The sequence below is a fragment of the Carica papaya genome, chromosome 7, assembly GCF_054855325.1.
Source record: "Carica papaya isolate Zhongbai chromosome 7, ASM5485532v1, whole genome shotgun sequence".
In the NCBI taxonomy this organism is placed as follows: domain Eukaryota; kingdom Viridiplantae; phylum Streptophyta; class Magnoliopsida; order Brassicales; family Caricaceae; genus Carica; species Carica papaya.
The window spans coordinates 18,812,781-18,936,299 of record NC_142315.1 but is presented as its reverse complement, the minus strand read 5'-3'; the positions used below and the strand labels follow the sequence as shown (position 1 = coordinate 18,936,299).

Here is a 123,519-nt window from a genome sequence, read left to right as displayed (position 1 = left end):
ATGCAATTATATACTTTTCGATTAAAAAATAATAACACAAAACTTATTGTAAAATGATGATTTTATAAATTTTAAAATGAAGTATGAGGTAAAAATTTTGTATATCTAATTCAATTTTTTTAAGCACATTGATTTAAGAAATCACTTTATCTTAAATAAAATAACTTTTTACTCATGGGATGAATCTTGAATGAAATTAGTTTTTAGTTGCGTTGGTAAATTTCAATTAATTTCAAATCAGATAAAATTTATTGAGGTACTTTTTATTTGACAACATTCGTTTAGTCTTAAATATGCTTTAATTCTTGGTCAATAATAATTGGTTGAATAACTTATAGAGATTTCACAAAATTAGATCTGAATGTAAATCACCATACTCATATTAAATCTAAGAAATTAAATCTGAAATAAAAACGTACCTGAATCCATAGTGGAATAAATCTGCACATCCTGCAGTAGATCTTTTAAATCAATACGTGATTTTTTGGCATTTTCACATTCTCTCTATTCCTAGTGACGAAAGAACAAAATAAAAAAAAAAAATCTTTCATGTGATTTGGGGACTATAACTGGCTATTTATATTCTTAAGTTTTCATTATTTCTAATTTGACATATCATAAAATTAGAAATAATACTTTAGTCTCTACACATATTAAAAGACCCACACTTTATTTGATACATCAAGGTTCAATATTTGTTTAATCTTAACAAATTAAATTTAAACAGATTCAATTAAATTGATAGTTATTTATGCACAATAAACGCACATATAAGACCACACTGGTGATTAAAATCTAACAATATCTCATTTAGGCTATATGGTCCCCTTATAATTGTGCATTAACAACTTTATGAGGACTTAACATTTTGCTATTAATACCTGAATGCATTCTTAAACAATTCGTCCATCAATCATATTAACATATGATCAAAGCAGTTTTCGCTACAACTATCGTAGTTAAACCCATCAATAGTCACATATATCAATACAACCGAATAACATGGATCAAACATGAATGTGCAGCATGAAAATTACATACTATGTGATCCTAGCATGCCTATTTCTAACTAGTCATTCATTAAACTTTAGTGAGATCAACTTTAAGCAAAATCACAGCTAAAATATAAACCAAAACAGTATAACTAAAATTAATTATCAAATATATAAACCATATCCAAAATACAAAACTTAAGACATGTATGTATCATAAAAGTAACTATAGTACAACATTTCCATTGAAACTATACATCTTCAAAGGATACAACACCTATATGAGCAATGTGCTCATGAAAGACCTTAGGTGGTAATCCCTTAGTGAGTGGATTCATAATCATAGAGTTCGTTCTGATGTACTTTATTAATATCTATTTACTCTGAACTATTTCTTTAATAACCAAGAACTTGATGTTTATTTGCTTTGACTTTGTTGAGCTCTTGTTCTTTTTGAAATACATGATTGCAGATTTATTATAAAAAAAAATAACTTAAGTGGTCCTTATAACATGATATAAACTCTACTACCATGGTGGAAGAAGCTATGAGTGTTTGCTTAGCATTATTTCAGGAAATAGCTCAATCAGCAAACAAGTAGATGCAGCTTGATGTGGATTTTTTGTTGTCTTGGCATCCAGCGAAATCAGAATCAGAATAACCTATGATCTCCAACTGATCTGACCTTATGTATATGAACATGTAGTCTTTCGTTTTCGGTAGATACCACATGAAATGTTTCATTGCTTTCCACTAATCTATACCTGGATTGCTGAAATATTTTTCTAACATCTCAACAATGTACGCAATATCTTGATGCGTATAAACTTGAGCATACATAAGACTCCATATAGCCGAAGTATAAAGAATCTTTTGCATTTCTTCAGTTTTAAAGTCATTCTCGAAGCATTGACTTAGAGTAAACTTATCTCCTTTAGACATAAGAGTGTCATCTGATTTAAAATCCTACATGTAAACTCTCTTAAGAACCTTTTCGATATAATTTTTTTGTGATAATTAAAAAATACTCCAAGAGCAATCTTAGTATATCTGCATCCCAAAGACAAAAAAGGCAATCCTAAGATCTTTTATTTTAAATTTCTTTATCTAAAATCTATTAGTTTTGTGCAATAAACCTATATCGTTATTAGTTAGCTGTATGTCATCGATATATAAAACCAGAAAAATGTATTTATTCTCCCTAAACTTATGGTATATATAATCATTCACTATATTTATCTCAAAATCAAACAAGATGATAACTTGATGGAATTTATGATACTATTGACGGGAAGCCTACTTAAGTCTATAAATGGATTAGTTTATAAACCATTTGCTTCGCATCACCTGATATAAAATTTTCTAGTTATACCATAAAAATTATCTCATCAATATCACCATTAAGAAACATTATCTTAACATCCATATGATACAAATCAAGATCAAAATGACCGAAACTATTAAAGTCTTGAAAGAGTCTTTCGATGAAACTAGAGAAAAAATCTCTTTATAATCGATGCCTTCTTTTTGAGTAAAGTCTTTAGCAACAAGACCAATCTTCTACCTCTTTACATTGCATTTCAAATCCCTCTTAGTCTTAAATATTCATTTGTAATCAATGAGTTTTGCACCTTCAAGCAATGAGACAAGATCTCATACATCATTATTCTTCATGAACTTGATCTTTTCATTCATGGCATTAATCCACTTTTGAGAGTTAGAGCTTTCTATAACTTGACAAAAATTGTTTAGATCATCTTCCACCATTCTGAAGTCAACCTCATGCTCTTGGAGAAATACAGTGTAATAATCCATAATTGCATTTCTCATTTCTCTAGTGGATCTTCTTAATGACATTAGTTCTTGAGTTTGTAGAGTTCACTCTTCTGGAATAACTTTTTAAGTATGCACAGGAGGTATTATAATATTGTCTAAGTATAAAATTGCTTCTTGAATAATTTTCGGTATAAGAATATGATCCTGATCATTGTCAATAGCAATCGAGGGAATATCAATGTATTCTTCTTTAAAGATAAGGTCCCGAATTCTTTCCCTCCCCCCCACTATCCCCGCAAACTTAACATCCTTAAAGAATCGACCATTTTTCGTCTCAAAAATTGACTTAGTCGTGAGATCATAAAACTTATAACCCCTGAATCTTTTAAAATAGGCAACAAAATAGCAATTGACATTTCTTGAATGCAGTTTCTTTTCATTTGGTTTATAAGGCCTGGTCTCAGTTGGACATCCCAAAATGTACAAATACTTTAAACTAAGTTTCTTGCCCGTCCAAACCTCGTAAGAGGTCTCTGTAGTCACTCTAGTTGGAACTCTATTAAGTGTATATGTAGTAGTTTTATACTTCTCCCTAGAGAGATTTAGGCAAGGTAGAATAACTAATCATGTTTTTCACCATATATATATAAGCATTCTATTTTGCTTTCCAGCAACACCATTCATGTTAGGCGAACCCGGTATGTTGTACGGTGGGAAGATACTACATTCCTCTAGAAATCTGGCAAATGGTCTTAGATGCTATTCACATGATTTGTCATATTTACCATAGTATTCATCATTACGGTCAGATATGATAGTTTTAATTCTTTTGTTGAGTTTGTTCTCAACTTCAACCTTAAAATTTTTTAACACATCCAATGACTGTGATTTCTAATAAATCAGATAAAGGTAGCCATATCTACAATAATTATCTATGAATGTTATGAAGTATTGTTGACCATTCTATGAAATCGTAGGAAATTATCTACAAATATTCGTATGTATAAGTTTTAATACGTCTGTAGCTTTGTTGGTATCCAATCTTCTGATGTTTGTCTATTTCTCTTTGATACAATTAACACACATCAAAATATGCAAAGTCAAGGGTATCAAAAATTCATCTGACACAAGTCTCTCAATTATCCTTTTAGAGATATGACCTAATCGACTGTGCCATAATGAGGCAGAATTTTCACCGGTCAATTTTCGCTTTACACCTCGTGTACTCACATGCAAAAATTTATTAAAAGAAACAATTGTATCAAGTAAATAAAGATTATCGTGACCTGATAAAGAACTAGTACCAACCAACTTTAAATCATGAAAAAATCTAAACTTTCCATTTCTAAAAGAATAAAAATAATTAAATTTGTCCAAAACAGAAACCAAAATCAAATTTTGTCTAAATGACAATACAATATAAGTCTCATTCAAATCGAAATAATAACCCGTTCTTAACAATAATCTAAATACTTCAATGGCCTCAACTTCTATTGATTTATGATCACCAACATGAATAAATTTGGCATCTTTACTTGGCTTCTGGTAACTCAAGTAACCTTGTATAGACACACTGATGTGAGTTATTCTACCAGAATCTATCCACCACGTGTGTTTAGGTATCAAAGTTAAATTAACCTCAGAACAAATAAAGTTAAAAAAAACATACATTTCTTTACACGCTATGCATAATAGTTAGTGCATTGCTTCTTCTAATGACATGAAGCTTTACAGATGAAACATATATCTTCATTTTAGATATTTTGTTATTTCTTTCGTGGTGCTAGAACCACAACATTGTTACCCTTTTTTCTCTTTTTATTTTATTGTCCTTTGAGACCATGGCTAAGTGAGCACTCTCTGTCTTCTCATGCTTCAGGCTTTCTTCCTCCTGAACACAATGAGAAATGAGTTCATTAAGAGATTGGGAGTCCTTCTAATAGTTGTACCTCACCTTAAATTGACTAAAATGTGGCATAAGAGATATCAAAACCAACTGCACTAGTAACTCTTCTGATAAGTTCATTCTGAGTGCCTTGAGTTTAGAAGTAGTATGAGACATTTTCATAATGTACTCACTTATGTTTCATTTTCCTTTGTATCTCAAGAAAACAATGTTTGCTAAGAGTGTGCTAGTTTCAAACTTCTTATTCTTGGCAAAATGTTTCTCGAGGTTCTCAAGGAAACCATTAACTATAGTTATTTGATCGGACATAGTCCTCAAGGTCCTCAATTATAGCACGTTTCATAATCATCAAACTTATATGGTTCGATCGTTCCTACCTATTAAACTCCCTTTAATCATCAAAGGTACTCTCAGTAGTAAGCAAATCAGGTTGATCGACCCGTAAAGTAAGGTCCAAATCCATTACTCCAAAAATAATGAAAAATGCTTTTTTCATGCCTTGAAGTTTGTGCCATTTAACACTGGGATGAAATTAACACTCGCAGATATATTTGCAATGAAATCGGGAACTGAACAAAGAACAAACAAAAACTCACATAAATATTTAAAGCATAGACAATACTAATGAATTTAAATAAAAGTAAATCTCATCTTAATATATCAGACACTTCATTAACACTCTATTTTTAGGTAGAATATTAACTTGTAAGTGATATCTTGGCATAATAATTAAATATTAACAGTAAGAACACATCAAACAATAAATCTTCCTTTGGATTGATTTATAGTTTACATGTAAAACTGAATAACTGTCACACATTTATTACCACAAATAGGAATGCAATCATATTAAATATTAACCTTCATTTGAGCCGATTAATATATACATAAATCACACCCATACAACTATTTACGTTATGAAATAAATCAACTTAACACAAGAGAGGTCACTTTGCTGACATATTATGTAAATAAGTTCATTTCAAAATGTATACACAGACACCAATATTTAAATTCAAAATTATACCAAATTTATTTTGTATAAGGAAGAAAAATATCCAAAATATCCTTAAAAGTTAAAATTTGGCCCTATTATTTAATTAATTTTTTTTGAAAGGTTTGACCATTGATCGATCAACCATCAACGTTGATCATTGCCCTATCAACACTGACTGAACTGGGTCAGTTGACTGGGTTGTGGTTGAGTTGACTGGGTCGTTGATTGGTTTGGCTTTTGGACCGAGTTAGGCTTAGCTTGAACCTGTATGGGCTTTTGTGTGGGCCTCTTCTCCCTCTTTTCTTTTCTTTTTCTTTTTTCTTTCCTTCCTTTCAGCCTCGGGCTTAAGCTCGAAGCTCGAACCTAGCACAGGCCCGTTGGGCCGTGCTAGCCGCTCAGATCCAACTCGGATCCGAGCCCAATTCCTGAAGGGAATAAGAAGAAAACGCCAGCGCCTCTACGTAATCTTCCAGCCAAGCTGCAGTTTCCAGTGCCGATTCTATTAATGTTGCAACCATGTGGCTATGGGTTTTTTTGTGATGTAAAATCAAGCAATTTAGTCTGACAACTTAAGAAGAAGGCGTCAGGTTTCTTCTTCTTCTTCCTTCATGCTGCCGTTTTAGTCGTTGTTTTCCTTCCCTTCACCGCGGCTAGAAGGTCGTAGCTGTCGAACCGTTATGAGCTGTGCGGCCTTGCGACCGTGAGGCTCTGCAGCCTCTTTCAAAATCTAGAGCAAAATTTATTTTTCAATTTTTTTTGTTTTTATTTAAAAAAGTTCTAAAAATGATATGGATCTTAAAAAAAATAATATCGAATCTTGAAAAATTTAACAAAAAATTAAACACTAAATTTGAATCTTAAAAAAATAATAATCTTAAAGATCTAATATAAAGTGGTTTTGATATCACTTATGAGATTTCATAAAATTAGATTTGAATCTAAATCACCATGCTCATTAAATCAAAGAGATTATATCTGAAACAGAAGTGTACCTAAATTTATAGCAGAAGAAATTTGCACGTTATGTAGTAGATCTTCTAAATTAATATATGGTTCTTTGGAGTCTCACACTCTCTCTATTTCTAGTAATGGGATAACAGAATAAAAAAATCTTACGTGTGATTTGGGGGGCCATAACTGCCTATTTATATCTTTACATTTTCATTATTTTTAATTTGATCCATCATAAAATCAGAAATAATATTTTGATCCCTGTACATATAAAAGACCCACACTTTATTTGATGTATTAAAGGCCAATATCCGTTAACCTTAACAAATTACTTTTAAATGGGTCCAATTAAATTGATAGCTATTTATGCACAATAAACTCATATATAAGCCTACATGGTTGATTAAAATCCAAGATAATGACCAATGACTAAATTTTTTAATCATTACATGTTCTTTGACATTTTTGAATATAGAATTTGATTTACGGAGAATGTTTCAATTTTTTTGAAAATTCTACGGTAACTATGGAGATTTCTAGATTTTTTTAATGAATTTATTATAATATAGAAGAATATCAAAGAACATATTTTTCTCTCAAGAAAAATGCATAAACATGAGGCTTGCTCTAAAGAGGATTATGTTTTTGAAGGCTTCTTATTATATTTTTCACTATATTAATATTGATGAAAGACCTCTAAAAATATAGTAGAATGGCTAGTGTTCATTTTGAAAACTCTAAATTGAATTTAATGATATCTTTTTTCTAACTTTTTTGAGGCCACATATTAATAAAATTATATTTAATTAAAATTTTGGCTTTTATTTTATTAATTAGGAAAAAATATTATTCCTATAGTCTACAAACTAAAATTCAATTAAGAAACAAAAAGGGAATTGTTGAAATATAATTTAAATCTTACTTCAGTAGTAAAATAACATATAAATTTTACAATTATACTTAATTAAAATAATTTTTTATATTATCTACCTAAACCTTCATAATTGGTTAATTTATATCTATCTTATTTGTAATGGATAAATTAATACCGTTGACTTTGACTACCCATAAGTATTTCTTTGTTGAAGTTAGTTTGTACTCTGTTTCTTTGTTTCCTTGGAAAACATACAATATCTTGAGTTTCTTTGTAATTGGTTGCTGAAAGGAAAAGAGTAGGTGTGTATGATTCATATGATATGGTGTAAGAACTTTATTTGAGTTTTTAAAACACGTTATTGGTTCAGGGAATCACTTGATTTTGAATAAATAAGTTTAGTCCGGAGAAGAACTTTATTTGATCTCAAATTAAACGAGTTTTAGTTCATTGGTGAATTTCGATTAATCGTAAATAGTATCATATTTATTGTTGTATTTTTTATTCGAGAACATATTTGTTTGATATCAAATATGAATTAATTCTATGATCAATTAAAAACAACCATTGACTCCTTTTTTTTTCAACTATTAAATATTCTTTGACGAATTTGACTAAAGAATTTTGATCCACGGAGAATAATTGGATTTTTTGAATACTATATGATAATTATGGAGATGATTCAATTTCTTTGTGAATCTGTTCTAATTTTAGAGGAATATCAAATAAGAGACCTATTATTACACTAAAAAAAAAATACATAAATAACAATTTTACTCTGTTTATTAAAAAGAAATTTTCATAAGATAGAGGCTCTAAAGAGGTGGATGCATGTTATTGTTACAACAACCCATATTTTTATGAGTAAATATGGTTGTTATTATTCATTCATCTATATCAAAGTAGGTAGTAACATTTATATATATATCTGTAATGATTGTCATTCTCTTAGTTAATTCCAACTTGCTTCAACTATAACATACTGTAAAGTTTTCCTAAAACATTTGAAATCTAAGAAGTCAAATAACGCTTTAAGGATTGAAAGATTAATCATAAAACAAGTGTCTTTTTATCTTATGTTCCCTTTATACTTTATATAAAATCTCACTGCCCCAGTGGCCTTTTGGCTTTGTCCTACTTTCCATATTCTATAATTAATAAAAAGGAGTGAACAATTACATGCTCAGTAAGAATAATTTAAAACTCTAATCTAAAGATCGGAGGTAAAATACTAATTCAACCCATTATCTTTACTCGAAACTTACCATGCCCTTCGTAGCCATATGATTTCCTCACTTAAACTACAACTACGTCGATATACTAATCACATGTTTTCACTTCTCATTTAACTTATTGCATCCGAAGATATTCACAATTGCATAACTCACAATTCTTTAGTTACTTTTGATTTATTCTTGAATCGCATAAACACAATATCATAATCACATTAATTACAAATTTTTGCATATAGAATACTCTTCCTTAGACACAAATTTTCACATAGAATATCCCTTCTTAACACATATTCACATGACAATAAATTCTCCAAACATAACCAACACACATATATAAATCTGTATTGTTTCATATGATAACATTCAGTCACAATCATGAGAATCACTATGAACATGGACATAGTCATAGTTACACAATTACATGTCATAGTTAGTGTCATAGTTATAATCAAAGTCATATTTATAGTCGTAGTTATTGTGATAGTGGCAATCATAATATTGTCATAGTTATAAAACAATTTGATGGTCCATGAGAGCCTATACTATTATCCCTATGTATTCTCTCTTATAATTTACTTCATATTATATCTTGACATTTCTACTTTATTATCTTTTATTTTTCTTTTGTGCGAGTCCTATTTCCACATTTTTCCATGTCTAAATTTTATTAACCTCTCGAACTCATCAACTTCTAAGATATTTTAATTTATCTAGGATATTAAAAGAAGGATCACAATATTTAAACTCCAAAATATTCACCTCATGAAATTATTTAAATTCTCCACTATTTCATAATCGCCCAACAATTTCGATATTTTTCTTATAATACAATTTGCTATCAAGATTCAATTAATCATGACCAATCTATAATTTCGTAAATATTTTATTCACACTATTAATCATTGAACCTAAACAGATATCCAAATATTTGTTTAAGGTATAATTTTTATTAATAATGTTACCTTTTATTTTTTATCTTTTCAAAGTTGTAATACATTAATTTATGCTGTATTATAGACCTTTAGCCATCATAATTATTCATTACTTGGAGGGTAAATGGTTCTATTTGTTGGGCTATGGACTAGGAGCCCAAATAACCTTTAATTCTAATATAATTTATTTGCTTCTAGGTTAAAAACCTAATAGAATAACCCATTTTGTTGATTTCTCAACATCTCTAATTCCTTCCTATTTCTGTTAGTTTTGAATTTGTGTAGCCCCTCAAATTAAATTTTATCCTTTTCTTCTAAGCCATTTATAAAGACTTAGCCCACTGGAATTTAAATTACTCTTATACTCTTCCTATGGGCTAGGCTCACCAGGTTTGATTTCCATTTTTTTTATCTATTCCCTTAAATCTAGGTCACTAGATTTCCCTTTTATTTTTTTTTCTCTATGGGCTTAGTCCATCTGAACCAGGATACTCTTTTTTTTTGCTTAAATATTAATTCAAATCTTTAGTCTAGCCTATTGATAAATTTGGTCACTTCACTAAGCCCATTTCCCTTGTGGGCTCGTCCATCTAAAACTTATTTAATTATATCTTTTTTTTTGTTTATTTATCTATATATATATATATAGTTTTTGTTTTACCAAGTTCATCATAAACCCATTGGACTCGCACTCGGGCCACAAAAAGATTAGATCTCGGCCCACCTAAAGTTTTAAACCCCCATTTTTTTACTCCTTTATTTTTGAAACCAATTTCTCATTAGGTAATCTTAGTCCATTCCTTTATTTTATTTTATTTTATTGACTAACTAAATCCATCAAGGGGTTTATTGGGCTCAACTCAGGCTACTAAAGGCCTGAATCTCGACCCACCATAAATCTTAGGCCCCCATTTTTTGTTTCTTTTCTGTTGCGCTTAGGCTACCCATGATTCAAATTTGGGCCTCACATGTTTGTCAACCTGGCCCACTATCCACAACCCTTTCAGTCAGTCTATTATCTTTAACTTCCCAGAACCCTAATGGGGTTATTAAACCTAAATCGCATTTATTACGACTACAACATTTAAATCATCATCGGATTCACGCATTTCAGACATCAATCTCAAATGAAACTTCATCATGTCCAAATATTAAGTTATAAATCACATTATAAAATCAAATTATTACATTATTTCACATATAGAGAGTTAAAGTATACATTACTCTTACCCCTCTTTGAATCTCAGAGGAACTAAGTAGAATTGTAGTGTGGACCTCTTTTCTTCACATGTATCTACACACACACACACACGAGTAAACAGATCTAGGTTACCTTGACATCCGACCTAAAATACTGAGTTTCCTTTTGATTCGAGGTTTAAAATGTAAAAATTTGCATCTAATGTAAGGTTACCTCTCTTCAACTCTTAAAGAAGAGCTAGGACGCCATGAAAATTGCTCAAAAGCCTATATTCTCTTCTTTCCCCACACGCCCTAATTAGGGTTTTGTGATTCCTCTCCTCTCAATATTTAATGTTGACCTAAAGGGTCTTTAAATAATGGCCACAATTAAATTGTGGTTATTGATTTAAGCGAAGTGATCTAGACCATTAGTTTTTATAAATCCTTTTTCCACTGTTCTATTTACCATGTCATGCTTACGTGGCAAAATACTGACCTTTCCCTAGTAACCGCAAGCTTGTGATGTGAGTTTACTGCATGCCGTCGTGTGGTTGGTTCTATAAGACACCTCAGATGCTGAGGTGTCATATTTTTCCAAAATTTCAATTTTACCCCAGTGCAGAAGGAATCTTTTCACTTGATCATTTTTAAAATTACATATTACCCCTTTTCGCTCAAATTGTTTTTGATTTAATCCCTATCTATGTATTTCATTTACTTTTATAATTTTAACAATATTAAATAATTTTTCATAAATGTATTCACTTATTTTATTTATTGTAGACAAAATTTCTTAAATCCATTTTCAAATTAACTAAATTTTCAATCCCTTTGTAAGATCCCATAAAATTAGAAATGTATAAATATGTATATATATATGGCTGGAAGCATGGGTGCATGACTCTCTTTGAATTGTTTCTTCACAAAACTGACTATTCATCTTCTTCCTTCATGCGATACGACTGACAGGATGAAAAGACTCGTTTGAATGATAGCTTCTAGTGGATGGCAACGATTGACAGTTCGAAAAAATGATTCATGTACAATTTCATATTTGTAAATAAGAGATTGTAAATCAAAATCATCATATAATTTTTGTATAATGAATCTCAAATAAAATTATCTTTTCTCTATCACAACCTCTATCTCTATTCTCTATTTTCTTTCTCTTTTTCCATCTTTTTCTCTCTTTAATATTTCTTTTGCTCTCTATAATCTATTTCTCTCTTTAAAGACTAGTCTCTCTCTTTCTTTCTTTAAAACATTCTCTCTTTCGCATATCTATATTCTTTCTCTATTTCTCTCTCTAAAGACTTCTCTCTCTCTCAAACTCTTTTCTTCTCTCTCCCTGTCACTCTCGCTTCTCTCTTTTCAAAAGTCCTATTTTTTTTTCTAAATTCTAATTCTATCCCACACTACTTTCTTAATTTCGAATTCTACCTCAATTTTTAATTAGCACAAATTAGCACAAAATTATTGAAAAATTTAATTTGTTTTCTAAAATTTTGGTTTTGAAATCACACATCAAAGCTAGATCTTAATAAGCTAGTATCAGAGCAGCTCGATTTTAACAAAACTCTTGCAAGTTTCATTATCATGGTGAAAAATAAATATAAAATCACGGTGTTCAAACCACAAAAGAGACAAATATAGGAGGAAAATATACGTAAGATGGATAAAAATTTCTCAAAATTTAGATCCAAAATATATGACTCAAAACAGCAAACCTGAGCCATAGTGGACCAATGACTGATTATGTTTGGCCAACAACTAAAAAGGCTCACAAAATCGTACAAAATAGTACGTGGATTGGTGAAACAACGTCTCTAGTAATTCCCTTTGCCTCTATTTTAAATACAGATAGATGAATATTACCAAACCCGAGAACCAAGAAAATTGGGGTTGGTAGTTCGGATCAGAGGGGTAACCAAACCAGTAACCCTTTCCTAAAAATTAAAATTTCTATTTTTAATGGGCAAAGTTCTAGAGCAAGGATAAGACAATGCAACAAATATTTTCGTGTTTTTAACATTTTAGAAGACAGTAACATAGAAACAACCTCAATGTATCTTGGAGACAAGGCAAAAATTTGGTTCCATGGGTTAGCAAATGACCCAAATATGTTTGAATGAGAAGTATTCGAGGTGGAACTGTGTAGAAGGTTAGGAGGATTAGCGAGAGTTAATATTGTGGAAGAATTCAAAAAATTAATCCAAGAAGATACCGTCCTCCTCTATCAATAAAAATTTTAAAAAATGAGGTCCTTATTATTAACAAAGAACCTAGAACTTTTTTAAAAATATTTTATCTTCAGTTTTCAAGTGGTATAAAGGATAAACTTTGACTGACGGTAAGGATGCAGAGGGCGCGCACCTTAACTTAAGCATTTGAGGTAGCTCTATGGCAAGAACAAGACATAGATGCCAACAACCCCCATAATAAGTTGAAACACTCTACAACTTCTTCTAAAGAGAGTGTTCCATTCCTGAAAAATTCCTTTAAAATTTAGAATTTTTAAGAAACATCACCCTTGAAAAGTCCAAATCATACGAAATTGAGGAGGAACAATTTTTGTTATAAATGTGGGAAAAAATAATCTCTAAGACATTGATGTAAAGAAAAAGTAGTCATGATAATGGAAACATGTGAGGAAGGAGAAAGTAAAAATGATCAACCTCTGGAGGGCGAGCAGAAGAATTATGCAAAATATCCATAAAGAGTTCTTTGGTAGTACAATAAATAAATATATATATACTATATTTATAACTATAATAAAATAGTAGTAATTTTTTGGAGACTAAAAATTGAGGCTGGATCTCAATTTTGAGGACAAGGTTGATGTCCAAGTGGAGGGAATTGTTAGATCCCAGAAAAATTTCAAAAGTCTTCTTTTCTTTCATGAAATTCTAATTTCGTTCCACATTATTATTATTTTTTAATTTCAAACTTTGCCTAGCCTTTTATTTATACTAAATTACCCTAAAATCATTACAATCCTCCCTTTTTTACAAAAAATTGATCCTCTAAATTGCTATATCACACTAAATAATTAGGTATACATAAACTTCAAATATGATTCTAATTCTCAAGTAGCTTATTCTTATGAGTGGTTCTATCATAACACCTTGACAAGGGGGATGGTTCTAATGGGACACATCCTCTCTTGACGATCTAGGATATAAATGGATACCTTTTCATAAGATAAGTCTTTATAGAGTGAAAGAAGCTTGTGGGATAACACATGCGAAACATCAAGATTATATTTGCGTATCATTAACACATGGAAGATGTTGTGAATTTTGGATAACTGTAATAGTAATGCTAATTTCTAGGCAGACACTCCGATCTTTCCAAAATCTCAAAAGGTCTGATAAAGTAGGGGCTTAGTTTCCCTCTATTTCCAATCTAGTAACACCTTTGAGAAGAGGGATCTTAATCCGTTCATCTGTTTTCAGTTGTCTTGATCTATAGGCTATAACCCACCCATACTGTATCAACACACAATCCAATCCCTAGTAGGATGCATCACTGTAAAGTTTTTATCCCCTATTCCATTTGATAGAGTCAATATAAGTGTAGTGGTCAATCATCTCTTAAGCTCTAGAAAGCTTCTTTCACAAGCTTTACTCAATTTAAACTTAATGTCAATATAGGGGAGTTGCAATTTTTGAGAATCTCTCCACAAATCTGTGGTAATATCCAGCTAATCCCAAGAAATCCCTAACTTCATTAACTATAATAGGCTATTCCCAATTTAGTATTGTCTCAATCTTAAGGAGGTCTACTGATACCCCATCAATGGATATTACGTGTCCTACAAATATGATTCTGTTTGTCCAAAATTCATATTTGCTTAGCTTAGCATATAGTTTCTTCTCTCTAAGAACTTGTAAGGCTTGTGTCAGATGTTGGACATGCTCTTCCTTGCTATTTGAGTAAATCAGGATATTATTAATGAATATTATAACAAATTAATCCAATAACGGTATGAAGATTCTATTCATCATATCCATGAAGATCGCAGACACATTGATTAGTCCAAATGCATGACTATTATTGAATTTAATCAGGTGGGTCACACATGATGCGGCCCAATCTAGTTTTTGAGTTACCACTTAAATTCAAATAAGTGGTTAAAAGAAGTTACCACTTTAAAATTTGAAGATTGGTGGTTAATTACCACATCTAAAATGAAGGGAAATAACCACTTACCAAAATCTGGAGAAGAAAACAAAAACAAGTTACAGAACAAAAAAAGACTCACTCTCTCTCCCAAAACGTTCTCCATTTTTTATTCTTGTGAAGGAGGATTTTTTTCGTTGATTCATTTCATAAAAAAACTTGAGTTTTTAGTATTTATATTGTGAATATTTGTGTGTAGTTCATTACTTGTTATTGTAATTGTATGTATTGCTATGCACATTGATATTAAAAATTACGTATGTTTGTGAATTATATGTTAATTTTATACATTCCTAACTTTGGTCTTATAGCATTTTGGTTAATTGCATGTTTAATTTTTTTTCTAATTTGCACTTAGTTGAATTTTTGTGTAAAATTCAATTTTTTCTTTTGTGGTAGAATAATTGTGTTTTACTATTTAAACACGTGCAATATTGGTCTTAAATAAAAGTAGAGCTTTAATTTAGTATATTATTTATAATTTTTAGACAAAAAATAAAAGATTTATATATTTAAACAATCATGTTTGGAGAATAAGGTTTTGTCATGATTCTGTGTATTTTTTCTTTCACCTGGTACAGAGGTTGAAGATGGGAAAATTTTAGTGTTTTCTTTCGCTTTTTTTTTTTAAATGCTTTAGAAAGAGCCTAGCGCTTTAAAATGCTTTTAGACCTGCAATCACAAAGTGCTCTACCGACTGGGCTAAATGGGTTTTTGATATTAAATCTCAATTAAAAGTAGAATAGAACAAATAGCCAGAATTAAAATTACTAGGAATGGCAGGATGATGACCACTCCGACAAACCCACTTTCTATGAGACAATAGACGAAAGTAGTATTTTATAATCGTAAAAATATAATAAAGCAGGTCTTGTTACATAAATTAATTATTAGTTAATTAATTTGTCATACATGAATAAATTAATTCTTAATTAATTAATTTATTATAATAACTACTTTATATGAATTAATTATTAATTAATTAACTTTTAAAGATAGCTTATTAATATGTTTCTTATTTTCTATATATGTTATAGAAAATCTATGATGATAATGATAAGAACTCTTGTGGCAATTAGAATTCCTCAATAGAGAGAGAAAGTTGATCATATGACACAAGACTTAAAAAAATACTCATATGGAGTAGATCGACAGAAAAACTAAAGTTGAACTTTTAGTGAACCATATTATTAAAATTAATGTAAAGATTAAAAAAATTGTATAGAAATGAGGTCTTTTAAAAGATAAAGAAATGTATGATGCTCTCAAGGAAAGTTTATATATTCCTAGTCATTGAGGTATGTTTGAGCTTTGTTGTGACAAAGAACAAACATACCCACAGTTAATAAATTTATCGAGGAATATGTTGATTGGCTGGTAGAAAGACAACTAGTGCTTTAATAGTGGTGTTCACATGAAGAGGACATCATAAAATTGTTAGTGTTTTTTTATGTAAAACAAACACAACTTTTTTTAAGGATGACCTTTAAAATAAGCTTAGTGAATCTTTTCCTAAACATAAGATTAGAATAAGATAACTATTTTATGTTTTTATTTTTTTGTGAATTGCTTATACATTGTGTACTTTATTCCTCTTAATGAAATGTTGTTCATATTTTTCATATTTATTTATGTACATATATGATAGCTTGTTTTTTCTTTTATTTGGTATGTATGAATTTCTATAAAACTAAGAGGATTTAGTAACCAAAAGTAGCCCTTCACATGATTAATTACACTAATAACAATCAAATATTAGAATTTTAGATGATAATTGGAAACATAATGTTCTTTTGATTATATGTTTAATATGAGATTATTGTTAGCATAATTAACACATGTTAAGGATGTATATGTATGTTGTTAGGCATTGAGTAATGTACATAATATCTATATGTATAGAGAAATGACATCTGCATCAAAAAATATTATCGGTAAACTTAATAAAGGAGAAAAATTGAATGACGAAAATTATGAGATATGGAGTATGAGAATCCAATATGTGCTTGAGGAGCAAGAGGCTCTGGAAACTTTAAATGAATCCATGAATGAACCTGAAGAAGGGAACATGACCCAACATCAGAAGGACCATACAACTTTTGAGACTTGGAAGAAAAAGAACTCTTTCACTCGCATTATGTTGCTGAGTAGTATGAAAAATGACATCATGAGAGAATTTAAGATGTATGACCTAGTTAAGGACACGTTGTCTGCATTAACTCAAAGATTTGGTATTACATCATTGACAAAATTTTGGTCACTTACTATCAAGTTTGAAACTCATAAGAAACACCCTGATCATACAATGAAAAAGCATATAAGGGAAATGTTAAACATGATAAGTGAACTAAAAAATGCTGGTCATGTTCTTTCTGATGAACAACAGGTCCCAGCTGTGATTCTTTCCTTACCCTAACGTTGGGAACATTTGAAGATCCATCTAACCCATAATGAAGGCATTAGATCTTTTGAAGATGCAATGAGGCACTTGCAGCTAGAAGAGGATCGAATTGAGGCTAATAAGTCAAGTACTGATGTGTACATAACCGGTTCTAGCTCATAAGGTGCTGGAGGATATAAGCACAAGTTCCATGGTGGATGCCAACAAGAGGGAAAAGGGGATTCTAAAGCCAACAAAAAAAGAAAGTTTCACCAACAAGGGAAAAGAAAATTTCCTTTCAAGAAGAAAATATAGTAAAGTTGAAATGCTATAATTATGCCAACAAGGGACATTTTTATCACGATTGCAGTGAGCCAAAAAAGGTAAAAGACTTGTTTGCACGTGTGAGTGTAATTTTTGCTTCTATTTCTATCTTTCTAATTGAATCTCATCCTTTGTGAACTGTAGACTCAGTAGCCACAGACCATACAACAAAGGACAAGAGTGCTTTCGTAGAATTTTGACATATTTTGCATGGAGTATGATGGATATATATAGGAAACAATTCAAAAATAGAGGTAAATTATATTGGTACATACAAGTTGGTAATGTGTGAAGGCCAAACCCTATTCCTATATGATGTGCTATTTGTTCTAGAAATTTGCCAGAATTTAATTTCTGTGTTGGTTTTACTTAAACTTGGTTTCAGTTTGAACTTTAAACCTAGTGATGCAAGTTTATATTTAGGAACAAACTATTATGGACATATTCTAGATGGTTTATTATTTCGGATGTTAACTATAATACTTCTAATGTTAGTTTTTCCTTATTTACATCTTTTATAAGCATTGGAATTGATGTGAATGTTTGGCATGCTAGACTTGCCCATATTTGTCAACACAAATGAATTGATAAGTCAAAGAGGGCTTATTAGAAAATTCAGAAAAAATAGAATTTTCTATTTATGAGCATTACCTACTTAGAAAAACAATAAAAAAAGATATTTGGAAAAGTCGTAAGAGAAACTACTCCATTGTAATTAATTTATTATAACATATGTGGTCTAATAAATGTGAGTGCAAGACATGGTGCTACTTATTTTATCACATTTATAGATGATTATACTCAATTCGGTTATATCTATTTAATATCTCACAATATGAAGCTTTTAGTTGCTTTAAAAAATATAAGAATTTAGTTGAAAATCAATTAGACAATAAAATAAAAGCTTTAAGAACTAATAGAGGACGAGAATATTTATCTAATCAATTCAGATAATTTTGTGATGAAAGGAGAATAAAACATTAGTTAACTATTCTAGCAACACCACAATTGAATGGTGTTGGAGAAAGAAGAAATAGAACCTTGTTTGAAATGGTTAGATCTATGATGCCACAAGCTAATTTTCCAATTACCTTTGGGTTGATGCATTATTATCTACCACATATATCCTTGATCGTATACCCTTAAAATCAGTAACCACCACATCATATGAGTTATGGACTAATAAAAAACCAGAAAACCAAATCTAAGTTTTCTAAGACCTTGGGGTTGTGCTGTTTATGTTCATGAATCTTCCAACAAATATGGAAAATCAGGTCCAAGAGGAAAGAAGAGTATCTTTATAAGATATTCCAAACAATCAAAATGATATATGTTCATAGACACACAAGAAAATGGTCATGTAACTGAATTTGAATAACGAGATGTCGTATTCTTAGAGAATGATTTTCCTAACAAGGGTGAGATAGGTCAAGACTTATCTCTATATGAAACTAGAGACCAAACTATTTCTACCTCATAGATACAAATGGACCCACTATATTCAAGTAGAAGTGATATGAGATTCAATGAATCTGTTTCAATTAAAATCCAATCACAACCAATTGTAGGCCTAAGTATAGAAGTTGGTCCCAATTGGAGTAACTTATAAGAATCTCAAGTACATCAAACAAATAGAAAAAGTGTTCCTCATTGCCATTTTGAAATTGAAGGGGGAATATTCTTAGTTACTCTAGAAGATAAGAAGAGCCAAGGAATATAAACGAGGCTTTCAAATGCCCTGCAAAGAAAAAATAGATGAAAGCAATGGAAGATGAAATGGAGTCCATGACATCTGACCAAGTCTGATAGTTGGTCGATTTACCTAAAAGACATAAAGCCGTTGAGAACAAATGGGTTCTCAAAATTAAGCAAAAAATTGATGACAATATTGAAAAATACAAAGTTTACCTAGTCACGAAGGGGTATACACAATAGAAAGGAATAAATTATGAAGAAACATTTTCATCGGTTGTTAGATTTACCTCACTTCAATTAATTCTAGCTATAGTAGCATGCATGGATCTTGAATTATATCAAATGGACGTAACAACTGCTTTTCTTAATGGAAAATTAGAAGAAGAGATTTATATGAAACAACCAGTAAGTTTCATTAGAAAAGGTAAAAAACATAAAGTGTATCGACTTTTAAAGTCAATATATGGTCTTAAACAGTCTTCAAGACAATGATATATTCACTTTCATAATGCAATAATTCATATAACTTTAATATGATTGAAGAAGCCCATTGTGTATATATTAAAAGATCTAAAGATAAATTTATTATCTTATTATTGTTTGTGGATGACATATTTATAGCTAGAAATGATAAGGGGTATATAAAAGAAATTAAAAATTTGTTATCATCTCATTTTGAGATGAAAGATATAGGAGAGGCTATATATATCCTTTGCATTTAGATTTTAAGAGATAATTTAAAAAATTTATTATATCTTTCACAAGAGACGTATATTAAAAAGATTCTTAAATGATTTCATATGCAAGATTGTAAACCCATTGATACCCTTATCATAAAAGGTGAAGCTTTAAATAAAAGGTTGTGTCCTAAAATACCACAAGAAAAGGAATAAAAGAGTAAAGTTCCTTATTCAAGTGCAGTTAGAAGCCTTATGTATGCTATGATGTGTACAATGCTTGACATATGTCATATAGTTGGAATGGTAAATAGATATCAATCCAACCTTGGTCAAGCACATTGGAAAACGGTGAAAATAATCCTACATTATTTCAAAAGCACAACTGATTACTCATTGTGTTATCAAGGGGTTGATTTACACTTAAAGGGTTATGCAGATGTTGATTGGGAAGGATATTTAGATCAGAGAAAATCTACCTATGGGCATGCTTTCTTATTAAATAGTGTTGTCATATCATGGAGTAGTAAGAAACAATCATGTATAGCCATTTCCACAATGGAAGCTGAGTTTGTAGTTTTTTCAGTTGTAGTGTAAAAAGCTGTTTGGTTAAAAATTTTATAGACTATTTAAGAGTCAATGTCATTGCTAGTGAACCAGTAATTATGAATAATGACAATTTATTAGGAATAACATATACGAAAGATCCCAAATTTCATAAAATAGGAGCTTCAGTTATAATGTCCTCTGTTTGCGATCTTTCTTCCAATTGTTCCTCTGGAATCATACTTTGATTCAGGGGAGACTCTGGTTCATGTTGCAACAAGTTCTCGCTAGTTGGAGAGTCTCTCAGCAGGTGTTGAGGTGAAGTCTCGACCGTAGGAGAGGATGCTGATGTTGTAGCTTCTGAGATGTCTTGGCTACTTGTGCTCCAGGAAGGAGGTAAAGTAGGTGGGAGGTTAAAGGATGTATTGAACCACAACGACAGTATAATTCTAGAGGGTACTTCAGGTTGATGTGTGTTGACAAAGCCATGGTAGAAAAGGAAATCTAATTCATTGAAAACAACATTCCTTTACACATAGATTTTACCAGTTGAGCTGAGACATTTTTATCCTTTGTAAGGTGAGCTGTAGCCAAGGAAGGCACACTTTGATGAGTGAAAAGAGAGCTTGTGATTTTGGTATGGTCTCGGGCAAGGGAAGCAGGCACACCTGAAGGTTTTCAGTTGGGTTTCTTGTGGTATAATTTTTCAAACGGCGAAGATTGATTCAGAATTAGTGTAGGCATTCTGTTAATTAGGAATACAGTTGTTTCAAATGCATCAAGACATTATTTTAGTGGTACTCCCGACTCAGCAAGAAGCGTAAAACCTGTTTCGATTATATGCCGATGTTTTCTTTAAGCTTGTCTGCTTTGAGCCAAGCAGTAAGGGCAAGAGTATCTAATTTTTATTCCACTGTTTTGGAGAGTTTGAGCCAAAACAGTGAACTCTCCTCCCATATCCGATTGAAGACATTTTATTTTCTTTCTAAATTGGGTTTTTGTTTGTTATTTGAACAAGATAAAGGTCTGATGAATGTCTGATTTTTATTTAAGTAGGTAGAGCCAGGTAAATTGACTATAGTCGTCAATGAAGGTTATATAATACCTATGGCCCGAAGGTGCAGAGAGAGATAAAGGTCCCCACACATTGGTATGGAGGATTTCGAGGGGGATTTTTACATGCGGCAAAGACAGAGAGTAAGGAAGAAGATGAGATTTGCCCAGTTGAAATGCATCACAAAAGAGGTTTTCATCGAATTTAAAGGATTCATTACATGATTTCAGAATAACAGATAGAGTTTTTGACGATGGATGTCTAAGTCTCCTATGCCATATCTATAGTTTTTTTAATTCAAGGGTTCGGCTACTGTCTGGGCTATTTTTGCTAGTGATCAGGGCTTGACAGGGAGGATGAGGAAAGGAGGATGGTTTCAAGGAGCCCAAGCAGTACAGGTCGTCATTAAGCTTTCCCAACAGCAGCACCTTCCCGGTGGCTTTGTCCTTCACAAAACAATGAGATGAGTAAAAAACTACTTAAACATTATTTGAAGAGGTCAGTTGAGAAATACTCAGTAGATTCTTGTTAATCTTAGACATATGTAGCACTCTGTGTAGTGCTAATTTTTGGCTACTGGGTGCATCGATGTTTGCCTTATCAATATGTTTGATAGACATTGTCTCACCGTTTCCAATCATCAGGTTGTCCTTTCCTGCATACACTTGTTTCGATTGTAGGATGTTGGGGTCACCTGTAACATGGTTATTGGCATCACTGTCGACATACCACATTGGGTCTTCAAGGTTGTTTTCGATGGAGGCCGAAAAGGCAGATCTTTGTTAGACCTTTATTGAGCTCTCTGGAATAGCTCCCATGTAGTTATTATCATTTTGATAGTAGTAATGAGCAGCAGTGTGCCCAATTTTGCTACACACTTGACAAATTGGTCTGGAGTTACCGCTGCTTCTTCCTCCTCTTCTGGTGTTGTAGCGACCACCCCTGTTTAGATTGTTGTTCTTTCCTCCTCCTCTGTTTGTCGTTTGAGAAGGAGGATCTTGATAGTTCTTATTGCTTCTGATACTGGAAAAGTTTGCTAAGGGTTGTTGGAGGCTAAGATTAGCCGCGGTAGTGTTGAATTGTTCTAGTCGCCTTTCATAGTTCAGCAGTCGTGATTGAAGCTCCACCCAGCTTATGCTTTCTTTCTCTGTGATTTAGAATACCAGTGGTTATATTCAGGGGAGTCTAAACCGGCGAGAATTTGAGAGACGAGGTCTTCGAGTGTTACAGGATGACCTGTCAGTGCAAGGTTATCTACGATGCCTTTGATTGTTTTTAGGTATTCTTCAATTTTTAAGCTTTTTTTCTGCATTTTGAAGAATTTTCTCTTGTAATAAATTACGTTTGCTCTTATTTTTACTGCGAATAGGTCTCGGATGGCATCCCAAAAGAGTTTTGATGTTGAGTATCCCATCAATTCGGAGGCCACGCTTGTTTCAATGAAGCTGTAAAGCCAACATCTAATTTTGTGCAAACCAGTTTTCGAATTTTGGGTTCACAGTTGTTTCTACTTCGGTGCTTCCTTCCACGATTTTTTCTGTATATTCAGGTGTGCTAGGTTTGGCTCCAGTGATGACCACTAGTTTATTTCCTCTGATGATTGGGAGGACCATATTTTTCCAAAGAATGAAGTTTTCGCGGTTAAGTTTTAGTTTACAAACTGAACTAATTGAGCTGCTGGGCAGGGTTTGAATTCTTTGAGGTGGTGGATTGAAGGTGAAAGAGTTGTTATTTTCTCCTGCACTGGCTTTGATACCAAGTTAAGAAATGAAGCTTTTAGTTTCTTAGTGAAGGAAAGCTGGACAATTCATAGCTTGTGTTTTTCATATTTAATCATCAAGAGAGTTACATAATTTATAGAGCTTAGCAGCTCTTCTACAGGAGTCCAAAACATACATACACACCACAAGAAAACAAGGAACAAATTGCAGAGGATCAAAATGGAAAACACAGAGAATTAAGGAAGGACATCAGGGAATGACAGAAAGGAACGATTGCGTTCCAGTTGTCGGCCATGCGCGCTTTGTCTGGAAGCTGATGGTTGAGTTGGATTGCTGACTTGGACAAGTTTCCACACTTGTCATCTTCAGCTTGCTGATGAAGAGTAGTCTTGATCAGTTTGAGTCTTCTTGACAGACATATGGTCTCTGGGTTGTGTTATAATTGAAATGGTAAGTGAGGAGCCATGCTGGCCGCATAAGACAGTGAAGGAGATTTGGGAGCAGCTTGTTTTGCGGAATGAAACGCCAAGAATTACGAGAGAAGTTAAGAAGGGAGGGAAAGGAGTTCTTGAGGAAGTGTTTTGCACTGAAGCCGCAAGCTAGGTGGAGTGCTGATATGCTCCCGAAGAACATTATTAGGATGTCAGAACTGAAAGTTGGAGAAAAGCAAATGGGTAATTTGTTATTGTTTTAACAAGTCTTGTTTGAAGCAGACTAAGAAAAGAAATACTCTGAAAAAAAGTAATTTGCAATATGAGCTGAACTGGGTCAAGCATCTGAATCTCATAATTTTGTTGCTCAAAAGGTATGAAATGAAAGAACATATGTCCGTTTTGATTATCATACAATTTTATGGTGCTTTATCTTCCTTTTAAACTCTACCAGTTTCAATATTTTAGTTTAATTGTTAAACTGAGATTCAAACTTTTTGATTCATATTGTTTTTTTACTTTAATATTAAATTTTTTATTTATACTTGTAATATTGTATTAGATTTAAATTTATTATGTAAATGTTGTTTTTTTTGTTTAATAAAAAATGTTTATATTCATTAATACATAATATCCGAATGATATTGCATACGAGAATACAAAATATTACAACACAAAGGGACGTATCAAATATTAAACTAAATAGTGGTTGGTTTATACAATCATGTTTATTTACTTTTTAATAAATATTATCTTATTAAGTTATTTATTAAAATAAATAAAATTTTAAATACATAATCATTATATAATAGTTATATTATTAAAAATTAATAACACGATATCCATAATAATTCATGTATAAAGAATATAAATAAAATTTATCCATACAATCTAAATTAAGAGGTAAAAAATCAAAAATATTGTTGGAAAATGAATTTTTTTAAAAAAAAAAAATCAGATAGAATTAGAATTTGAATGTAGAGAAAAACTTAAACTGCAATAATTATAAAATTAAAAGATTAAGAATATATATTTTTTTTACATTAGTCAATTACTCTATTTATAATATACCAAACTCAAACATATTCTAATTCTTGGTCGACAACAAATTGAGCATTTGTTTGTTTTTCTTGTGTGGTAAACTAATAAAAGTATAAGGGTCAAAGATGGATGTTAATAAAATATGTAGTTAAATTGTTTATCTGTATTTAGTGTTACTTTGGGAATTGTTATATGTAAGTTTCTTTATGAAGTTTTTTTATTTTAAACATTGAATGATATTTTTATTTTTAGTATTGTATTAATGTTAATTACAAATAAATAATAAAATTTTAGATATTATTTACTCAAAATTTAAAATACAAATAAATAAAAATATAATCTTATGAATTATACAGATATTTGCTCAAAATTTTAAGATATAAAAAAGTGAAACTAATGCGACAATTATAATTTTACTGACAAAATTTTTAATATGATATATTAAAATTAGTACGATTAGTAATTCAAAATTTTGAAATATATATAAAATAGTGTATAATTTTGATTTAACTATAAATCATAAACTATAATTTTCAAATATAAAATAATTTAATTAACATTTATTTATTTAAAAATTCTGATGATAACAGTAAAAAATTTGATTCTTAATTAACTATTATAAATATTTAACAATATCCTAAAAACCATCCATTTTTACAATAAATATCCGTTTGAATTATTAAGTTATAAGATTATGAATTATTAAGTTATAAGATTAAATTTAATTTAAGTACAAGGACTTAAATTAAATTTGTGCCAAGCCCAGTCAAAAGCAAGAACAAGTTTTGCAGATAAATATTAATCACGTGTGGCTATTTTATTTTACTTTTAATTACTACTACTATTTATGATAATTAATTCATAAAAAGTAAAATTTAGGATTACATACGGAGTTGAAATTTGGTTGATAAGATAAGAAGATTGTTGTATGGAGTTGGAAATGAAATGGAGGATAAAATATCCAGGAGGGAGAGAGAGGTTGTCCCTCTGCCAAAAATCCTAATTTTCCTCTCAGCCATTCTTTCCAGCTCTGCTGAAACATTCAAGCACGAAGACCAGTTGATTCATTACATTTAATCCAAATCCATTCATAATATTTTTAACGATTTCGATTCAATCAATTTTATCTACTTACCCTAATTAGAAGTTCTCTACACACCCTCTAAATTTAACTTTCTCTACCTCACTCTATAAATAATTTAACTCTTTCTATTCCAATTCCCATTCTAACATCCATGCAATTCACTCATCTCTTTTCTCTCACACCAGGTGATTTCCTCTCCCTTTCTCTCTTTTAAATTAAAAGATTGAAAGCTACACCATTTTGTAACTTTTTTTGATGTTGCAGTCACCCATTTTTAATTATTTGCTACTCCCTCTTTTAAATTAGAGATTCCCAAAAAGGTATTGAGAAATTTTGGACCAAAAAATGAGCTTGTCCTGTTATAATTATTTCATGCAATATTCCAATAGTTATATGATTAGTAAAAAGTCCAAATGATGAATTTTGTGTTTTAGCAATTTTTGGAAGAATTTCTCTAAAAAAAAAATCAAAGTGGGTATTTGTAGTCATTGAAGAATCTTTAAAATTAATACGGGTTGTGTGATTGCTTTATATAAAGAAAAAAAGGAAAGTATGCACGAGAAAATTGAGATAGACTTTTTAACTTGAAAAGGATAAGCCAGTAAGAAAACTAGGTTCACCAATGTAGATAAGATTGATTTGTTTTGGTACTATGAAAAGTTCTTCGCTTTCCATCATCAAATAAATAAAGTTCGTATCTTTCTTCTTATCCGAATTCAATAAGTTTCTTTAGCTACAGATTAGGTTTGAGAATTTCACGTAATGAGGATTCCTTCCTCTAAACCAGATCATCTAAATTATATGTATTTGTTAGGTACGCTTCATCTACATGACCAAACAACTCTACACAATTACTTCTCTCTTCTTTCTTTTATTTTTTATTTTTTATTGAAAAGAAAACTAGGTTGAATTTCATGGCAATTATGGGTTTGCATATTGCTGTCGACAGAGTGTACATACATATATAACAGATAATTATTTACGGTAGGATCTGATTTGTTTTCCTTGCGTGAAAGACGAAATCAATACGAGTTTATCTTCAACTACAAAACATAATTGATAAGATATCATTTATATTATAATGGATTAAAAAAGAAATTCATAAAAATAATATATGATAATAGTTGTATATATACAATCCAATTAGTCAAAACTTTCTAGTCTAACAGGTCTCTGTCGCTAACAGTCCTCTCTGTGATACAATTGGATTTCTAATCCGTCTCGGATTGACTAAACAAAGAGTTTTATTTTTTTTTAGCTGAATGACATCGTTTTAAGTTGACTTCTCCAGTTGATATACGATAACATCAGCCTGGGGTTTGATTTTCTCTGCAGATTTTTGAGCTGTGTTAGTTTTTGAAAGGGTATACGAGTTTGTGGAGTTGAGGATTGAGAAACAAGATTAGGAACAATGGCGGGTGGCTTTGCTGAAGACGGAAGGAATTTGAAGAGAGCTCATCTTTATGAGTCAAGAATCACTGGTTATTTCATCTTCGCTTGCATTGTGGGTTCAATGGGAGGATCCCTCTTTGGCTATGATCTTGGTGTTTCTGGTTAGTTTGTCTTTCGTTCAATCTACCGTAAATCTCATTCCCTTGTATTCTCCATCCCAAGTGGTCTGTTCTAGTGTTTTGAAAACCGATTATATCTGAATCGAATTTTCTACAATTTGGGTTTTCATGTTTATGTAATATTGAATTCAGGTGGTGTGACTTCCATGGATGACTTCTTGAAGGAATTTTTCCCAAAGGTGTTCAGAAGAAAGCAAGCGCATCTTCATGAGACAGATTACTGTAAATACGACAATCAGATTCTGACCCTATTTACTTCGTCGCTCTACTTTGCTGGTCTTATTTCGACGTTCGCAGCGTCCTATGTGACCAGAAGCAAAGGTAGGAGGGGAAGTATACTTGTAGGATCTATCAGTTTCTTTCTTGGGGCAATTCTAAACGCCGCCGCTGTGAACGTCTTTATGCTCATTGTTGGACGTATCTTTCTGGGTATCGGTATTGGATTTGGTAACCAGGTAAAGCCATGATCTTTTTGTTTTTTTATCAAAAAGCCCAAAAATAAAAAATAAGGAATTTATAAAAAGAGGGAATCTTTTTCAATTATTTGCAGGCAGTTCCTTTGTATCTGTCAGAGATGGCACCTGCAAAAGTCAGAGGAGCAGTGAACCAACTGTTTCAATTGACAACTTGTTTGGGAATTCTGGTTGCAAACATTATAAACTATTTTACAGAGCAGATTCATCCATGGGGATGGAGACTCTCTCTTGGTTTGGCTACTGTTCCTGCAACTCTCATGTTCATTGGTGGCTTAATCCTTCCTGAGACTCCTAACAGTCTTGTAGAAAGAGATAGATTAGAGGAAGCAAAGAGGATATTGATCAAGGTTAGAGGAACCACTAACATTGATGCTGAGTTTACTGATCTCATTGAAGCAAGCAATGCAGCGAAAGCTGTTAAGCATCCTTTTAGGAATCTTTTGGCCAGGAGAAATCGACCCCAGTTGGTTCTTGGAGCCCTCGGAATCCCAGCATTCCAGCAACTCACTGGAAATAATTCAATCCTTTTCTATGCTCCAGTGATGTTTCAAACCTTGGGTTTCGGTTCAAATGCATCTCTTTTCTCTACACTCATAACTGGTGTGGCCCTTGTTGTTGCTGCCTTGATTTCAATGGCTTTGGTAGACAAGTTTGGTCGAAGATTTTTCTTTTTGGAAGCTGGTGCTGAGATGTTTATTTACATGGTAAATATTTAAACTAAATCAAACTCCAAATAATATCTGTATTCAAATATTACAAGCATCTCTTATCGATTTCTTCTTTGATGTTGTTATATATGTTTGACAGATCACAGTAGCAATCTCTCTGGCTATCAGCTTTGGAGATGGAAAGGAGCTTCCTAAAGGGCTTGGGACTTTCCTCGTGATCATCATCTGCTTGTTTGTGTTGGCTTATGGTAGGTCATGGGGTCCTCTAGGATGGCTTGTCCCTAGTGAGCTTTTCCCCTTGGAGACAAGGTCAGCTGGACAGAGTATGGTGGTCTGCGTCAACCTCATTTTCACAGCCCTAATTGCTCAGTTGTTCCTAGTCTCGCTCTGTCACCTCAAGTTCGGAATCTTCTTGCTCTTTGCCACCTTGATTCTCATCATGAGCAGCTTCATCTACTTCCTCTTGCCAGAAACAAAGCAAGTCCCTATCGAGGAAGTGTATCTTCTCTTCCAAAGTCACTGGTTCTGGAAGCGCATTGTGGGAGAAGAAACACATGATGCAGCAACCCAAATGGCTCAAAAGGGGGAATCGACGGTTTAGACGCACAAGAACAAGAAACAAGGTTTTAACCATTAGAATAAAGAATGTGAAGCAAGGACCATAATTTTTTAGGCAAACCCAGCTGAATTTATTTCCTCTTTTTATTTTTACTACATCAAATGTATTTATTTCTGCTACTCTTGAGCTTTTAATGCATTGAATTACTCAACCATCTCAGTTTGGGGAATACAGCAGCCATAATTCTTAAGAAAAAAAGAAAGTAAAAACATGAAAAATAAAGTGAAAGGAATTCTCCATGTGTATGAATGAATGAGCTTCGGTACAATCTAAAAAAGTAATTCATGTTATAATAATCTGACAGATAATATATAAAAGAGGGACTTCCTTGTGGTGCATCTATTCTTACGCTAGTAGTTTAGCCAGTTCATCTATTCTTAGGCTTCCTTGTGGTGCTACATCTAGAAAATTCTCATCTAAAGAATTTGTCCTTTTTGCTTTTGAAGCCCGTTTCTCCTTTCCTCTCTTCTTGGCAATAGATTCATCATCTTTAACTTGAGAATTCTTGTATTCCTGCTTTTTCTCACTGTTTTGAATCTGTGACTTCCTCTGATAATGCCGAAAAACCAGCCCACAAGGAGCCGACTTGGCAAAGGTGACAGCCTTTTCAAATACCCGGTCTGCATCCAATATAGCATCATCTAAAACAACTGCATGCCCAGTCTCAACAGCTTGCTTCATGAGAAGTTTCACTCTTTCCATGCAAGGTGCATCTGCTCTTGCTGGCTCAGACTGAATTTCCATGGAATTTGAAAGATGTTGTGGCTGACACTGATCTATAGGGCTCTTAGTGAAAAACTCCAACTTATTTTCAGTGCCCTCAAGGCTTATGATGGTCCCAGACCGAGTTGAGCCTGCTTTTGGCCCTGCACCAGCATAGTGCTGATTGTCTAACATTGCTTCACCCACATTAGAAATGTCCAAAGATTCAGACTGATCAGAAAGTTTAGCAACATTAGACGTGACTTCATTTTCACTGATAATCCCCACTGCTTGTGAAACATCACTGCTGCTGCTTCCATTTTCTGCTGTAGTGTCATCAGCTTGTGACTCAACCGAAACCGCATCACTCCCTCCACACAGCCCGTCTATGGATGAGGGACAATCACCTTGTTCTACATGCTCATCCATGAGACTCATAAGGGACATGCTGGTACTGAGTGCGTCTCGAGTCCTATTCTCAGCTGACGGCATATCGTTGTCAGATATTAATACTCTGTTATCTCCCAAAGGTGGAGCAGTGGTTATTGTGCTATTAATTTTGTATTCCTTGATGTCCTTATCCCCTTTTTCTGGCATTGGGATAGGGGACTTCCAATTCGGTGGCCCTCTCCACATTAGTATGTGCTCATTTTCAAATGATATCAGCATGCATGGGACGAGATCCTGAAGTTAAAGAGTTAGCTTTTCTACTTGCCGGGATGAAAAAAAAAAAAACTGACTCAAGAACAAACACATAAGAAACAGAAAAAATTTTACAAACCTTGAGTTTACCACCAATTTTCTTATAGTCACTCCCTTTGATCCCTTGACAGTTAATACGAACTAATTCACATACTTCAAATGCCTCTCTGACATTTTTCACCAGGTCACTGTAAACACCATTCTTTGCTGCAATCCAATAGAAGTATTACTTAAGAATGGCTTCTGGAAACCTGGAATGAGTCTTTCTGGTTTTCACTCAAAACAAGAATTTGAGAGAATAGCTACAAAAGCTACCTAATTTGCATATTGGTACCAATTGCCGTCCCTTCCTGCGCATTTCAATTGCTTCTTCCAGTGTTAGACCATCCGGAACCTGCTGAATCAGTCTTGGATATACAGGGGTAACAGGTTTCCACAACATAAGGGGAAACCGAGGGTGAGTTTTATAGTTGTAATTTCTGCCTCGGAAAAGGAAAAGTACCCCTCCTCTTCTGTAGATGACCTTTCCTCCTGTTTTATCCTGTCAATTCATGAATTTTGAGACTGCCAAAATATACATACAAGGATAAATAAAAATCAGCATCACCTATTACTATCAATCTACATCATCTTAAATCAGTTGTGCACTCTCTCACTTTGTTGTCACAATAATGCATTCCAGCAAATATGTGAAAACATGAAAATGAGATGTCAAAGCTAGTAAGTCACTCTTAAGTAATCTCCGAACTTGCTAAAGGTGCGTGGAGCAAAAAATTGGTGATTATTCAAAAACACTCCAGAAACATCCACCCTATCAGGGAAAAAAATAAAGCAATGGAGCAGTACTAAAAGCTTAGAATGTGTATCGGATGGAGTAACCAACCTCTAATTGCTGGCACACAGTGTCCATGTCAACTGTACACACTCCTTTACATTTTATCTTGCACACTCTCCGTCGCTTCCAGTGAGCATGTATATTATCCAACATGTTGTGCGTTAAACCATCTCTACCTGATAAAAGCAAAGAAGATAATAAGTTTCATCTTTCATCCTCTCCTCTCCTCAACCCTAATAAAAGGAGTACTATTTCCACTTTCTACTATCTTTAATTCTATTATTTTCACTTGCCAAAGGTTCATCATGCAGTCCCATGTTACACACTAGCTTTGGATGGACTTGCAGCAAGATATGCTTAAAAAAGCGGCAATAGAACTTTTGTTGACACTGAATCCTTGAACTTAGGCAAACAAATGCTTAAAAAATAGAACATAAAGACATTTGATTAAACCAACAGTGAAGAGATATTGATAGCACTATAATAGAACTGAGGCAAACCCATATCAGACCGTCATTTCAATACCATAAGAAAATCAAGAAAGAACTGCTCATCAACTTATCAGAAGAAGCACATACCCACATTCAGTTACTCTTCAATTCCCAACAAAATCAACAAGCACAATCAATTAGCAAAGTGTGAATCGATGGTATGAAAATCTAGTCAAAACCAAATAAATAAAGCAAAGATAGAATCCAAAAATGTAATACCCATATTCAACTGCCGCCTGGACCTGATGCAACTATTGACCAAGTCCCTAACCTCTTCGTCAGTGAGGGGCTCCCCCAAAATCTCCTCCCTGATGGAGACATACCTCGGACCAGTCCCAGGGAGGAAAGGACCCGGCTTCTGCACGGGCTTCACCCCTTTCTTGTTGGGCGGAGGAAGTTCGAAGGAGTCGAACTCCTTGAGCTTTTTCTTGGACGGGGGCAGCGGAGCTCGACCGGTCCAGGGCCTACCCATAGTGGTAGGACCGAACGGTGCGAATGGAGGCTCCCTGAGCTTAAGCGGCTTCACCTTCGGCGTCTCCGTATAGCTGTACTTGAACTCGAACGGCGCCCCATCGATGACATAAGAGACCCCATCTTCACTAATCTTCAAATTGGCTTTTGAGTGAATTGGCGCTTTCTTGGGGACTTGTGGTGCGTTCTTCACTTTGGATAATCGGCGAAACGCAGGGTGGTCGGGGGGTTTGGAGTACTTTGACTTCTTGCCAGGGATTGAAGGGGCGGAGGGGATGGACGGCGTGCCTCTGGATTTGAATGTTTCAGGCTCTTTGCCGGCGGTTATGGTTGAATCGCAAATTTGGGAAATTCTGGTGGTGGATTCAAAGCGTCGCAGCCGACGGATGTCGTCCTCAATTTCCTGCTGTGCGCGCTGCCGCTGGTTGAAGATTTCCGCATTGGCGTTATTCCACCGCGAGAACCGGATCTGGGTGGGAGGCCGCGGGTTGGGTGGGACCGTATACGGGCATGGATAGGGGTTTTGAACTTGCGCTTGGGGGGCGAAAATTGGGAACGGGATGTATAATTTTAGCGCCATGAATTGGAAATTGAATTTTTTAAGCTTTTCAAAGGAAAATTTGCAGAAGCGAGGAGATGAAAAAGAGAAACATGAGCGTATCAAACGATGCCGTAAAGAGAGTTATCTACTTATCTTGCAAGGTTTCTCAACTGCTCAAAGTAAGTGGAAGAAGCCCTTTCTCGGATTACAGAGAACAACCGAGTTTATGGAGCTGCGGGAACAGGAAGACGAAGAAGACGACGTCGTTTCAATTACGAATTACAGTGGTCTAACGTAATATTATGAAAGCTAAAGGGTATTTCGTAAATAATGTCTTTGTCTTGTATGTATAGCCATTAATGGATGGAGTAGGTAACAAAATTCCATGAGTCACAATGCATAGGAACCCAGAAACTGAGTGTGACCAAAAAGCTTGAAATGCATCTCCGAGGAGCTTCCACAGGTACCCTTCTTGAATCTTGATCAGAAGTGGAACTTGGACAACAGAAAGCCATCAACTTTTTACTTTTGTTTGTCTTATCATCTTATCAGATGCCATTTTTTTTCTCTGAAACCCTTTCTAGTTGACCATCTATTGGATCTCGAGTCTCTTATGTTTCTTGCTGCCGCTTACCAGGTCCAGCATCTACAACTTGCTCTTTCCACTTCACTTCTTCAAGCCTTCCTTTGGAAAGCTAAAAATGGATTGCACTTGTAAATTACTTTCAGAGCTGTCCGAAGAGAGATGGTAATTTGGCATTTTACTATGTTTTTCGCCAGACATGAATGAAGCCCCTGAGTTTTTCAATTTTTGCATAATGAAGCTGTTGAACTTTCAGTTCGTAGCTCAAGTTAAAATGGTGACTTCTGTAAATGAAGCTGCAGTGTATGCATTGCGCCCTTCCATCTGGATGTTAACAGGTGAATTTCTGTTGGCTTGGTTAGCTGCCATATTTGTGAATTAATTACTTCATTATAATCATATATTATAGTTTATGATATTTCAGTCTGGTAAGCGCTTGATTGAGCAAATAGTAGAATGGTTTTGCAGCAAGTAGATTTTCACATGGTGGCGTTCTACGTGGTGCCTAAAGGACTAATCTCACTGCCATTACAATCTTTTGGAATGGATGTATTAGTGCAGTCCCAGAACCTACGCCATGTTGAAATCCGGAGGCTGGTGTTGATTATGGGCACAGTAGTTGCTGCTGTTGTTGTTCTTCAGTGCTCTGTGCTTGCCAATTGGAAGAGTATATTTGTATCATCTCCTGATAAAGGTTCAATAGCTTTTGTCATCAGCAACGAAACTATCTTGGATGATTCAAGATTCACCCTGGTTAATACCTCTGATTCTTATGAAGAAGGTGAGTATGAGAAAGAGTATGATGGAGAAAAGGAAGATTACGATCTCACATTAGATTTTAACAAACATCTTGGGGATTCTTTTAAATCCAAAGATCAAAACTCCAGGAAAGAATCCATATTAGGGAAGAGCATAAGCAATGGTAAAAGTTTGCTAATCGGGAATGTTGCAAGAATGAAAAATAGCTCAAGTCAAACAAGGACTATAGAAATGGGGCACAATCTTCTAGAGCCGGGTGAAAAGAAAGTGAAGAGTTATACAATAAACGATGAAGCAAAAGCATCCAACTTCTCTGGTACTGCACGAGTTGCATCATCACAAGATCCAGTTCAGGAAATAGAAGATTTGAATACAAATTCAGGATCTTCTGATGTGGTAACTGCTATGTCTTTGACAGGCAATGTCAAGCAAACCATGGAAACACAACAAGAGAGCAATGAACTACTACAAACTCTGTCAGTCATTCTGACCAATAATTCTCTGAAGGCCAGGATTTCCTTGTTAAAACGACGGAAGAAGCAGTCGATATCAATAAACCAGATGGATACTATATTCGCTCGAGGTCTTATTTCGTCTCATTCTGTGGTAAGAATTCAATTAGGTCTCAAATTGAGTAATGGTGAACGAGATAAACTAACTTGTTCTGTTATTGGCTGTAGAGGCCACGGTGGTCTTCTCCACGTGATCGTGAACTTCTGTCAGCAAAACGTGAAATTGAAAATGCACCTACTTTAAGGGACATTCCAGGACTTTACACTTCAGTTTTTCGAAATATTTCCAGGTTTAGAAGGTAAGCATCTGCTTATGAAATGCAAATAATTTCTATTATGTAGTTTTCCTGCTTTCCTTATAACCACTTTTCTCTATCTGCTTTGATTGGTAAACTTGCTGCTGCGATAATTCTGTATGATACTTGAAATTGTTGATGTCTATCATTCTTCCATTCAGTGCCAGCTTCTAAAAAGCCTTTTTATACCCCATTTACAGAAGTTATGACTTGATGGAACGGGTGCTCAAGGTTTATGTTTACAAGGAAGGGCAGAAGCCCATATTTCATCAGCCGAAGATGAGGGGAATTTATGCCTCAGAAGGATGGTTTATGAAACTTATAGAGGGAAACAAGAACTTCATCGTGAGAGACCCAAGGAAAGCTCACTTATTTTACTTACCCGTCAGTATAAAAAATCTAAGATCAGCACTAGGACAAGATTTCCAGTCTCCAAATGATCTAAAAGGATCTCTGAGGAAATATGCAGAGTTAATTGCTGGAAAGCACAAATTTTGGAACAGAACTGGAGGAGCAGATCATTTTCTTGCTGCTTGTCACGACTGGGTATGCTGTTCATGTTTTTATTAATATGATCACCTCAGACTTGTTTCTTGAATTCTCTTTTCTTATTTGGCAAGTAGCTGAGTGCTTCTACGTATTAAGTATTGCTATATTTGGTTGCTTTGACAGTAAGAACCAAGAATTAATCTAAATCAATTAGCAATCATGAGATAAATACCTAGTTTATGAACTCACACATATTTTTGTTACTGAAATAGTGTTAAATTCCTTGTCCTGATATTAGCTTGTAGGCTTGTCAGTTACTGAATGAAATTCAGATATAAATTTTTCAGGCCCCCAAACTGACAAAACCACATATGAAGAATTGTATCAGAGCACTTTGCAATGCAAATGCTGCTGAAGGATTCAACATTGGCAAGGATACTACTCTACCGGTAACATATATACGCTCTGCCGAGGCCCCTCTGGAACATCTTGGAGGGAAACCCTCTTCTGAGCGACATATTCTGGCCTTCTTTGCTGGAAGTATGCACGGATATCTCCGGCCTATCCTGCTGGAGTACTGGGAGAAGAAAGAAGCTGATATGAAAATCTTTGGTCCACTGCCTCGTGACAATGAAGGGCGCAGAAGCTACAGAGAGCACATGAAAAGCAGCAAGTATTGCATATGTGCAAGGGGTTATGAAGTTCACACACCTAGAGTTGTTGAGGCCATTTTCTATGAGTGCGTGCCAGTTATCATATCAGATAATTACGTGCCTCCCTTCTTTGAAGTGTTGAATTGGGAAGCATTTGCAGTGTTTGTTCAAGAGAAAGATATCCCGAATTTGAGAAACATTCTGCTATCAATCTCGGAAGAGAAGTACATAGCAATGCAGTCAAGAGTTAAAATGGTTCAGCAGCATTTCCTATGGCATAAAAAACCTGTAAAATATGACTTATTTCATATGACACTGCACTCAATTTGGTACAACAGAGTTTTCCAAATGAAAATCAGATGAAGATGGGAGACTGTAAAGTTCATGGCAGACATAAAGTGAGCCAGAAATGAGAGCAGAAAGGTTTCATGGTCTATCAGATTGTAACAAAAATCAGATCAGAATGCTGCCTCAATTTATGAATCAGATTGTATTTGAAATGAAGGAAAGGTCGTTTGCCTTTTCCTGCATTAATGGGGGTTAATGAGCATGAAATGTACAGTGATGTAAGCTGTAATCTGGGTTGATTATAGTTTAAATATGTCATAGATTCAGTTTTTAATAAATTTTAAGTCATATATAACGTAAAACTCCCCTGTTAGTCATTAAATGCTACTGATATTGAAATAACAAATGGGTATTTTTCATATGAACATTTTTATTTTTTTATAAATTCATTTTAATGATGTGGTCCTGCATTTTATCAATTCTCATCTTGTAGATTCTCTTGTAAATTAGAAAGCACATGGTATGATGAAATAAAATTCAGAAGGCATCTTTTCTTACTTGTATTCTTCAACTTACATGATGTCTTCGTTTGTTTTCATCCTCCGCCTACCACCCACCAACTCTATAAATGAAAAAACTTTATGCGACAAAAAAATTCGAATTAAAAATGAATCAATTGGGCATTATTTAAAGGAACGAACAGAGAACACGAAATAAATTAATTGATTATTAAAAAAAACTAGTGTATTTTAAAGAAACGTTAAGATGGTTCTTCCGACTATGAACAGTGAGAGTGACTGTTGACTTTTGACTTTTGACTTTTCTTCACTGTGTTGAATTAAATAAAATTGTCTCTGTTCCTACCCTCGGTTTCACAGCACTTCCAAGCTCACGTAGTTTCTTCCCTCCCCCCATCCCCCCAACAACTCATTCGAAGGTTAGGGTTTCTTTTTTTTTTTTCCTTTCCCATTTCTTCAACTTCTCATTTTAGTACTGAATGCATTGAATTTGTTTTTGACTATTCAATTTCTACTCTGGTTCCTCAGGAAATTTAGTCAACTTTTGCATTCTGCTTAACCAGCTTCTTTTCTTCTAGTTTCTGGGGATCCGAATAAGGAAACGTAGCCAAGATTTTGTTTCGTTCTTTTAAGATTATTGGCGTTCAATGATTTAATATGCTACTTGATGAATGATTTATCTGCCGTTCAGTCTGCTTGCAAATCTTTATATTTTTGACACTGTAGTTTTAAATGTTCGAACTGAAATTTTTATATTATTTCTGGTGCTCTCTCACTGAATTCAAGCAAACGTATTAATACTGCTCCCAGTCGTTGCTTGTTCTCAAATCTTCTGAAAGTAATTTTCTGGTTCCTTCCCATTTTCAAGTATAATTATGTAGGTGTTAATGCTTTGGAATACCTGGAATGTCTACACTGTGTTAGGATTCTTAAGGGGCTTTCTTTTATTTTCTTATCTTGTTTCTTCTTCACTGAACCGCTTGTTCTCTGGGTAGGACATTGATGTTCGTGCTTCAAGATCAGTGTCTAGTTTCTCTTTCATCTGGGTAGTGACAGAATTTCCTTTAATGGAATTACTTTGTCAATTTCGAAAGCTTTACCAAAATGAAAAGCGGAGGTGGCTGTTTCTGGTTGGGATTGTTGCTGTTACTCATCTAATGTTCCAGTCGCTGTTGCTTCCTTATGGAAATGCTCTTCGGTCTCTATTGCCTGATGGCTGTGCTCCTGTGTTTGATGAGAGCAGTCGCTTACCCTCTTCAACAAAGTCCGTCATGGTTCGGAATCCTCTTGCAGTTAATGTTTCAAGAAAGATTGATGATTCTATCTCTGCTGGAATGGAGATAGATAATAACATTACTGAGCTTGGAATTGGAGAAGGCATTGGACGTGAGAGTGGACTAAGGGACAGAGAAAAAGAAAATGGTGTTGCATCCCAAGAGCTACACTTGGATAACATTATCAGATTTTCATCAGAAAGGAATGTAATCAATGATTCACTATCTGAGAATGATGATCTAAATGAGATGATTGCATTGAACAGTGATGAAGACCAAGATGATAGTTCTATCCTGGAAATTACTGGGGAAACTACACTTGAGCTTCCCATGGAGCAAATTGGGAACCCTAACCAACATATTACTATGGAAAATCATACAAGTCAGTTGCCAAGAGAATTAAATGTAAATACTCGTCTCCAATTCCCTTTCAAGCCATCACTTGAAGTGCCTTCATTGCAGGATAGCCCTTATTCAAACAATTCAGCATCAAATGGAGCTTCCCTTCAAGACAATCTCCCCAAGACATCACTTAACGTGCCTTCCTTGCAAAAGAGCACTTATTTCAACAATTTAGTGTCAAACGTGGCTTCTCTTCAAGGCAATCTCCCAAGTGTAAAAAGGAATTCTACAATTATTTCTAATATTGGTAAAAGAAAGATGAGGTGTGAAATGCCACCAAAATCAGTGACAACGATAGATGAGATGAACCAGATATTACTGCGGAACCGTAGGTCTTCACGTTCAATGGTAAGCATCTTTCCTGAAAGATAACATTTCACTAGTTATTTAGTCAATGCAAAGAATTTAAACTTTGTTATACTTGGCAGCAGAGACCACGATGGTCTTCCAAAAGAGATGAGGAGATTTTGGCTGCAAGGTCGCAGATTGAGAATGCTCTTAGTATAGTGGATGATCCAGAACTTTATGCTCCTGCTTTCCGTAATGTTTCTATCTTTAAAAGGTAAACTTGGATCCCAATATGTTATCAACAAACATATAATTAGACTTCCAGATTAAACCTTCTCTTGAGAAAAAGTGGATATCAACTTCGATGTGCTTTGAGCGAGCATGTCGAACTGGATTAGAAGCCTTATAGGTAATTTGAACATCATTACAGTGAACAATAGGAGGATCCGTTGAATGACAACATAGCTCTTGTAACATATTCCGGAGCTAAGAAATGTTGATATGTTGATTCATGCTTCTTTACCAAAAATTTCTTTTAGGTTGAAGCTCTACATTTGGCTGTTTATACCATTTAACAGACTGCTTTCCTCTTCAATCAATAATTTCATCCCTTCAAAATGATGTATGACACACCACTCTCATAGTTGTATTACGTGTTTTCAGATGTGCAATTATTGAATATCTTGAAATATTTATCTCTTTACCTTCCTCACTTGCTCCGGCTAGAAAAGGATAAAAATTATTCAAATGGATTTTTTTGCTAGTTCTTACCAATGTATATTTTCTTCTTCCTGTACTTCTCCTTTAGGCATTAGAGCCTGCCTGGTTCTACTTGAAGTCATTAAACATTTTTTGCCTCAAACAATTAGAGTAAAGAATAAATCGACCATCTAGGGGATTTTAGAAAGGAAAAAAAACATGGAAAGAAAATTAGTATTCGCATGCCAGTACGCTTCTGAAATATACTATAATAATCCTCGTGAGCTACATCCAATTACTTTAAACATATGATGGGGCCTATACTCATGGGGCAGTTTGATATACTGTCTACATTTTATACCAAAAATTAAGTAATTAAAAGTTTTTGCCTGCATTTTTATATTCCAACTTTCAGCTTAATTTTACTTTTCAGGAGCTATGAACTCATGATACAAACACTCAAAGTCTATGTATACAAGGACGGAAAAAAACCAATATTTCATCAACCAATACTCAAGGGATTATACGCCTCAGAAGGTTGGTTTATGAAACTGATGGAAGGAAATAAGCATTTTTTAGTGAAGGATCCTAGAAGGGCTCACCTGTTCTACATGCCATTTAGTTCGCGGATGCTGGAGTACACCCTTTATGTGCGTAACTCTCACAATCGCACAAATCTTCGCCAATATCTGAAGGACTATGCTGAGAACATTGCAGCAAGATATCCTTACTGGAACAGAACTGGTGGAGCAGATCATTTTCTTGTTGCTTGCCATGACTGGGTATGTTCTGGATACCTCATAACTTCTTGTTTGTGCCTGTTTTCATATTTTGAATTAAAAAAATTCCATAAAACTTTGGAGATAGTTATAGGTTATGAAGAACTAAGATCTGGACCAGAAGTTCACTTTTCTTAGCTCCTGTATATTGATTAACATTATTACCCTGGAGCCTGGAGGTCGAGTCTAGCTGCTAGAATGAATTTTCATGCCTCACTATGTTATGGGGTAGGCCCCAAGTTGACTGACTCTTAGAGGCTTTATAGTTTATACCTTTCATTCGGTTATATCTCCTATTTCTTGTTCCAAAAATGTAAATTGTAAATTGCAAATTTAGTACATGAAAATGGCTATGTTACAACTGAGTTATGAATTCCTTTTGTTATAATTTCCATTCCCAAAGTTATAAAATTATTTCAAAAGAAAGCTTTTTGTGAAATTATGGACAGAACAACAACTACTCTTTTTATCTTGTTGGTTGATACAAAAAATGATTTTAGAAGTATAAAGATTTTATTAAACTTGTAAATTTTTTGTAAATGGGTGGTGCTCCCTTAACACCTCACATTAATACATTTTCTCTTCTTTTATTTTAAAAAAAGGATTTTATTAAACTTGAACTGGGAAAGAATTCTAAAAAATGGTTCTTCCAAGCTTTTTTTTTCTTCTCTAATTTTTTTAATTATAGTTTACATAATATCAATGAAAAATATTATTTTTTGTTTTATTAAGATCAATTATAAACTGCTATAACTTTCAAACTTCATAAAAAAAAAAAAGAGCAAGAACAAAGGAGTTTCTATTATTTTCTGTCAAAATTTTTTACTGTTTTATAAAAAATCATGTTTGAAACAATTTTATGAATCGAAAGATCAAATTGCAACAGAAAAGACATTGAGATCTAATTATAATGTGACCAATAATTCAGTGATTAAAACAATGATAATTAAGAAATATTTCAATGAGGATATGGACAAAGGATGGATCCTTTCCTTTGTCCATTCCAGTGATTCGAATGCACTTTCTGAAGTTGAACAGTAATGGAACTTTGTATCTATCAGTTTTGTGGTATTTTTTGATGCTCTGATTTCTGTTTCTCTCACATTCCGTATTCTTGAACTATGATGAATTGTATTCTTAATAGGCTCCCTATGAAACAAGACACCACATGGAATATTGCATCAAAGCCCTTTGCAACGCAGATGTCACTGCAGGGTTCAAAATAGGGAGGGATGTCTCTCTTCCAGAAACATATGTCCGAGCTGCAAGAAATCCTCTTCGAGATCTTGGAGGAAAACCACATTCTCAGAGACGTATACTTGCTTTCTATGCTGGAAATATGCATGGGTACCTACGTCCAATCTTGCTAAAGCACTGGAAAGACAAAGATGCTAGTATGAAAATTTTTGGGCCGATGCCTTCTGGTGTGGCAAGCAAAATGAACTACATACAGCACATGAAGAGCAGCAAGTATTGTATCTGCCCAAAGGGATACGAGGTCAATAGTCCACGTGTGGTTGAATCAATCTTCTATGAGTGCGTGCCAGTGATTATATCTGACAATTTTGTGCCTCCATTTTTTGAGGTCCTGAACTGGTCAAGATTCTCCATAATTCTGGCAGAGAAAGACATTCCCAACTTGAAAGAGATTTTAGTTTCGATACCAGAGGAGAAGTATCATGAGATGCAACTTGCGGTGAGGAAGATTCAGCGGCATTTTCTCTGGCATGCCAAGCCTGAAAAGTATGATCTGTTTCACATGACCCTTCATTCAATATGGTATAATAGAGTGTTCCAGATAAAACGGAGGTAAGAAGCAACAAAAAAGAATAAGAAGAAGAAGAATGAGAAGAAGAAAGGAGATTTTATCATCTTGTGAAGGTGGAAGAAATTGGGCTTTGAGGGAAAGAGATGAATGTGTGTAGTTTTGTAAAGGCAATTGTAGTTGGATAGTCCAAGTGAGAGAAGTGATTCTGTAAATATCTTTCATGGTATTTTTAAGCTGGAATAAGATGTGAGGCTGATCATGAAGTTGTTCATGGTTTAAATTCTTCCAAAGGAAAAAAAAAAAAAAAAAAAAAAAAAAAAGAGAAATGAAAGTAATAAGTATGAATAATTTTATGTAATAATTACACAAAATTTAAAATTATTTTAAGAAAACTTTGCTTGAAGCAACAAAATGTACATGGTTCTAATACCAAAAAAGCCTGGATTACTCCTAAAGTGGGAGGTGTGTTTATTGTGGATTTTGTTTTTAGAAAGTAAGCAGCCTTATCCATTTGACTACTAATTGCCTGGGATGTTTTACCCACTCCAGTTTTCACCTTAACCACTCACTCCTCTTTTACTCCAACGTTATTTTATATCTCTCTACAATATTCCTACTCCCTTAATTTAATTTTCCTTACGAGTAGTAAAAAATAACATTTTTTGTAAATAAAAAATTAAATTAGATATTTATCTTCATTTTATTATTCTAATTAAAAAAAAATTTACTTACTATAAAATATTAATAATTATTATTTGTATTTTTATATTCTTATACATGGATATATACATATATATATATATATTATATACGAGTAACTTATATTTTTAAAGTTAATGTGATTTATTATTGCAATATTGGCATTGTGCAATTGATTTGGTATTTTGAAATTTTTTTATATTATTTAGAATTACATAATTCATTATGAAGTTTGTTTTAAGTAAATTCTTTGAACATTTTACATATTTGAAGTTCTAAAATAAAAAAAAAACAAAATTCTACATATTTAATCCAACTAACCATCAAATACTCCATAAAAATTATGGTTTCAAGTATATATCTCCTCTAAAAATATGAAATTTAGGGAAAAAAAGAAGAAATCAGTAAAAAAAAAAAATTAGAGAAATAAGGTGAAGTAAGGAATGTTTTTATCCAATCATTACAGAGAAAGTAGTGAAAGGTGTGGTCACAGACAAAAGTGGACTGGAAATAGCCCCACGATCCACACGTACACGGCGCTTTGCTCCATTCCTTTTGCATGACTTTCTTCATTCGGTCGCTACACTTCCCAACATATATATAATCATATATTCTATAAATTATCCTTCTTTTCTATCCTGTCTTTTCAGGGTTCTTTTCTTTGCCTTCAAATTCAATCAAAAATCAATCCTTTTTCGGAATGCGCGCACCCAGATTTTCGTTCCCTTCTTCTCTCTTTAAACTTGAACCAGTTCCCCCATTTTCTGGAGCTATCGATATCTGGGTCTTCCGGATTCCTGTCTCTTTCTCGTCATAAGCGTCTATTTGGACAGTTCATCAGTGTAAGTTATCTCCTTTAATAGATTTGGGTTTTATTCGATAAGCCATTCGTGCGAGGATGTGATTTTGGTGTCCAGATAAGTTCACATTCTTTACTATGTTGTATTCGTTGCTTTTCTTATATGGGCTTTTGATGTTTCAGATTGGAAATTTGGAATGTGATACTTTTTCTTTGGTTTAATCAGTTCTTTTGCTCTTTCTTTTTCTTCTTCTATTTTTCCAAATGCTGTTTTCTTGGAGGTGAATATAGAACTGGAATGGCTGTGCCTGTGATTAAATTGGGAATTGTTTGCTGTTATGCTAAATTCATGCTTCTTATAATTGTCCTCGAGCTATATAGATTATGACTAAATCTATATACAAAAATATTAAAGATAGAAGAAAAGAATGAGAATATAATAGACTTGAACTAAGTGCAGCATTAGAGTTGCAAGATTGGGTCTCAGATTGTGTCCGATTTCCCTCTTTGAATGTTTGACGCATATCATAGCTTGTAAAAATTCCTTGTACTGCATTATTATACAAATGTCTCACTGATGGACTTGAAGAGTGAGCTTTTCTATATAATTGTCTCTTATACTTGCGCGATTACTAAAAGATCCTTTTAGTATGCATTGCAAAGGGCTGAAATTGCATTTTTTTCTATCTTTTTTCTAATTTTTTTTAAAAAATTTTTATTAGGAAATGCACTGCTTTCGTCTTAACTGAGTTGACAAAAGGTGTGTGTTATCTCAAGTGTTGGAGAATCAATGGGTGATTTATATATTGAAAACAAAGTCTCTGAAATCTCATCCCCCGTAAGTGCTACTATTTATGTCTTTTTAATTCACATGTAAATATATCATTTTGGATTGATCTATCGCATGGCGACAAACTGGGCTTTGCTCCACCCATTTATTTTGATGGTTATTCCATTATTTCTTATTTTTATGTATTTCCGTTTGGTGATGAATGGACATAGGTTTGAATAGTGAGACAATTACTACCAGCTGTTTATTTGAAGGCAAGGTGGCAATGTTTGGGCTTCTACATGATTGGGCTTAGTTTTCTTTTATGCCAATGGCGGTTCTTGTTGCCAAATCCACATTCTGTTGATGTTGTGAAGTAGGCCAAATGTGATGACCAGTTTGGAGTTGATTTGCATTTTGGTTTCCTAATGGGAAATTAGAAAGAATGAAAAGAATTTACCCAGAAGAAAAAGGAAGGGGAAGAAACTAAGAATGAAAAGAAATTACCTGAAAAAAAGGAATGGGAAGAAACTTTCTGATGTAATCCTTATTTCCATCTTGTTCATTGGCTAAAACAAAATTAATTATCAACCTTAGGAAATTTATGTCATTTACTTCAATCCTAACCATTTAAACATGATCTAAAGCTTCACTTTCATGGTCTAACATAGGTCTTCTTATCAGGCATGCTATCTGTTGTGAGTAACACGTGTTCCCTCGAGTATTTTGCATTCTTTTCTTCAACGGGCTTAATTTTCTTTTATGCCGATGGCAGTTCTTTTTAACAAATACATGTCCTGTTTGTTATGAAGTAGGTATGGCCAAATGTGTAGACCAGTTTGGAGTTATCTCCTTTTCTGTTTCCAAATTGGAAACTAAAAAGAATGAAAACAATTTATTCCCGAAAGGAAAAAAAAGAATGAAAATAAACTTTCGGATATAATCCTTAGTTTATAATGTGTCTTGGCTAAACAAAGATTAGCTATTAACCTTACGAAACTTATGTTGTTGACTTCAATCCTGACCTTTTAAACATGATTTGGAAGCTTCACCTTTCATGGTCTAATGTAGGTCTTCTTATCAGGCATGTTATGCTGTTGTGAGTAACGTATATGTTCCTTTTGACTTTTTTGGATTCTTCTCTTCAATGGACGAGATTTTCTCTCATCTCTTGACACTGACTACTTACGTAAGTCGCCGGTTCATTTGTTTTATCGGTGAGTTCTTTCTAGAGATATGCATATCATTTCTCTATGAATCATTCTCCTTTTGGAATCAATGCCTTCAAATTTTGGGCGTGCACACTCCATATATTTGAAGCATTTGCACTACATTTAGGCCTTGTGCTGTTAATGCAGATAATCTTGTTCGCCAGGAGATCAATAAGTGCACAGAAGATATGCTAGTTGTATCTTCAGGACAACATCCTAGATCTTCAGGCCATAGCATCAGTGAACCTAATCTGGAGCAACATGCATGTTCCTATGTGACTTGTGGTGCTGAGACAAGGGTTAGAATTGGTGGAAGAGAGGTGTTTGATGTCTTAGTGGAAGTACCTGTAAATACAGGGTCTGAAATTATAGAGAGCAATTACAGCTATTTGGGGGGCCCCTTCGTTTTTCAGGGGTAATTTTTCCAATATAATTCTCGGCCATATAGCTATTTGGCAATGCATAATACCAAGCTGATTTACTCGTATTCTCAATATTTCATTTCTAATGCAAGGTCTTACTTTGTCTTCACTTGTATCTCTAATATTATTGTCCTTTAATATCATTGCAGTTATCGTCATGTGTTACTTGAGTTGACTTGACTTTGCGTTCTCTGGTTGTAGGATGATGCTCCCAGCGTTTGGTTTAAAAGTTGCCTTGAGGTTGGCTCTGGCATCTTGGAGAGTTTCCTTCTATTACCTTAGAAGTGCTCAACATTACGTTCGTAGGTAAAGAATTTGGTTTTTTACATGTCCCTCTAATAGAAGTTCTCAACTTTACATTCATCGGTAAAGAATTTGGTTTTAAATTTCCCTCTGGTGGACCTTTCCGAGAAGAGAGTATATCTCTGTTGGAAGTTGGACTTATTTAGACTCCATCTGCAGTGCAAGTTCTTGTTTTTCTTTTTTCTTTTCATCTCTATATTGCTTGCTTTGTTTCTTAGATAACATTAAGAATTTGATATCTTCAGCGTTACGTCTCGGGTGAAGACAACTTTTCGTGGTTCTTCTGATGATATTGGATGGTTGCAAAACACTCCAGGAATGGCTTCTGTAGAGGATGGTACTGCAAGATTCTTGGAACTGCTTGAAGACTTAAGGTATCAAGTCTTGATAGCAAATTCAATTTCTGTAAATTCATGAAAAATGAAAACTTGGAAAGATGGGGGAACTAACTATAGGAATTGTTTTAAGTATAATGAAAATACTAAATAAAATGAGAGGTAGCAATGCATCTTCATAAATGTTGTTGATGTAAGTGTTATTGCGGAGGATGCAACTGTTGCTGTTCAGCTAACTACTTCCTTCACCGAACTCCTTCTTGACAGTTCTGACGGATAACTCTTCCAATTTGCCCGCTCAATTCGAACTTCAATCTTTTTTCTTCCGAGTCTTCATAGTATTATCTTCAAAAATTTCTCAAACATAGCTTGTAATTCCCCCATAACGACTAGCTCTGATGCCAATTTGCTATGGTCCAAATCTTGTTATGGAGTTTTTGTTAATAGTAGTATAGGCTCGTTAAGAAACAATCTAACGATCTCCTACAGTTAAAGTACTTAAGAAACTCTTTCGACAAATTTTTCTGCATATCTATACCAGAGACAGCAAGTGGTTTTTATACAAGAGGGATGATGATCAGTTGTTCTGGTGGTTATTTCCAAAGCAGTTCCTGATGCACATTCTCCCAATTTTCTCCTACTATCCTACCGCATGTACTTAAATACCACTTAAATATCCCACATAGTACACAAAAAGTCCAGCAAATGAGAAGCAATTATTATGGAATTTTATACTAATTTCTAGATTTAACTAACAACTCCATATCCTCGTCTATCTTATCCTTCAACTAAATCATACACATACTTAAATACATTAAGTGCAGAATTGTTATACACAACACATCTTAATATATCATCAGATACAACATAATATCTGAATAATAATTAAATTTCTCTTCCTCTTTTGAGCATCTTCTTGTTGTGTAGACCTTATCAACAATCTACTTCTGCATTGGACATGGGTGCCTTGAGATATTTATAACCAAAATCAAAAGCTTGGCAAGCAACTTGTGTTAAAATTAGTGTGTTACCTCAGCCATGGACCCACAGTACATTTGCTTATTGAGGTTATTTGAGCACTGTGATCACGAAATTGACACATAAAGGACCTCATCCATCAGTGAATAATAAAGGCTTTGTTTCAGAATTTATGCTATTATTTTCTGATGATGATTTCAAGAGTTGCAAATCTTATGCGAGAATTCCATAGTTAAGGGACTTCAACCTGTTTCATTTAGCCATGCTCATGCACAACAACAAACAACAAAGAAACAGTTCTCTTGCCTTAGTTTTGCCTTCTTCCAATAACTGCATCTGAAGTTACTTGAGAGCTTTCATAATCTAATCTGAAACTGGACATGGAGCCTCAAGATATCTTGTAACCACATTTAAAAGCTTGCCAAGCAATCCTGACAATTAATGGTGTTAATGCAGCATGGAGCGGATGTATATTTGCTTACCGAGGTTATCTGAGTCCCTTTTTCGAAAATTAACTCATAAATTACCTGATCTGTCTGTGAATAAAAGGGGCTATGGCTCAAATTTTATGTCCTTATTTTCTGATTGTGGATTCGCGGATTGTAAATCTTATGTCGGAAGTTCATCGTTAAGTTATATTGACCTCTTTCCTTTAAGCATACTCACGCTCAGTAACAAATAGCAAAGAGACAGTTTTCTTGCCTTAAATGTACCTTGTTCCAATAAGTGCATCTGAAGTTGCCTTAGAGGTTCACTGCATCAAATGATTTGGTCTAATAATGAACTTGCTTTCAGTGCATTATTTTGTACTTTCAAAATTATTGTTCTGTTTTCTGATTTCATTCTTATGTCAGCATTGTTAATTACTGTGGTCAGCAGAGATTTGATGCTTCTTTTTTTTTTGTCTTGCATAGGAATGGCGAGCATAAACTTCCTAATTCATTTGTTTATCTATTAATTCCTGGTATGAAAACTCCCTTTCCAATTTAAGATCTTGTTCGGTCGAAGTATGAACTAGGCCTTCATTTATTGGTATTGTGAATTCTTGACTCTTGCCAGGCCTTTTTAGCAATCATGGCCCATTATACTTTGTCACCATTAAGAGATTCTTCTCGAAGATGGGTCTAGCTTGCCACATAGCAAAAATTCACAGCGAGGTACTAAATGATGGTAAATTATCTCGAATCATAGGTCAACCAGGTTAAATCAAAAGTTTTCTTCATCAATCACAGTTCAGCATTACTTGAATGCTACTTCTTCCTATAAAAGTGTATTATTTCCTTTTTAAGTTAGTTCTCCTTTCTCTTGTGTTTAAACATTATGGTTACTCAAGCAATTATAATTTCTTCTTGTACAAAGGCATCGGTTGAGCACAATGCATGGGAATTGAAGCAGTATATTGAGGAAATTTATTGGGGGTCTGGTAAGCAAGTGATGCTTCTTGGACATAGTAAAGGTGGAATTGATGCTGCAGCTGCATTGTCAATTTACTGGTGTCACCTTGAAAACAAGGTAGCCGGGCTGGCATTGGTACAAAGCCCATATGGTGGCTCCCCTATAGCATCTGATATCCTACGTGAAGGGCAGATTGCTGACAGAGAAACCCGTAGGATAATGGAGCTTTTGATATGCAAGCTAATTAAGGTAGTTCTTTCTTCTGCTTTACCATGAATGCTGAAAGACCGTAATCGGTTTCATTATATATGTCAAGAAAAGACAATACTAATCCATTATGTACTCTAGTCTTGAGGGGGAAAAAGGAATTTTAGATTGAAGCCAGTTTACAATGGGGTTTGGTCAGTCATTTATTTATTTTCTCCATGTAAATTGAATTGGAGGGGAGTAATCGATGAAGTTGATGAGAAGTAGTTCCAAGCTCACCAGAGCTGAGATTTATTGTAATGGATACTCCTGAATTCCTTAGGCATGGTTGATTATCTTTGCATTACTACCTTTGAGTTAGAGTCTAAGTACAGTGAAAATGTTGGGGTGACATTTGGGATTTCAGTTTTCCCTTTGAAAGATTAAAAATGAGAACACAAAGAAAAGTCGGGCTTATTTTCATTCAGTTTGCCAGTAATCACTTTATTGTTTGAATTTCCCATTAATGGTACATCCTTTTCCTCCATCTCTTCCTTCCTCTGTATGTCTGGAAGCGTGTACTTTTGGTCTTTTAATGAAGGATCTGGGAAGAGTTAATTTTGGTCTATTTGTCTTATAAGTTTCAATGTTCTTAAACATTCCAAGCATATTGTTTGTTCAAACCATGTTTAATATCTCGAACAGGGAGATATACGAGCACTAGAGGATCTGACATATGAAAAGAGGAAGGAGTTCATCATGAAGAACAAGCTTCCTGATCAGATTCCCCTCATATCCTTTCACTCAGAAGCAAGGATTGCTCCTGGTGTCCTTGCTACAATGACTCACATAGCTCATGCAGAACTTCCATGGCTTCCTCTGCCAAGCTTTGGCAGCGATGAGCCTGATTATGTAGCTCAGGCTGGACGTCAGGTGCCAGTAGCAGTTCCAATATCTGCTGCCATGGCTGTTTGCGCTCTCCATCTGCAGCTCCGATATGGGGAGAAGAGTGATGGACTGGTGACTTGCCGGGATGCTGAAGTTCCAGGATCGGTAGTAGTGAGACCGGAGCAGAAGCTTGATCATGGTTGGATGGTTTACTCTTCGACAAACAAAAATCCTAACGAAGCAGACGCATGTGAAATGTGTGAGGCACTTTTAACCATGATGGTGGAGCTTGGGAAGGCAAAGCAAGAGGGAAGACAGAAGCAGTGCAGGAGCCAGTTCAAACTCTAAAACATCAACATAGATTATCTGTTGCTGCTGCTTTGGTTTTCTTGTCAGTCATTACGTTACAGAAAATGAATAGCAAATCTCAGTCCCATTCTCAATTTTTTTAAAAAGGTAAACAACATATTTTTCAAGAACATGCAATGTGGGTGAATTGAATTCAATGATTTTCAGGTCAGAAATTTGCCTCCAGACAGTTTTACCCAAACAAGGCTCATGGGCCCAGATTAGAATTGCAGTATTGGGCCCTTGTGAATATTGCTGTTATAATTGCGAGTCAAAATTTTTGTTTAGATATTAAGAGCATGAGGCCCAAAGTGTCCGTAGCCCCATTAAATAGAACCCACCAACCTACTCTGGATATTAACATTTAATTCCCTACAAGACAAAATAACAAATGCATAACACCACAAGCAAAACCAGCTTTAAGCTTTACAACTTCTAAATTCCACCCAATACTGGGCTCCTTTTTTTCTTTCTTAGATTCAATTTATGCATAATATAATAAACCATGTAAAATATCCCATCAAAGTTATTTTTTTCTATGTCAAAAAAACAAGACTTGGATTTTTATTATTTTAATTTTTTAGCAATTATTGTTTTTAAAGAATGAGTTTTGACTGATTAATTTATTTTGTTAATTTATTAATTCAATTAATTAGTCAAGGTTATTTTTTTGAAATAAATGAAAAATATTAAATATCAAAATGTTAAAAATAAATTTTAAAAATTAAATCGTAGTAAATGATAAAATTTGAATAATAATCTAATAATTTATAATAAAATATATATATGAGTTAGAAAGATTTATGTTTGTTTAAGGATGAACAATATAATCAACCATTAAAAGGTGATGATTTCAGCCCGGCGACACAATCAATTCTTACTTTGCAACTAAAACCATTTAAAGCTTGACGATGACCAAACAAGCATCCTCCTAACATTTATCTGCATATATATATATATATATTATATTTCAGAACTGAATATTCCCAAAAATCTAATAATAAAAAATTTAAATTTTATTAAATTAATTCCAATATTTAAAATTATTTTCTAGTAATTTTTGAAGGATCCCATGAATCTGTCCTCTTAAAAAACCAAAGGACCCATGAATCCTAGGGACCAAATACGCGTAGGCTATTTGTGGTGCCTATGAGAAGGTGTCCCAATTTTAGATTTTCATTTTCCAAATTGATTAAAAAATTCTTAATTAAAATTTGTCACCTCCTCTTCTTGCTAGACAGCTCATGTTATTTATTTATTTATTATTATTTTGGGGTACAATTAATTACATTCTTCACGTTAATATTTATATATATATATATATTTGGGAAAACATATATGTATTGAAAAGATTTGGTTGGGTTCATTTATTTGTTAAATCAATTAACCAATTTCATTTCTTAATTAAATATTTATTATGTGCAACTATAAAATAATTAATTAATGGAAAATGTTGGGACCCATTATGACGAAAACACTGTAATCATTTTCTCACATTAAATTCTGTAGCTCCAATGCGTACGTGGCATAAGCAACCGAATTTTTATAATTAAAAAATAATACACTCCGGGTTGAAATGAAATGTTATTAGTTTTGATAATTAGCTTTTAAAATAATCTTTGTCTCTATTATAATATTTTAATTTAAGGCACTAAACAAATATATAAAAATAAAAAATTACTACTAGTGATTTGATAAATGAAATTAATTACTTACATACTGATATTACCTCTTACAAACATAGATTATTTTTGTTTATTTATTTTTTTAAAAGTAAAATGGAGTTTGGTTTCACCTAAAAACAAAGTCTCAATTACAATGTGCTAAGGGACATCATATTTTTTGTGTGTACATTTTATAAGTAACTAATAAAGAAAAATGTCTTTTTAATCTTACAAACATAAATATTGCAAACCTTCTTTCTTTTTTATTATTTTTGTTTGATAAAATGAATGATACGGGATTTCACCGATCTAATGTTGTGCATTTTGGACTAAGGATGGATTAGGCCTTACCTTGATACTAATGGAAATTAGTCAAAACCAAGCTTGATTTGCTTTAATCATTCTAGCCTATCTTATAAATCAAGCTCACTTATGAAAAAAATTAAGAGTTATCAAGCCCAATAACCATAGGTTGCTCAAAGTCTAAAGACTTTTTATTTGGGAGTTGTTGTCTGCGGATCATCGTCCCTCTTCATCAACACATCGCCAAACTTCTATTTCTCTTGTTATCTTTAAGCCCATATTCCATTGCTCCCTACTAACATATTTATTGTAGATTGCTAACTATGTCTTAATGAGCAACTTGTATCATTTTAAGAAATCCATTACCATAAAGTTCCTACATCTTCAATTTTGCTTACCATGTCATCAAATTAAGGCCTTAAAAGTAGCTGATTTAGGATTAGTTATAGTCTAATTATATTTGATTTGAGATGCTTTTAGAGAAAATAGTTTTGAGAAAAGAGAGGAGAGGAAGAAAAATGATGTACATATAGGTGGAACATCTAAATGCTCTATGAGAAAGTGGGTGAATAAATAGAGAATGAAAAGAAGAAATAAAAAATATAAAGAAAAGAAAGGAGAGAGGTCTACGAAAGAGTTAGAGAATAAAATTAAAAAGAATTTTGAGGTTTTGGCATAGAGATTGTAAAGATCCAGAACATAAAAGGAAATAAAGTCATAAATTAAATGCGGAAGCAAAATAATAGAGTTTAATGTTTACATTCCTTACACAATAATTTAAAATGTCCAATAGAATTACAAGAATGTCCCTTCTAAAATAACAAATGAAAATTAAAAAAATAAATAAAAAGCAAATAACTGAGCATTCTAGGACGACCTTCACTAGCTTTTGAAGGGAGTCCGAGTTGTGAACTATTCACAACTCTCTTGTTGATCGAAATTTGGATATTGGTTCTCTTGATTTAAAATAGTTAATGAAAGGGTGAGCTATATTAGCTCAGTAAAAATATCACACTATTCACCGATACAGAAACTGAAGGTTGGTAAAAATCATAAAAACAACCAATGAAACTCTTGATTTAAGTAAATTCATTTATCATAAGGAAAACTATTTATTGCATATATTTATCTTTATGAGATTTTCAAAATCGACCTATAAAAACAATTACTTAAATAACATTCTAATCTCATATTTAAGTGAGTAAAAACAATAACTTTTCCTTTTTATTTGCTTACTGGTATTTCTAGAGGCCCATAGGGATATCCTATTACGCGTAAACCAATATCCAACATTGTCAACTAACTGGTCGTACTCATACCCTGTTTGGTATGAGCGCCAAAAATACCATCCCTCACTACCCCATCCGGTATGAGGGTGAATCAGGCTGTCCCTATACTCGGTTCGGTATGAGTATCAAAAATACCATTCCTCAATACCCCGTCCAATATGAGACAATATTTATGGTAGGGTTCTCTATGTACCCGGTTTATCCACCATCTCCCATGATATCCAGTAAGACAATCATTCAGTAATTCACATAACCAAGCAATTTTTCGTTTGCAAATTAATTTTTAATTTCATAAATTAACCATAAATCACACAAGACAATTAATAAATATACATCAAGGAAGCACAACTGAATTATTTAACCATTCTAATACATTCTCATATATTTAAAGCTGTAAAAGTAAAAAATTGGTTACACAGGACACATAAATAAATAACTAATCGGTTCCGACTCCATTAGTAACTTGTAATTATTCTCAAAGTTTTCTAAATTATACAAAATACTATATTATCGATTATTAAGCTTCAATTCCATAATAGAGAATAAGGTGAGGGATTCTTACTCAAATCTGTGTCATAAATATCAAACTTTCTACTGCGTCTACTAGCAGTCTCCGAGTTTTTTAAATTTTTCTGTGTAGATTAAAACACACTTCACGTCCCTAAAAATACCCTACGAATCTAAAATCAATGAAAAAAACCATTTCCGGTCAATTTTGAGGTTCTGGCACAATGGCACCGCCGTGCTCCGATAACGGCACCACTGCTCGCTGTGGTGGTTTACCTCGGTCTGGCTGATTTTGGCTGGTTTAATACATATCCCTGCGAAAAAACACGTTAGAGGGCCTCAGTTGGCCAAAAAAAATTAAAAAACAAAAACCTACAGGTGGTGGGATTTTTTAGTATAGCAGCTCTGCTGGCTCACCTTTGCGGCTGGGCATTTTTCTTCAGTCAACTTATAAAAATAGAACGATGAACACAACGGTGGAAAAATCGTATGAAATTAGAAACAGGAAGGGGCTCATCGGAGGCAGTTGCGAGCTTTGCCCGCAGCAGTGCCGCCATGCTTTGTCCGAGGTTTTTGACTCACCTGCTGTTATTTTTACTCTAATTTAGCCATGGGGGTGCTCGAAATCAAATTTTAAGTGGATAGGAGAATTTTTACCTTTTTTGGTGGTCGGAGTGGTTCTAGTGCGACGGTGGTTGGCGATCCGCTCCCTTCTCCAATGACTGGTTCTTCTTCTCTGACGGGAGGCTAGCGGCTAGGGTTTGGGTTCAGTGTGATATGAAATATTTATATCCATCTTGCGTTAATCTGAACCGTTCATCGCGTTTGATCTCGACCGTCCGATCACATTTAAAGAGAAAATGAATCTGTACTATTCATCGCGATTTGATCTTGACTGTTCGATCGCATTTAAAGGGAGAACAAATCCGGACTGTCCACGAGCATGGGATTGATCCTAGGTTGTTCGATTGCGGGGCACGCGGATCACCCACGTGGCATGCCGCGTGGCATCGACATCAGCATGCCTTACCACGCAGCGTGCTCCGATTCGTCGAGGTTGCTAATTGGGTGGTCCTACGTGGCAAATTGTCTTTCAAAAACACCCAGTGAACCCAAATTGTCACCCATTTTTTCCAAAATTATTTTTAATTTCATCTATAACATATTTTTTTTTCATAAATCTAATAAAAATTAAGATAAATTAATTTTAAAAATAATTTTTTTACAAATTTAAGATGTTAAAATTAATTCCAGACCAATTTCGGGACCGAGTATTACAGAGATAATATCAATAAATGCAATTACTTATATAATATTTAATAAAAGTTTTTCTAAACATAAATAATATATATTAAAATGAGCTTTATGTTACAAAGGGAAAAAGTTGTCCCTAAACTCTGAAAGGGACAACCATATAAGTAAATAATGGGCTAAAAGAATCAATAGGTTTAATATAATCCATTTGAGATTAATTTGGCAAGATGTTGCTAACTATAGTATAAGTCTAAAATTAACCTTATACTTGAAACTTCATCCACTTGCAAGGTATTTGCCCGAACTCGGTCTAGGTCCATGTATATATCGGTGTTCTTCAACTCTAATTGATTCATTCATTAAGCCATAAAATAAAGGTCTTTAGAAATGGCACTTGTGGCATAGATGCTGGTATGATGAAGAATGTTGTGTGGAGTTCGCTAAGAGTCTGGATCATAGAGCATACATAATGTCATAGTTATACAATAGCAAGTGTAGAGGTAATGATAGAATACGCACAACTCCCTTCCACTACGTGTTTGCGGCTTTGAAAAATTTTCTGGTGTTGCATGTATTTCGTTTGAATGCTGAGAACACATTTATGAATATTAATTTCGTAGTTTTCATGCATGCATTTGTTGCACCATAAATATAAGTATTTTGTGATGATAGATGCATAGATAAATATATAGTTGGTAATATAGGAATAGATAAAGGATTTTGGCGGGATTATTTATTAGTAGTGTAAGTCATTCCATAATAGAGAGTTATAATTAATATATAAGCTTGATGTTCAAATGTGAGGTATATTAGAATAATCTCACCAGAGGATATTTTATGAGTAAATGTTGGGTATATCTACCTCTAGGTAGCCTCATATCCTATAAGAAAAGATAAAAAAATAATTTATGTCAATGGTCGCACCTTGTAGGATATTATGTAGGATTCTCTATCAAAAGAGTTAGTTGTCGTAGTAGAATAGTGGTTTTCTAAAGCAATTTGCATTGCTTGAATTTATTGGCTCACTTGGGAGTTTATATACCGTTAAAGAGAGCTGTATAGTCTAAGTAAGCCATATATTGTTACGAAATTGTACACTTTAACAACTAATGTGGGTAAGGGTAGGTTGTGTTTGAATATTTGTAGAAATATGAGAGACAATGTGTGGGGAATTTTTTGTGCAAGAAGAATGGTATTCTAAGTATGGGATATAGGATTTATAAAGTGGGTTACATCGGTAAGTAAGGGGTCTTTAAAAGGAGAAGGAAGAGAAAACTTAGGCAAGGTAAGGATCCGAGAATCCACCTATATATGGGTGTCACTAATAGAAATTATAGGTCTTATAGATCCCCTAAACTATTACCTTTCTACTCTCAAGGTCCCTTTCGAAATAAGGAACTCTCTAGCTTTTAAGGAACATGTTAAAAGAGGTGTGTGTTTGAGGTATTTGGTGTAGGGTAATTGTTTCCATTCTTAAGTGGGAGGCTGGAGTAGATAACATGTCAATTTAAGTAAAAGGGCTAGATTAAATAGTTAAATTTTTTTAAATGTTTAGGCATTGTGAATATAGACCAACACAGGAGAAAATGTCCATTTTGTGTTGTGTTTGATTTATTCCATCAAAACCTACGACTAACTTGAGTGAGTTGGTTGGTGATAGTTTTAGAGATTTTATAGATAGACATGACATAAGTAGGTTGAGCTGATAGAATAGTGTGAACTAGGATGTGCCTACCTATAAAGGATAACATGGTTCATCTCTATACTTGGATTTTCTTTTTAAGATTTTCCAATAAAAATTTGAAGGGCTTAGTTGACTTCCTATATATGTCAAGGGGTATGTCTAAATATTTGAAGTGGATAAGAGTCTAAATGATTCAGGATATTTGCTTGAGGTGTTGTTTAGTGGAGATGACTAGTTTAATGCTTAATGTGATATCAAATTTATCATAGTTAAAAAAGTTGTCTAGACCAAGAACAATAAATGTCTAAGATATCTAGGAAGTTTTAGAGGTTGTGAGAAGTGATTTTACCAAATAAGAGTAGGTCATCTACAAATATAAGATGTGTGATTGAGGGGGCTTGAGCATTCAATAGTAACCCATGAATAAGCTTATGGTTCTTTGTATAAAAGAGCATGTATGACAATAAATTAATCAACAGAGTGAATAAATAGGGAGATAACGGGTGTTCCTAACTTAGACCTATTAGGAATTAAATTCCTTTGATTGAGCCTCCATTAATTAGTGGTTGATAGGTCATAGCAATAAAGCATTATCATAAGAGCTGGATCATTTTGGATGAAAAACCTACATGTTTTAAGCATCAAATTTATAAAAGTTCCATTATAATTAATCATATGCTCCTACTCGTATCACAAGTTATACGTAACTATCCCTTCTTCCATTTAAATATTCTTATAGAGTGGAATAACTCCTAGCCAATTAAAAACTTGTGATGAATATTAAGACTCTTGATAAAGGTGGATTGATAAAGGGAGATAATATGGTCAAAGTGAGTTTGGAGTCTTTGAGTTAGTATTTTAGCGATGATTTTGTCACTTATATTACATAAGAAAATATGTTTGAAATCTAGAGTTACTTGGGAGAATTGTTTTTGGGATTAAGATGATGTTATTTTGGTTCATTTTTTTAAGTAGATAACCCCTATGAGAAAAGGATTTTATATATGAAATAAGTTCCAATCATAATTTCTAGTAAATTTTATAAAAAAAAGGAGGGAATCGCATCATGTCTAGGTGCCTTACTTGAGCTTATACTTCTAAGAGCTTGATAAATTTCCAACTCTTGGGGAAAAATATTGATTTGATCAATAATAATGGGATATGACGGATGGGGTATAAGGATGAAAGGTGATCAGCGATAGAGGGAGAAACCTACTGCATAATTTAGCACAATGTGCTTTAAAGTGTTCTGCAATTTATCATGGATTAGTGAGTCAATTCCTTTGTTGGGTACAGATGGTTGAGTTATAGTTTATTTATTTCTAATGAGTGGCCTTTAAGTGAAAGTAAGTAGTATTCTTATCTTTATAAATATGCCATTTATCTTTAGATATTTGATTTCAATAGGCTTCTCGGGCTTCTGATAGTCCATTAAGTTCGTTGACTAAAAAGGCTTCTCGAGAGTTAATGGTAGAAGTGTAAAGACTAAGGGTGATTATGTATGCATGAGAAATGTGTAAATATATCTTACAATGCCTTTTGTAACTTACATATAGGGGCCATAGACCCTAGAATAGAACTAAGAACATTGAGAGTCTGGGTTGTCAACAAAAACTATATTCATAGGATGAAATATATGTATTTCCTGGAAAGTGAGAGCAAAGTGCCGTACCAGACAAAGGGCCCCTTTAGCTCTTTATAAAGGCCAACAAAAAAAAAAATTCTCAAAATATAACTTTATATAAAGTAGTCGAACTTGGCTTCATATAACATAGTTTAAAAAGAAAGAGAAGAGAAGAATAAGTTATATTTACAAGGGATTTTAAGAAACAAACTATCAAGGCTCGAACCACGCCTTGACAATTGATAGTCATTAGACTCATATGGAGAAAGGGTGACTAGCTCACCATTGAGGCCATACAGTTAGTAAAAGATGGTGTTGTGGTGGAAGGTGAAGGTAGATTGAGCTTAGGGGTTCTTAGAGATGGAAGCAGTATGAGGTGTTAAGTCAAGGCTTAGGGGTTTTCTGGGGCTTGGATTAGGCCTTTGAAAATAGAGGAGGGGTATAAATACATAAACGAATTTTTAAGGGAACGACAAGGCTTGTTGGGCCCATCCATTGATAAAAATGGAGGCTAAATGTTTAGGATTTTTAAGGCTCAGTTTAGAGGAGGTGTTCTTGGGGATGATAAAATACATGGGCGTTCCAGTGGACATTATGCACTTGTTACACAACAACCCCTTAGAGGCAGGCCCAAGTAGAGGGGGCAGCGGGTAGGAGAAATGGAGGTTTGGGCTCAGAGAGAGAAAGGATAGGGATATAAATCGTGGACATATGATTCTTGATTTGGCTACAAAGTGCATTAATGGGTTAATATACAATTTTGACAAATAAAGGAGATAGAGGTGGTGAGAGCAAAAGAAGGACTGATGAAGACGAAAAGGTAGGTGATATGGCTATAGTTAGGTGATAATGAAAATAGGTGTAAGGGGTAATAGGGTTAATCAATGCATAGGGGGGTGAGAATGACATAAAATTATTCTGGGTTTCCACATAATAAGAGGCAAGAGAGGCCTATTGTAAGGTTGCACCTTCGGCCCACGTATGCTAGCATTGGACATATTAATATCCATTTTGGTCTATGGCTCAAAGGGTTTGAAAATCTTGGCCTAAGGTGAAATGGAGATACTTGCTTTCAGTATATGATAAGATGGGAAGTATGGTAGATGAGAGCCACAAGTGTAATAGATTTTATAAATACATTCGTATTAAAAATACACCTAGATTTCTTTCTCATGAACTAGAGTAACTAACATACCTGGTACTAAGGGATGTTTTAAATTAAATTCTACTTAATGTATGGGTAGTAAGACCATTTACCAATGTCCTCAAGAGTTTGAAGTATTGAACTCAACTGAGGAGATAGCCAATTTGGGTAGCATCATCAATACTCGTCATACCTAGATGTAAGTATATGACTCTAAATCGCGGTATACCTATGTGGAAGTTTATGGAATCCATCATAGTTTGTTGGGAGTAGGTGTCTAATATTAAAGGTTTGTCGTTGATAGACCATGCTCTTCGATTCAGGACATTGTTTCTAAAGACTAAGTGGGCACATGTAAACAAGAAAATATTAGTTTTCAATCCTTTTATCTCAATCAATTGTTGTGGTTTTCATATATTGTTTATCTCAATCAATTGTACAAGTTTGTTCTATTTTGATGGTAAGTTTAAGTTTAATACTGGTTAATTGACTAGCTTGTTGTATGATAATGCCTAGGTTATTCAAAGAAGACATGGATAAGGGTTGTCACTCAATGGATAAAAACATAAAAAAGGGAACATAGTCATAAGAGGTGGAAAGAAGAGAAATAATCCTAGTAAAGAAGTAGATGGAGCAAAGCAGTAGAAAGAGTGGAAAGAAAAGAAGTGGAGTGGATTGCTTGTGTGCTAATATATATGTTTAGTGATACTAATGACACCCTTCTAAAAGTATACAACCGAGTATTTATCATCTATTCTCATATCTTGATTTTGGTAAAGTTTAGATGTCTTTGATTTAATTAAAAATCGAATGACAGTAACATAATATGAAAATGAATAATTTATATAATAAATAACAAGTGTTATATATATGTAAAAATTGGATGATGACAAATTTTTCTTTCTTAGCCAAGCTTTAAGAAAGTTTCTTTAGCTAAATTTATTGCAATCACAAATTCAATGCAAGATAGAAAAGATTCATGCAGCACGCAAGTTGATACTTGAGGCATGGGATAAACAAATGTGAGTAAGCATGTAATTAAGGAAAGTAATAGCAGCCAAAATAAATTGCAAGTGATGGTACAGTCACATATAGGTGAGGTAATATATATCACTGCCATTCAGTTTTTGGCCCAGCTGGGAATTTAAAGAGGGGCATGTTTCTTTTATTGCGAGCCATTCAAAGAGTATTCAATCCCATCAAGAACATAATTAGATCCCAGATTCAATGCTCTTACAAATGTGGATGACATACACGTGACCGGAGTGCATAAGAATTCAATGTCATATATTTTAAAATAGCCTTTGTAATAATATTCCTAACTATTCCCTTTTTTTTTTTTTTAATATAAACGAAATCATATTTATTAGTATATTATGTTATAATTGGTGTTTATGTGGCAATTAATTAATTAATTAATTAATTAAACATATGTATTTTCTATATATATATATATATTACATTAGGTTTATTGTATAACTTAAAATTAAAATTTTTTATTTTTATTTAAATTTCATCATATTTATATTTATATTTTACGGGATTAAAATTTGGATGAAAGTAAATTAGAGTTGTAGTATTAATTGCGAAATTCACATGGGACCCGGAGAGAAATTGAAAACGTAAAATTAAAATTAATAATTGCATTGTGGGGAAAATGAAAGTTGAGAATTAAGAAGAAGAAAAAGATAGTGTACGCAGTTTTCTGTCTTCATGAAATCAATTTAATGGACCATTCTTCACTCAAAGTCAGGACCGAATTAATAAAAAATCTGATTCTCATTTTTGTCCAACCACGCTGTGCTAACATTTCTTCCTCTCCCTCTCAGGTATCCCATGTTATCTGTCTCCATAAATGATATATACATATGAATCCACTCCTCGTTTATTTTTAATTTTCAAAAATTTAAAATTAACAAAAAGTATTTTAACACTCCCCAAACTCAATTAAGAGCCTAACATACATTTAACTCAAATAAGTTATCAAGGAGTTGGGACACCATGGGAGACTCTTACCATACAAAGAGATACCGGAGAGTAGCTAACAACTCTAATGCAATGGTTCTACGTAAAACTGTAAACAGGGTAAGTTTTAAGGAGTACCCACATGAAGTAGAATTAAATTATGGGGGAGGGTGATATTGCAATCCAAAACCGAACCTAATGAATGGAAGTGGCTCGAGAGATGCACTATGATCAGATTGAAGAGAGAAAGAGAGATCAAAACAATGAGTGAGGTATTGATGCCAAGAGAAATGAAGATTCTAGATGTTAAAAAATGGAAACATGATTTTGCCTTGGTAACTTATTATAACAATGAGAAAATGGGGAAAGCCATTGACTGAGTTTGTGAAATTGTGTGAAGAGGATTTTATTGTAGTAAACAAGTAGAGTAAGGAGATAGAAAAAAGTGGTAAGGTGACATAGGTAAAATGTGAAGGAATTCCTCTACATGCATGAGCCAAGTGATTCTTCGTGGAACTTGGTAACAATTTGGGAACTAGTGAAGATTAATGAAGACACGAAAACTGAGCTCTAATACAACGAAACTAAGTTATGCATAGGGATGCCAAACCACACCCAAATTCCATAACAAGTTATTATTAGAGTTGATGGAAAGGTATTCTACTTAAAAATGGGGGAAGAAGCTACTGTAAAATCAGGTCACAAAAGTACGAAAGGTCAATATGGATGGTATATGCCTCACTTTGATTGGAATATTCTAGGGAAGATGGTTAAGAAAAAAAGGCATTTTATTTAGGTTGAAGAAGTTTTGAATATTAAATACCATATAAGGAAATTGGATAAAGACAATTTATAGGCGGGAGTTCAAATCTACTAGTTAGCTATAAAATCAGATGATAGAACGAGAGGTTGCTCATTTTGTATAGAATGTAGGAATGAGAAAATGAAAGAAATAGAATGTTTCAATTTTATGGCAAGCAGACTCTTAAGAATCAAAATTGTGATGACTTAGGAAGAGTTGAAGATAGGCTAGAGCAAATTTTATATAGAGCTATGGCCATGTTTTAGAAGACCGAAGGCCTAAAGTGAGAAATAGAATGATGTGGGCCCAAAAACAAATAAGTGGAGTGTTGGTGGATAAAAGATACTCAAACACTATAAGATAGAGAATATAACAACCAACAAATATGAGAATTGTATAAGAGAAATTTTTTCAAATACTTTGTGGACAAAAAATGAACTAAAATTGTTTATTGCATAATACCTTTTATTCACAAGAAAGGATGCCTTTAAATAGGCATTACATATCAATGAAACTCAATAAAAGGCAGAAATACTTGTTTCTAATGCAAATGTGCTTCAACTGAAAGTAGAAAATAATGGACTAAATAATGGCAAACTTAAACTAAGTCTAAACATAGTAAAAACAGAAAAAGGAACTTCTGTCAAATTTGTATCACATATTCAACACTCCCCTTTGATTTGAAATTTCACACACCAAACAATGATTTAAAGTAGACATGTTTATAACATGGAAGTGTTTTTTGTGAATATATTTGCTACTTGCTCAGTAATGTTACAAGACTTCAACATGATCTCTCTTTTTGTCACCATCTCACAAATAAAATGAAAGCAGATTTCAATATGCTTTGTTTTTCCATGAAATACAGGACTTTTAAGCATTAAAATTGTTGACTTATTGTCATAAAAAAATTTAGTTGCCTTCTCTTACTTTTGATGAAGATCAATAAGAATTCTTCTAAACCATCTGCATTGACAAGCTGAGGAAGTGGCCACTACATATTCTGCCTCTGAAGATGACAATGTCTTTGTAACTTGCTTCTTTGACTTCATGTTATTGCACCTTATTCAAGGTTTAAAACATTTCCCTAAGTGTTCTTTCTATCATCCAATGAGCCTATATAATCGTTATTGCTAAATTTAAATAACCTAAAATTTGAGATATGATAACAACAAATATGATAACTAAAGCCAACATCATAGTGTATAATCCTTTATATAGCAACAAAGTGATATTTTGAAGGATTGCCCATAAACCTTGAAATAATACCAATTAAAAGAGAAATATATGGTCGAGTATTAGCCAAATAAATCAAGCCTCTAAGTAAACTTCTAAAACTTCTTGCATATGTTTTTTTATTACCATCTTTAAATTGTAATTTTTCATTCACATTCGTAGGTGCAGCTGAAATCTTGCAATTAACCATGCCAAATCTTTTTAGTAAGTAGAATGCATTTTTTTTTGTGAAACAAATACTCCATCTTCTCTGTACTTCACCTCAAGCCCAAGGAAATAATGCACCAAACTCAAATATGTCTTCTCAAACCTACTCATCATACTAGACTTGAATTTAACTATAATAGAGTGAGATGAGGGCATATAAACTATGCCATCAACATAAAGGCACACAATAAGAAAATCATTGTTACCTTACCTTTTTCAAGTCGATAGTAGGCTCATTTTCACTCTTTTCAAATCCATTTTACAAAATATAGGAATTGATTTTGCTATACCATTCGCGTGGCACTTTTTTAACCTATAAAATCTCATTTTCAACTTGTATACCTTTTTTTCTTCATTATTGATCATAAACCCTTCAGGCTGAACAACTACACCTCATATTCAAGCTCATTATTTAAGAAGGCTGACTTAACATCAAGTTGATAAAATGGTCATTTCAATTAAGCAGTTAAGACTAGGAGTCTTCTCATAGTTTTAAATCGAGTAATGAGAGAAATGTCACTTTAAAATCAATAATTTTCTTCTGTGAGTATCCCTTTTCTACAAGTCTCGCCTTATGCTTTTATACACTTTCATCCGCATGGTACTTTGTTTTGGATATCCCTTTCAAGCTAACAACATGTTTTCCATTGGGCAAGTCAATCGACTCCCAAGTTTCATTTTCTGTATTGCCATCATTTCTTCCTTCTTTGCATTTCTTACAACTCTTTTAATTTTGCTAATCCTTCATATATTGTAAAATCTGTAACAAGCAAAGCAATTGCACAATATTAATAGATATTTTGTAAAGATCTTAATGTCCTTGGAGGTGTCTTATTAGATGACTTATTTGAAGAAGATGAGCTACTATCTTTTGAAGTTAAGCTTGGTGAACTTGTTGGGCTACTATATTTTAAGTTAAGGAAGAGGAATTTATTGAATTTGATGATGCAAGATCTATTATTACTCTAACTATAGCTTACTTATTCATTAAATATGAAATTTTTATTGATTATTACTTTATCATTAAAAGAGTTATACAACCTGTATGTTTCGTGTTTAAGACAATAACCAATGAAAATACATTTTTTTAATTTTTCATCTAGTTTTTTGCGAGTTTCAGAGTTAACCAAAGCATAAGCAATACACTAAAAAAATTTTAAGTGGCTTATTAGAGGTTCTTTACCTTTCTAAGCGTTATAGGGCTTTTGATTTAACACAGGTTTTGTGGGAGATATATTCAGCAAGTATACTAAAGTAGCCATTATTTATTCCCAATGCTAATTTATAAGTTTGTTGTGTATTAGTAATTTATTATCATCTTAACAACAGTATAGTTTTTACATTTAATAACCCCATTTTGCTCTGATGTGCATGATGCTATTAGTTCTCTGCGAATTTCAATCTTTTTTTTATAAAAGTGATTGAATTTATTTGACAAGAACTCCAAATAGAGAGCTTTAATGCACACCTGACTTTGTTTCTCCACCAAAGTCTTGCTTTTTTTATGAAATACTTCAAATTTTCTAACTTGGATTTCATAAAATACACCCAGCTCATGGGATTGTAATCATCTATGAAGAGTAAAAAATATTGAATGCCACCAAAAGATTTTGTGTACATTGTACCACAGAAGTTAGCATGAATTAACTCAAGACAAGTAGTTGCTCTTACAGCCTTTCTGATAAGAAATGAATTTCTATTTTGTTTTCCACAAATGCAACCCTCACACAAATCAAAAGAATTAATTTTTGACAAGCCTAGAATTGTACCTTTCTAAGCTAATAATTGTAGCCTCTTATAATTTAAGATGCTTATACCTCAAGTGCTACAATTCGAAGTTGTTATTTGTACCAACAACCAAAGAAAACATTTCCATATTTGAGACTTCAAGTGGAAACATCTTGTTTTTGGTCATTTGGACATTAACCATCGTTTGACTTGTCTTTTTATCTTTGATAACACAAGCTATATCATCAAATTCAATAGATTATATGTCAATCTAAGAACATATTGAACATTACGGAGAAGTTTTACTTTATAACTACTGGTTTTGATTGATAATGTACCTTTTCCTCCAACTTAAATGTCTTTATTATCTCTAAAATTGACTATCATTTTTTATATCTCATTGAGATTTTTAAATATTACCTTTATTTCTAACATATGGTTGGAATAGTCATTATCTATAAACCATATACTACTTCGAACTTCATTAGCATCATAATAAGTCATAAACAACTTATTTTCTCATTAATCACTTATGCGTAGTTGAATTATTTCTCCTTGTACCAACAATCTACTTTAACATATTTATACTTCTTACACTGATAACATTAAACTCCACAATTATTATCCTTTGGTTCATTGGTGGAGTGCCTTGGCTCATAACCTCTATCTCTTCGTCTAGCACGAGTTTTTTCTCCTCTACCCCAACTTCTTTCAATTGTTGCTTTTTCAAACTCTTTTAAATTATATGTGTTCCCCTTCACTTGAAATGATTTTTCTTCATGTTTTCCAACTGATATGTTTAACTTTGCATCATGGGCTTATGAAGAATCCATTAATTCATGAATGAAAATTTAGACTAGTCTTTGGACTCCTCAATTATAGCTACAATATGATTAAACTTGTGAATTAGACTCTTTAAAATTTTTGTCACAATAGTTTGATCAGTTATTTGTTCTCCATATGGTCTCATTTGACTAATTATTACCATTGCTCTTGACAAAAAGTCTAGTAGTGATTCATTGCTTTTCAAAATTAAATTTTCAAACTCATGTCGAAGCATTTGGAGTTTCACAGTTATTACTTTTGATGAGCCTTGAAACTCAGTTTACATAATTGTCCATGTTTATTTTGAGGTTGTATCTATTACAATTCTTAATAAAATTGTCCCATGGAATGCTTTTTGGATAAAAAACAATGTTTTGGAGTCCTCCTTCTTATTCTCTTTCAATTAGTTCTCTTCATCTAGATAAAAAAAACCCATTCTCTACCAAGTCTCAAAAGTATTGAGACTTGAATAGAGTCTTCATTTTAATGCTCCAGAACTTGTGACTTTCTCCTTTGAAAATGAAGATGGTCGACTGTGCAATCCTCAGTGTGTTCCCATTTGAAGCCATGGTGAATCCCTTTTCCCATAAGGCATAGTGACTTTCAGCTTATTTTGATAACCACAGCCAACAAATATGAGAATTTTATAATAGGAGTTTTGTTAAACACTTGATAGGCATAAATGAATTGAAATTGTTTATTGTATAATACCTTTTATTCATAACCAATGATGCCTTTAAATAGGCATTATATATCAATGGAACTAAATAAAGGAGAAGAAATACTTAGCAATAATGTAAACATACTTCAACTAAAGGTAGAAAATAATGGACATATGTAACAAACTTAGACTATGTACAAACATAATAAAAATTAAAAAAACAGTTGTTAATTTTCAATCACATATTCAACATGGAGTGTCTAAACTAGATGGTCTAAGAATTAGAAGAGAAACCTGTAATACGAAATCAATTGAAAAAATAGTTGGGGAAAAAGATTGAGGTAAATCAGGGGAGTGGGGGGGGGGGGGGGGGGTAAAAGTGTTATCTAAACTATCATTAAACAAATCAAGGAAAAAAAGATAAAAATAGTGAGGGATTTGGAAGAAAGTTTTGGTTGCTAACTACTACTATTATTAGTAATCTATCCTACCAACTTTGTAGATTCCTAATGGTGCATCTAATGATTGGAAAGACTTTATCAGAGTTGCATTCCATGGTGGTTCTCAAAAAGTCAACATTATCGAGTATTTTGCTTTAGCTATTAGTAATCATAGGATCATCAAATTTTGGCATGATGTAACGCTTAGTGATGCTCCTTTCAAAGTGGTTGTCCTTAGATTATTCAGTTTAGTTGAGAAGAAAGATGGAACGATTCATGAGCTTGTTTGTTGGGAAGGTAACTCTTCATCATGTAGCATTATTTTTTTACAAAAGATTGTTTGGATACGAGGAGGAATAACGGAATAATTTGATGACCAATTAAAAGGGGTTTTGCTTTTAAGTTAATCGCATGATAAGCTGATTTAGGAATAGGATTACTATGGTCTCTTTTTTATCAGAACTTTCATATGAGAGATCATAAAAATCATTTTATATATTGAACCATTGAAAGTCATGTTTGGCAAGATAAAGTCTCTCCAAAAGTAAAAGTATTTGTCTCAAAAATGCTAAAGGAAAGGCTAACAAAGATTGATTAGCTACATCATTGCAATTGTAGATAGGACCTAAATAATGTGTTCGTCCATCGTGGTCAAGGTAATGACTCTATCAATCATCTTTTCCTTAATTATGGCGCGACTTGGAATACCTAGGTGAGAAAATAAAGGTGCTAGCCATGACAGTAGCATAATAACAGTATAATTATCTTCATGTAGCCTACTTGTTTTCCTAGATAAAAACATAGAGCCATCTAATTGTAATTTCTAAGGATCTAGTTAGTAATGCATGAAGTGAACATACAAAGAAAGAAAAGATCATCTAAAAGAAGCCTGATTTCAAGAGAAATGACATTATCAAATGTTGATAGATAACTTTGGAGTCTTTTTCCAAGACCATTTATTACGTACCCTTTATAAGAGTAAGGTCCATACTCATTATAGTGGCATGCAATTCTGCTCCTTCTATTAAAATTTAAATAGGAGTTCTCCACATATTCACCCTAAACATGATCTCTACATACTATAATAAAACTTATCCATCCCTTAGTTCCTACAAAGCATCACAATTAATTTTAACCATACTTGGTAAAGGCAGACACCATTTTGCAAAAACTGTATTCTAAATGACGGGTTTTACATTTGAGATATTTAAATTTTTCAAAACATGTATGATTTCCATTTCTATCAACCATTTTTCTATCAATTAGATTAAAGATAATGAAATGATCCACCCAGCTTTATATATCCAAGAGTTTATACTCCACAATATTCACTACATAGTTAAACAAAACCGCGACCTTAATGGAATACACATTCACTTAACCCTCTATGAACCATCACATAAATGTCAAGGAAGGCATAGCCTCATACCATAAAGGGCTTAACCTCCACATTAGTCATGTATATGTGCATTGCTTAGATAAATGAGTAATTGGTTCCCTAGCCTCCCCAGACATAGGACGTCTAACATTAATATCTAAAGCTTTTTGAAGAAGTCCTTGTTTAACTGGGATTATATCCTATCTTAGCCTCCAAATGAAGTGTTTTACTTTTAAGAAAAGGGGTTCATCCATATCTTTTTCCAACGAATAGCATGAAATATAGACGTTGACTCTTTGCCTATGTATGGCTTAAATTCCAAGACTTTTGATAGCCAATCTTGACAGTATACTCTTCATTCTTAGAGGAAGACTAAACAAGTACTTAAGTCTTAGGCAAGGCTTGCACCCTAGAGTCTCCAGCAATTATTAATCTATCAAGATTCTTTAAAATTCAAAGAAAAGAGGAGAGGCGGAAACCAAGTAAAAATGACACTTTGAAAAATAAAAAGAAACTAAAATCAAATGAAGAAAAAACCCTAACTGCACATGATTTCACTCTTTAAATAGAGGCAGAAAAAGAGAGTTGTAGAGAGCCAAAAGGGAGAAGAAGACAACAAGTAGATTTCTTTTTCATTTTTTATGATTTTCTCTGTTAATCCTGAACAGTTGCTTATGTACTAAACTCACTATGAATGGCTAGATACTCATTTTTTCCAGTCAATGATTTAATTGAAGTTTCAATTTCAGGGCTGTGAGATTTAATTGTTTTACTTTTATTCTTCTTTATTTTTAATATTTATATCTTCTTCTGTGGATACAAAAATTACAGTTTGTTATTCGTTACAACATGACTCGTTATATGTTTAGTATAATAGTATATCACCATTCGAGATTCTTGAATCCATAATAGTTCAGGATATCTTAAAATCTAGTGGTAAATTAGCATTCACGCTAAGAAGTTATATAATCTAATCTAAATAAGCTGTACAATTAAGTTTATTGGTCATGATCTGGTCTTTCTAGTCCATAATATTGTTAGTGAATTAAATTCTAGAAGTGTCTTTAGAGTTGTTCACTAGCAAAGGTTAATCAACAAACGTCTCTAAGTTAATTTAAGATTAAGAAAAGATTGGCTATTAAGAGCATCTTCAATAACAAGAACCGGTCTTTTGAAAATTAGTAAGAATTATCTTTACATCAATGATCAATCCTGCATATTGAAAATGATATTATTTTTTTTTACTAGAACCTATTCATAATTAATGTTTACTCCATTTAATCTATTGAACTATTTTTCTGCTAATTTCAGTTTAGTTGATTTTTATTTTATTTGATTTGCTAATTTATTTTAATCCATTAATTATTTAATTCGAACTCATAGTAAAAACCCCCCCTCTTTCTATTTTTATTTTACTGCTGGTCGTAAAAGAATATTAAGACTCAATTCCCTATGGATTTGACCCTATTCACTGCTATTAAAATGTCATTTTGTTGTTTGAATAAGAATTTATTTTTGATAGATTCGATACTTATCAGATTTAAATACCTATATTCCATTAATATGACTTATTTAATTATTTTTTGACCTTTCTAATAAGAATTGATCGCTCTCATTATTAGGTGTAGTTGTTTGCCTTGAGATTAATTTTTTTTAATCTCATTCACTCCTTTCATGGCCCATTATTTGGATTAATAGTTCTCTATAACATAACTCAAATAACAACTATGGTGAGTAAAACTTTTTTTTCTTAGCCTTTAATTCCACGAATTCATAGTTTCATGAATAGAACTTTGATGGAAGTAATAATGCTTGGGCCTATCAAATTGGTTGTTCTTAGATTTAAAGGGTTATGACCATTTGATAATATTATTATTTTGAATTCAACTAGTATATAGGATAGTCAGACGTTGGTTGAAGTTTACTTTATTGGCTCCTTGTGTATTCAGGCTTATTTTATTATTTTTTTACTTTTTTCGAACTTAGAATTCTCTTTAGGGTTTAAAACTACTTCTTCCCACGATATGTTTTATGAGAGCTACCCCATCCTCTTTAAACATAAGACTTTATGGTCTCATCTGCATTCCCTTATTTTTTTTAGTCTTGGTAAAGAATTCAATTAGTGGTTTTAGACATCCCAAATATAATGAAAAGAAAAACTCATGATTCTTTCTTATATTGGTGAAAATTGTTATTACTACTCTTTTATTGAGTTTCTCACCATTAAGAGATTTTTATAGAATCTTGTAATGAAACTACATAGAGAAACTTTTTCTTTTAAAGAATTATAAAGAAATAAAAATTTAACGTTATTGGTTGTTGATGAAAGATGTAAGGATCTATCTGCACGCGATTTGGAGCCATTGATAGGCTTCAACTTAAATGTTTAGAACTATCTCCTAACTATTTTTTGAGGAGAGGGAAAATCCTCTAAGAGCTTAGGATTTATGGTGTTCTTGAAATGGTTTAAGATATCTACATGATTATCTTTTCAATTGCGTCTGTCAAATTGTAATAGTAAATTTTTTGTAGGGGTTAACTTTTATATCATAATCATGGTAAAAGATGACTTACCATAATACTTAACACTATATTTCTCATCTTTAAATATTTAACCTCTATTTTTTTTATGATGGTCTCCATCCTAGCTTTAGTATTTGACTAGATGGATTTAATACCTTCCTTAGTTGATCTTATATCTCCATTGAAAGTGTTGTGACTATACTTTATGTTTCTTGTTCTTGATCCCTTAAAATGCTTTTAAGGTGTTCTAGCATGCCACTCCTCAGTTTTTTCATGTTAATGTGTTATGTTTCATATAGATAGAGGTTGTTTATTAGTTCTTTAAGGTTTGCTTGATGTTGCTCAATGATAGGTTACACTAATTTCCCAATACCCATTGCACTATCTTCCAAGTATCCATTAATAGGCATTCTAGATAAATAATAGATTAATTCCTTTCTTCAACCTAGTTAATAAAATTGATGTACTCTTGCTAGGGTAGTATTTTACAGTGAGGTTAATCCCTTACCTTACTATCTATAGAGTTGTCTCCTCAATGAGGTAAATTCCTTACACTCTTATTTTGCAAGTGCTCTCATTCACCAGTATCATGACTTTTTTTAGTTACTGAGTTCATTATAGAATTCTCAAATAATACCCCAACTAATAATTGGGAATGTTAATTATTTGATATGTCACATTTATATTACTAATAATATAGCATATTTTATCCTTACTACAAGTAATTATTGAGAAGAATAAATAGAGGCAGTTGATTTTTATTTTAAGGTAGTCATTGCAACAACTGAGTTAGAAAAATATTAGGAAAAAAGTGAAATAGTGAATAATCTAAAAAGAATATGAGACTTGTAATTGATTTGTAAATTAACAATTCATAGTGGAGAGACTTTTTAGAACAACTAGTAATGAAGAGTCCGCGCAATAGCTAGTAGTGGAGACACTCTTGGTTACTACCTCATATCTGGTGTTTATTGTCTTATATAGGTGTTGCTAGATAATCATACGATATTTATGAGCCATTTTATTACTTTTGACCAAATTTTTATGAATAAGTGTCATTTATGATTAGGTAGTTGCAACTTATTATTAATTAATTTTTATATATCTTTTAATAATTTTTAATGCATTATGATGATTTTAGATATTCAAAAGTTACAACATTTCTCAAAAACTTTTACTAGATAAGAAGGTTAAAACCATATAGGCGAGATATTTCTTTTTTCAATTACTTTGATGCCCAAAGTTAGTATTTGAGAAAAGAGTTTAGGTGAAATAAAAGAAATAAAGCTCATCTTTCGTGGAGGCTAATGAAAATGCCTAGACATACATATATGTACATATATATAAGGAGTGGCCGAAGATGAAGTGATGGCCGTAAGTCAATGGCAATAATAGTAGAGTGTCTGCAATAAGTTGGGCATGGTAAAGTAGCTGGACTTTGTTAGAGCTACTTCTATTTTTTGTTGCTTATGTAAGATGTGGATCTATCCAGTGTGATGTTTCAATTTCGAATAATGTTGCAAGAAGGGGAAATATGTTTTTATACGGTCTTACAAAAATGTATCGTCTATACTTATACATTGAAAATTTGATAAATTCTTATTTGTTGAAATAGTAGATAAGTCATGTCTTTTCAAATAATAGAGTAGGACTTAATGAATTAATTGAATAAAATAGGAAGGAAATAAAGTTGAGAATGGTAAGAACAGAAATGTTGGTTGAAGAAACAAGTAATATTAAAAAGGAAGGAGAAAGAAATAAGTTGGTGAAGCTTGAAGACGAAGAAGAATAAGAAGAAGAAGAAGAAGAAAAGGATGGTATAGTTATTACAGGTCCGACTTGTATAAACAGTAAAGAAGTTTTTTGAGTTTTAATGGCATAAGCAGTACAGTAGCTGGTACTGAAGAAGAACAGAGTTTTATTAATGGCGGCACACACTGGTGGGGAAGATGTAAACTCTCATCACTTCCTTCCTTTCTTACTTCTGAGTTGGCTCTACTCTTCTACATGCTTTGCCCTTCTTCTTCTTCTTCTTCTTCTTCTTCTTCTTCTTCTCCTTCTTTAACTATTAAATTAAAAAAGCTATTAATAAAATAAAATATTTCTAATTAATTGCAGTATCTGTCAAATCATGCATCTCACACTTTTTTTTTTTAACCCCTCTTTACATATGGATTTAGAGTAAATATATTTATGGTGTGTTGGAGAAGTAAGATTTTTTCTTTATTTTTGTGCATATATTTATTATATAATAATAATAACAATAAAGATATGAAGCTGCGAGAAGAGGAATTCTTGAGAATATATATTATAATCAATTCCTGCAAATAAAAAGAAGCGATGGGTCGTTAACATTATAAAATCTTGGAACCCATTATAGTAATTATACTTAAAATGTAGGATCCTCAAATGGGTTTCAGCAATTAAAATAAATAGTAATACATGTATATGTATGTATTAGTATTAGGAAAAATTAATGAGTCAAACTTATAACTAATAATATTTTATTTAGTTTTGATTTATATATGAGAGTAAAATATACAATACATATATATATATATATGTATATGTATATGTATAGATAGGGTAATTTGTGAAGAGTAAGACGGCAGTGATGGGTTAAAAAGACAAGGTCGGTCGTGTTATAAGGTGCACGTTTCCTTTCTTTTTTTGTTTGTTGTTTGTAGGATTCTCCCTCACTTTCCTTCCTTCTTCTCCTTCTTCTCATCCTTCCTCCTACTAAAACCCAGTCCTTTTTCTCATCATTCTCCCTCTTGTACAAACTGAAAACAACCCTTCATCCCTCCTCCTCTGTGTATGTGTGTGTGTATATATATATATTAATAATCAGTCTTCACTTCGTTTTATATTATACATCTATACATACATATCAAACCAAGATCACACATCCTTCCTTCTTTCTTTTAACATTAACTCACCACTCTACACTAGTGCCATTAATGGCTGACTCACCAAACTGGGAGACTGAGTCTACCACTAATTCTTCTTCTTCTTCCCCTTCTTCTCCCTCTTCAACCGGTTCTTCTTCTCAACCCCCACCAGTAAATAAGCAATTAGATTCCCTCACCAGTAACCAACCTCAACCAGACATTAAAGAAGTCACCAAGAAGAGGCCAAGAGACAGCAGCAAGCATCCGGTGTACAGAGGGGTCCGAATGCGATCATGGGGAAAATGGGTATCCGAAATCCGGGAACCTAGAAAGAAGAACCGGATCTGGCTAGGAACTTTCTCCACTCCGGAAATGGCGGCGCGTGCACACGACGTGGCCGCTTTGAGCATCAAGGGAAACTCAGCAATCCTCAACTTCCCGGAACTCGCCGGGTCGTTACCCAGACCAAGCTCCAACTCGCCTCGAGACGTACAAGCAGCCGCGGCGAAAGCCGCTTCGATGGAGTTCCTGAGCAGCACGGCGACGACCACCCAGTCGGAATCTTCACCGTCGACTTCACGGTCGTCGTCATCGTCATCATTGTCATCGGTTTCGTTGGCTGGGGGGAATGATCAGGACGTGTCGACTTCGGAAGAACTGAGCGAGATAGTGGAGCTACCGAGTCTTGGAACGAGTTACGAGTCGGCTGAGTTGGGAAAGGATTTTGTGTTGATGGAATCAGTGGAAGGATGGGTGTATCCCACTCTGCCATGGGATTACTGTTATGATTACAAAGAAGACTGTGGGTATTTTGGCGATGATCTATCAATGCAAGAGACTTTATTGTGGGAATATTAATACAAACAAAAAAACAAAAAAAAAAAAAGAAGAGGAAAAGAAAATAAGACCATTGGTGTGTAATACTACTGCTACTAGTATTTTTTTTCTTTAAATTTTGTTTGGTTTCCAATTTTGGATTTTGTTCGGGTTTTGTTTAGTTTCCCAAACTCTTTTAAGGATAATTCACATGGTGAGCCCTTTTCTAAGTTTTGTTCCAAGGGCTTAATTATAAAATACCTTTCTTCCTCACCAAGATGTTTATTCAACTTTCCTACTTTTTTTATTTTTAATTTTTCGGAGGTGGGTTCTCTGCAACACTTTGTTTCCTCTTCTGGGTTGAATGATTTTAATTTATATGAGTCAAAATGGTCTTACTTTTTTCAATAATTAAAGTGAATGATCTCTTTTTACTCAAGTCTAAATTTGTATATATGGCGGATTTGGTTTTGCTTTTGAGAAGAGGAGGAGACAGTTTTAAGTGGTTTGGATTTTTATTCTCATTGAGGTCATATCTTTGTATTAAACAACTTTGAACATTCACCCAACCTTGTTAATTTCTTTTTCAATTTTATAAAAATTAGCTTCAAATTAGTTGGATGTTAAGTAATAAAAGAGAAATACAAAGTGTGGTATTTAAATAGAATGTTTTTTTTTTTTAATTTATTAATCATGACTTTATTTGATAAGAAATAATTGATTAATACAGAAAATATTCTGTAAAAAAAAAAAAGAAAAAACAAATTGTAATAATTTATTTAAGAAATATATATATATATATATAATTGCTTAATACTGAGTAGTAACAGTAATAGTAGTGACAGAGTCATTCCAACAACCGTAATATGCAGCTAACCCTCCTGTCCTCACATGTGTGACACCTGTCATCCATAAATCTTTCTTTTTTTTTTATAATTTTCATTAAAATTTTCTATTTTTTTTTAATTAATAATTCATTTTTACAATTTTTTTTTTTATATTTAAAAATAAAAGTTAAAAAACACAACTAATCACTACTACCCACTTTAACTAATTTTAATTTAATTACTCGTGGAAATTATTTTCTCTTCTCATTCCTCAAAAACTAATTATAATATTTTAATACCCAATACACTCTCTTTTTTCTAATAAATTATGTGCATGTCGTGTATCATGTGTGAGATAAATATAAAATCAATAAATTTAATCTTGTAATTTTCGAACTTTTAACTATAATACAAATATTTGAAAATGATGTTATAAATAATATATATACATCACGTGGAGATTAAGAAAATAACCATTGCCCTCAAATGATGTCTAGTGGTTGTTTATTTTGATTTATAATTTTATCTTTTTGTTGTGGTAAATTTACAGCTCGCCGTCAAAGTAAATGGAGTAATAAATGGTAAAATGAAAATTACGAGTATGTTGAAATTTGAGGGCAAAGTCAACGGATCTATGATCTCTCAACTTGCTAAATCCAGCTGAAGTAATCAGTCGGTGACACCCAAACCATTGTTTGTCCGCGCATGAACCCATGCATAATACATGTTATATATATATATATATATATATATATATATAGAGAGAGAGAGAGAGAGAATTTAATAATACCTAAAGACTCATAACTTTTAAAGTTAATAAATTTATATCTTTAAATACAAAAACGAATAATAATATTAAGATTTATATTTTTTACACAGTAAATTGAAATGTTCAATAAGATTACGGAAATATCTCTTTTACACTTATTAATAAAAAGACAAGTAGTTATTAAAAATAGATAAATACATATCTTAGGTATTAAATTTCACTACCACTTGAAAGAAGTTCAGGAAGTGAACTACTCATAACTTTCTTACTGATCGGAATCTGAATCTTAGTCGTTTTGATCTAAAATGATTAATAAAATGATGAGCTACACTAATCTAATAAAAATATCACACTAATCAATAATACAGAAAACTAAATGTTAGTAAAAGTCAGAAAATAACTAGTAGAGCCCCTTACTTTAAGTAAATATATTTAACTTTAAAATTTTTTATTCGATACTTACCGTTACGATTTTTTTTTTTTTCCAAAACTAACTTATGAAAGCAATTAACTAAATAACATTTCAATTTCATGCCTAGAATCAGCAGTCCTTCCTTTTTAACCTATTTACTAGGACCCCTCGGAGTCCATAAGGATATCTCTCTACTCGTGGACCCAGTATCAAAATTGACAATTAACCCACCCGTCCCCATACCCATTCCGGTAATGGACACCCAAAAATACCATCATCTCGATACCCCATCTGGTATGAAGGTGAACTGTATCTCTCAAAATTCTTTCGATATGGGCATTCTCAGCTCTGTCCGGTTGAGATAACGTTCACGATAGGATTTTCTAAAATTATTATTCGTTTCCGCATTTAAAAATACAAATTTATTTTATTTAAGGTTCCGAACCTTTACATAATGTCTGATCAAATAAAGATATAGGAATAATAGAGTTCAGAAAGGTTTTAACTAAATTCGAATATGTATGAAAACTTAATTTAAATCTTTTCGGAAGTTAAGATGGGGATCAATTTCTTTAGGAATAAAAAAATTATGTATACATAATGAATTAAATCCGGACAAACTTTGAAAGGTGAAACTTGAATCTATATTGAATTGTTTATTTATTTATTTTTTTTCTGATAACTCGATCCGATATAGAATTAATTTTTAACAAAAGAAGTATATCGAATTTGATTTGTGCGAGTCAGATTAAGAGAATTTAAATATAAAATATTATCGAATAATGTAAATTATTTCATATTATTTAATAAAAAGGGAGCTACTAGTTAATTCATTAAATTGATTAATTCTTTGAGCTTTAATCTCAAAGAAATTGATTAAGAAAAATCACAATTAATTATTTATTTATTAAGAAATTGACTTAATAAATTAAAGTAGGTAAATCTTTTAATTATTATTAAGCCACATTATTTTTGAACCAAAATTTAAATATGAAAACCAATGTTGATAATTACATTGATCTAACGAATTTATTCTAATAAAAGTTCTTTTCAGCCCTTAATCTACTATGTAATATATTTCTATAATACATTATTTATTTGGTATTTGAATCTAAAATTTTGGGCGTGATTAAAATATTAAGTGGTTTTTGGGTATTATTTATTGGTTATGTAATTATTATATACACCCCCAAAATTGTACATGTCGAAAACAGTAAATGGTGGGAGCAGCAGACGACTGATAGTTCTAATCATCAGACATTCAATAATTTTTTTTTTTTTTTTAAATTTTTTTTTAAAAATATATAAATATTGATATACTCCCAAGTGGCAGCGTGGGCTTATAATTTTTTGTTTGCTTCTTTACTACATTATGTTCAAAAGAATATGATCAGTCCAATTTTTCCTAGCCTAGAAACTTCACCTCGATTTAAATCAAGGTCTCTTAATATTTATATATTCTATACAATTTTTCAACAAGTAATTTTAAAAAAAAAAAAATGAAAAGAAAACTTAACACTAATTATTTTTGAATGAATGAAACATTAGTTAAAATGAATAAAAATACGCCCTCAATTATGTTCATAAGGTACAAATGTATTTTTGTTTTAATTGCTATCGCCAAGGATAATATGATTTTACAAGGTAACTCGTATATTTTGAATGATATCAAATCAACTTATAATCGTGTAGTTTGTAGTTCAAAAAGATTTATAAAATTTTGAAGGAGACCACATATCGAAACAATGTTATTTTGGTAACGAGTTATTGTGTCAAATGGATATACATTGCTGATCTCGAATTCTCATTGTCAAACCTTTAATGAGGGGCTCTATTTCAATCAATTTACTTTTGTAAGTCAACTAGGTTTACAAGATAAAATTTCTAAACAATTATTTAGTCTTTAGATCACACATGATATTGAATGACATATTTCTAATATAAAAAACACTTGATTTCTAAATTTAAAAAAAAAAAAGCATAATCAAAAGACGATATAAACCTTGAAAGTCTAATCCTTACCTTCTCATTGTTGTAATATAAACTTTCGTATTTTCACCAATGTATTTTCTTTTTGTTCTCCTAGAACCCCGTCATATCCAAGCAATTATATTTTTGATATTTTCAAAAATATCTTTTAGAATAACAAAAAAAAAAATAATAAAATAGGATAAAATAATTCGAAAGTATTTTTATACTAGTTCTTTACTTTTAAAAAGATTTTATTATAGAAATTTTTTTATCTTTCCTAAACAATTAGCATGTCTAGCTGTCTAATGTGATTTTGAACTCCCTTCCCACAATTCTTTAAAAGTGCAACTACATCCATATGTATATGAATGTTTATTAAAATTGATTGTTGATTTATCATAATTGATAATTTGGCTTGATGTTTGTACTCAAAGCTCTAATATGCCTTCAACACCATTAGTTCAGCCTCGATAACTCTACCAAAGATAATATCATCATTAATGAATACAAGTTGACTGATTTACGGAGAATTATCATTATCTTAAAGTTATGTATTGAGCTACTATCTTTTCCTCTTTGAATCAATTTATATAACACAAACAAATAAAAAGAAAGAGAGTTTCCTTGTCAAAATCTCTTTCGTAGTAAAAAAATAATAATAATAATAATTTAGGTAACTATTAATAAAATAAGAAATATTTGAGATACATCTTGAAACTAACTCTACAAAAGCACAATTATTTCTAAGGATGATAGATAACCTACAACCTAATAAAGTTGAATCATTCTATTTGTCTTGTATTTTAGTTGGATCAAGTATAAACATATATCATTAAGTTGGGTTGAATTCATGTTTGAAAACCCAAAGACATAATTGACTCAATCTGTCTCTACCAATACATTTTTTAATTTAATTAAAATATATTTTTTGGTTTTTTTTAATATATTTAGGATCAACCTTTCAGCTTTACAACTCTTTTTACAATCTCTTGTAATCTCAATTACATTCTTTATTATTTTCACATCCACAATCTCATTCTTTCACTCAAATATCCTCCATTAGTCATGCCACTATCCTCATTCATAAACGTGTCTCATATGCTTCAACTTGCATTGCTTCTCATAACTTCATCAATTGTGTATTTACATTTGCTTCATCAACTTTTGTTGTCAACAAATTGCTTCCCTACACTTTTACATCTACTTCGATTTGACCAGTTTTAGCTTTTAACTTTGGTTCCATATTTGCTTCAAATTTAGTAACATAATGATGTTGTAGTCAGTGTGTATGGACGAACTTGAGAAAATGAGACTGTAATTAATATGCGTGTGGAGCATTAGATTAAGAGAAATGAGGAATAGATCTTTTAAGATCGCATCATATCAATTCATATTTTTCAAGAAATTAGATGGAGTAGAAATGGTTGGGAACTATTTAATCGTCATAGGTTCAAAAGGGTTTCAAGGTAAAGAATTTAAGTTGAGTTTGGGTTTTGAAAAACCAGTTGGAATTCAACCGTAAAAGAACCTATTCAATATGGTCATACGTCATGCTCATAAACAAATTAAAGCAAAAGATTCCTTCTTATTTATTGTTTTCCTTCAAAGATGATAAAACTATTTTTTTTAAATAAATAAATAAAAAAAAACAAGAGTGATTGTTAGTAATAATATGATATGAATAAAAGTATATTAAGTCGTTACTAAAACAGAAGAAGAAGAAGAAGAAGAAGAAGAAGAAGAAGAAGAAGAAGAAGAAGAAGAAGAAGAAGAAAAAGAAAAAGGTCTTGAACATGAGAATTTGATATTTTCTGCTCTAAATACATTTATTTCATTAATTTTAAACAATAATTTCAATAATTAAATTTTTATATCACATTTTTAGAATATTAAGCACACATATATATATATATTAATGTAATCTTTAGTGATAATTTCAATTGTCTTCAATTTTGTCTTGAGGAGGGAAAGTAGTTTCAGAAAAGAAAAAGTAAGAAGACAAATAAATGCAATATTCATTTAAGCAATTATAATCTGAATCTACTTTTTACTACACATTTTTAAAAAAATAATAATTATCAGCTTCTAGATTTCTTTTATCTTTATTTCTTTCTCTACTTTTGTTTTCAGTGTAAATATATATATATATATATATATATACACACACACACATATATAATAGATCTTCCATTCAGATACGTAAAGATGCGACCTCAATTAGAAAAAAATAAACAGAAGGACCCCATCCCTTGCTTTTATCATATTTTGTCTTCTTACTAAGATATTTTAATTTAATAAATTAAAATATTTAGTTGGAAATTGGGATTTTTTTTTTATTTAGGTTAATGAAGTCTTTCACAAAAGAATTGGAGAATTTTTAATTTTTAATTTTTAATTTCTCTTTTGTTTTTTCAATATCCCATTTGATGTGTGTGTGTGTGTGTGTGTGTATATATATATATATATATATAATCACTATCGGAGCTTGACCCACATGGAATTTGATTGGGATTCTTCCCTCTTGTATTGTATACTGAATTTAACCAAACCATGTTACCCAACTCAGTACATATTTTGTAATTATTATTACTATATAAATTTGACCTAGTTTAAATTTTAATTAATTTTTAACCCATTTAATTAATACAAATTAAAGCTTTGAAATCAGTTCTTTCTTATATTGGATATTTTTTCAAAGAATTGTAATTCACCTACTCTATCCATACGTAGACTTAAAATTAATAAAAATAATTATCACCTACAACATCTTTTACAAGCCCAATGTCCCAACAAAATGAGAAAAAAAAAAAAAAACAGGGTTTGACATTAACTAGTTAATTACTTAATAATGACCATAATTTTATTAAATTGGAATCAGACTAATGTTAAATTACATCCCTCTCCTTACTCCTAATCATGTAATTAATTACAGTTCAATTATTTAATTATAATAATAAGATACCCGCCCAATAAAAAATAAAAAATATTAATTACTAATTACTTCCCAATATGTCAATGTGATTAAATCATCATCGTTGATTTACAAGTCGTCAACATCAGTCAATACTCTTATTTCTCATTAATTATTAATAATCACATTATTTTGTACGTAGGATTTTATGAAAATAAATTTCATTGTAATTCACGAGTGCCCCACAAGTCAACGTGTTCTCGAGATTCCATGGCCACGTGCACGTTATCAAACTGGTCTCGTTATTTTATGACAAATTTATTTTTCTAATATTGTGAAACAGAAATTTTCACGTGTGCATTCACTAATTTTGTGTCTCCAAATATATAATACGATCCAGTCTTTTAGTTAATTATTGAAAATTTCTGTTTTGGTAACTTCAATTTTGAAGTAATTGTGAAATTATAAATATACAAGTTACATTCTTTTCTTACTAATACCATTGATTATGCACCTAATTTTGTTCATGTACATCGCGCACTTAATTACAATTATGACCCCTTTGAATTTTTAATTTTTAATTTTTTTTTTTTAAAAAATTTAGTATTACAAGCAAAGTTATTGAAAATTATAAATATATGTCAGCTAATGTGAACTACAAACCTTCATTTTTTTTTTTAAAAAAAAAAATTAAATTAAATCAAATCAAATGTAATTTTATCTATGTCTATAAGATAAAATTAAAAGAGAATCTAATTTTTTTTTTAAAGAGAAAATGACAAAAATAATATATTTATTGTTATTGTAAACAAAAACATATACTTATTAATTGAACACCACAAAATAAAATCATAAAAGAAAGAGCATATACATAAATATATAACTTAACAAGGCGCACATAACTTACTTAAGACAAAAATCTTGAAATCTTTTTTTTTTTGTGTCTTTAATCACAATTTATATCGTCTATGGTTTTTTTTTTATTTATTTATAAATTTTTAAACTGAGTTCAATTAAACAACATGAACGAAAAAATTTTAAAATAAATATTAGATTCATTCCATATATCTACTATTTTTTTTTTATCATAGTCTAATAAATATTTTCACATCTAAGCAAAATTTATAAAATTATTTGAATCTAAAATATCTTACTTTTATATATTTATAATTTTTTGCAAATAAATACTATTCGTTTTTTAGTAATTTCAAGAATTGTTTTAAAATACCAAGAAATCATAAATGAAATCCAATGTCATTTAAGAAAAGATAGATTTAGAATAGATTAAAAAAGATGGTGTACAACCACATGCACTAGCATCTCCTATAGTGTTATATGCCACTTCTCTTCTAGCACAACTTGTTAGGACATACTTTGTTTTCCTTTAAAATTTTTCATAACTAGATTTTTGCAATGTTTTCTTTTCTTAAAAAAAAAAAAAAATTGGATTTCTAGTTAAAATGTTTGTTTCATCTTAACATAAAATTGTTTATCATACAAAAATAGTTGAGATTAGGAATTCTTAAGAATTCTTTATTGCATAAAAATATATCAACTTATTCTCAAATTGAATTTTACTCATCAATGCTTTAAACTTACATAACTCTTTATAAGTTTTTAAAATTTTGTAATTTTGAACTCATCGAAATGATATCGTTGAGATATTTCTAAAGATTTCTATTATTCATTGTGATGCGGAACCTAAAACCAACCAGCGTGATAAAAAACTCACACAATTCTATTTAAATGCATCAAAAGAATTGATCCTATAGAAACTCCCATTACCTAACCCGCTATCAAGAATGATAGGAACTAAAGTCACTGAAAATGAAAGAAATAGAATAAAAAAATACCACAAGGTCGTACCTTGATAACTCCTTACTCAACAAGATGGTAGAAGAACATCTCTTGAAAAGAAACACTCTTAATATTATTGAAGTAATTTTTGAATATCTTACAATGAAGACTTGGTAACCTATTTATAGGTTAAACTATGTAAATAAAAAGAGAAAAAAAATCTCTTAATTTTAATTTATAATTACATAAGAAATAAATCAAAAATTAAAGTCTAATTTCCTAACTAAGATAAATTTAGTATTTCCCTTTAATTGAAAGGAATTGTAGCCAAATTAAGGGAGAGACATATTGTAAAGGCCCGGAACCTTAAAGAAAATGAATTTATAATTTCAATGCGGAAGCGAATAATATATTAGGGTTTACATTCCTTACACAGTAAATCAGAATACCCAATAGGGCTACGGGAATATCTCTACTACAATGGCTCGTAAAAAAGAAGCAAATAAATGACTTAAAATAAATAAATAAATATTCTAGGGTTAACCTCCACTAGCTCTTGAAGGGGTTCGGGAGGTAAATTACTCATAGCCTTCTTGCTGATCGGGATCTGGATCTTAATCCTCTTGATCTGAAATAGTTAATAAAAAGATGAGCTACACTAGTCCAATAAGAATATCACACTACTCACTGATACAGAAAACTGAAGATTGATAAAAATAAGAAAAACAACTAATGGAGCCTTTGCTTTAATTAAATATATTTAACTTAAAAATGTTTGTTTGATACTTACCGTTATGAGTTTTCTAAAAAATAACTTATAAAGACCCATATCCATACAACTTTTCATTTTCACGCACAAGAGAATAAGAAACGACAATTTTCCTCTCTTACTTGCTTATTGGTACCTTTGGGAGTCTATAGGGATGTCCCCCTACTCATGAACCCAATATCTAATTTTAATAATTAATTGGTCGTTCCCCATACATTGTTCGGTAATGGGTGCTAAACATTCTATCGCCTTGATATCTTGTCCGGTATGAGGGTGAACCATATCTCTCGAATCTTTCCAGTAAGGAACTTTCTAACCCCGTTCGACTGAGGTAACATTCACAGTAGGATTTTTTATGTACTAGGCCTGTCCGTCATTTCTCTAGGTACTTAGTAAATCTTTCACATAAAAATTTCCATCAACAAAACAACCAACAACTGCATACTAATATCTCATATTATATTTACAGATCAATTAGATGACATTTATGCAAACGATATAATTAATCATAATAAGGGATCGAGTAACTAGATAACCGAATAAACTAGATAAATTGATAAGACCAAAGAAATTATAAATTAAGAACATGCACAATATGATAACAAGCAAGTAGGACAGTACAAAAAAATAAACAAGAAATTAGAACAATTGTGAACTAACTGGTTCCGTCTCTACTAGTAACTTATAATTATTTTTAAAATTTTTTAAATTTTAACAAAAATACAAAATTATACATCGTTAAGTCTCATTTTACCATAACAGGGAATAGGATGAGGGATTCTTACCCAGATCGGTGTTTCAAGACGTCCGCTATTTACTGCACCTCTTAATGGGTCTCGAGTTTCCTGAATTTTTTCTGTGAAATCCAAAACACTCGTCACGTACCTAAAAATATCTCAAAAATCTAAAATCGGTGTCTAAAACTCTTTACGGGCAATTTTGGGGTTCCAGCACGGCGTCATCGTCGTGCTTCGACACCAACTCTGCCATCGACGGTGGAAGTTCGCCCCGACCTAGCTAGTTTTGACTAATTTTAGCCGAGTTTGGCTAATTTTACATGTATCCTTGTGGAATAACACGTTAAGGGGCCTCGATTGACCAAAAAATCACAGAAAACCAAACCTACCGGTAGGGAGTCTCCGGATGTGGTGGCTTTGTTGGTCCTCCTTTGCTGCTGGGGTTCCTTCTTATGCTAATCTGCACAGAAAAGAACGGTGAATACAATGATCAGAAAATCACGTGAAACGGGAAGCGAGAATGGGCTCATTGGAGGAATTTTTGGGTTTTGGCCACGGTAGCTTTGTCAGGCTTTACCCGTAGTTTTTAAATCACTCGTCGTCCTTCTTGCTCCGATATGGCCACAGGGAGGCTTAGAATTAAATTTCGAGCGAGTAGGGAAAAAGTTTACCTTTTTTGGTGGTCGGTGGTGGCTCCAGTATGGGGATGGTTGGCGGTCGGCCTTCTTCTCCATCACTTGGTTCTTATTCTCCGGTGGAGGTTGGCAGTTAAGGTTTAGATTCCCTACAATGCAAGGTATTTATATGCATCTCGCATCGATCTGGACTGTCCATTCGCGTTGACGTGGAGCGAGGAGAGATGTCTGATCTTTTTCTGTTTAGGCCGATTGCGTGGGCAAATCTGAGCGGTTCACTACAATTGATCTCATTCATCCGATCGTGCCTAAAAAAGAAACGAATTTGAGCCATTCACGCGCACGGGATCGAACCTGGGATGTCGGATCACTGGGCAGGTGGATCGCCTACTTGGCCTCCTGCGTGGCATTGATGTCAGCACGTTTTGACATGCGGCGTGCTCTGATTCGTCGAGGCTACTGACTGTACCATCCCACGTGGCTGAATTTTCTTTTTTTGCACTTTGACTCCCTGTTTCTAATTTTTCTTTCAAAAATACTTTCCGAACTCAAATTTTTACCCATTTTGGCTAAAATTATTTTCAATCTCGTCCCTAATTCATTTTTTCTCAAAAATACAATTAAAAAAATAAAATAAATAAAATAATTATTTTTATATAATTATTAGATAATTAATCTAATAGGAAAATTATCCCGGGCTGATTTTTGAGCCCAGGTGTTATAACTCTCCCCCTTTAAGAAAATTTGGTCCCTTAAATTAGTCACTCTCTCACTCAGTCGAACAGTCGGGGGTATTGCGCTCTGAAACTTGATTCCAGCTCCCAAGTGGCCTCTTCCTACGTATGGTTCTGCCATAGGAACTTGACGAAGGAAATTTCTCGGTCGCGAAGTACTTTACTCTTCCGGTCTAGAATGCCTACCAGAATCTCCTCACAGGATAAATCTTCTTGGAGTGAAAGGGGCTCGTGGGACAGGATGTGTAAGGTGACCGGGTTGTACTTGCATGGCATGAATATGTGGAACACATTATGAACCTTGGGTAGCTTTGGAGGTAGTGCCAGTCTGTAGGCGGTCATACCAATCCTGTCTAAGATCTCAAATTTTTCGATGAACTGGGAATTTAATTTTTCCCTCTTGCTAAACCTACTGATCTTCTTAAAAAGGGTGACTTTAAGAAATACTCGATCATTTTTTTAAAATTCCAAATCCCTCCTCTGGGTGCTGCATAACTCTTCTGCATACTCTGAGCTGTTTGGATATTTTTTCTAATTTTAACTATCTTGGCTGTAGTATTTTGTACAAGATCTGGGCCGAACAACTTTCTATCACCTACCTCTTCCCAACAGATTGACTGCTTGCAGGGGTGGCCAAACAATTCCTCGTACAGGGCCATACTGATACTTGTTTGGTAGCTGTTATTATAGGAAAACTCTATCAAAGGTAAGTGATCGTCCCAATGGCCCTAGAAGAGAACCTAAGCTTAGAGCATAGTTTCTAGTGTGCGGATCATTCTCTCTGATTGTCCATCGATTTGTGGGTAGAATGCAATAATAAAGAACAGTTTCGTTCCCATGGCTTGTTGAAAACTAGACCAAAACTGAGAGGTGAACCTGGAGTCTCTGTTGGATGCCATTGTCAATGGAACTCCATAGAGCTGGTCAAAAATTACCCATATAGTATTATGTCTTAAGCAGACATTAGGCAACCCAGTTACAAAATTCATTATGATATGTTTCAACTTCCACTCCAGGATTGGTAATGACTGAAGTAGCTTGCCTGGGCGTTGATGCTTTGCCTTAATCTGTTGATATACCAGACACTTGGAGACAAAGTCGACTATCTCTTTCTTCATCCCACTCCACCAAAACTGGAGTCCTATACCTTGATATATTTTAGTACTTTCGGGATGTATGACGAATTTTGAGCTGTGAACTTCTTTCATGATATCACTCTTTAGTTCACTATCATCTGGAACAAACACCATGTCTTAAAACCTGAGCAACCCATTGACAGAGACTTAAAATTCTAGATTTACTCCCTATTTTGCATCGTTTTTGAGAGTTGCTATGGTGGAATTGGTTGGTTGGGCTTCTTTTATTCTCTAGGTCAATCCGGGTTGAACAGTCAGGTGGGCCAAACATGTAACTCTCTTCAAATCCTGAAGTCATATATGTTGTGCAGCCCCTATTACCTTGCATTTAGAAACTATTAGGTGAGTTAACATACTTGCACTTTTTTTGCTGAGCGCGTCGGCTACCACATTACTCTTACTCGGGAATATTGCAATCGTAGTCCTTGAGGAGCTCTATCCAACACTTCTGATGCATGTTGAGATCTTTCTGAGTAAATATGTGCTTCAAGCTCTTATGGTCAGTATAAATGTCAAAAGTCTCCCATACAGGTAATAACGCCAGATCTTCAAGACGTAGATGATGGCGGTAAGTTCTACGTCATGGGTGGGGTAATTTTTCTCATGACCTTTCAATTGCCTAGAACTATAGGCTTTGACCTTGCCATACTGCATCAGTACACAACCCAACCCCAAGTAGGAGATATCACTATATACTATATATCCACCAGTCCCACTCGATAAAGTCAACATGGGTGTAGTAGTCAGCCGCTTCTTGAGCTTCGTATAGCTCCTTTCGCAATCTTCATTCTATTCAAACTAAACATTCTTCTTTGTGAGTTTGGTCAAAGGAGCGGCTATACTAGAAAATCCTTTCACAAACCTGCGGTAATAACCTACCATTCCCAGAAAGTTACGAATTTCTTTAACCGAGGTCAATTTCTCCTAACCAAGTACTTCATCAACTTTTTCAGGATTTACTGATACTCCATCCCTTGATATGATGTACCCTAAAAAGGTAGTATGCTCGAGGCAGAACCCACACTTGCTCAATTTTGCATGTAGTTTATTGTCCTTGAGAACCTACAAGACCTGGGTCAAATGACATGATTAGGAACTCATAATGTCCATACTTAGTTCTGAAAGCTGTATTGGGAACATCCTCTGTGTTGATCTTCATTTGATGGTAAATAGAACGCAAATATATTTTAGAGAAGACTTGGGCGCCTTGTAACTGGTCAAAAAGGTCATCAATTCTGGGGAAGGGGTAGTTGTTCTTGATCGTAACCCTATTCAATCCCATGTAGTCAATATATAATCTTAACGCATCATCTTTTCTTGCAAATGTGACTCCAGCATCCCAAGAAAATACACTATGTCGAATGAACCCACTATTTTATAATTCATTGATATGTTTTCTCAATTCCTCCATCTCAACCTGTCTCCTGCGGTAAGGGACAACCGAGATAGGTTGGGTGTCAAACTGAAAATCTATGATGAACTCAATGTTTTCGTCCACTGGTAGGCCGGGTAGTTCATCAAAAAAACATCCAAAAGATCTCGGACTACTAGAATCTTTTGAATACAAACTTTTTATTAGGTTTGCCTAATGTAGAGAAGATAACCGAGTTAAAACACTATATAATAAAGAAATTATCATGAGGGAATAATATTTATTTATTTTTTATTAACTTGTAAATGAATCTTTGTTAGGAGGGTTGAATACAAGTTTCTTGTGGAAATAATCTACGGTGGCGTGGTACACCACTAACCAGTTCATTCTTAGGATTACATCAAAGTCTCCAGTGTCAATCTCTATCAAGTCCTCACTCAATTTCCTATCTGCTGTATTTATGATACAAGCTTTGTATATAACATCTTCTAATTGTGTGCTACTTCTAAGAGTATACATAAAAAGTACAGAATCAAGTCTTTCAAGTGATACATTCAAGTTTTGTGTAAAAGCATGTGCGACACACGAATGTGAAACACCAGTACTAATCAAAACATGTGCAAGGTGATTACAAATAGTGTACATACCATGGATCACGTCCGAATTAGCTTCAACATTCTGCTAAGTAAGGTTGTAAGCTCTGTCCAAGATAAGAGGTCTAGCCTGATTCTAATTTCACGGGCACTCTCTTGCATAGTGTTGGGCACTCCCACATATGTAGCAGGTATTGTTGAGATAATAGCAGAGTCAATCTCTATGATCCTTGCCATAGTACTAGCAAGTCTTACCGCGTCATGTTATCAAAGTCTGAGGAGGAACCTGAGTCACTGGTTTAGGCCTCTTGTTCTGTTGAATCAGTGCAGTGGATGTTGGTCTGTGGTGTAAAATTGGGAGTCTGAGATTCCCCACTGCTGGAGGAAAGATGGGAAAGTTTCTCTTCACTAGCTGTATCTTAGCCAGAACGGCTAAATAGATATTAAGCCCAAATACATACAATTGTTGTTTAATTTCAAGACGGAGGCCCCACTCGAACTTCTTTGCCTTCCTGCCTTCATCCATCATGCTCTCAGGGGAATACCGGTCTAACTTTAGGAACCTTCAGACATACTCCGACACAGTCATATCACCTTGAACTAGATTTGTAAACTCCATTTTCTTTAAATGTCGGAGGTGTTCTGGGAGGTATTTTGCATTGAAGGCTATTAGGAACTATTCCCAAGTGACTGGAACGGGCAGAGTGGCCTGCTTGAGCTGCCACCAGCGACTTGCCTCTCCCACAAGCATATAGATGGCAAGTACAACTTTCTATTTGGGAACCACCCCAAGAGTCACGAAGACCTTCTCTGTCTCAGCTGCTCAATACTCGACTTCTTTAAAAGAGGATGCCCTTGCAAAGACAAATGAGTTTAGTCTTTTGTACCTTTCAATGTAGCCTGGGTCCATCATGGGTGGAACTGAGTCTCGTGGAAAAGGGACTGGATTATGCTGTGGAGAGACTGGGTGGCCCTGTGGCAGTGCCGGATGATATAGTAGAGACACTAAATTGTGTTGTGGCAGTGCTGGATGATACGGTGGCAGAGCAGGGTTATATCGAGGTGGTTCTAAATTTTCGTGCTGCAAGGGTGACTCAAATTATGGCAGCGGGGGAGGGCCAGACAGCTCCCTCACTTCCTCCCGGGCTTGTTGAACAGAGATGAGTCTCTCCAATATCTCAAAAAATTCGTCAACATCCTCTCAAAACAAACCATCCCGGGCTGATCGGTTTAGTGGGGGTCTTCCTCTCCTTGTATCCTTATATATGCATTTCACAAGGAAAGGTTGAGCAATAGTTTATATTTGGTATTTTTAAGTCTTTGTATAAGGGATGGTTCCGAGGACCGCAGCTCTGATACCAATTATAAAGGCTTGAAAGCTTAAAGGAAATGAATTTATAATTTAAATGCGGAAGCGAATAAGACCATAAAAACTATAAACTAAGAACATGTACTTTATAATAACAAGTAAGTAGCACAGTACAGGAAAATAAACAAGAAATCAGAACAATTGTGAACTATCCGATTCTGGCTCCACTAGTGACTTGTAATTATTTTTAGGATTTTCTAACTTTTCACAAAAATACAAAATTATACATCGTTAAGACTCATTTTACCGTAACGGAGAATAGGGTGAGGGATCTTTACTTGGATTAGTATTTTGAGACGCTGCACTGTCTACTACGCCTCCTAATGGGTCCCGAATTTCTTGAATTTTTTATATAGAATCTAAAACACTCGTCAGTACTTAAAAATACCCCAAAAATCCAAAATCGGTGTCCCAAAACTCTTTTCGGCCAATCTTAGGGTTCCGGCACGGTGGCGGTTCGCCCTAGCCTAGCTAATTTTGGACTGTTTTGGCTTGTTTTGGCCTGTTTTACACGTATCCCTGCGAAAAAACAAGTTAAGGGGTCTCGGTTGGCTAGAAAATCATAAAAAAGTTAAACCTACTAGTAGAAGAGTCTCCGGGTGCGGCGGCTCCCTCGGTCCTCCTTCGCGGCTGGGGTTCCTTCTTCGGCTAACCTGCACAAAAAAGGATGGTGAGCACAATGATTAAAGAATCGCATGAAATGGAAGTAGTAAGGGGCTCATCAGAGGAATTTTTGGGTTTTGGCCTTGGCATCTCCACCAGATTTTATCCGTAGTTTTTGACTCACCCATTATCCCTCTTGCTCTGATATGTCCACAGGGAGGCTTGAAATCGAATTCTGAGCGAATAGAGAGAAATTTTACCCTTTTTGGCGGTCGGCAGTGGCTCTGGTGCGACGGCGGTCGATAGTCGATCTTTTTCTCTGGCACCTGATTCTTCTTCTCTGGCGGGGGCTGACATCTAGAGTTTGGGTTTCCCTGCGACACGAGGTATTTATACCCGTCCTGTGTTGATCTAGACCGTCCATTCACTTCGACGTAGAGTGAGGAGGGATTTCTAATCTTTTCCTTTTTAGGCCAATTACATGAGCGAATTTGGGCCATTCCTTACAATTAATCTTGTCTATCCGATCGCGCCTAGGAAAGGAACAAATCTGAGCTGTTCACGCACGCAGTATTGAACCTGAGCCATCAGATTGCTGGTCATGTGGATTATCCGTGTGGCCTCTCGCGTGGCGCCGACGTCAGCGTGTTTTGACACGGACGTGCTCCTGTTCGTCGAGATTGCTGATTAGGCCATCCCACGTGGCTGATTTTTTTTTTGTGCACTTTGAACCCGTGTTTCTAATTTTTCTTTCAAAAACATCCACTATACTCAAATTTTCACCATTTTTTTCCAAATTTGTTTTCAATCTCGTCCCTAATTAATTTTTTCTCAAAAATTCAATAAAAAAATAAATAAATTAAATAATTATTTTTATATAATTATTAGATAATTAATCTAATAGAAAAATTACCCCGTGCCGATTTTCAGGCCCGGGTATTTATTACACATATAGGAATAGATTAAAAATTAAAGACTAATTTTCTAACTAAAATAGATTTAATCTTCCACTTTAATTAAAAGAGATTATGGTCAAATAAATGGGGAGACATATGGAAATTTTGGGTTGGCCATAAGGTCTTTTTTGTGGCCAATTCCCTCCTCTTTGTTTCCACTTCCCTCTTGTGCTTGGATAGAGTTGAAGATACCACAATGCCCTTGATGAAATAGGCTTAACTTCTTCTTCCATTGGATGTGGCCTTCTCTTTATAGTCCATATCCATGCTCATATCATCCCTTCCCTCTTCTAAAATGATTCATTCTCGAATCATACACTTTTTATGTAGGAATTTCACCAATATTATTTTATTTAAAAAAATATCCTGCAAAACATCACTATTAAATAAAGAAGGTTTTAGGTGAGTTAATATTTTTTTCTTCAAAGAGGGCCTCCTTCGCTAATTTTTTATATGTAATATTTTCTCTTCATGTTACTTAATCTTTCATTTCCTCTGGACTTTATGGAGTTTTTGAGCTATTATTGATCTTTGAATACCTCCTTAGATGATAGTAGTGCAAACGTAAAATTCTGATTATTCATGTTAAAGAAATAACAATTCCTACAACCATTGTAAATTACACACTTATCAGACTATCAGGGTCTTCCCAATAGGATATAACTAGCATGCATGGAAACAACATCACAACGTACTTTATTAGTGTATCCCTCAATAGAGAAGGAAACTAATACTTGTTTAATCACCTTTATCTTTTTACAATCAGTCAACCACTGCAACTTGTAAGGGTGAGGATGATGCATGCATGTTAACTCAAGTTTATTAACTAGGGTAGTACTAGTAACATTTGTGTAGCTACCCTCATATATATTGAGACTACATACCTTTCTATTTATAAGACAATGAGTGTTGAAGATATTCTCTCTCTAGTTACTTTCTCCAACTTGACTTGGATATTCAGAACTCTTCTGATAACAAAAGGCTTCCCCTTAGGCTAGATATTCAACACTTTCCTCAATATCCTCAAGTATGGCATGCTATCGTTGTCTTCGCTCTCACAATCATTGGTATTATAAACTCCGCCATCATCTCTCAGTAATATGATTTTCTTATTTGGGCATTAAAAGGCGATATGCCTGATTCCGATACACTTAAAATATTTAATTGTTCTATACTTTGAGATGAGTTAGGTGTCTTACCTTTTGTATCAGGTGGTGTAGACTTATTTTTTCTCGTATGTTCCCTTGTTTTCTTTTTTCTTAGGTCATTCTGAGCTATAGGTAGGGGTAGCATATGATGTGCCCTTCCCTTTATACCCAACTTGTCTCTCAATTTTCATGACTATGTGCACTATTTATTCCAACTCCATATAGTGTTGTAACTCCATAATGTTGGCAATCTGCTTATTAAGTCCTCCCAAGAATATTGCCATGGTTACTTCGGGAACTTCTTCAATATTGGCCCTAATCATGGTGATCTCAATCTCCTTATGATAGTCCTCAATGGACATAAATCCCTATGTCTAGTGTTGCAATTTTTGATGCATTTCTCTATAATAATAAGAGGGTATGAACCTAATTTGTATGATGACCTTCATCTCTCTCCAAGTGGAGATTTGTCGTTCCCTGTTATGCCGTTTAATGAGGATTAATTAATCCCACCACACTAAGGTATAATCAGTGAATTCTATAGTTGTTAACTTAATCTTTTTTTCTTTGTTGTAGTTGTGGCAGTTGAAGATCAGCTCTAGTTTTTTCTCCCACTCCAGGTATGCTTCTACATCATTCCTACCTTTGAAGGGTGGTATCATCATTTTGATGGAGCTAATATTGTTGTCCTTCCTATCTTCTCTCCTTCTAACCTGGTCTTCCTCCTCATCATTACATGACCCGACCTCATTTTCAGGATGTTGAGTTCTAGGCTGCCTTGTATTAGGGGTCCCGTGTCTTGCTTCACTTCGACCATTATTCAAGTTATCTACATTCTGACTAAGCCATGCTAATTCTACGTGAATAGCCTTCATAAGGAGTATTATGTTGGTAGGACTTTGATGCTCACTTGACATTTTAATAAGATTTCCTATAAAAGGGTTAGTAAAAAAAATTCATCACCAGTTCTCTCGTATTTCACTCACTTGGCTTTTATCATTTGATAATCTCACTCACTCTTGTCTTCCCTCAAATTGAGTGTTTGATAGATTCTTTTGAATCAAAGTATTCTCAAGTATTATTTTAAGACATCGCAAGGAGTCCTATAGAACAAATAACACTATAATATTAAAAGTAAGAATGTAACACAGAGAGAAAAAGATAATGTGTTATTAATTATTCTAAGCTCTAAGATGTAATTTAGATCCTTAGATATATAAAGGAACTAAAGCTTAAAACAAAAAAAGAGATTGAGAATAGAAAAAAAGAATTAACGGTTTATAGAAGATGTAGGATTCGGTATTAACCCAAGAAAAAATTCAAAAGATATTCCTACTAATCTATTCTTGATATACATTGCATTTTATATAAAAAATGTAGCATTTAATAAATTGTGCAACTGTGAATGCACGTGGTTGTAAAAAAAATGTAGAATAAAAAGGAACTTTTGCCTTATGAATAGTTGATTCTTGCACCGTTTCAAAGAAGGATGGTTGAGTACAAAAAAAGTAAGTACTTTTCTGATTAGTATTTACTTGAATGGATTTTTTTCTTTTGTTTCCTTTATTTTCTCTCTTTTTTTTTCTCTTTTTTTTTTGTTTTTACACAGGAAAAAAAATTGTAAGAAAAGTATATTAAAAAAAATTACTCAACAATGATTTTATCAAGCCATAAAAGGTGTTAATTAACGTTATGTCTTGCTCATATCAATGTATGAGATAATTCTTGTTTTTTTGAATAGATGAACAAAAAAATAAATAAATAAAGAGTGCAAGAATTTAAAAGTGCAAAAGTAAAATATAGTAGATTTAGATGGAGCCAAAGCTCTGATACCAAATGATGTGGAAGCTAAAATCAACCAGTGTGACTAAGAACTCACATAATTTTATTTAAAGGCATCAAATGAATTGATCCTATAGAAATCATCTCTACTTAACCCACTATCAATAATGATAGAAACTAAGGTCACTAGAAATGGAGGAAATAGAATGAAAAAACCCTAAAAAGTCGACTTTGATAAGTAGATCCACTCCTTACTCAATAAGATGATAGAAGAATCTCTATTAAAAATAAACACTTTTAACATTATTGAAGTAATTTTTGAACGCCTTACAATGAAAACTTGGTAACCTATTTGTAGGCTAAGCCATGTAACTAAAAAGGAAATAAAATCTCTTAATTTAATTTGCAATTACATAGAAAATAAATAAAAAATTAAAGACTAATTTCTTAACTAAGATAGATTTAATCTTTTCCTTTAATTGAAAGAGATTGTGGCCAAATTAAGGGAGAGACATAGAGAAATAAATTAAGAATTAAAAGTTAATTTCCTAATTAAGATAGATTTTAGTCTTTTTCTTTAATTAAAAGAGACTGTGGTCAAATAAATGAGGAGACGTACAAAAATTTAGGGCTGGCCATAAGGTCTCCTTTTTAGCTAATTCCCTCATATTTCTTTCCATTTCCCTCTTGTGTTTGGATAGAGTTGAAGATACCAAATTGCCATTGATGAAATAGGCTTAACTTCTTCTTCCATTGGATGGGGCCATCTCTTTAAGGTCCATGTACATGCTCACATCAAATAGTTTTATTAATTATCCAAGAAGTGACGTCCATCAAAACATATAGATTCATTATGGTTTCAATATAAAAATCTTATGATTCTTAAATCCATGTACTTAAAATTAACCTCTCTATGGTCCATCAAAATTTTGTGTCCTTTTTTTATTACTAGAAAAGGAAAAAAAATGACAAAATAAAGAAAACTAGTGGCTAGTTAACTAGCTACACACAATATCATAATGTTCCAAATAGAGGTAGATTTGAATATCCTTAGGGGGCTACAACAATCTGATATGTCCAAGAGGCATGCTATATGCCTAATAATATAGGAGATCCTCGTACTTATTATCTTTCTAGTGGATATATGAAACTGGATATCCCAATCCCTACTGAGAAATGACTTAAACTCATTGATTATGCCCATAAATAGGGGGTTATCCTTGTCATGGCAAAGAAGAATTTTTTTTGAGGTATAAGGAGTTAATTTCATAATAATCTACTTGATCTCGTTTCCTAAATAAGCTTGAGGAGATCAATTGCAATATGGAGCTCAACTTGAAGAGTTTGAAGGGCACAAATGTGGAACATGAATAAATCCACCTACTGCCTTTAAGAGTCATAGATCAACCCCCCCTCCCCCTTCTCCACTGTTGAGGGCCCAAGTCCCCTCAAGTAGAGTTGTTCACATTAAGCTTGAACCAATTAGAGGACATGAGTTTCCCTTCCACCAAAGAGAGGTAACAAGTAAAATATTTGAAGGCTCAATTATATTCTATTGATAATGATGAATATTTATACAGGAATATCATAGTAGAAATAAAAGAGTATGATAGTGGAAATAGGAAAAAAATGCAACTAGAGTTTTTCTAAAATACAATTACCATAATAGAGTCACTTTCCTTATCACTCCCTCGTAAGTTGAGCGAGGTTAGCCAACACCGTCAACTTGTCATGCAACCAATGAAAAACAGTTTTTTGCTAAGGGCTTGGTAAAAATATCAACTTATGTGTTTGACTTGCAATAACTTGTTCTTCACTTGATCACGAATAAAGTGAAAATCAATCTCCACATACTTGGTGTGATGATGAAATACATAATTAGTAGTTAGATACGTGGCACTCAAATTATCACACCATAAAATAAGAGTAATGCGAAGTGGTAGCTCAATCTCATGCAACAACAAACAAAGCCATGTGATCTTAGATGTTGTCATTGTAATAGCTCTATATTCGACTTCAATAGAGGACCGAGATCTAAAATGTTGCTTGCGATAGACCCAAGATATAATAGTAGACTTTTGATTATTAACTGAAACTCCTTAATATGCATCACTATATCCATGTAATAGAAAATTTGACTGCCTACTCAAGAAGAGTTCATGATCTGCTGTGTGGTGAAGATACCATAAGGTTATTTTAACAGCACTCTAATAAACATCTTATAGATAATGCATAGACTGATAGATTTTGTTAACGACAGAGGCAATGTCAGGATGATAAAAGTCAAATATTGCAGGCCAAAAACCCTTTATGTCTCGAGTACTAAGTTTATCTGAAATAACCATCGGTATATTGATAGGACTATAGGTAGACATCTTTATTTGTGTAAGCAAATCTACAATGTATTTTCATTGAGAAAACATTAAGCCATTTAGCTTCCAGTGTGCCCAATACCAAGAAAATAAGAGAGTTAGCCAAGGTCTCGTAGTGTAAATTGCTTGTGAAGATAGGCAACCAACTATTGGATAAGAATATCATTTAAACTAATAATAAGAATGTCATCAACATATATCAAATAAAAAATAACATCACCTCCACGAGAGTAATAAAAAAGAGATTGATTAGTCTTGGACCTGGAGAAACCAAACTGACATAAAGTATCTATGTGTCTTTTGTTTCACATCCCGAGTGCTTGTTTTAAGCCATAAAGAGGTTGTTTTAGCAAACATACATAATCTTTTCATTGTTGATCTATAAAACTTAAAGGTTGAGACGTATAGACTTCTTCTTTTAAGAACCCATGCAAAAAAACATTAAAAATATCAATCTGAGTAACTTTTCATTCTCAAGAGACAATAATGGAAAGAAGAAGCTGAATTGTAGTAGGCTTAACAATAGGACTGAAGGTGTTTGAGAAAATCAATGCCAAGATGCTAAGTGTACCCTTTGGCAACAATCAGGATTTATATTGCTCAATAAAACCATCAAATTTTCATTTGGTTTTATAAACCCATTTACACCCAATAAAATTCTATTGGAACTAACTACCACGTACCATTTTCCATGAACACATTATACTAATTTTGCATTACTTCACGCTAATGAGGATACTTTGTTGCTTGAGAGTAAGAAGTAGGGTCAACTGTAGAAGTAATTACTACACTAAAAGAAAATGAAATCTTTGGCTTTATATTTCCTATTTGAGATCGAGTAACCATATGATGATGACAACCAATATTATTATCTGAGATAATCAACGGAACAGGATGTAGAGAACCAGGCTGTTCAATATCAATAACATGATGTATTAGTCGAGAATTAATGTGAGTAAAAGTGGCAACACTGTCACAGTGTTGAGGAGTTTGTATAGTGTTAGTTATGCCCACAGTTTGCTGTCCAGAGTTAGACTCATTCACATCTTCAGGTACAGAGATAACCATGCCCACGGCTAACACATTAGAAGAAGGTTAAGCACTCAAGCTCTTATCCATGTGAACTAATCTCGAATGAGGCAAGACAAAAATAGGAGGCAGATCAGTCATGGAAGATGTAGTGGTATTGATAACTATTTTGATCACGACCACATCCTCCTCTCCCTCTACTGCGACTATTGTTTGATTGATTAGAAGAAAATTGAGAGAATTGAGTAGAAGGTGGGATTATGATTGTCTCTTTCCCATGTTTTAGACGCCTTTCTTCTATAAAAAACACCATAGAGATCATCAAAATCATAATCATCAGTATGAAAGTCAAGTATTCTAGAGAATAATTTATAAGTTGGTTCAAGACTAGCAACAAGTAATTCGATCCGTTCTTCATCTGAAACATGATGTTGTAATGTTGCCAGTTTATCTACAATCCCTTTAGAATGCACTACATATGTCTCTATAAAGGAATTTTCTCACTTCAAGTTGCACAATTGTGCACATAACTCCTGGATTTGAGCCTTTGATTCAGTGGCATAGGTGGATATAGGTTTATCCCACACTGCTCGAGCAATTGTTGCGCAACCAATTAAGGCACAACCCCTTCAGGAACTAAAGTGATGATCCATCTATGGACAATATGATCTAATCATTTCCAGAGTTGAAACACAGGATTTGGTGTACCATCTTCAAACACTAGTGATGGAATTAGCTCATTTTGATTAAGATGACGTTCTAAACCACAACCAGTTACCATGGGTAAAAATTACGTTTTCCATAGTAAAAAATTTATAGTAGTAAGTTTAATTGTTAGTTGATGTGAAATATTGGGTGAAATAAAAAAAGTACTAGGAAATACTGGCATTGATATAGCTGTAATAGCCATGTAAGCATCATTGTTAACAGTTTAGTGGAAGACATGGTGTGGTTAGGGTTTCTGCTCTGATACTATAAAAGATTTGAAGACTTAATTATATTTTATTGACAATGATGAATATTTATACAAGAGTATCATAGTGAAAACATAAAAAATATATAGCTAAAGTTTTACCTAAAATAAAATTACCATAATAAAATTACTTTCCTTATCAACAGGGTGAGTCTTAATAAAAGGAAATATGGATAATAGACCGTGTAATACCCAGACCCGAAATTTGGCACTGGATAAATTTTAAAATTTTAAAAATGTATAAAAATCTAATTTAAAATTAATAAATTTTTATTTAATGTGAAATTAGGGGAAAAAAATAGGTTGAGGAGGAAATTGAAAATAATTTTGAAAAAAATGGGTAAAAATTTGGGTTCAGATGGTGTTTTTTTTAAAAAAATCAGAAACTTGGAGTCAAAACTCAATTAAAGAAAATTATGCCACGTAGGATTGCCCATCAGCATCCTCGACGAACCGAAATGTGTCGTGTGGCAAAGCACGCTGACTCGGTGCCATGCGGGAGGCCACGCTGACGATCCATGTGCCCCGCGACCGAATGGCCCGGAAGCGTTCCCGCACGCGTGGAAGGTTTGGATCCATTCCCTCCTCATGCGCGATTGGACGGTCACGATTAAACGCGATGAACGATCTAGATTTATTTTCTTTTTAAACGTGTTTGTACGGTCGAGATCAAATTACCATGAATGGTCCGGATTCATTTCTTCTTTAAACGCGATATCACGGTAGAAATCAAACGCGATGAACGGTCCAGATTACCACAAGACAAGTATAAATATCTCAAATCACATCGAATCCAAACCCTAGTCGCCAGAATCCCGCTGGAGAAGAAGATCCAGTCGCCGGAGAAGGGAGCCGACCGTTGCCCACCGCCACGCTTGAGCCACCTCCGACCACAAAAAAAGGTAAAATTTCTCTTATCCGCTCGAAATTTGACTGAAGAAAAATACCCAGCCATGAAGGTGAGTTGGCAGAGCCACTGCATTGGAAAATCCTGTCGCTGGTAGGTGTCTGTTTTTTTGACTTTTTCCTGCCAACCGAGGGCCCGTAACGTGTTTTCTTGCAGGGATGGGTATGAAATCGACCAAAACTACCCAAAATTGACCAAAAATGGCAAGACCGAGGCAAATTGTCGTCGCGTACGATAGTGTTGTCGCCGAAGCACATCGGTGTTGCGTGCTGAAATTTTAAAATTGGCCAAAAAAGGTTTTTAACACCGATTTTCAATTTTTTGGGATATTTTTTGGTATTTGAAGCGTATTTTAATCTCAACAAGAAAATTCAGGAAACCTGGGGATCGTTTGTAGGCCCAGTAGATAGTTCGGTATTTTGGACACCAATTCGGGTAAGAATCCCTCATCTTATTCTTTGTTATAAAATTAAAGCTTAATAGTCGGTAAAATGATTTTTTTGTGTAAATTAGAAAATTTTGAGAATAATTATAGGTTACTAATAGAGCCGAAACCGGTTAGTCATTTATTTGTTGTCCTTTGTAACTGATTATTGAATTTATAGCTTTAAATACATGATGATATACTGGAATGGTTAAATGATTCAATTGTGTTTCCTTAATATATATATTACTTATCTTGCATGATTTACGGTTGATTGTAAAATTGAAAATTAATATGCAAACGAAAAATTGTTTGGTCACGTGAATTAATGAATGGTAGCCTTACTGGATATCTTGGGAGATGGTGGACCGACTGGGTACATAAGGAATCTTACCGTGAACGTTGCCTCATACCGGACGGGGTATTGAGGAATGGAAATGACCCAATTCACCCTCATACTGAACGGGGTATTGAGGGATAATATTTTTTACGCTCATACCGGACGGGATATGAAGATAGCCGGTTAGTTGATAATGTTGAATATTTGTTCACATGTAGTGGGTGGGATATCCTTATAGGCCCCTAGGAATACCAGTAGGTAAATAAAAAGGGAAAGTGGTTGCTATTGCTCACTTGAAAATGAGATTTGAATATTTTTTAAATTATTGTATCTTTATAGGTCGATTTTAGAAAGCTTGTACTAGTAAATATATGTAATAAATAATTTGTTCTTATGATAAATGAATTTATTTAGATCAAGAGCTTCATTAATTATTTTTGTGATTTTTACCAACCTTCAGTTTCTGTATCGGTGAGTAGTGTAATATTTTTACTAGCCTAGTATAGCTCACCCTTTCATTAACTATTTCATATCAAGAGTATCAAGACCTAGATCCTGATCAACAAGAGGGTTGTGAATAAGTTCACTCGGACTCCATTCAGAAGCTAGTGAATGTCGTTTTAGAATTTTCAGTTATTTGCCTTTTGTTTATTTTTTTGATTTTCATTTGTTCTTTTAAAAGGGACATTCCCCTAGCCCTATTGGTCATTCTAAATTATTGTATAATGAATGTAAACTCTAAACTCTACTGTTTTGCTTCTGCATTTAATTTATGATCTTAGTACCTTTAAAGTTCTGGGTCTATACAGTTGGTATCAGAGCCGCGTTCCTCGGAACCATTTCTTACACAAAGACCTAAGGTAACTCCAAAAAAATGAATTACCACTCAACCATTCCTTATGAAATGTAGGTACAGATAGATGATGAGAGGAAGACCCCCACTAAACTAAGCAGCCCAGGAGGGTTCGTTTCGAGAGAATGTTGACCGACTATTTGAAATGATGGAGAGACTCATTGCTGCCCAACAGGTCCAAGAGGAACATAGGGAGCTAGTTGACCCTCCCCCGGTTCCACAATTTGAGTCACCCCTGTAGTGGAAGGATCTTGAGACACCCCAGTACGACTCTGCTCCTCCACAATACCATCCAGTACCACTACAGTATAGTCCGGTGCCCCAACTGCATCACTCGGCACCACCACTGTATAGTCCGGTGCCCCAACCGCATCACTTGGCACCATTACAGTACAATCCGGTGCCTCTACCGTATCATTCAGTACCACCATAGGGCCATCCGATCCTTCCCCAGCATAATCTAGTCCCGCTTCCACGGGACCTAGTTCCACCCATGATGGACTTAGGCTACATTGAGAGGTACAAAAGACTAAACCCATATATTTTTGTAGGAGCATCCTCTTTTGAAGAGGCCGAGTACTAGTTAGCTGAGACAGAGAAAGCTTTCACGACTCTTGGGGTGGTTCCCGAACAGAGAGTTATACTCACCACCTACATGCTGGTGGGAGAGGTAGGTCGCTGGTGGCAACTTGCCACCCTACCCATTCTAGTCACTTGGGAACAGTTCCTGATGGCCTTCAATGTAGAGTACCTCCCAGAACATCTCCGATATCTGAAAGAAATGAAGTTTGCACACCTGGTCCAAGGTGATATGACTATATCAGAATATTCTGAAAAGTTCCTAGAGTTGGGTTGGTATTCCCCTGAGAACATGATGGACAAAGGCAGAAAGATAAGGAAGTTCGAGTGGGACCTCCTTCCTGAGATTAGATAACAACTGTATGTGTTCGAGCTCAGTACTTACTTAGTATTCTAGCCAAGGCACAACTAGTGAAGAGGAACCTTCGCATATTTCCTCCAGTAGTAGGGAACCTCAGGCCCCTGGTTTCACACTGCAGACCAACACCCACTACACCTGTTTAGCAGAATAAGAGACTTTGGCCAATGACTTAGGCTCCTCCTCATATTCCAGCAACAAGATGTGGTAGGACTTGTCAGCACTGTAGCAAGGATCATGGGGATCGACCCTACTATCGCCTCAACAATACTTGCTGTATATGTAGGAATGCCCAACATTACGCGAGAGAGTGCCCAAGGAATCAGAACTAGGCCAGACCTCCAATTCAGGGCAGAGCTTACAACCTCACTCAGGAAGATGTAGAAGCCAACCCAGATATGATACAGGATATGTACACTATCTGTAATCATCTTACACATGTTTTAATTGATATTGGTGCCTCTTTATTTGTCTCACGTGTTTTTACGCCAAACTTGAATGTATTACCTAAATAACTAGATTATGTGTTATTTGTGTCTACTCCTAGAGTAGGACACTATTAGGAGAGGTTATATACAGAGCCTATATCATAGATATAGCAGATAAAAAATTGAGTGTGGACCTAATAGAAATTGACATGAGGGAATTTGATGTAATCATAGGAATGAACTGGGAGTGGCGTATCACGCCACTACAGATTGTTTTCACAAGAAACTTATATTCAACATTCCTAATGAAGAGTCATTTAAAAATTAATAAAATTCTTTAAACATTATTCTCTCATGTCAATTTTTCTATTATCAAGTATTTTAACTCGCCTGTTTTCTCTAACTAGGTAAACCTAAGAAAGAAATTTGTATTCGAGAGATTTTGGTAGTTCGAGACTTTCCAGATGTGTTTCCAGATAAACTACCTGGACTGCCAGTGGACAGAGAAGTTGAATTCACCATAGATCATCAGCCAGACACCCAGCCTAACTCGGTTGCCTTTTACCGTATGAGTCGTGTCGAGATGGAAGAGCTGAAGAAACAGATCAATGAATTACTGGATAATAGATTCATCCGACATAGTGTGTCCCCTTGGGGTGCTAGAGTCACATTTGCAAGGAAGGGGGATAGGACATTAAGGTTATGTATTAACTACAGGGGACTGAATAAGGTTACGATAAAAAAATAAGTACCCATTTCCCAATATTGATGACCTTTTTGATCAGTTGTAGGGTGCCCAGGTCTTCTCCAAAATAGACCTACGTTCAAGTTACCATCAGGTAAAGATCAAATCAGAAGATATTCTCAAAATAGCTTTCCGAACCAGGTACAAACACTCTGAGTTCCTAGTCCTGTCATTTGGACTAATCAACACACCAGCCATCTTTATGAATTTGATGAACAGAATTTTCAGACAATTTCTGGATCAGTTCGTCATTATATTTATCGATGATATCCTGGTGTATTTAAGAAGTAGAGACGAACACACTCACTATCTAACTCAGGTTTTACAGGTTCTCATAAAAAAGAAGTTGTATGCAAAGTTGAGTAAGTGTGGGTTCTGGCTCGAGTAGACTACCTTCCTAGAGCACATCATATCAAGGGATAAAGTGTTAGTAAATCTCAAAAAAGTTGAAGCAGTGCTTGGTTAGAAGATATTGACCCCAGTCAAAGAGATTCGTAGCTTTCTGGGGATGACAGGTTATTACCGCATGTTTGTGGAAGGATTTTCTAGCCTAACTGCTCATTTGACTCGGCTCACAAAGAAGAATGTTAAGTTTAAGTGGAATGATAACTATGAAAGGAGCATTTCAGAATTAAAGAAGTGGTTGACTACTGCACCTGTGTTAGCCTTGCTGAGCGGGATAGGTGGATATACAGTTTATAGTGATGCCTCCTACTTGGGGTTGGGTTGGGTTGTGTTTTGATGCAGCATGGGAAGGTCATAGCCTATGGGTCTGGACAGTTGAAGAGTTATGAGAAAAACTACCCCACTCATGACTTAGAACTTGCCACGATTATCCACGCCTTGAAGACTTGTCGTCATTACTTTTATGGGGAGACTTTTAAGATCTATACCAATTATAAGAGTTTGAAACACATATTTACTCAAAAGGATCTTAACATGCGTAAGAGACGATGTATAGAACTCCTCAAAGACTACGATTGTAACATCTTGTATCACTCGGGCAAGGGCAACGTAGTAGTCGACGCACTCAGCAGAAAAAAGTGCTGGTATATTAGCTCACATAATGGTTTCAAAATGCAGGGTAATAGGGGCCGCACAACAAATACGACTTTAGGACCTAAAAAGAGTTACATGTTTGGTCCATCTGACTGTTCAACTTGAATTGATCCAGAGAATAAAGGAAGCTAAATCCACCGATTTCACCCTAGCAGCCCTCAGGAAAGATGCAGAATAGAGAGTAAATTCAGAATTTTGAGTCTCTGCCAATGGGTTGCTCAGATTTTAGGAGAGGGTGTGTATTCTATGTGACAGTGAGCTGAAAAGAGATGTCATGAGAGAGGCTCATAGCTCAAAGTTTGCCATGCATCCCAAAAGCACTAAAATATATCAAATTATACGACCCTGATTTTCGTGAAACAGGATGAAAAGAGAGGTGGCCTACTTTGTTTCTAAGTGTCTGGTGTGTCAGCAAGTGAAGACATAACATTAATGCCCAGGCGGGCTACTTCAGCCATTACCGATTCCGAAGTGAAAGTGGGAACATATCACAATAGATTTCATGATAGGATTCCTTAGGGCACGCTCGAGACATGATGTCATTTGGGTAATTGTTGACCGGCTCACCAAGTCTTCCCACTTCTTGGCCATCAAGATGACTGACCTCTTGGACAAACTAGCAAGAATGTATATCCGGGAGATAGTCAGGTTACATGGAGTGCCAATGATAGTAGTATTCGACAGGGACCTCAGGTTCACTTCTCGGTTCTGGTCTACTTTTTAGCAAGTCATGGGAATGAAACTGCCTCTTAGTATCACATTTCACTATCAGACCGATGGACAATCAGAAAAGACAATCCGCACACTAGATGATATGCTCTGAGTTTGTATTCTTGACTTCGGGGGCCATTGAGATGATCATTTATCCTTAATAGAGTTCACCTACAATAACAGCTACCAAACAAGTATCGACATGGCTCCGTATGAGGCGTTATATGGCCACCCATGCAGATCATCGATCTGTTGGGAAGAAGTGGGTGATAGAAAATTGTTCTACCTAGATCTTGTAGATTAGACTACAACCAAAATGGTTAAGATCAGGAAGAATATCCAAACGGCTCAGAGCAGGCAGAAGAGTTATGCAGACACCTAGAGGAGGGATTTAGAAATTGAGAAAGGTGATTGAGTGTTCATTAAGGTCACTCCTTTCAAGGGAATCAGTAGGTTTGGCAACAGGGAAAAATTAAATTTCTGATTTATTGGGCCATTTTAAATCTTAGACAGAATTGGTACCGCCGCCTAAAGACTAGCACTGCCTCCAGAATTATCCAGAGTGTATAATGTGTTTCATGTGTGCATGCTATGCAAGTACAACTCGGACCCCTCTCACATCTTAGCCCACGAGGCCCTTTCACTCTAAGAAGATCTGTCCTATGAAGAGGTACCGGTAGACATTATGAACTGAAAGAGTAGAGTACTCCACAATCGAAAAATTCCTTTCGTTAAGGTCCTATGGCAGAATCAGACTTCAGAGCTCAGTATCCCCAACTGTTTAATTGAGTGAGAGGAAAACAAATTTAAGAGACTAAATTTCTTTTAAGGGAGGAGAGTTGTAATATCCGGGCCCGGAATTTAGCCCGAGATTAATTTTAAATTTAAAAACATGTATAAAAATTTAATTTTAAAATTAATAAATTTTTAATTAATGTGAAATTAAGGAAAAAATAGGTTGATGATGAAATTAAAAATTATTTTAGAAAAAATGGGTGAAAATTTAGGTACAGAAGGTGTTTTTGAAAGAAAAATAGAAAACTTGGAGTCAAAATACAATTTAAAACAATTGCGCCATAGTCCAGTTAACAGTCCCGACAAACTAGAGCATGCCACGTGGCAAGGACGGTCACGAAAGCGTTCCTGCGCGCATGGACGGTCCATATCCATTCCCTCTTCAGGCGCGATTGGACGGTCACGATTAAACGCGATGAATGGTTTAGATTCATTCTCTCTTTAAACGCGATCGTACGGTCGAGATTAAATTATGATGAACGGTCAAGATTTATTTTTTCTTTAAACGCGATTGGATGGTCGAGATCAAACGCGATGAACAACCCATATTAACATGAGACGAGTATAAAAAATCTCATATCACACCAAACCCAAACCCTAGCTATCAGTCTCCTGCCGGAGAAAAAGAACATGTCGCCAAAGAAGGGAGCCGACCGCTGCCTGCCACCGCGCGGGAGTCATCTCCGACTGCTAAAAAAAGTAAAAATTCTCCTATCCACTCAGAATTTAATTCCGAACACCTCTATGGTTAAATCAGAGTAAAAGGAACGACAGGAGAGCCAAAAACTGTGGGTAAAACCCGGCGTTGCCTCCGCAGGCAAAACTTGAAACCTCCTCCAATAAGCCCCTTCTCTTTTTTTGTTTTGTGCGATTTTTTCACCATGATGTCCACCGTTCTACTTTCTATGGGTTGATTGAAGAAAAAATCCTAGCAGCCAAAGTAAGCTGGCGGAGTCACCGTACTGAAAAATTCCGTCGCTAGCAGATTTTTATTTTTTGACTTTTTTCGGCCAACCGAGGTACACTAACGTGTTTTCTCGCAGCGATGGTTATAAAATCGGCCGAAACTGGCTAAAATTGACCAAAAACAACCAGACTGAGGCAAACCGTCACCGCGGATGGTGGTGCCATTGTCGGAGCATGGCGGTGCCACCGTGCCAGAATTCTGAAATTGCCCGAAAAACATTTTCAACACTGATTTTGGGTGTTTTTAGGTATTTTTAGGTACGTAAAGCGTGTTTTAATCTCTGTAAAAAAATTCAGGAAATTCGGAGATTGCTAGTAGGTGTAGTAGAAAGTTCAGTGTTTCAATCCCTCATCTTATTCTCTATTATGGAATTGAAGCTTAATAATAGGTAATATGGTATTTTTTATAAATTAGAAAACTTTGAGAATAATTACAGGTTACTAATGGAGTCGAGACCGGTTAGTCATTTATTTTTTATCCTGTATAATTGATTATTGAATTTACAACTTTAAATACATGATGATATACTGGAATGATTAAATGATTCAATTGTGCTTCCTTAATATATATATTGCTTGTCTTGCGTGATTTACGATTGATTGTGAAATTGGAAATTAATATGCAAATAGAAAATTATTTTGTCATGTGAATTAATGAATGGTAGGTTTACTGGATATCCTGAGATATGGTGGACCGATCAGGTACATAGAGAACCCTACTGTGAACGTTGCCTTATACCGGATGAGGTATCGAGGAATGGTATTTTTGGCACTCATACCGGACGAGGTATGGGGACGGCCCCATTCACCCTCATACCGGACGGGGTATTGAGGAATAGTATTTTTGACGCTTATACCGGACGGGGTATGGGAATGGTTGGTTAGTTGACAATGTTGAATATTAGTTCACGTGCAGTGGGACATCTTTATGGGCCCATAGAGATATTAGTAGGCAAATAAAAAGGAAAAGTGTGTTGTTATTGAAAATGATATAGGAATATTTCTTGAATTATTATATCTTTATAGGTCGATTTTAAAAATCTCACAATTTTCAGTTTCTGTAACGGTGAGTAGTGTGATATTCTTACTAGAATAGTGTAGCTCACGCTTTCATTAATTATTTTAGATCAAGAGGATCAGTATCCAGATCCCGATTAACAAGAGGGTGGTGAATAAGTTCACCACCCGAACTCCCTTCAGAAGCTCGCGAATGTCATCCTAGAATGCTCAGTTATTTGTTATTTATTTATTTATTTGATTTTCGTTTATTCTTTTAGAAATGACATTCCTGTAGCTTTATTGGGCTAAACTCTACTATTTCTCTTTCGCATTTAATTTATGACCTTATTACCTTTTAAGTTCTGGACCTTTACAGAACGAGCCATTTGAAACTCTAGAGCCGTTTGAATAATATTATTAAAAATAAGAACTTCATTTCTTTTCTTATAAAGAATCCATACATTGCTCGAAAAAATTGTCTTACATCATACAATATCATGAGTACTAAAATTTGTCCTTAAGCTCCACTTGATCCACCTATCAAAGGAGACATAAAATAAAGTACTGGAATATCTAGTATCAATCAAATTACTCCAAACTTGTTCAATCACGGAGGGCATAGAGAGAGCCCTTCTTTCAAACATTGCATCTAGAGTAATTCTTGACTGGGATAGGGTGTCTATAATATCTCTAGATGTTTGTGAGAAGAGATCGGAAGACAATAACCACATGAATTGATGAATTCTCTCTAGAATTGGGAGCAACCAAATGATCTCCAAGTTGTATTGGTTGCGTGTCTTTACAATAAACTATGAAAGGAGTAAGCTGATTTGACTGAGAAATAACTCTCAATAGTGTGGGAGTAAACGGGTTCATTTGGCCAGAGACTGATTCTAACTTGAGTGATATCCAAGCAAACCATGTGAGAAAGGATTTTTGTAGATCGGTTCCAATCCTACGACCCATCAAAATGCTATATACAAGGCCACTATTCTATCAAGTTGATCAATAAAAATAAAAACTTGAAAAAAAATTCAATAATCTATAGGAAACTTGATGAAGTTTTTTTATTTAACTCTAGCAATAGAACACCAAAAGGTCTCATTTCAATAGCTTTTATTTTAATACTATACTAAGTTAGGAGCAATAAGAGGTCTTGAGTTTTTCATGGCATAAAGTCAAAACTTAATTGTTAATACCATCTCATGACTATAATAAAACCAATGGTTTTAAATGTTGTAACACAAAACACAAGTAGGGAGATTATAATATCTGAAAAATAAGATATCCCAAAATAAATTCTACAAATATCTATTCAACTTTATATATATATATATATATATATATATATGCTTCATATTGATATGCAAAAAAAAATTGACCAACATACACCAAGTACGAACAACCTTGCAACTAAAAAATAAAATTGAAAAAACTTAAAATAAAAACATATCTCGCCTCGTCGTAAACCACAATCCAGAAAATAAGCCTCCAGATCCAAACAGAAAAATTCCATCTATTCAACATAAGAAACAATTTATACCCAAAAAAAACAATTTTTACCAATTCAAGTTGTTTGATTGCAATGTCATAAACCATATTATATACAATGGAATTTTTAATCCAATGGTACCAACACTTGATCAAGACCATAACTAAAAATTTTTTATGAAATTTATTTATATATTCAACTAGTTAAAAAAATATAAATTTCATTACAAGATATTAAAAAATATTGGCTATATATATATATATATAAAATTTTATATGGTAGGATGATAATTTCTTTTAAAATCCATGTTTCCAGATTGAACTTTGTATTTATTGTTTCAAGTGCAACATAACTTTTATTGGAGGCGAATTTTTTATTATTTCACCAGTTTATTAATAATTAAGTTATAAATAAATTTCTCAAACAAATCAACTTAGTATGTATGTATGTATATATATATATATATGTATTCCTATTTCCTCTATTGATGGTATAGAAAAATAATATCACAAATATATGGAAATAAAGGAGTGCGTGAACATGTGTAATATTTATAATGTATATTTATTTTGAACTAAAATGTGTCTAATAATATTTGAAAAAATAATAACCCACAAACAAGAAAGATATTTTATATGAAGTATCTAAATAGTACTGAGGTAGGTAATAAGCTATGTAGTGTAGCAAGAATTAAATACAAGTGGCCCAAATTAAGCAAATCCACATGTAACAAGTTACATATAATTTGTGAATATAGAAACACAGACAGGAAATTATGATATCAATAATTAATGATGGTGTTGTTATATAATATATGTAATGTAATGTAATGTAATATATATATATATAATATTTATGGTGATGAGGAGTTAAAGGGTGTGATCTTGATGATACAATGGAGCCCCTTAAATTGCAAGAAACCATGTGATATAACACTTTATGGGGCATGGACGGCATATATATATACACACACTTCTTACTTAATGTTTAAATTTTGTTGATTTCAGATCTTGAGACACTACTACCGTGCGTATATGTATGTGCATATGTATATATGTATGTAATCTCAACTACTCAATCTTTGCTCCTGATCCACCAATAATTAATTAATTATTTATTTAAAAAAAAAAATTATCAATTTTAAATTACCCAAAATATAATATTCTCTAATTGAAATTCATTTCAAATTAAGTATAATGTAATATTATATATGAATACTCTTGAAAATAGGCATTTATTAGGGTGATGGTGGTTGGTGAATTTGTACCATATACAAATCAAAGCATTATTTCAACAATGTTTGTGTACCGGGTTGATTGTAACACTGTCTTTTCATTTTTATTTTGGTAAATATTTAAATTAATCTTCAACATTTTTTTAAGTAATAATTTGAAATATATATTCTCAAACGTAACATATTAGTTTAATTAGAAGGATAAACATACAAGAAAATCCAAATTACTACGTACACTTAATTGATTTTTGTTTGGGGGTACAGCTCTAATAATAACAAAAATAGGATTAGCTAATTCCATCAACAAGTCCCCAATGTTACCTCAGCGTAATGGGGGGTCACTCCCCTCTAGAATACGGCATATATATATACACACACGTATAATATACATCCATAACTATAATAACTATACCTTATAAAATAAAATAAAATAAAAAATAAAAGGAAAATTAACCACAACAATTTGTACATGTACTTTTAGATTTTGATGATGGTCTGCCAATCTAGGACGGTGCAGAAGATAACGACATATCCAATATGTCCTTCACGGTCTCATTTAAAGCCGCTAAAATACAATTTATTTCATATTCTTCACTTTTAATTGACTGTCAGTCTCCTTCCTATATTCTTACCACCTCATTTAACTATTTTACACCTATAAACACTACAATCTGAGAGGTCACCTACAATTCAACCTAATGTTTATGTACTTTTAGAGAAAAAAAAAAAAAAACCAGTACTATCTCTTCACTACCCCAAAAATAATTGTCCTTAACGATCTATAATTCAAAGTTTTATAGGATTTTTGGCTTTTTTTTTTTTTTTTTGAATGATCGTGTAAAGATTAAATGGAATGTATATAACTCAGCACCTCAGTATTTCAAAATTTGAAGATTAACTTAGTTTTTAATATATATATATATATATATATTTTTTATCTATAATATATTAATAATACATAAATGTATTATTTATAACTTATACTATATTAAAATAATTAAGATACGACTATTTAACTTTTTCTTATAATTATCATTTATGCATAAACAAGATGCACTATTAATATATGGTGAACACTATATATATGAAGATATATTTATTTAGCTTCTAATAGTTTTCAACCAAGTTATACTTAGATGTGAAGTCAAATTATATCACCTGTTAATAGCTCGAATCTAGAAGCATTTGTATATAATTTATTCCATAATTGCTTTTCAATGGTATCGCTATTTGGTTTAGCACATTTTTAGATTTTGAGATGGCTTAGATTTGGTAGTTCCTCAATTTATTTATAATTGAGACAAATTCAAGAAATTAAAACTTTTCAAAAAATAATGAGAACACAATAAGGTCTAGATACTATAAGATACTTGAACAAAGATAAAACAATATAACTATGTCCTTTCTGCATTTGGTAGAATATGAACTTTTAGGTGGAATAGTATATGACAATTAAATGTACGGTCGACGATCAAAAAAATTCATACAGTAAGAGGATTTAAAAATCATTCCAATAAGACAAGAGCAAGTCCAAAGATTCAAGGCTCAGTTTTGTTGTAATTTGCAGGGGATAATGACATAATTAAGCACATTTTACAATGCATAAATTTCCAAAAACGTTATTGGATATTTCACCTATTAGGATAATGCTATTATAAATCATTACGTATCCTTCAATGATTGGCTTATGAGGATTTCTAGTGATAAGGATGGATGATATAGAGAAGTTACTTCATTTCATGATGGTATGGGGTATGGATGAAGTGAATTAGTTTTTGAATGTAATGATTTTTCTATAAAGATAGTTATTTCCAAATCAATTGAGGTATATAATGAATTTTAGTAGATAATTAGATGCATACAAACAAAGAATTCCATGTCTATAGCTAATGCTCATTTTTTATGAGTCTAGAGTTTGTTCATTCTCAAAATGATTTTTTAAATTAGAAAACATAGTTAGGTTATGTCAATCATTAAAGGAATTTGGCCACGATAAATGCAGTAAATAAATACAACAGGAATGAATATTTTTTTAAAAATTATTTATTAGTAATATTTCATTAATATATTGTAAATTTAATTAACGAACATTCATCCGTGTGTATAATTTTTTAAAAAGGAGTAAAACATATACTATTATGAGTGGAGAATGTTACACCAACAAAAGAGGCCAAGTTGTTCATAGTCACTAACCCAATTTAGCATACATGGGCCAGTTGATTATGGTTTGATTCATTATAAAAACATTTTTTAAGTTTAAATGGGTCATTGCTATTCTAGCGATCGCGTACAAAAAGATGAATCAGGTTGAGAAACCAAGCCCATTGATATCAATTAATCGATATATATAGAGGCTTGAGATAATCTTAGCTTTTTCATTTTCGTAAACAAACCTCTAAAACTCTCTATCATGGCTATTAAAGGTGCTTAAGAATTTGAGGAATGCATATTAATTTTAGTAATTAAGTGGATGATCCACTTATAATGGTTTGAGCTAACTAAAAGTATGTCTAAATAATAGATAACCGTTATAAATGAAAAGATGCATTGATAGAGTGGATAATCTTAAATTAAGATATAATAATTATATTTTATGAGAATTAAATATAATAATTCTATTTTAATTACAGATAAATGGTTAACAATACACTCAATTATAATGAATGTGTTTTGACCATCTTCTTTTATATATAAAAGAAACACAAATTCTTTTTTCATTATATGCCTCCATCAATTACAGTTCTAAAATATATGTGCATAATAATTAGATAGAGAGAAGAAGTGATTCAGAAAATTAAGGATTTTATCAAAGGGATTTCTCAATCATACTATGGCTGCATCATCTTCAAATAGTGTGTAATTCTAATTTTTATTTTTCTTAAGATGTGTTAAATTTAATAAAATTAAAAAATTAACTTGCGCTTTAGTTTTCTTACATTTGGTGTTAGACTAGCTTGAATTCATACATTTTAGAATCATGGATTTACTTTAATATTGTTTTATCTTGAATTTTTATTTTAATCCTTGTTATGACAATTAGTTTTGGATTTAGGATCGTTAAAGTTCACTCATAACCCTTTATTGAAAGTTTGATTTGTTAGACATGTTTTCGGTAACTTTGATTTATGTGTATTCCATTGATCAATTATTACCGACACATGTTTGTTGATTTTGGATCTTTACCGACATATTGTATATATACCTGTGTCATGTTTATATGCCATCAATGATGCAATGATGCCTTCATGCTGTTTTAAAGTTTTTCGCTTTGGTTCATTAAAATATTTTATTATTGATAATGCACATATTTATTTTTAGAAACAAGACATGTTAATATGGTGTGATTTTATGATGTTTTACTTATGTTTATATATCATGGTTGTATATACAATGATAACATGCGTAATTATATAGTATAATGAATTTTTTATTCTGCCCACTATTAAATGTGGAGTTGGACTTGATCAGCATTATGGTTTACATTAACAATATAATTTCATAATGTAAATATATATATTTATAAAAATTATAGTTGAGTAGTTTATGACTTAAGATTTATTAACTTAGATAGTAACCAAGTAACCTAGGTTGATTAACCTTGCGTTAATTAAACTATATCAAAGAATGAAGGGAAACTTCTAAAAGAATAATATATATATTAATATTCATAATTAGGGAACTAAGACTAGCCTAAAGAAGAGTCACTTTCTACTAATTATGAATCAATGATTTATTTTGTATTTTTTAGATAGATACCCAAAGGTCACTTGTAAATGACACAAAATAGTAAGTATTTTAAAGCTCTCTTCGAGTGAACACTAGATATGCTAAAATTTTGTCTAAAGAAAAAACTATAGTGATATCAATAGTTCATTGTTTATAAATTTTAATTCTATATTATAGATATACTTGAGGTCTTATTACGAGCATTATCCTATTTGTACATTTTCCACTGTATTGTATTCTCTTGCATCTACAATGATAAATTTTGATGGGTCAAATTTTTTGGAGTGGTATGAAAGGTCTAATTCTCACTAGCTGTATTAGATCTTGACATGACTTTAATAACTAGAAAACCCTATGAAGTTATTGATAATAGTACTCTAGAGCAAATGGAATAATTAAAAGCTTAGACAAGGTCGAACAGATTCAGTCTTATGTTTATCAGAATGATCATTGCCACTAACATCAAAGACCTCCCTCCCTCAAACTAAAATAGCGTCAGAATTTCTAACATTTATGGATGAGGGTTTTAAATATGTCGATTAGTCTCTTGTAGGCACATTAATGGTTGAATTAATCACCAAGAAATATGATAGTTAGAAAGGAATTCAATAACACATTCTGAACATGGCTAAAAAAGCTGCAAAACTTAAGACATTAGGTATGAACAGAGATAAATCCTTCATAATAAAAATTATCCAGTTTGCTCTATTCAAGATCCACTATAACATTAATAATGAGTAGTTGAAGATGACTGAACTTACTAATAAGTGTATTCAGTAGAAAATGAGATTAAAGTAAGATGGACATAATTTTTCCATTGTTGTAAGCCATGGAGCTATGAAGAATAAAGGTAAATCTAGAAAAGTAAAGAACATTCCACCAAAAAAACATAGTGAACTTAGGGAGAATAGCCTAAGTCATGATGAAAAATTCACTTTGAATTGCTACTTTTATGGCAAAAAAAGGTCATATGAAGAAATAATGTAATAAGCTTAATGCTTAGTTTAAAATGAAAGGTGTAACGACCCCAGAAATTTAAAATGAAATGTGTATTAAAAATATCAAATGCGGAAGCGAAGTCAAGATTCGATTAACATCCCTTACACTAAAACCAAAAACGTGCTCACAAAATATAAAAGATCAAACTACCTAAAGGAGAAACTTGAAAGTAAAAGCTACGAATATGACTATGGAGTCTTTAGGCGTCCCCTTCGTCGTCCTCCTGCGGAACCGGCTTGGGAACGATGTCTTTTTTATCTGAAATGATTAAATAAGGAATGAGCTATACTAGCCCAGTAAAGACATCACGATATCTCACCGTCACGGAGGTAAAGGTGGGTAGAAAATACAAAAAGACCAATGGAGCATAATTTACAACAAATTCTTTTATCAATAATAAATCCTTCACCATCCACTTACCTCGATGGAATCCATAAAACAGTATACGACAGCAATAACATTATCATCATCATGAAATCATATATGAACTGTATAACATAATACTTATCAAGCCTTTTGTAATTCAATCGTTACACAACATATTTTCCTCATTTACCAGCCCACTAGTATCCATGGGGATCCATAGGGGTCCCGCTACCCGTTAACCCTTAACACTTGAAATCATATTCCAGAGTCGTCTCCATATCCCGTCCGGTATGGGCGCCAAAACTATAAACCTCATTACCCCGTCCGGTATGAGGGTGAAACGGGTCGTCCCCATACCCCGTCCGGTATGGGCGCCAAAACACATAAGATCTCCATACCCCGTCCGGTATGGGAGACCACAATCCCGGTAGGGTTCCCTACGGACCCGGTCCGTCCACCATCTCCCAGGATATCTAGTCAGACTGACCACATTATACAATTACCCATTTACATAATCTTTCATTCTCTTTTCCCTCAGTCAGCATCATCAATCTACATACAAACAAGCAAAACGGTAATTTATGCCAAACAGACAACATACAGCATCAATATCCCAGTCATTCAATCCATAATCAGTAAAACAGTAAAATATGCACACGAAACTATAAAATAAAAACATCAAACATCATGCTGCATTTAAAACTGTAAACAGGCCAAATAACAGTTAACCGACAAACACACTAGACTCGGGCTCCATTAGCGACCTTAAGCAATTTCATACATTCGTTGACTCAAGAAATACCGTTTTATCATTATTGAACTTTAATACCGTGATAGGAGATAGGGTGAGGGGTCCTTACTCGTTTCGGGGTCCGAACACGGCTTCACAGTGCGCCTACGGGCTGTCCTTAATTTTTCCTGAATATTTCCCGGGGAACTGAAATGCACTACTGGTACCTGCACGTGTTCCAAAAAATCCCAAATTAGGCCCGGGGCCCCTTTTTGGCCAATATCGCAATTCCGGCACGGCGGCTTCGCCGTGCTCCGGCGACGGCGCCGCCGCAAGCGGCGGCGATTCGCCTCAGTTTGCCCATTTTCGGCCACATTTGCATCGATCCTCGCGATTAAACAACCCTAGGGCTCTTGGGGGGCCAAAAAATTACGGAAAATCGAAGCTTACCGGCGGCGGTGCTCTCGGGTGCGGCGGCTCTCCGGTGAAGTTCGTGTTTTGGTGATTCGGCTCCAATCAACCTGTAGAGAAAAGAATGGTGATCACGGTGATATAAAAATTGCATTAAACGGAGGTCGGGAAGGGCCTCATCGGAGGTAAAAATCGAGGAGGGGCGCGGCGGCACCGCTGGGTTTCGGCCGTGTTTTCTGACCGTTTGGCCAGAATTTTGGCTCCGATTTGGCCACAGGGGAAATCAGCGTGGAAAAACGAGTCGGGGGTATGAAATTTACCTCGATCGGCGGTCGGAAATCTCCCCGGTGCGGCGGCGGGTGGCGGCGGCCGGCTTCTGGTTCGTCTTCTCCGGCGAGGGCAGGCGGCTAGGGTTTTGTGGTCTGGTGTGGGGGTTCTATTTATACCCTTTTGCCTTTTGATCTCAGCCGTCCATTTTGATTTAATCTGGGCCGTCCGTTTTTGATTGAATCTGGGCCATCCGTGCGATTGCATCTGGGCCGTCCGATCGCATGCTTGATCTGGGTCGTCCGATCGCGTATACACGGATCGCCAACGTGGTCCGTCCCGGATCGACGTGGTCTTGCCACGTGGCAGGTCCCGGTTGGCCGGGACTGCTGACTGGGTTTGCTGATGTGGCCTTTTTTTTTTTTTTCCTTCTTCAATTTCCCGGGCGCTACAAAAGGTATAAAGATTTCTTTTATATGTTATGAATTAAATCTTGTAGAGATTTCTCCTAATACTTGATAGATTAATTCTAAAGCCACAACTCATGCTATTAATTCAATGCAAGGATTCTTTACAACTTGGAGACTAAAAAAAAAAGTGAAAAGTTCATCTGTATGGGAAACCATCTCAAAGTAGAAGTAGTAGTTATGTGTATCTATCACTTACTATTAGAGAGTGATCATCAGATGGATCTTTTTGAATACTTTTTATGTACATTCAATTTCTAGTAGTTTAATTACTCTATTCAAATTAGATGTTTTTGGATATTTAATTTATTTTGGTTATGAAAAATCGAGTTTGGTGTTTAATTCAATGATAGTTAATTATGATATTTTATATGATGGTTTAAATAAAATTTATCTAAATCATGAATTTATACAAGCTATAGTTACTCTGCATTCAAATATTAGTTCAAAACATGGCTTAATTAATGAAAATTCTTCATTCTTGTGGCACAAAAGGTTAGAGTATATCTTTAAGAAAAAAAAAATTGAGAGATTAGTGAATGATGGAATTTTAAAAAATCTTAACTTCACTGATTTCTAAGTATGTGTAGATTGCATAAAAAGAAAACAAAATAAGCATATAAAGAAATGTGTCACAAGAAGTAATGAGCTTTTTGAGATAATTTTAAGGACCTTTGCATACCACTCTTTATTATTTGTTTCACTGGAGAGAGATATTTTATCACCTTTATAGATGATCTATCTCGGTATGGTTTTGTAACATCTCATATACTTGGTGGGGTATAAGGGTGGCTGATAATAGAAACATATACAAGTGCAATAGAAAAAAATATACAACAGAAACTAGAAATCTCTTACAACCAAATTATAGGATGAGTGTTTATACAACTAAGACTATTAAAGGGTCATCAAATAAATACATACATAAAAGTTACTTAATTATAAAAATATTTTTTACAAGAGTGCAGACAAAATAAACACTTGTAAATGTCCAAGGGATCTAAAGAGGGAGAAGTAAGCTTTAAGGGGCAACACTGCGGGTAGCTCATCGCTATTATCATCTGGGACGTCCCAACATGGAAAGGGTGAGTTCCGTGAAACTCAACAAGGGAAATAGTATTAAAATTATACTACTAAGGTTTTAAAATTTATTAGCCTTAAGTAAACATGCTTACCCAATAAATAACATACCTTGGAGGTCCATTACAAAATGATAGATTTAAACACCTAAAAAATATTTGCTCTTTTAAGAAAACCCTTTAAAAATCTCAAATAGAGCAAGAATTCATAGAGATAGATAAAATCAGAGAGCTATTTCCAAACAGAGAAATAATCCTACGAAGAATAAACATAATCATGTTTTCAGATAAAAACATAACATAAGGAATAACAATATGTTTACGTCTTTAATCATTTTCTTCTTATTTCTTCGCGCGAATCCGTTTTGATATATATCTACTGAGGGTAGAAGGAATTCCTAACTACCACTGTAAATGATACCAGATTATATCATATCAGCACGTTTCGGTGTGGCAAGCCGAAGCATATTTTGGTGTGTCAAACCAAATAAGGTTGTGATCTATGACCACGACTGTACGTTGCTCCTATGGACCGTACCTACGGTTTCACGTATCCGCTCCTTTCATAGGGAACACTTATCATTCACAGGGAGCGGTTCACCAAAAAATTTCAAATTTAGAGACAAAGGTAGAAATAGAAAATAGAAATAGAAACCCCTCAGAGCTAACAACCTAATGAATTTTTAAGTCTTTTATCCTTTTTTTACTTCATATTGATCCGCAATTCACATATACCAAACCAGAGATATTTAAACTTACTTTAGCACCAGGCAACATATCCAGATCCAACAAATATGAGCATATCAACGTAATGTAATACAATAATACATATACTTTTAAAATAAGATTAATAACAAACAATATCATGCATCATCATAGTTCAATTAATTTATTTAAAAATGACACTTAGAGGTATAAGACGAAATACAAGATCCCTTATTGATAATTGGCGAATAACCAGATTCGTAGAAGTGGATAGGAAGGGTGTTTTGCGTCTAAAACTCCTTTAGTGACTCCTACAAATTTTCCCTTGCTTTCTCTCTAGAACTCCACTTTCTCTCTTTAGAATTTTATTTTTTATATCTAGAATTCCATTTTCTCTCTTTAGAAATCCACTTTATCTCTTTAGAATGGATGTAAAAGGAAAGAAAGATGGAAGTGGGTTGAAAATAAGGGGGGCCCAATTTATAAACTTTAGGAACCATCAGATGCGTGCCATGTGGCAGCAAGGCAGAGGCTGCCACGGTGGGACCCATACTGTAGGGGTGCCTTGCCCTGCCAGTGCGAAGGGCATGGGCATGCTGGCCTACACGCATAGTGACTACACGCCCATAAGTGTGCACAGTGCCATGCGCGTACACCTCTGTGTCTGCTCATGCAAGCGTGCGGGCACGCAGGCGCACGACCATAGGAGTTTTCCCCACTAGTGGGATTTTTTCCCCATCTTCTATTTTTTTAATTTTTCTTTATTTTTCTCTTTCTTTCCTGAAAATATCAAAATACCTTGTACACATATTCTAAAAATTCTCTAAAACAAGAGTTAGGTTTAAAAGCATGCATTTATAAAATATATATAAAATATAAAATATAAACAGCCTTAAGGCCCAAATGGAGTTTCTAGCACTACGTTTAAGCGTAAAGGCCTCGGGGTGTTACAAGTTATGTATATTTAATGCATGATAAGTCTCAAGTCATGGACATCTTTGAGATGTATATTACAAATGTTAAGAGATAATTAGATAGAAAAATTAAGATTGTGAGATTAGATTGATATGGTGAATATTATGGTCAATATAATGAGTCAGGACAAAATCTTGGATTATTTTTCAAATTCCTATAAAAGCATAGTATTTATCCTCAATACACAATGCCAGGTACACTACAACAAAATGGTATTGCTAAAAGATGTAATCATACTTTAATATAAATGGTTAAAAGTATGATAAGTTACTCTTCTATACTTATTTCTTTGTGGAGTAAAGCCTTAAAGATTGTAGTGTATATCTTGAACAGAGTTCCTAGTAAGGCAATCTTTGTAACTCCTTTCAAGTTATACGTACACGGAGTTGTCTAGCAGAGGCAAGAATCTTCAATCCTCATAAAAAAAAACTAGATTCAAGAATAATATTTGGTTATTTAACTATTTATCTAGATAAGTCCAAAGGGTATAAATTTTACTATCTTAACCATGGTTAAGGAATAGTTGAAACCAATAATACTAGATTCTTAGAGAATGGCAAAATTAATGGGAGTGATGAACCAAGAAAGTAGACCTTAAGGAAATAAGAGTGGATATCCCACCATCTTTTTTGCCTCAAGAAACTATTGTTGCTCAAACTTTTAAACAAGTTATAGGAAGTGAGCTACATAATAAAAATTATTCATTATCACAAGAAAATGTTGCCACTGAAAATATTGTAGATCAACCTCAATCAATGCCTTTAAGAGAATCTTAAAGGAAAAGGAAATTTGCTATATCATATGATTATGTGATATATTTACAAGATTTTGATTTTGATTTTGGGATAAGAAACGATTTGGTTTTGTTTTCATAAGGCATGAAAAGTGATGATTCTAATAAATAAATAGAAGTTATAAAAGAAGAGTTGAAATCTATAGACCATTTATTGAATTGTCTGATAATCGTAAAAGTATTGGCTGTAAATAGGTCTTCAAGACCAAACTTGATTTTAAAGGCAATATGGAAGGATTTAAAGTTAGACTAGTGTCCAAATATTTCACTCAAAAAAGGTATAAATCATAGAGATACCTTCTTTCAAGTTTCTAAAAATGACTCCCTTAGAATCATTATGACACTTGTAGCGTATTTTGATTTAGAGTTATATCAAATGGATGTAAAAATTGTTTTCTTGAATGAGAATTTGAATGAAGATATCTATATAGAACAATCTGAAGGGTTTGCAAAGAAAGAAAAAGAACACCTAGTTTGCAAATCAAAAAACTCCATTTATGGTCTCAAACAAGCTTTTAAAAAATGGTATATAAAGTTTAATGATACCATTACATCTTTCGGCTTAAAGAAAAAAACTG

At 33.5% G+C, this 123,519-nt stretch overlaps 5 protein-coding genes and 1 pseudogene across 19 annotated transcripts; 5 read left to right on the top strand and 1 right to left on the bottom strand.

Annotated features, from left to right (window-relative positions):
- The first annotated feature begins 26,022 nt into the window (after window positions 1–26,022).
- Window positions 26,023–29,465, top strand: STP14 (sugar transporter 14). Of its 2 annotated transcripts, none has more exons than XM_022044378.2 (5): window positions 26,023–26,165; window positions 27,316–27,533; window positions 27,684–28,006; window positions 28,102–28,731; window positions 28,835–29,465. In XM_022044378.2, exons 2-5 carry the CDS (start codon window positions 27,392–27,394, stop codon window positions 29,294–29,296), a joined length of 1,557 nt encoding a protein of 518 aa, XP_021900070.1. In that variant the 5' UTR covers window positions 26,023–26,165; window positions 27,316–27,391; the 3' UTR covers window positions 29,297–29,465. The 2 variants fall into 2 exon arrangements, with proteins under 2 accessions (XP_021900070.1, XP_088064241.1); XM_088208115.1 differs by lacking the exon at window positions 26,023–26,165 and adding an exon at window positions 26,778–26,794.
- A 67-nt stretch (window positions 29,466–29,532) lies between these two features.
- On the bottom strand, window positions 29,533–33,250 carry CAF1 (RNA-binding CRS1 / YhbY (CRM) domain-containing protein). Its single transcript, XM_022044377.2, has 5 exons — window positions 32,264–33,250; window positions 31,602–31,729; window positions 31,034–31,259; window positions 30,798–30,925; window positions 29,533–30,700 (listed from the first exon to the last, which is right to left on the bottom strand). The coding sequence occupies exons 1-5, from the start codon at window positions 33,093–33,095 to the stop codon at window positions 29,660–29,662; spliced, it is 2,355 nt and encodes a 784-aa protein (XP_021900069.1). The 5' UTR covers window positions 33,096–33,250; the 3' UTR covers window positions 29,533–29,659.
- Window positions 33,251–33,376: 126 nt separating this feature from the next.
- On the top strand, window positions 33,377–37,055 carry LOC110816300 (glycosyltransferase family exostosin protein). 9 transcript variants are annotated; one of them, XM_088208110.1, is made up of 7 exons: window positions 33,377–33,519; window positions 33,694–33,804; window positions 33,896–33,977; window positions 34,064–35,004; window positions 35,079–35,209; window positions 35,407–35,752; window positions 36,043–37,055. In XM_088208110.1, the coding sequence occupies exons 4-7, from the start codon at window positions 34,096–34,098 to the stop codon at window positions 36,709–36,711; spliced, it is 2,055 nt and encodes a 684-aa protein (XP_088064236.1). In that variant the 5' UTR covers window positions 33,377–33,519; window positions 33,694–33,804; window positions 33,896–33,977; window positions 34,064–34,095; the 3' UTR covers window positions 36,712–37,055. The 9 variants fall into 9 exon arrangements, with proteins under 9 accessions (XP_088064236.1, XP_088064234.1, XP_088064233.1 ...); XM_088208108.1 differs by having other exon boundaries at window positions 33,881–33,977; XM_088208107.1 differs by having other exon boundaries at window positions 33,694–33,977.
- Window positions 37,056–37,417: 362 nt separating this feature from the next.
- Window positions 37,418–42,644, top strand: LOC110816279 (Exostosin family protein). Of its 2 annotated transcripts, none has more exons than XM_088208105.1 (5): window positions 37,418–37,573; window positions 38,150–39,178; window positions 39,262–39,392; window positions 40,251–40,599; window positions 41,741–42,644. In XM_088208105.1, exons 2-5 carry the CDS (start codon window positions 38,222–38,224, stop codon window positions 42,407–42,409), a joined length of 2,106 nt encoding a protein of 701 aa, XP_088064231.1. In that variant the 5' UTR covers window positions 37,418–37,573; window positions 38,150–38,221; the 3' UTR covers window positions 42,410–42,644. The 2 variants fall into 2 exon arrangements, with proteins under 2 accessions (XP_088064231.1, XP_088064230.1); XM_088208104.1 differs by having other exon boundaries at window positions 39,259–39,392.
- A 987-nt stretch (window positions 42,645–43,631) lies between these two features.
- LOC110816296 (uncharacterized) lies at window positions 43,632–50,873 on the top strand. Of its 5 annotated transcripts, XM_088207792.1 has the most exons (10): window positions 43,632–43,905; window positions 44,585–44,700; window positions 45,716–45,848; window positions 45,990–46,257; window positions 46,466–46,570; window positions 46,813–46,941; window positions 48,795–48,844; window positions 48,940–49,037; window positions 49,240–49,524; window positions 50,167–50,873. In XM_088207792.1, exons 2-10 carry the CDS (start codon window positions 44,653–44,655, stop codon window positions 50,695–50,697), a joined length of 1,647 nt encoding a protein of 548 aa, XP_088063918.1. In that variant the 5' UTR covers window positions 43,632–43,905; window positions 44,585–44,652; the 3' UTR covers window positions 50,698–50,873. The 5 variants fall into 5 exon arrangements, with proteins under 5 accessions (XP_088063918.1, XP_088063920.1, XP_088063922.1 ...); XM_088207794.1 differs by lacking the exon at window positions 45,716–45,848 and having other exon boundaries at window positions 46,007–46,257; XM_088207796.1 differs by lacking the exon at window positions 44,585–44,700 and having other exon boundaries at window positions 43,666–43,905.
- A 23,727-nt stretch (window positions 50,874–74,600) lies between these two features.
- LOC148253034 (dehydration-responsive element-binding protein 3 pseudogene) lies at window positions 74,601–75,911 on the top strand (annotated as a pseudogene).
- The last annotated feature ends 47,608 nt before the right edge of the window (window positions 75,912–123,519 follow it).

Excerpts from the sequence above, each read along its gene's own strand:
- STP14 (XM_022044378.2), top strand. The coding sequence starts at position 27,392 with ATGGCGGGTGGCTTTGCTGAAGACGGAAGGAATTTGAAGAGAGCTCAT. Across the intron at positions 27,534-27,683 it reads CTATGATCTTGGTGTTTCTG|GTGGTGTGACTTCCATGGAT; the intron begins GTTAGTTTGTCT and ends TATTGAATTCAG. Across the intron at positions 28,007-28,101 it reads GTATTGGATTTGGTAACCAG|GCAGTTCCTTTGTATCTGTC; the intron begins GTAAAGCCATGA and ends AATTATTTGCAG.
- LOC110816279 (XM_088208104.1), top strand. The coding sequence starts at position 38,222 with ATGGAATTACTTTGTCAATTTCGAAAGCTTTACCAAAATGAAAAGCGG. Across the intron at positions 39,393-40,250 it reads AATGTTTCTATCTTTAAAAG|GAGCTATGAACTCATGATAC; the intron begins GTAAACTTGGAT and ends TTTACTTTTCAG. Across the intron at positions 40,600-41,740 it reads TTGTTGCTTGCCATGACTGG|GCTCCCTATGAAACAAGACA; the intron begins GTATGTTCTGGA and ends TATTCTTAATAG.
- LOC110816296 (XM_088207792.1), top strand. The coding sequence starts at position 44,653 with ATGGGTGATTTATATATTGAAAACAAAGTCTCTGAAATCTCATCCCCC. Across the intron at positions 45,849-45,989 it reads CCGGTTCATTTGTTTTATCG|ATAATCTTGTTCGCCAGGAG; the intron begins GTGAGTTCTTTC and ends CTGTTAATGCAG. Across the intron at positions 49,038-49,239 it reads TAGCAAAAATTCACAGCGAG|GCATCGGTTGAGCACAATGC; the intron begins GTACTAAATGAT and ends TCTTGTACAAAG.
- CAF1 (XM_022044377.2), bottom strand. The coding sequence starts at position 33,095 with ATGGCGCTAAAATTATACATCCCGTTCCCAATTTTCGCCCCCCAAGCG. Across the intron at positions 31,730-32,263 it reads CAGGCGGCAGTTGAATATGG|GTAGAGATGGTTTAACGCAC; the intron begins GTATTACATTTT and ends TGCTTTTATCAG. Across the intron at positions 31,260-31,601 it reads CTGTGTGCCAGCAATTAGAG|GATAAAACAGGAGGAAAGGT; the intron begins GTTGGTTACTCC and ends ATGAATTGACAG.
- LOC110816300 (XM_088208110.1), top strand. The coding sequence starts at position 34,096 with ATGGTTTTGCAGCAAGTAGATTTTCACATGGTGGCGTTCTACGTGGTG. Across the intron at positions 35,005-35,078 it reads TTATTTCGTCTCATTCTGTG|AGGCCACGGTGGTCTTCTCC; the intron begins GTAAGAATTCAA and ends TATTGGCTGTAG. Across the intron at positions 35,210-35,406 it reads AATATTTCCAGGTTTAGAAG|AAGTTATGACTTGATGGAAC; the intron begins GTAAGCATCTGC and ends CCCCATTTACAG.